Below are 143,103 nucleotides of genomic sequence, written 5' to 3'. Positions count from 1 at the left end.
CAAAGTGGGAGGATTACTTGAGGCCAGGATTTTGAGACCAGCCTGGGCAACACAGCAAGACCCTGTCTCTACAAAAAATAAAAAAAGTAGCTGAACATAATGGCATGCACCTGTAGTTCTAGCTACTTGGGAGGTTGAGGTGGGAGGATTGCCTGAGTTCAGGATTTCTAGGCTGCAGTGAGCCATGATTGTGCCACTGTACTCCAGCCTTGGAGAGAGAGCAAGACATGAGACTTTCTAAAAAAAAAACCTAAACCAAAACAACCCCTGAAGCATTGTATGGTCACTTTCTGGGAATCTATTCAAAGTAGATACTTAAAATATCACACGATATAAAAAAATTTACTCAAAATGGATCAAAGACCTAAATGTAAGAGCTCATAGAACTTGAAGGGAACATAGGTATAAATATTTATGACCTTGGATTAGGTAACAGTTTCTTAAATATGCCACCAAAAGTACAAATAACAAAAGAAAAAAGATAAATTGGGCTTCATCAAAATTAAAAACTTTTGTGTATAAAGGACACTATCAAGAAAGTGAAGGGGCAGGCCTGGTGGCTCACAGCTGAAATCCCAACACTCTGAGAGGCCAAGGCAGGAGGATTGCTGGAGTCCAGGAGTTTGAGAGTTTGAGACTAGCCTAGGGAACATAGAAAGACCCCGTCTCTATTTAAGAAAAAGTAAGAAAAAAAAAAAGTGAAAACACAACTTACAGAATAGGAGAAAAATATTTGTAAGTCATTTATCTGATAAGGGCATACTATCCAGAATATATAAATAACTTTTACATGTCAACAATGAAAAGACAAACAACCCAATTAAAAATTGGGCAAAGGGCTGGGCACGGTGGCTTATACCTATAATCCCAGTACTTTGGGAGGCCAAGGTAGGCGGATCATTAGAGGTCAGGAGTTCAGACCAGCCTGGTCAACATGGTGAAACTGTGTACCTACTAAAACAAATACCAAAAAAATTAGCTGGATGTGGTGGTGCATGCCTGTAATCCCAGCTTCTCAGGAGGCTAAGTCAGGAGAATCCCTTGAATCTGGGAGGGAGAGGTTGCAGTGAGCCAAGATTGCACTGCTGCACTCCAGTCTGGGTGACAGAGTGAGGCTCCATCTCAAAAACAAAACAAAACAAAACAAAAAAGGCCAGGTGCGGTGGCTCAGGCCTGTAATCCCAGCACTTTGGGAGGCTGAGGCAGGCAGATCACTTGAGGTCAGGAGTTCAAGACCATCCTGGCCAACATGGTGAAACCCTATCTCTACTAAAAATACAAAAATTAGCCGAGCGTGGTTGTGCATGCCTGTAATCCCAGCTACTTGGAGGCTGAGGCAGGAGAATGCTTGAATCTAGGAGGCAGAGGTTGCAGTGAGCTGAGATTGCACCATTGCACTCTAGCCTGGGCAGAGTGAGACTCCATCTAAGAAAAAAAAAATTGAGCAGAGAATTTAAAAAACCATTTCTTTAAAGAAGATATATAAATGGCCAGTAAGCACATGAAAAGATGCTGACCTTCATTAGTTATTAAAGAAATGCAAATCAGAACCACACCTAATCGAATGGCAATAATAATAAGAAAAAGGAAAATAGGCCGGGTGCGGTGGCTCACGCCTGTAATACCAGCACTTTGGGAGGCCGAGGCAGGTGGATCATGAGGTCAGGAGATCGAGACCATCCTGGCTAACACGGTGAAACCCTGTCTGTACCAAAAATGCAAAAAATTAGCTGGGCGTGGCGGCGGGCGCCTGTAGTCCCAGCTACTCAGGAGGCTGAGGCAGGAGAATGGCGTGAACCTGGGAGGCGGAGCTTGCAGTGAGCAGAGATCGCACCACTGCACTCCAGCCTAGGCGACAGAGCGAGACTCCGTCTCAAAAAAAAAAAAAAAAAAAAAAAAAAGAAAAAGGAAAATAAGTGTTGGCACAGACAGAGAGAAATTAGAACCCTAATACATTGCTGGCAGGAATGGAAAATGGCACAGCTGCTATGGAAAAGTTTGGTGGTTCCTCAAAATGTTAAATGTAGAGTGACTCTGCAATTCCACTTCTAGCTGTATACCCAAGAGAGCTGAAAACATGTGCCCATGTCAAAACTTGTCCAAAAATGTTTAAGCATCACTATTCACAGTAGCCAAAAGGCAGAAACAACCCAATGCCCATCATCTGATGAATAGATAAACAAAATGTGGTAGTATAGCCATACAGTGGAATAATAATTCAGGCATAAAAAGTAATTCAGCCAAAAAGGAATGAAGCACTGATACGTGCTACAACATGGATGCATTTTGGAAATACTATATACTAAGTGAAACAGGCTAGACACAAAAGAACACATGTGATACGATCCCATTTATATGAAATGTCCAGAATAGGCAAATCCATAGAGACGGAAACTAGAGTAGTGGTTGCCAGGCAATGGTGGTAGGGAGGAATTGGGAACAACTGCTAATAGGTATGGAGTTTCTTTATGGGGCGATGGCAATGTTCTGGAATTAGGTAGTGGTGATGTTTGTACAGCTTTATGAGTATGCACAAAACACTGAACTGTACACTTGAGCATGGTTAAAATGTTAAATTTTGTGTTTTATGCATTTTATCTCAGAATATTGCAAAAAAAGATTTAGCTACAAGGGTGTTCACTGAATTGTTTCTCATATTGAAAAAAAGGAAGAAAAAAAATTAAAGCGTTCAGTAGGGTACTACTTGAATAAATTGTGCTAGAGTTGTATGTACACATTTGTAGAAATGAACTTATCGATGTGAAAAGATGATTATGATATCAAGTGAAGAAAAACCAGTTCTAAGATAATATTTAAGGAATGATCCTATTTTTTGGAAAAAAAAAATACACTAGAGAGGAGTGAGTGGAAGTCCATACACTAATGTGTTAGGGAGGCCAGGCACGGTGGCTCATGCCTGTAATCCCAGCACTTTGGAAAGCTGAGGTGGGTAGATTACTTGAGGTCAGGAGTTCGAGTCCACCCAGGACAACCTGGCGAAACCCTGTCTCTACTAAAACTACAACAATTAGCCAGGCGTGGTGGCAGGTGCCTGTAATCTCAACTACTCAGGAGGCGGAGGCAGGAGAATCGCTTGAACCTGGGAGCCAGAGGTTGCAGTGAGCCGAGATGGTGCCACTGCACTCCATTCCAAATGACAGAGTGAAACTCCATCTCAAAATAAATAAAAAATAAATGTAATGTTAGGGAGCCCTGGATGGTGGATCTCCTTTTCTTTCTGCCTTAGTGTTTTCTGATTTTTCTACAATAAACTTAAATTGTATTTTTAAAACATTATGTTAAAAACAAACTTTTTAAGGATCCAGAAGGATTATTTGTCATGCAATGGAAAGGTGATTCCAACTGTAGCTCTAAGACTTCCTTCCCCAGGTTTCCTCTCCTCTTCTTTTCCATACAGATAATAGTGAAATAATTGGCTAGCATGGAGGAGATAAGAAATTCTGAAGGTCTGTGCCACCTCAACGCTCTGCTTGTTCAAAGCTGTGTTTTCTTATGTGTCAGGAAAGGTGAAAATTGAAAGGAAGGAGAAAGATCTCTAGGTAATAAAGAAATCAATTTAGAAAACATCATCAGGCAAATAGTACCTAAACTGCTCGACCACTTGCTGCTTGACTATTTCCTGAAGGTTCTTCTACTTCCCCTGCTGAAAGAGGTGCAAAGGGACAGCGTGTTGGTAATAAAATTGTTATGGCCGCACCTGGGAATGCTACTGTAATTGGAGGTCTCTGAGCACTTTCCTACAATTCCAGTTCTCACATGTTTAAAACTATGTTGTAAACTCTGCATCAACATTGAAACTTAGCACCTTTGACTGCAGTCCAGAGATTAAACTGTTAAAAATAACACCTTTTGATTAGAAGAGAAAAATAAGGCTAAACATTTCTGGAACTTGGGATATATTCTCCCATATCATTTTGCTTTTTAAAATGAGAAATTTTACATAATAAATTTTCTTTTTTTCATGGTATACTTAGCACACTTAAAAACAATGTAAAACACTTAATATTTTTAAAAAGCATTTTTAAATGACGTATTGATGAAAGCTGAACTTTTTTTTTTTTTTTTTGGATGGAGTCTCACTCTGTAACCCAGGCTGGAGTGCAGTGGCGCAATCTCAGCTCACTGCAAGCTCCGCCTCCCGGGTTCACGCCATTCTCCTGCCTTAGCCTCCCGAGTAGCTGGGACTACAGGCTACGCCCGACTAATTTTTTTGTAGTTTCAGTAGAGACGGGGTTTCACGGTGTTAGCCAGGATGGTCTGGATCTCCTGACCTCGTGATCTGCCCTCCTCGGCCTCCCAAAGTGCTGGAATTACAGGCGTGAGCCACCGCGCCTGGCCTGAAAGCTGAACATTTCTAAAAACTCCTAATCAATTAGAAAGTTACTTTTAGGGCTGGGGACGTTGGCTCACGCTTGTGATCTCAGCACTTTGGGAGGTCGAGGTGGGCGGATCACCTGAGGTCAGGAGTTTGAGACAAGCCTGGCCAACAGGGTAAAACCCCGTCTCTACTAAATATACAAAAATTAGCCCGGCGTGGTGGCCTGTAATCCCAGCTGCGTGGGAGGTTGAGGCAGGAGAATCACTTGAACCCAGGAGGTGGAGGTTGCAGTGAGCCGAGATCGTGCCACTGCTCTCCAGCCTGGGAAACAAGAGTGAAACTTCATCTTAAAAAAAAAAAAAGAAAAAAAAAAGTGACTTTTACTATCAGCTGCAAGGCAAATAAGAGACATTTATCAGCTCTTTACTAGCTGTGTAACTTTGGGAAATTTACGTAACTTTTGTGCCTCTTTTGTTTTCTGAAAAATGGGGGAATCATAATAAAACCTCCCTTACTGAGGTAGCCATGGAGGAGCATCACTCAGATTTCCCTTCAAGAAAGGGCTTGCTGTTCAGCCGGTGAGGAGTGCAGTGAGCAGATGCCTTCAGCCATTAGCACCTTTGAATCTTACTCACCTTTGGAGGTGAGACCTTGATCTCCTAAGGTAGCCCCCAGCTAGTGACTGAGCTCAGCGGCTTCCGGGCATGGGCACTGCAGCCTAAGAAGAGACTCCTCTACTGGCCAGCTCTTGTCCAGAGTTGCTGATCACATTGGCCCAGGCTTTGTCAGGTCTGCAGTGCCGTCTGAGGCTCTCCCTGCCCAAACCCACTTCCCCTCCTTTCCTTTAACAGGTGTCAGATCTGCCGCAGGGTCTGAAGAATTTCCCTGCCTAGACTTGCTTTTTCCGACTTCTATGTTTCACCAGTGCTGTGCCACAGTTAACCTCTTGTACTCCTAGCTCCATCTGCTTTCAGAGGACCCAACTGACACACTGAGGTGTGTCATAAGCCACAAGTGTGACAGGACATGAAAATGCTGGATGGTGCCTGGCACACAGTAAGGCTTCAGTGACTACTATCACTGGCATTACATGACTGATTGGCTTTTTATTATAAAATGAGGTTTTGTTTTTGGTCACTGCTATTTTCTCACTTATTCCTGATTTGGTTTCCACTATCCTTTTCTACTGGCATATAAATGTAAGACTGTGTATATACTGATTACAAATTTTAAATAAAAGTTTTATTGTTGATGTATATCTATGAAGGAAAAATTTAAACACATATTGGCTAGCATTTGGCAAAGAAGTTAGAGAAAAGAAAACGAAGAGAATAGAAAGTGTACCGTGAAGATAGTACATTCTGTGAGGACAATTTTATTTAGTATTTAAACAGTGTTATATGTCGTATCCTCTTAACCACTCATTCACACACACATCCCCCTCCATAAGAATTCTTCTTTGTCAGTATTTTTTTTTGAGACAAGGTCTGGCTCTGTCACCCTGGCTGGAGTGCAGTGGCACAATCAGGGCTCACTGCAGCCTTGATCTCTCAGGCTCAAGCAATCCTCTCGCCTCAGCCCTCCAAGTAGCTGGGACTACAGGCACGCACCACCACGCCTGACTAATTTTTTTTTTTTTTTTTAGTTTTGCTAGAGATGAGGTCTTGCTATGTTGCCCAGGCTGGTCTCAAACTCCTGAGCTCAAGTGATCCTTCCACTTCGGCCTCCCAACGTGCTAGGATTACAGGCGTGAGCCACCGCAGCCTGCCTTGTCGGTATCTAAAAGTTCCGTTTTTAAAATTCTTGGGTTGGTAGCTTAAATCCATCTCCTTCTGCTAGAGTAGGCATGCTTTTTATTCCTTAGAAGGTTTCAAACTTGGGCTTTCTCAGCCTGTTTACTTTTCTAAGATATTAAGTAGATTGACTAGATTTTTCTATGTCATTGCCAAGTTTATTGACTAGTTATAGAAGTCATTTAAAAAATACCTCCCGTGACATGATTCCCATCATTTTCCAAATTGGGAGCACCTAATGGATACTGATGGATGACGCCAGCCATCAGAGGCTTTAGAAATCTCTTGTGCTTTTTGGCAAATCTGACACAATATAAACAATGCAAACTGCTTGTTGGATATCAATGTATGCATTTGAATCTGTCTCTTTTTGATGGTGGAACACATTTTGTTTGCATAAGATCTACCAGAGAAGCTGGCCAGCAGGTTTTTACCCGAACATCCCTGGTAATGGTAACTAGTTGGAATTTAAGAAATTCAAATTTGTCAGAAATTATTCTTTTCAAAAATATGACCCTAGAGACCATTGGATAATATTTTGGCTCTTTGAGTCTTTGTGACTAATATTAAGCATGGCAGGCATTTTCACATCAGGTCAGTCTAAACAGAGGGTCAACCCTTTTATTCTTGCCTCTAATTTTTTTTTTTTTTTTTTCTTGTATCAGATTCTTGCTCTGTTGCCCAGGCTGGAGTGCACTGGGGTGATCCCGGCTCCCTGCAAGCTCCACCTCCTGGGTTCAGGTGATTTTTCTGCCTCAGCCTCCTGAGTAGCTGGGAATACAGGTGCCCACCACCACGCCTAGATAATTTTTGTATTTTTAGTAGACATGGGGTCCGCTGCCTTGGCTTCCCAGAGTGCTGGGATTACAGGAGTGAGCCACCGCTCCCGGCTCCTCTTTTTCTATAACATGCTGGTTCTTCCTTGCTACCAGGCATCCTGGCTAGAAAAGCAAAGAGGATGAGGCATATTCTTACTCAGTTTCCTTCTTAGTCACAGAGCAAAAGTTCCTTGTGTATGGGAAAGGCACAACACTATCTAAGTTTCTCAAGAGCAGTTGTTGTAAATCTAATTGCATTTTTCACCATTCTTAGCATTGGTGAGGTACACATTACACTTTCTGAAAAATTTAGGGAGTGGGTTAAAATTATATATATATGTATATGTATATGTGTATGTGTGTAAATTGTGGAGTGAGCTATAGTAGTTTATTAATTTTTGTGTGTTCATTGTGTGGTTAAATAAAATGTATACAACCATAAAATGTGGATTTGATTATCTTAAACATGAAGAGCTCCTGACTCTTTTTTTTTTGGAGATGGAGTTTTGCTCTTGTTGCCCAGGCTGGAGTGCAATGGTGTGATCTCGACTCACCACAACCTCCACCTCCCGGGTTCAAGCGATTCTCCTGCCTCAGCCTCCCGAGTAGCTGAGATTATAGGCATTCACCGCCATGCCCAGCTGATTTTGTATTTTTAGTAGAGACAGCGTTTCTCCATGTTGGTCAGGCTCATCTCCTGATCTCAGGTGATCTGCCTGCCTCGGCCTCCCAAAGTGCTGGGATTACAGGCCTGAGCAACCGCACCCGGCTAGAACTCCTGACTCTTTAGTACTATCTGATTTATAATTTTTATGAAATCTCCTGTTTTGTTAGCCAAATATTTTCTAAGATATTAGAATGTTGAAAAGTTGCCTTTAACAACTAGCATGTTCAAAGGTGACACCGTTTTCCTTGCAAGGAAGTAAGCATCTGTTCTCTGGGGGTACCGAGAGGCTGGTCAGGGTACGAAGAGGACAGTAGGGACAGGTGACCCCACGTTAAACTCTACTATAAAAATACCTTCCCTGTTCCTTGTACCATTCAGGCTAAAATGAATTGACCATTTATTAGAATTCTGAAGAGGCAATTTGTATATGAAGACAGGGCAGTAGGAGAAGACTGCTGAAATTCTTTATGCACTAAAAATAACTGTACTTGAGATTGATAAAATTAATGTTTAATGCTTCATCAAGGACTTTTTTTTTTTTTTTTTGAGACAGAGAGTCTTGGTCTGTTGCCCAGGCTGGAATGCAGCGATTCTATCTCAGCTCACTGCAACCTCCGCCTCCTGGGTTCAAACAATTCTCCTGCCTCAGCCTCCCTAGTAGCTGGGATCACAGGCGTGCGCCATTACACCTGGCTAATTTTTGTATTTTTAGTAGAGATGGGGTTTCACCATGCTGGCTAGGCTGGTCTTGTACTCCTGGCGTCAAGTCATCTGTCCACCTCAGCCTCCTAAAGTGCTGGGATTACAGGCGTGAGGTACTGCGCCCAGCCCATCAAAGACCGTTTTAAGCGAAATTGACTTTTTTTGTGTGTATGAGTCTCTGGTGTTGACAAGTAAAATGGTTATTAATACGTTTGGTGCTACCGCCTTGACTTGGGCTAAGGTGCCAGCAGTTTATCCCACCATTACCTTCCCCCCCATCAGTGCACTTGTCAAAAGTGAAGAAGGCAAATAATGTCTTATTATTGGTATCAAAATAGAATCATTTAAAAATCCAATCTAACAACTATTCTCATTTGATTAGTCTGTTTACATTTAGTGTAAACAGATATATTTGGATTTGTCTGCTATCTTACTATTTGTTTCTATTTTTTTTTTTTTTTTTTTGAGACGGAGTCTCGCTGTGTCTCCCAGGCTGGAGTGCAGTGGCGTGATCTCGGCTCACTGCAAGCTCCGCCTCCCGGGTTCACGCCATTCTCCCGCCTCAGCCTCCCAAGTAGCTGAGACTACAGGCGCCCGCCACCACGCCCGGCTAGTTTTTTGTATTTTTAGTAGAGACGGGGTTTCACCATGTTAGCCAGGATAGTCTCGATCTCCTGACCTCGTGATCCACCCGCCTCGGCCTCCCAAAGTGCTGGGATTACAGGCTTGAGCCACCGCGCCCGGCCTATTTGTTTCTATTTTATCCCATCTGTTTTGTATGCTCACTTTTCCTCACTTTTCTTGCCTTTATTTGGAGTAGTTTTTTAAAGTTTGCTTTCCCTCCACGTCCCTGCCAGTAGCTTGTTATTCATTGTTTTACTACTCTTTTAATGGTTACCCAAGAGATTATAATACAAATCCTTGCTTAAGAAAGATTGTAATGTAAGTATTTCACCAGTTTCTGGACAATGTGAGGGCTTTAAACACTTTCACTCCATTTACCCTCGTTCTTTTTAAAAAACTTTTTTAGAGACAAGGTCTTGCTGTGTCACCCAGGCTGGTGTGCAATGGTGCGATTCTGGCTTGTTTCACCCTTAAACTCCAAGGCTCAAACGATCCTCCTGCTTCAGCCTCTCCAGTAGCTGGGATTACAGGCACATGCCACCACACCTGGCTGATATTTTAATTTTTTGTAGAGACAGGGTCTCATTATGTTGCCCAGGCTGGTCTTGAACACCAGGACACAAGCAAGTCTCCCGCCTTGGCCTCCCAAAGTGCTAGGATTACAGGTGTGAGCCACTGTGCCCAGCCATTTACCTTCCTTTAAAAATTTTTTTACTTTGAGAAAAAATTTAAACCTGGTTGCATGAAGCCCACCTAGGTTATAAAAGATTATCTCCTTTATTTAAAGTCAATTAAGTGTAGCTGTTAACCATATCTACAGAATACCTTCACCTAGATTTGTGTTTAATTGAATAAATTGGGTACTATGACTTCGCCAATCTGACATACAAAATTAACCATCACAAAGCATATTCAGTTTCTTCTCGTTGTCAAGGAACAACAGCCATTTGCACTTTCCATTTGTTCATTCATTTATTCAAGAACTATTTTTTGAACACCAGCTATGTGCCAGATACTGTGATAGATGTGTGGATACATTTTCTAAGATCCAGACAGCTGACTTATAGGTAACTGTTACAATAGAACCTATTTGTAAGTTAGGACCCTATTATATATAAGGTTATACCTTCTTTTTGAGTTACTTTATTTTCCTGCAAGACATAGACAGAAATGTATTCATTTTCATGACTTTCATCAGTCTCCTTGCTTAGTTCTTTGTCAGGTACATATAAATATCTGCCAAATAGCTATCAAAAACAACATTTGGCCAGGTGCAGTGGCTCACACCTGTAATCCCAACATGGGATAGGTGGGGGCGGGAGGATTGCTTGAGACCAGGAGTTCTGGCTGCAGTGAGCCAGGATTGCACCACTGAACTGGGTGACAGAGCAAGACTCTGTTTCTTTAAAAAAAAAAAAAAAAAAAAAAAAAAAAAAGTTTAAATTAAACCAATAGTTTTACCAGGACGATTGAACTCAAGGGTAATTGAAGTGGAAGAAAAATCTCTGCCCCATGTGGCAGCTGATTTCCAAAAGGGGCAAGAAAGGACAAGCCCCATTGCATAAATGTTTTTCAGGCCTCTGCTTGCATCTCATTTGCTAATGTCCCATTGTCCAAAGCAAGTCACAAGGCCAGTCTAGGTTCAAGGGGTGGGGAAATAGAGTTCATATCCTGGTGGAAATTGCTACAAATAATTTGTGACCATTCATTCTTTGCCATCTACTGCAATGGTTTGAAAGAAATATGAAGCACATGACAGCGGGTTGGCAGATGGTCAGAGGGTCACATCAATGGAGCCCCGCTGGGCATATTCTGACATATATGGATGGTGCTTTCTAGGCCATACTGTGGTACCTGGCCACTTTTTAACATAAAGGGGGAAAGCTGCTGATTATATAATTAAGTCAGACAAACCACATCATTTAAGCATTAAAAAATCTCCTTTGAAGCCTGAATTATTGGTTTTCCCATTATATCAGCCAGACACCTTGCCAAACGGTGCCTTTTGTTTTATAGGCATTATATCTGCAACTTAGATTACTGCATTTTTCCTTTATTCCTGTGCTTATAAGCATACCCTGAATCCCTAAAAACAAACAAACAAACAAACAAACAAAAAAACCCCGATTTTCTTCTTTTTCTTGATTATACACCTTTTAAACGATTGCTTTGGGCTGGGCGCAGTGGCTGTAAACCCAGCACTTTGGGAGGCCAAGGTGGGCGGATCACCTGACATCAGGAGTTCAAGACCAGCCTGGCCAACATGGTGAACCCCATCTCTACTAAAAATACAAAAATTAGCGGGGCGTAGTGGCGGGTGCCTGTAATCCCAGCTACTTGGGAGGCTGAGGCCGGTGAATCACTTGAATCCAGGAGGCTGAGGCTGCAGTGAGCTGAGATCGCGCGATTGCACTCCAGCCTGGGCAACAAGAACGAAACTCTGTCTAAAAAAAAAAAAAAATTTAGATTCAGAACAATGCATTCTATTCTCCCAGTAATAGCTTTTTATGTTTTCTTAAATAAGTAAAGTGGAAGGTATGTAATAGCCACTACTGCTTCCTCCCCCTGGGAGAATTACTTAGTTTTAGTAACATAATATGTCATGCTTTAAAAATCTGGCGAGAAATGATGAAAATATACCCTTCAACAAAGTTCCGCTGACGTGAACTGAATTGCTAAGATACTTAGCCAGGCAAATTCAATTATAAACTTAGTGACTCAACTGCACACTGATTTTCAGGATCTTGCAATGTCACCCTACTGACCTGGAAGAATGAATGCACCTTTAATGAAGGGGGAGATTACTTGCTTCCCATTAGCAGGCTCAAGCTCAGTATTTTCATAGCATGTGTAATAAAGCTTTGGAAAGAACACAGTTAAAGTGATGACCATTAGCTGGAGTAGGAAAAGATTCAACTCAGACATATTTCAGTTATCTTAAACAAATTATTGCCTGAAGTGTACACACATGCAATTAGTTGCCTTTCCCAGTGAATGTTGTACAGCCATATGCCCCAGAAGAATTTGCCTCCATTCAGTTACAATTTACAAAAGGCATTTTTCAAACATCTCGAGCGATATACATAGCTGGGAAGAGTGTTAATTGCAGAAGTACTCTGATTTATCAAGCAAATAACTATGTGAATGTGCTTTGTAAACTACAAGATACTCTGAAAATATCTGTTGTCATTCTGTTTTTTTTTTTTTTTTTTTTTTTTTTTTTTTTTTTTTGGGACAGAGTCTCGTTCTGTCTCCCAGGCTGCAGTGCAATGGGGAGATCTCGGCTCACTGCCGAGATCGAGGCTCTGCCTCTTGGGGTCAAGTGATTCTCACGCTCGGCTTCCTGTGTAGCTGGGACCATAGGCATGTGCCAACATGCCTGCCTAATTTTTGTGGTTTTTGGTAGAAACGGAGTTTTGCCATGTTGGCCAGGTTGGTCTCGAACTCCTGACTTTGAGTGATCTGCCTGCCTTGGCCTCCCAAAGTGCTGGGATTACAGGCATGAGCCACTGTGCCCAGCTGTCGTTCTGTTTTTTAACTCATGTACGTAATACATACCGATTAATATGTTACACCTTCTTCAAAATGACTTTGCAATTGGTTGGACTGAAAAATGAAATAATTTTGGTAACACTCTTCCAAGATCAGTGAGTTTTTCTGTTGTTTTCTTTCTTCTTACCATGAGACTATAGGCACAATGTCTCAACCGTATTTACAATTCCTTGAAAGAATTATTTCTAATTATCTATGTAATATACACCTATTTTAGAAAAGTTTAAAAATGGAGAAAAGTATGAAAAGTAAAGTAAATAATAATGAATTATTCCATCACCCAGAGGTAGTAGTCATTAATATTTAGTCCATTTTCTTCTCATCCTTTTTCTGCACACATAAGTATATACGGAAATATGAAAATGACATGTATTTTTGATGTGATTGTATAAGAGGCAATATAGAATACAATTGAATATTGGAGAAATGTGCCATGATTTACTTAACCAGCTCCATTGCTGAGTATTGTTTACAAATTGTTACTATTACAAATATTATTATAATGAATATCTTAATGCATAAAGTTTTATCTGCATTTCAGATTATTTGGTTAAATTAGATTCCTACAAAGAGATTCTGTTAGCCATTCTCCAACAGTATGGTCCCCTTTTCTGTTATTACTGCTGTTGTGTAAGTACCACCCCCTGAGCCCCCATTCCCACTTCCCACTGAACGGAACTTTTTTGTGTTACCTGTATGATATTGCAAAAATGATGAAGTGTGATTTCTGCGGCCGGCCATTGTGGCTTTCGCCTTGATCTCTCTGTGCTGGTTCCCTTGTTCTGGCAGAGGACTTCAGCTCTCCTTTGGAGAGGTCCATGTGGTAAGGACGTGAGGCATCCGCCAACTACGATGTGAAAGAGCTGCCTTGGGAGTAGATCTTCCAGCCTTGGCTAAGCCTTCAGACATCCGAAGCCTTGGCCACCAGCTGGAATGAAACCTCATGAAAAACCGTGAGCCAGAACCATCTAGGCCAATATGCTCCCAGATTCCTGTCTGGTAGAAACTATGTGAGATAATAAATGTTATGGTCTTTTAACATATTTAAATTGCTAAATATTAGGGTTCTTTATTATGTAGCAATATATTAGTAATATATAGATAAACTGGGTCAAAAGGTAGAGTATTTAAATATGCTTGATTGTGTTAAATGGCTTTCCAGAAATGCTATACTGATTAACTCTTAATAGAAGTATGTCTATTACAGTCATGCTTGTAATCCCAGCACTTTGGGAAGCCAAGGCAAGAGGATTGCTAGAGCCCAGGAGTTCAAGACCAGCCTGGGCAACATAGTGAGGCCACATCTATCCAAAAAATAAAAAAATTAGCCAGGTGAGGTGGCACACACCTACAGTCCTAACTACTTGAGAGGTTGAGGTGGGAGGATCACTTGTAACTGAAAGGTCAAGGCTGCAGTTAGCCATGATTGTGCCTGGGTGACAGAGCAAGACCCTGTCTCAAAGAAAGAAAGAAAGGAAGGAAGGAAGGGAGGGAGGGAGGGAGGAAGGAAGAGAAAGAGAAAGAGAGAGAAAGAAAGAAAGAAAGAGAGAGAGAAAGGAAAGTGGAATGTTTACAGTGAATGTTTATAGTTTTACACCTTCATTACCATTGAGTATTTGTATTTGCAATCTTTATGATTTCATAGAAAAAGTAGGGCATTTTGCCATTTAAAAGTTTTGCTTGTATTTGTTTTGTAGTGAGGTTAATTTTTTTTTCATGTTTCTTTTTATTTATATTTCCTCTTCTGGGAAACCTCTTTATATATAATTTGCTCAACTTTCTATTGGGGTCTTAGTGTTTTTCTTAGTGACTTGCGTAAGCTGTTTATATATAAAAGGCATTAATCATTTGTCATGTTTGTTATAAATATTGTTTTTCAATTGGTTATTGTTTTTTGGTGTCATGTTTATATACAGGTGTGTGTCATGTTTATATACAGGTGTTTTAAATTTTTATGCAGTTCAGTGGATTATGATATATATATATTTTTTGAGACGGAGTCTGGCTCTGTCGCCCAGGGGAGTGCAGTGACGCGATCTCGGCTCACTGCAAGCCCCGCCTCCCGGGTTCACGCCATTCTCCTGCCTCAGTCTCCCGAGTAGCTCGGACTACAGGCGCCTGGCACCTCGCCCAGCTAATTTTTTGTGTTTTTAGTAGGGACGGGGTTTCACTGTGTTAGTCAGGACGTTCTCCATCTCCTGACCTTGTGATCCGCCCGCCTCGGCCTCCCGAAGTGCTGGGATTCCAGGCGTGAGCCACCGCGCCCGGCTGTATCTTCCTTTGTGTTTAAGCTTGAACGTGCTTTCTTTTGAAGAGAAGATAAATGCTCATAGTTTTTGGTTTTATTTTATATTCGGATCTTTAATTCATCTGGGATTTATTTGTTTATCTTTAGAGACAGAGTCTTACTGTATTTTCTAGGCGGGAATGCAGCAACTATTCACAGGTGTGATCATGGCACACTACAGCCTTGAATTCCTGGGCTCAAGCGATCCTCCTGCCTCAGCTACCGAGTAGCTGGGACTACAAGCATGCACCACCTTACTCAACTTATTATTTATTTTATCACCAAATAGCAAGCCAATTTCTGCAATGCTATTTATGAAATAAATGGAATAATTTCCTTCTTTCCTGTTGATTGGTAATTATTATATATTAAGTTGTTTTAAAATCTTGTGACTTTCTGTGCTCTCTATTCTATTTCACTGAAAGCTATTCTTGTGTCAATATGACTCCATTTTAATTACTGCAGATTTATAATTTGTAATAACTTGAAGGACTAGTTAGTAGAATGACATTAAGAAATATAATCTTTCAGCCTGGGCAACATTGCAAAACCCCGTCTCTACAAAAAATACCAAAAAATTAGCGGGGTGTGGTGCGTGCCTGTAGTCCCAGCTTCTCAGGAGGCTGAAGTGGGAGGATTACTTCAGCCCAGGAGGTTGAGACTGCAGTGAGCTGTGATTGGGCCACTGCACTCCAGCCTGGGCAATAGGGTGAGACTTTGTCAAAAAAGAAAGAAAGAAAGAAAGAAGGAAGGAAGGAAAGAAGGAAGGAAGGAAGGAAGGAAAATAAAGAAATAGAGAAAGAAAGAAAGAAGGGAAGAGAAGAGAAAGAAAGGAGGGAGGGAGGGAAGAAGGAAGAAGGGAGGAAGCAAGGAAAGAAGGAAGGAAGGAAAGAAAGAAAGGGAGGGAAGAAAGAAGGAAGAGAGGGAGGGAGGAAGCAAGGAAAGAAGGAAGGAAGGAAGGAAAGAAGAAAGGAAAGAAAAGGAAGGAAGGAAGGAAGAAAGAAAGGAAGAAAGAAAGAAAGAAAAAGAAAGGAGGGAGGGAAGAAGGAAGGGGGGAGGGAAGAAGGAAGGGAGGGAGGGAGGAAGCAAGGAAGGAAGGAAAGAAAGAAAAAGAAAGAAAGAAAGAAGTGAGGGAGGGAAGAAGGAAGGGAGGGAGGAAGCAAGGAAGCAAGGAAGGAAGGAAGGAAGGAAGGAAGGAAGGAAGGAAGGAAGGAAGGAAGGAAGGAAGGAAGGAAGATCTCATGGTCTCTCAGAGCCACAGAGCTTTCCAGAATGCAATCAGATGTTTAAGAGTTGGGTGGCCCGTCACTAAAAAATATGAGAGAAGGCAAAATTTCATCAAAATCAGTTTTGTGGAGCCGGCCAGAGAAAAACATTTTAATATTCTAAGAGGCAAAGAAATGAAAAATCCAATCAAGTGTTCTATCAGAGGCAGGTTAGAGGCCGACTTCTAACAATAAATGGAAGAAAGAGGGAATTATATGATGTAAATGAGTTCTGCTGCATAAACAATGTTTGGTCCACAAATTAGTCTTCATATTTTTGTGTATTTTTGTCCAGATACGGAAAGTTTAAAATAACTGAACAGTAAAACTGTCTGAGCCTGGGAAATGTCTAATAAACATTTCTTTGATAACTTAAACATTTTTTTCTTTGGCAATAAGTTTTAGATTTTCCAGTTGTTGAGTCAATTTTGGCCATTATATCTTTCTGTTAATCATCTAGTTTACTGAGATTTTTGTTTTATCTGCATATATGAATAATTGTTATTTTATCATTAAAAATTTCCAGACTATTGCTGATTTCTTATTTTACCTATTTTTTTTCGTGTGTGTGTGTGTGTGTGAAAGTGTGACAGTGTAGAGTGAATTTGACAGAAAGATGCTTATTTCATTTGTATTTCCCCCCTCCCAAAACATCTGCTATTGGGTTTATCATTTTTACTGCTTTTATTTTCTTTAAATTTATTTTCATTTTCTCTCTTCTTAGATTTGTTTTAGCTATTCTAATTTTTTGAGTTGAAGAGTTAGATTTTTTTTAAAAGAAGAAAAACATTTAAGGTTATGAGTTACACTGTAGCTTGACTATAACCCCTAAGTTTTCTATGCATTGTTCTCATTTTCATTATTATTGTGATTTTCTTGAGACAGGGCTGGACTGCAGTGGCATGCTCATGGCTCACTGCAGCCTCAACTTCCCAGGCTCAAGAGATCTTTCCACCTCAGCCTCTTTAGTAGCTGGGACTACAGGTGTGTACCACCATGCCCCACAAATTTTTTGTAGAGATAAGGTCCCTCTATGTTGCCTAGGCCGGTCCAGAACTCTTGGGCTCAGGTGATTCACCTGCCACAGCCTCCCAAAGTGAGCCACTGTGCCCAGCCAATTTTCATTATTTTGCAAATAGTTTGATGTTATATTTGTTTTCCTCTTTGACTTAATATTATTTTATTTTTTAAAAAAGAAGCTCTGACCAAGCAAATGACTAGTCTCTCTCTTTATTTGTTTTAGTATAACTTTTTTTTTGGTTCTTTTTTGTCCTAAAATAGTTTCTGAAAATTAGGCCATAGAATAATTTTAGGAAAAACAACAGAAGTCATTGCATTTGAATCATTTACTTCACTTATTTGATCCTAGTCTTATGTGTCCCGGATTAAATCAACCGGCTTTGAAAATCTGAGTTTTATGCCATTTAACTCTGAATGAAGAGTACAAAGTGAAAGACTTGGGAAAAGGGACGAACTTACCGCAAGAAGCCCGGGGCTCCTTGCCTGGCAGATGGCCAGAGAGAACCGCACCACCTTCCATTTCCAAGTCCCTAAAGGAGAGGCTCAGGGGCAGAATGAGAATTCTTCCATGAAGTTCAACCCAAGTGGAACAATTACATGTAGAAGAGAGCGAGCAAATAGAGAGTTTACTGAGTGAAAACTGATTCTGAATTCTACAAAAATGTAAGGTCTTCAATCTGGACCCTTCAATCTGGACTCTATGAATTGTGCGGGCTGCACTAAAACACTCTGATGATCTGATGTTTAGGAAGAAAATTAAAGAGTTGATCAGATGGATGGTTCATGGTGGGTGATTCCATTCCAAGAGCCCATTGACTAGCTTTGGTTTTGGTTGTATCATAATCTCCAATCATTAATCCTATTGACAGAGTGGAATATTTCAGTTGATAAGACAATATAATTAATAGAGCTATCATTGAGCCTCAAAATGGATTACCAATTTTAGCATAATTATTACAAAATATATGCTAACCCCCAAATAATACTATGCATGATGTGCCCTCTCTTTGATTTGGAAGAACCTGTAAAACCTCAGAAGGTGTCAAGACATCACTTAGAGTATCAGTCATGATTATTTGGAAGTATAGATGTATCAGATGATAGAAATGACAAGCAGTACTGCTCAGAAGAGAGTTCCCAAGAGGATGACCCCCAAACGGAACCTCCTGCAGCTGCATTTAAAGAATTCTGTGTTCATGTGTGGTACATGCATTTTAAATTCCCAACATTATTGACATCTGGTCACCTCATCCTTGCATATTGTCTATTTTATTCCAAAAGCCCTTGGCATTTTATCTGGGATAGCATGGGTAAACTGAAACATTTGACCTCGACTTTCTCCTCTTGTCTTTCATCTGTTTCTGGTTCATTGACTGGGACTTGCACCTACGGGAGGATGTCATATGCAGACTTGCACATATGTAGGGAGTGTTGCATTGAAGGTCTTTGCTGGACCTTCTGTTCAGAAGGTGATTTTCAAAAGGGAGCAATGCTGCCAATACAGCTTGCTTCTCTTGACAGATTGAGAAGCCCAGATTCAAAAGTTATCTGTCATTTAAGCAAGGAGTTTGTCAAGCCATCATGGTTCATTTTATTGAAAAGACCTTAAGGAGCTGTAGGATTTATTCATAGCTTGCTGAGAACAATGGCAATATTTTTATTTTTACAGATTTTGCACTTCTGATTTTAGGTTAAAGGCTAACTTGTTTTTAGTCTGCTTAGGGGATTGTGACTTGAAAATTTTTATATTCTGATGAGCTTTTTGGTAGCGTCCACAATGTTTAAAATATTTCCTAGATGAGATCCATGTTCTCCATTTATTGATGCATTGCAGACCAATTAGAGTGATGTGTTTAAGGAAAATTCTTCCTAGTTTAATAAGTAAGCTAAAAGCTTTATTTTATTTTATTTAAAATTAGTCTGCAGATACTTTCCCTCACTTCTGTAGGCTCTTGGAAGATAAACATTCAAGCAGCAAAACAAACAATAAATTAAATAAAAAATAAGCATGTTGTATTGTCTTAATTTCTGCCTCAGAATTTGTGTTTTGTCTTTCTGTCTTTTTTTTTTTTGATGTCAAAATAGATGAGATCGTATACTCTATGGAGTATAAATTGTTACTGAAGTCTTTAATTTTGGTAATGAACGAGTAAGGATAGGAATATCTCTGTGATTATTAAAAAACATGGAATTATCCAGGAAATTTTCCTTACAAGGAATTAAAAGACTACTATATTAAAAAAAAGAAAAAAAGAAAAGAAAAAAGAAAAATATTTAAAAAATATTTATTTGTAACTAGCTCCATCTGGTGAGAATTGTTCAAAATTACATGATTCATTTATGAATCTCCTTTGAACTAGTAACATTTTTTTTGAGAGCAGTTTTCCATTTTAAAGAACTATAAATCCTGTAATTTTATGTTTTATAGAGTACCTGATTATAGACTAGAAGATTTCTAGTTATTATAGAGCCTGCTTTAGAAATTAATTTATGGTGAAAAACAACTCAAAGATATACCTAATGAATTAGTCACTTCTCAACATCATCACTGCAACTTTTTGGAGAAGCAGTAAAGTGGACAGTAAAGCTAAATCCTGGTAAAATACTGACTCTTCTTGAGACGAGAAGTGGGCGTGGGGCGTAATAGAAAGCTGGTGATGAGATTGCTCCAGACTTTAGGATGAAAAGAATAACCTTGTTAACAGTTCACAAATTGCTTTCATTTGCTTTCTAATTTGCTTTTCTGGACATCTTTGAGGTAGCTATTTCAGTCGACTCTTGAACAACATGAGTTTGAACTGTGAGTCCACTTTTACAGGGATTTTTTTCTCTTTTTTTTTTTTTGAGACAGGATCTCCCTTTGTCCCCCTGGCTGGAGTGCAGTGGCGTAATCACGGTTTACTGCAGCCTTGACCTTCTGGGCTCAAGCGATCCTCCTGTCTCAACCTCTCCAGTAGCTGGGACTATAGGTGCGCACCACCACACCCAGCTAATTTTTGTATCTTTTGTGGAGAGGTTTTGCATTGTTGCCTAGGCTGTGTGGATTTTTTTCAACAAATGTTACCCCAAGTGTGCCCGCCTGTCCTGGCTCCCCTTCCACCTCCTCCACCTCTTCCACCTCTACCACCCCGAGACAGCAAGACCAACTCCTCCTCTTCCTCCTCCTCGGCCTACTCAGTGAGAAGATGATTACGATGAAGACTTTTATGATTATCTACTTCCACGTAATGAATAACAAATATATATTTTCTGTTTCTTTTCTTTTTTCCTTTTTGTTTTTTTGAAACAGAGTCTCTGTTGCCCAGGCTGGAGTGCGGTGCCATGATCTGAACTCATTGCAATCTCTGCCTCCCGGGTTCAAGTGATTCTCCTGCCTCAGCCTCCCGAGTAGCTGGGATTACAGGGGCCCACCACCACACCTGGCTAATTTTTGCATGTTTAATAGAGATGGGGTGTCACCATGTTGGCCAGGCTGGTCTCAAACTCCAGACCTCAGGCGATCCACCTTCCTTGGCCTCCCAAAGTGCTGGGATTACAGACGTGAGCCACTGTGCCCAGTGTAAACATATATTTTCTTCCTTATAATTTCCTTTTCTCTAGCTTACTTTATTATAAGGATACAGGATACACATCACATACAAAATATGTGTTAATCGACTGTTTCTGTGGGAAGGCTTCTGGTCAACAATAGGTTCTTAGGTTTTTTGGGAGTGCCCTCTAGCCACCACACTGCTCAAGAACCAACTGTTTTCCCTTATTTTGCAGGTCAGGAAACAGTCTCAGAAAGGTGAGGGCTGCTTTCAGTGCTGCAGGACATTGTGCATGCTGTGGGTGCTGCCCGGATTCCCCTCCAGGACTGAGACACTGCTCATTCTCCAGCCGCTGGGGGAGCCGCTGCCTGGCACCTCTCACCTGTGCTATTTTCCCAGTGTTGCTTTTAGCCAAAGAAAGACACTGCCCAAGATTAAGCTCCCTCCCTAGGGACCTTGCACGTCCAATGACTGGCTCCTGTGAGGTACCAAGACTTGTCCGCCACGCCTCAGTTTGCAATATCTCAGAAGGGCCATCCCAGATCCAGAGCTCCTCATGGACCTACTGAGGCTCAGCTCAACTTTTCTATCTGCCAAATTCTTCGTCTTTCACCGCTTACAGGTGCTATTTCTGTGATTACTCTCCAATAACTTCCGTATAGAAATCTCAGTGTCTCAAAGTGTGTTTCAGTGAACTCCACCTGTGACAGCTGGTACTGGTGGTAATAAGGACCCCATCACTGGTAGTAGGTGGAGCACTAGTTGCCCCAGCCATCCATGCCAGTGCCAGTGTTCACATGTTTACAGTTGGCAAACTGGGACGCGATACTGGTGGAAGGGGATACGCTGGCAAGTGTCACATCTAGGAGGTTGAGAGTTTCAGGGGAAATTAAGTAAATACAAGACTTTTGGAATTAGATGGCTGTTGTTGGAGGCTATCCATGCATTGGAGAAAGACAATGACTGCCTGGGTTGGTTACTTAATCATGTGAGGGGAAGTATGAAGCCAGAACTTGGCTGCATATAAATAGAATCTCATCTCCGGTAGCCTAGGGGCAGTAAAGCTAAGAAATTACATGAATAGCAAAGTTCCAGAAATTGTTGAATTCTTAATTCTCAACTCCAGCCAGTTCTGCTATATGGAGGTCAGGGTACTGATTTGGAAGCAGTAAGATTCTGAGACTTTGGATGGGGATACTTGGGTCCAAGCACTAAAAAATCTTGAATTATCAGGTTCCACTGGAACTGTGGGCCTGCAGAAGTGACCCACTCCTTTCTCTTAAAGGCTAGAGCCTCTGACTTATTTGAAGATCACATGGAGGATCCTATCTTGCAAGAAAATCCTAGTTTGTTTAGGATGGACTGTAGAATTGCGTAGGCGAGTAAAAAGTAGCACTCCGGTTTGATATGGGGCAGAGTGCTGAGGGGGTTTGCTGGGGGGTAGATGTGTGGGTGTCCTAGGAGGTCAGCAGGATTGATAAGAGCAAGAGAAGTAGAATTAAGCCTAGAATCTCTTTAATTGTGTAATAAGGGTGAAAAGGGATTTTGTCAGAATCTGATGAAATTCCTGAGGGGTTAATAGACCCCGTTTCATGTAGGAATAAGAGGTGAATGGCTACTAGGGCTGTAATAATGAAAGGTAAGATGAAATGAAAAGTGAAGAATTATGTAAAAGTTGCTTTATCCAATGAGAATCCACCTCAGATTCACTGTACAAGGTCGGTTCCAATATATGGGATGGCCAATAGATTTGTAATTACCGTTGCACCTCAGAATGATGTTTGGCCTCATGAAAGTATGTAACCTATTAATGTTGTTGCTATAACTGCTAATAGAAGAATACTGGCAATATTCCAAGTTTCTAGGAAAGTAAGTGACCCCTAGTATAAGCCTCGACCTACATGTAAAATTAGGCAGATGAAGACTATCGAAGCCCCATTAACATATAGCATAATTATAATTCAGCAATAATTTACATCTCAGCAGAAGTGAGTGACCGAGAAGGCGGTTAGAGTATCTGACGTGTAGTGTATAGCTAAGAAAACCCTGTGATGATTTGAAGGGCCAGTCAAATACCTAGAAGCAAGCCGAGACTTTACCATGCTGAGATGTTTGATCGTGCAGGTGGCTCAATAACCGAGTGATTAATAATAGAGAATGTGTTTTTCAGATGTTAGTCATTAGAGTTCTTAGAGTTGAAGCACGACGAAGATTTCTGATGTCATTAGTTATGGTTATATCCCATGTAAGAATTATGACATACACTGTATTCTTATTAAGTATTATTCTTATTACAGGCTTTATGGGGTTTTCTTCAAAGCCCTCTCCTACATATGGAGGCTTGGGATTAATTATTAATGGAGGTGTGGGTTGCAGTACTGTGTTAAATTTTGGTGGAACTTTTGTAGGTTTAATAGTTTTTTTGTTTTTGTTTTTGTTTTGTTTTTTTTTGAGACGTAGTCTCGCTCTGTTGCCCAGGCTGGAGTGCAGTGGCACGATCTCAGCTCACTGCAACCTCCGCCTTCCGGGTTCAAGCAATTCTCCTGCCTCAGCCTCCTGAGTAGCTGGGATTACAGGCATGCGCCATCATGCCTGGCTAATTTTTGTATTTTTAGTAGAGATGGGGTTTCACCATGTTGGTCAGGCTAGTCTCAAACTCCTGACCTCATGATCCACCCATCTCGGCCTCCCAAAGTGCTGGGATTACAGGTGTGAGCCACCATGCCCAGCCTGGTTTAATAGTTTTAAATTTTTTTTTAGGGGGAATAATGGTTGTTTTTGGTCATACAATAGCAATGGCTACTGAGGAGTATCCTGAGACCTGAAGGTCAAGTGTGGTTATTTGGGGTGCCTTATTATTATGGCTGCTGTAAGAGTTGGTGATAATTATGTGATTAATTGATTATGATGAGGTGGAAATTGTAACCGATTTTAAGAATATGGAAAACTGGGTAACTTTTGAGGTTGAAGAAATAGGATTACTTCGTGAGGTTTCTATGGATGTAGCTGCCTTGTGCAGTTATGGGTGTTGGTGGGTGGTGGTTGCTGGTTGATTTCTGTTAGTGTCTTTACTGCGATTGCGATTATGTGAGGGAATAGGGTTAAATAATTAAGAATAGAGTTAGAGATGGAATAAGGAAGGAGAAAAAGTAGAGCATAATTAGATCTTTCTGGGTAGATACAATGGTGGAGGCTATCATTTGAACGTGGGCAGTATTTTTTGGTATCGATTTTTCTAATCAAATCAGATCTAGTAGAAGAGAGGTTAGGTTCTGACTTGCATGTAAATTTGAGTGCGGTGTTGTGCAGTGTATTGTGATTGGGTAAAATCCTACTATGTTGGAGAAATTAAACATTTGTGATGGGTGCTTGAGTTTGAGGTTGTTAGTTATAAGGTTAAGTTCTATTGCTAGTGAGAAGCCTAAAATAGTTACGCTGAGGGTTGTGAGTTTGAGGTGAAGGGTCATAGTCATTTGGGGAATTGATATTGGAATAATATTGTTGGAGATGGAAAAACCCGGCAAAAATAGTACCAATTGTTAGGCGTTTGATTGAATTGGTTAGGAGGGGGTTGTTTTTGTTGATGAAAATTACAGCCATGAAGCGAGGTTGTCCTAACAGTGCAAAGAAAATAATTTGGGTGCTGTAGACAGCTGTCAGGGAGGCGGCAATGACGGTAATTAAAAGGGCTCAGACGTTGGTATACGACATATTTGCGGTTTCGATAATAAGATCTTTGGAGTGGAAGCCTGTTAAGAAAGGCATTCCTGTGAGTGCAAGGCTGCCGGTAACAAGTGAGGAAGAGGGCCTGCAGAAGTGACCCACTTCTCTCTGTTAAAGGCTGGAGCCTCCGGCTTATTTGAAGATCATGCGGAGGATCCTGTCTTGCAAGAAAACCCGCGCTCTGCTCAGCATTCAGCTCTACCTCCCGCCTTGGCCATCAGACCCGAAACTAAGGTCAAGTTACAACATAACCCAGCCACAAAAGTGCTAGGCCTGCTAAGAAAAAAAGGAAACCTTGTCCTAAAGTAGTTGTAGGCCTGGTCAATGTGAACCATCAGGAACTGGGGGATTATGTACGGGACTGGATCCTGAGGGTGCTGAACCAAAGGAAACAAAATACTAATTGGAAAAGGGAGAACTTTCTTTTACGGTATGGAATTTACACCCTGACACGGACCCCGGGAGTGGGCGCCAATGCACTACTACACTACAACCTCTAAGAGGTTGCCTCTGAGAGGCTTGAAAAAGTATTGACCCACGTTAAGTGAGGTAGAATTGGAAGAACTGCCACAGCAAATGGTGAAGGAAGGAATCAGAATGTCCAGAGCAGTGGGCATGCCAAACTGGTTAGATTATAGAGGCCAGAAAACCCACCCTCCACAGTGTTCCCTGGGAGGGCCCAGAGCATACTCCGTTTACCGGCGTGCTAAGGTGTGGCCTGGTGAGGAGAGCACCAGCATCACTGAGAAGCCCTGGAGTTGCCGTCCAGCATTCCGAAGGGCAGGCTGATGGCAGGAGATGCTGTTACAGCACTGGGCTCGCTGCCAGCAATGGGGATGACAGGGTCCCGAAATAACAGAGGCTGGGGGCAAAGCCCAATGCTGCAAGCCAGGTGGGTACAGCTGAGAGTGCATTGGCTGTGAACACTCATGACAGGATATCTGGATCAGGAAGGGCCTTCACCCCACCCCAGAATCACACCACATTGCCTCAGTGAAGCTTGAGAGTCCCTGGGTGAGATCTCTATTTTTCTTTTAAATTTTCGTTGTTGATTCTGGTTTTCTGGTATTATGATTTTTTATCAGACAGACGTCTTTACAGCAGGCCTTTTAACATCTGGATTCGAAGCCCCAGTGCCCTGTGTCATCTATTGCATAGAACTGATCAACTTCACGCTCCATGCATCTAGATCAATGCCATCCTTCTGGATTCTAGATTTGCCATTATTTTATTTATTTATTTATTTATTTATTTATTTATTTATTTATTTTGAGACAGGTCTTGCTCTGTCACCCAGGCTGGAGTGCAATGGCAAGATCTCATCTCACTGCAGCCTCCGCCTCCTGGGTTCAAGGGATTCTTTTGCTTCAGCCTCCCGGGTAGCTGGAATTACAGGCACCCACCACCACACCTGGCTAATTTTTGTAGTTTTAGTAGAGACAGGGTTTTGCCATGTTGGCCAGGCTAGTCTTGAACTCCTGGCCTCAAGTGATCTGCCCGCCTCAGCCTCCCAAAGTGCTGGGATTACAAGTGTGAGCCACTGTGCCCAGCCGATTTGCCATTCTTATGGGAATTAAGAAATAGTTACTCAAATTAAGTCGTGTGTTCTGGGTCAGATGAGGAATAAGGAACCCTGTTCAGATGAGGAAGCCCAGTTGAGAAGAGTTGCAAGCTACCTATATCCTTAACCTTTCAAACAACGATTACTTTGCCTTCTTTCCTCTGAAGACTCAGTTTCCCTTCAAATCTCAGGTTTAGTTTTTGTTGTTGTTGCCATTCTCATTTACCTTCGGTTTCTCAAGCTTTAAATTGCGCTGTTGTCCCTTCCATAGCTTTCATCTGTCTGTTCTCTCAACCTTTGGCAAAAATCCTTCCTCCCTTTAGGATCACAAGAACTCTCTTGAACTGTCTTCTGTTTACGAAACCTTCTTTTTTATTTTTTTCAAGTCTCAGATATGTATTGATTAGTATAATCTCCAAAATAATACATCAAGATGATTTCATATATTTAGAGGAGAAATGTTTCCTGGTTAAGTGGGAAATTGTGCGGATGGCTCCTGGAAGACCTTCATTCTAAGCAGCTTTAGAGTGAAACATTTCATTTAGAAATCTGGGCCTTCTTGCTTCAGTTTGCTGTAATGTAGACATTCACTGAGTTGAACTTGTGCTGATCATGGGCACCCAGTTTGTCTCAGGGTTTTGGGTTATTCTTTCTGCCCCTACTAACATCTGATTGAACAGTGCCAGATGCAAGACATACAGTGCTGCTCCAGGACCTCCAGCTCCAATAAATATTAAGAGGAGGATCACGCTTGGAAGCTTCTTGGCCTGGCCGAGGATCTGGTGGAGCATGTTTGCAGCAGAGGTCTGACTGGAAAGGAGAAATGCCATGAAGGCTTCTTAAGAGACGCTTTCCTTGAAGGCTGTATCTCGACTGAGCCCCTTCCCATTCTCTTTCCTAGTTCTTTCTTTGCCTTCAGGGCACTGATTATTTTGTAACACTCATATAATGACATATACATAACCCGGTTAATTATGCATATATAAAATTTTATGTAATTATTTTTATGAGTAGTGGATATAAATCTCATTCCTCAGACTCAGGTAAGCAAGAAGTGCAACTTAAAGTTTTTTTTAAAGCCAGGCATGGTGGCTCACACCTGTAATCCCAGCACTTTGGGAGGCTGAGGCAGGTGGATCATCTGAGGTCAGGAGTTCGAGACCAGCCTGGCCAACATGGTGAAACCCCATCTCTACCAAAAATACAAAAATTAGCTGGGCATGGTGGCGGGTGTTTGTGGTCCCAGCTACTCGGGAGGCTGAGTCAGGAGAATGGCGTGAACCCGGGAGGTGGAGCTTGCAGTGAGCTAAGATCGCACCACTGCACTCCAGCCTGGGTGACAGAGTGAGACTCTGTCTCAAAACAAATATTTTTTTTAAAAATTTATTATTTTTTCGAAACAGGGCCTTGATCTGTTGCCCAGGCTGGAGTGCAGTGGCATGATCACATCTTAATGAAGCCTTGACCTTCCGGGCACAAGCGATCCTCCGACCTCAGCCTCCTGAGCAGCTGGGACCACAGGTGTGCACCACCACAGCCAGCTAATTTTTAAATTTTTTGTAGAGTCAGGGTCTCCCTATGTTGCCTAGGCTGTTCTTGAACTTCTGGGCTCAGGCATTTCTCCTACTGTGGCCTCTCAAAGTGTGGAATCCTAGGCCTGAGCCACCACACCTAGCCAAGAAGTACAAATTTAACATTTTTCTGTAACAGGGAACATTTCTGACTCTAAGCCTTCATTCAGCCCAGGCATGAAGCTTAATCCCAGTCATATCTATGGTTCTCTACTGCTGCCTCTGGGGTTTCATCAAGTTTAGACAGTTCTGTTAAGCTGCCGCGGTGGCAACTGCTCCTCCGCTTCCGCCAGGCCGTCCATCTGGGCTCAGGCCTGGGTCCTCTTTCCCACCTGCACTCCCTCCCTGGCTAATCTTCTGCAATTCTTGGATGCTAAGTGTCATCTTTGCGTAGATTTGCCCCCAGCCTCTAGGGCATTCTTCTCCCCAGAACTCAGGATGGGTGTATCCATCTGCCCACTTGGCATTTCCACCTCAACATCTAATTTCTCTTTTCTTTTCTTTTCTTTCTTCTTTTCGGCGTGTTGTCCAGACATCTAATTTCATCTTGGATTTACCTGAACAAAAGAGAACTCTTGATTTCTACCCTTTGCCTTGCCCCTCTCCCATTTTCTTCCGTAGCTCCAGCTGGACACTCATGAGCTCTCCCTGTCGCATTCGGCAAATTCTTTTGGCCCTGCTCCCAAAATATATCCCCAGTCCATCCACTATTCTTTATTACCAGTGCTTTCAACCTAGCGTAGAGTATCACCCCTCACCTAGAATACAGGAGGATTTTCCTTGTCTTTTTAAAAAAATTTTTTTGAGACAAGGTTTTGCTCTGTGGCCCAGGCTGGAGTGCAGTGGCGTGAATATGGCTCAATGCAACTTCAACCTTCTGGGCTCAAGCAATTCTCCCACCTTAGCCTCCTGAGTACAGGCACGCACCACTATATGTAGCTAACTTTTAAGTTTTTTGTAGAGACGTGGTCCCGCCATGTTGTCTAGGCTGGTCTCGAACTCCTGGGCTCAAGCAATCCTCCCACCATGGCTTCTCAAAGTGCTGGGATTATAGGCATGAACCACCGCGCCCAGCCCCTTACTTCTCTTTCAGCTTCATGCTTGTTTTCTTATAATCATTATTCCACACAGCAGCCAAAGGGTTTTGCTAGGACTAAGAGTGGGACTGAAATGGTGAGACTATGTCGTAACTCAGCTTAATAGCCTCTACTTCCCGCTAAACTCAGAATACAAACCTAAGCTCTTCCTCATGGCCTTCTGTTACAGTGAACTGGGGTCTGCTTGCCTGGTGCAGTAAAACCAGATATCTACACTGAGGTTTTGCAGCGACAGAAGAGTGTTCATTTGCAGGGCACCAAGCAAAGAGGACCAAGCAGTTAAATGCCCAAATCCTGACCTCCCCAGTGGCTTGCAGGCAAGGGTTTTTAAAGGCAGGAGTAAATTTCAGGAAAGCAGAAGCTACAGGCAAAATCATAAATCAATGCACGGAGATTACACATTGGCTTAGGCCTAAAAGGGTACGATATTTTGAGGGGGGCTTACAGGTCACAGGTAGATTTGAAGATTTTCTGATTTGCAACTGGTTAAAGAAGAGAAGCTTTGCTTAAAAATCTGGGGTCTGTAGAAAAATGTTAACTGGCTGGGATGGGGTGTGACTTTCTCTAAGCCCCATCAGGAAGAAGTTTAATGTTCAGTTTCCCTCTTATCTGAGGTCTAAATGCCACTGGATCCGTTCGGTGTGGGTCCTCAGTGGGGGTTTCTGAAAGACAACTCAAGGACATATGTTAAGATGTTGTCTTTAGTTCCTACAGGGAAAGCAAACATCTCTGAAACTCGAACGTCCTTGGCTCTTGTTTTAGGCTATATTACCTTCTTATTTACTTCTAGGGCTAGTGAGGTGCCTGGAATTTCTCTTGAAGGAACTCAGGGTTTTTCTTTATTTTCATGCTTGTGGTCGTCAGGCTTCTAAAAAAGGGGTCCCTTTTGCAGCTCAATTCTTTCCTTGTCACTCCACAGTCCTGAAGGGCATAGGGGAACAGACCACTCTGGCTACTTCCTGCCGAATCAGAGCAAAGATTGGGGACTAGGATACGGAGAGAGAAAGTTTCTATAATAGCATGGAGTTCAGAATATTCACGAGTCCCAGGCATGGCACCGTGGTGCTGAACTGTCATCGTATTAGTTGCTTTAGTCACAGCTTCACTACAACATTTTAATGCACATTTGGTCATAATAGAAGGCATAAGCACAATTAACAAGACTGACATGCCTAATTTTAGCAACCCAGAAAACATAGACTGTTTTCCACGAGGAATCCAAGAAAACAAAAAAGAAAACCAGTCTTCAGAGACAGTCCGGGAGGGCTGTTGTACCCACGTGGCTTGCTCTCTAACTTTTTCTAGATGAGTTTCTACCTCCACAGATTCGTTTATGTAAATATAGCACGTGGTATTTGCAACCATACATACTCCTCGCTGCTCCGCTAAGATGTAATCTAGGGCTATCCTATTATCTAAGACAACCTGACCGAATACATTAATTCCTCTCTGCTGGGCTGTGATTGCAATTTCCTTGGCAAGAATTCATGAAGCGAGAGATTTTGAATTCTGTGCTCATAGGGCACCGTTCTCTGCCAAGGTAACAGTTTATTTGAAGAAATACCCAGCTCCGTCTTCTTGGTACTGGGCAAGTATGAATCTATGTATCTCCAAAGTGAGTTGTGGACCATGTAGTTTTACCAAGTAATTTTAGGGAGGTTTTCCAGTGCTTGGTTTCAGCAGTTTCGTTCGTAGAAAACTGGGATAAATGAGTATCCTTACAGGCGAGTTCCTCGTGTATGCTTAGCTGTCAATACATTCATATGTCCAGAGGGTTTCTTGTTATCCCCTACAAACAGATAGATATTCTGAGGATGCACAGAGGGACCCAGAAAGATTCTATAGATCAAGTTTAGAATCTTGTAGCAGGGCTTTGTGGATTGGATTAAACCAAGGATCTGGTAGGTCTATTTCTGAGTGTTGCTTTGTAGTAAGGAGTTGCTGAATTTAACTCAATCCAAGATAAAGCTTGGAGGCATTCCTGAACAGGCTGTTAGGGAATGACAGGAATAAGAGTAAGGGCTTCTAGAATTCCCATCAATCTGATAGTAAACTAAACAAAGGGGAGGCATATGATTCCTTCTTCAGCAAACTTGATCAAGGTAGCTCCTAGAAGCAGACATGTAATGGTATTTTTCTCTTATGCGGTATTTTGTAGTTGAGTCAGAAAATGAGAAATTAGACAGTGGGTTAATTATAGTGAAATCAACAGACTTGGGGTGGCTGAGGCTGGAGGATTGCTTGACGCCAGTAGTTTGAGACCAGCCTAGGCAGCATAGTGAGACCTCATTTCTATTAAAAAAAAAAAAAATTAGCCAGGCATGGTATGTGCCTATAGCCCCAGCTACTTGGGAGGTTGAGATGGGTGGATCCCTTGAGCCCAGGAGGTTGAGGCTGCTGTGAGCTGTGATGGTACCACTGTACTCCAGCCTGGGTGACAGAGTGGGACACTGTCTCAAAAAAAGTGGCAATAAAGGCACTTTCGTTATCACTATGTGTGGGGAATGGAACCCCAAATCTGAGGACAATTTCTTTCAGTAAAGCTTTTATTTCTTTTGAAACCATCTCAGTGTGGCAGGGAAAGGCTTGCACCTGTCCAATAAATGTGTCCACCATGACTAACAACTGAAATTTTCTTTAGCTCTTGGCTTTACATTTGCCTGTGTGGAAAAAGCAGGTGCCAATCTGATGAGCTCTGGGGTTGCGGGGGAGGGCGGGTTGGCCCAGCTGCCTGCAACAGCACTTAATTTGGGAGAGCCCAGCCGATCCTCTCAAATGGAGACTTGCTGAGGCCATGCCTCGTGCTTCTGGGGCAGCTACTGAAGCTGAGGAGGGGTGGAGGTGCCTGACCCAAGCTCCCACAGCTACTCTGTCCCTGTGACTTGAGGCTGCAAACTTCCCCGGAGCTGAGGGCACGCTCTGCTGCTCTGTCTGAACCCCCAGCTCTGCCTCCCGCGCCAATACTGTGTGAATCTGAACCAGTTGCTGAATGTCTCTGAGCGTCACCCTCCTCATTGGTAGAGAGAAGACAATAACACCTACCTGGAGAGATTGGTATGATAATTTAATGTTAATTACCATTTATCGAGTACTTTCTAAGAGTGCCAAACACTTTATAAACACTTTACAAACATGATTTCAACAGTAAACCTGAGAGAGGCGGTATACATGCCATTTTACAGCTGAAGCAGCTGAAGCTCAGAGACGTTAGGTAGCTTGCTCTGGGCCGCACAGCTGGTAGACTGCAGAGCCCATTCATACCAGCTGTCTTCCTGTTTGCTGCCCTCAGGTTGCTTCCTGCAGTAGATGAGACGAGATGTGAAGAGCACTCGGCCTGCAGTTGACTGGATCTGAATCTGACAGATCCTGTGGAATTTGCTGAGAGATTGGTTGGGGCTTTCTGGGCACTAGAAAAAATGGGGATGGGGTAGAGAGGAGATTAGTAAGCCTGGGACTGTGCTCCCCAGCTTTTGTAGGGGAATCGTCCGAGAGTCCGGGCCATGGGGGATTTTTGGTAGCAGGCTGTTGACTCTTTTCCAGGTTCCGTCAGAGGGGGAGGGCAGGTAATGACGCCAAAGGACACAGCTTGTTCTGCAAGTTTGTGAAAAGCTCTGCAGGCTCAGATCCCGACGTCACTGGATGTGCTCTGGTTCCTTGTACTGTAGGGAACATTTGAGAAATGTCATACGGACGTGCTCCAACCATTAGGGAGTGCCCAGTTGTCAGATAGACATGGGCACACATGTGATTGGGAGCAGCAGCCAAGGCAGCGAGCAGTGCGGTGTGAGGCTCTGCAGGACAGGCGGTTGCTGCAGGTGACTCATCAGGGAGGGCTTCCTGGAGTAGGTGGGGCTGCGGCTGAAGCATGGGTAGAAGTGACCAGGAGAGGGATGGCAGCTGAGGTAGTGAAATACATCGAAAGGGAGGGCCCTTCCCAAATTTGGGCCAAGGGCTCATTGTATTATCCTGATCAACGTCTCCTTCTTCACATTTTTAAGTATCCTATATTGGCTGCTCTGATAGGAAGCCACTGACACATAGTCCTGGGTCCTGCCTCCTGATGTCACCAGACAGACAGGCTGGTGACCACTTATGTGAAATGTCACCTGCAAAGCATTTTACGAAGCCATAAGCAGCAGAGAACTTTCTGGTGCCTGTATTTTCCACCTTCTCCTTGTACCAGGGCTACCTGTTGGCCTCGGAACAGAGGGTCTCTCTGGCCGAGAGACCTCAGAAGTGGCTTTGCCAAATCCCTTCCTTCCTCCCTCACCAAGGACACTTCCAGTGGACAGCCAGAGCCGCTGCAGCCTGTCCCACCTGAGGCAGGCTGCCGTAGAAGGGCTCGTACACTTAGCCCACTCTTCTTTCTCTGAGCTTGGCCCGCCCTCCTGGTTGGGCTGGAATTGAAAAACTGGCTTTTCTCTCTGGAACAAATGGCAGTTTTATGGTTTAGGGTTTCACGTCTCTGCAAATCTCCCCCATCCCCAGGCACAGAGAGGGCAGAGTCAGCTTGCCCCCGCCTTCCAAAGCTGGGAGAGGGCATTAGCCCAACTCCCTCCAGCTGTCCCTGAGTCCACACAGCCAGCTGCTGCCTGCTGCGAAAGGACATTGATGCCGCCGCCATCTGCAGCTCATTTCCCTGGAATCAACTTTGCAAACAACCTTTTTAATCACGTTTATGACCTCAGCATACATTTACTGCAGGTTGAGTTTCCAGTGATGATGAAAAGCTTGGCTATAAAGCCAGCAGGCTGGGTTTCAAAATCTCAGCCTTATTGTGGATCCTTCTCTACCTTCTTCTCTTCCTTCCCTCCTCTTCCCTCCCCATCTCATCCTCAAGAGGACTAGGATATTCCCTCATTTTCCCATGCTGTTTATGGTTTACAAAGCACTTCTATCGTTCCTGTAGAGAAGATGCATTATGTCCACTCTATAGGTAGAAAAACTGAGGGTCAGAGAGGCCAAGTGATCTGTCCAAGGCTCCTGGTTAGAAGCAGCTGAGCTGAGCCTGGAACCCTGGTCCTGGGTCTGCATCATTTGCTGCCCTTGTTCTGTGGAGCAGGCTTGGTCTGGCTGGCATGCCAAACGTCCTTCCTGGGCATCTCAGAGTCCGCTCCTGCCCCACCCCTGGGACATACTGGGCTGATCAGTCTGCAGCTGCCAGGAGCCAGCCTGCTTTGTGCTGAATTGTGGTTTGTGGCTTTTATTTGTTCCCACGATGCCCTTTGTGAATGTCATTGAGTTGTCAGGGCCGGCTCCTTCTCCTTGGCAAGCTAGGAAAACCGAACCCCAGATGGTGCTCTTCCCCGGAAAACTTGGCCAACTCTCCCCCGTCTCATGGGGAGAGCCCTGGCTGGGAGTCGGGACTCCTAGGTTTAGATCCCAAGGCCAACTAGTCTATATTCCCTGTTTTAGGGTAAAATCCCTTGCCTCATTTCCTCACTCAAGAATGGAGGTAAAGGTTACCACTTCAAATCCCAGTCCCTAGTGGGGCAGCTTGAGGTCCACTGGGAGAGTTAGCAGGGGTCATCTGAGAGCAGCAGCGGATGCACTGTTTAGTGCTTAGCTGTTAGGGAGCAGGGGCCGCCGAAGGCCTTTCACCCACGGGCATGCTGGCTGTGCCTAGTAAACATGAGGGACTGGCGGGACTGGCCCGGTGTCTGTACAGCACCTTCATCCCCAAGCTGTTTCCTCACTTCAGGTTCTCTCTGGTTTCCCCCAAAACATGACTGCCCCAAAGGAATGACCTCCCAAAGGAGGTCGGGTGGCCGTCTTCTCAGCCTGGAGAGCGGTGGCGGATTCCGCAGGCACCCAGCCAGCAGGACATGGCTAGTATTAGACCGGAGGGCACATGGATTTGTCCCTTGATCCTGCCTTCTGTTTTCCAGGCCTGACTCTGTCATCCTGGGAGAGAAGAGGGTGAGCACACTCTCCTCCCTCATGAAAAAGAGGGAGAAAGGCAAGGCATGGAGGGGGGCGGGTGGAAAGAAAGTGGCAGGGCTGTTTTCACATCCTTGCTGGGAACGCGGGGCGGGAGACTGTCTGGCTGGGACGTGGCCCCTGTCTGAGCCAGGCCTGCCTGTGCATGCTGCCTTCCCGACTTCAGCCTCTATTGTCTGTGAAAGGCACACACTTGTACACATGTGCAGAGGGGACCTCCCCTATTGGCCTAATTTTTACCCTCATTAATATAATCATGATGGCATCTATATTCCCAGTTCCCCAGCCCTCCGTGGTGCCCTGCCAGGCCACCATGTCCCCGCTCTGCTACCTGAGGTGGATCCTAGCAAATAGGTTCTGAGGGACGGGGGCTCTCCTTTTTTGCCTTGTAGAAGTAGTAGCAGTAGTGACTTCTGAACATCTCTTTCCTGGCTCTGCTGGGCTTTCATGTGATGTGTACGGGGCAGGGGTTAGTTGCATAGGTGCAGACAGTGGCGTTCCTGGGGCTGAAACCCAGGAGTCCTGGTTCCTGGTCTGCTCTTCTGGACTTGGTCTTCTTGGAGGGTTATCAGAGCTTCTGACAGGGTTTTGACAGGGAGGGTGAGGAAGAAGGAGATAAGCAAGGAGCTGAGTGGGGGTGACGAAAACAGCCAAGGGTGTGGAAATTTTGAAATGGAATAAAGGCAAAAGAACGCAGCTATAGGGCAGGAACAGGGAGGGCATCGCCAAGATGAGAGGTACAGAGAAGTTTGACAAAGAGGGACAGGCATCGTGATCTTATGTAGTCCCCCGGTTTCTATTACTCCCCTTTTTCCTCTTATCTTTTTTTTTTGGGTGGGAATTTTTAAACATGCACAAAAATATGGTGAATAACGTAGTGAACCCTTTTGTCACCCTCACCTGGCTGCCACATTCTACTGTGACTTTATTCCATCTGCTCTCACTCCTTTTTTCCCTCCTGGGGCATTTTATTTATTTGAGCTGAGCTCATGGAGATGAGCTCATTCTGTTTCCCAGTTTGGAGTGCAGTAGTGCGATCTCAGCTCACTGCCACTTCCACCTCCTGGGTTCAAGTGATTCTTGTGTCTCAGTCTCCCAAGTAGCTGGGATTACGGGCACGACACCACACCTGGTATTAGCCAGCTGTCATTTTCGGAGGAATATACACTCCCCACTGCCAGCCCTCGGAGAAGGGAAGCAAGAAGGATCTAAGCCACGAAGCTGCTCTCTGTGTTTTGGGATTTCTCTGAATGACTTTCTTCTCTCAGTCCCGTAGCTGCAGCCAGAGCCAGCCACCACTGAGAGCACCAGCCTTTTCCCTGGTGGGGCATGCTAATCCCTCCCAGCATCTCTCCTTTCCCCAGCTCTGCATTAGGATGGAACCTCTTACAAAGCAGGAGGGGCGTTAGACAGCCTTCGGCATATGGGGATGCTGAGCATATCCCTGGTCTCCTGGGGAGGAAAAGCCAGGATCTTTGGGTCCAGTTCCCTGCCTTCCCACGGTCAGCCCTCAGAGCAGAGGCCCTCTGTAACGTATACTCAACGGCAGTCATAGTATGCTGTTTTTGCCTTTCTTTTTTCTTTATTATTATTTTTTTTTATAGAGATAGGATCTCACCTTGTGTAGGGAAAAGAGAGATCAGACTGTTACTGTGTCCATGTGGAAAAAGGAAGACATAAGTAACTCCATTTTGATCTGTACCCTGAACAAATGTTTTGCCTTGAGATGCTGTTAATCTGTAACTTTAGCCCCAACCTTGTGCTCACAGAAACATGAGTTGTATGGAATCAAGATTTAAGGGATCTAGGGCTGTGCAGGATGTGCCTTGTTAACAAAATGTTTACAGGCAGTATGGTTTGTAAAAGTCATTGCCATTCTCCATTCTCGATTAACCAGGGGCACAATGCACTGTGGAAAGCTGCAGGGACCTCTGCCCTGGAAAGCCTAGTATTGTCCAAAGTTTCTCCCCACTGAGACAGCCTGAGATATGGCCTTGTGGGATGGGAAAGACCTGACTGTCCCCCAGCCCAACACCCATGAAGGGTCTGTGCTGCGGAGAATTAGTAAAAGAGGAAGGCCTCTGTCTCCTGCAAGCCCCTGGGAACGGAATGTCTAGTATAAAACCCGATTGTACATTTGTTCTATTCAGAGGTAAGAGAAAACTGCCCTGTAGCCAGAGGCGAGACATGCTGGCAGCAATGCTGCTCTATTACTCTTTACTGCACTAAAACGTTTGGGTGGAGAGAAGCATAAATCTAGCCTACGTGCACATCCAGGCATAGTACCTTCCCTTGAACTTATTTGTGACACAGATTCCTTTGCTGACATGTTTTCTTGCTGACCTTCTCCCCACTATCACCCTGTTCTCCTGCCACATTCCCTTTGCTGAGATAGTGAAAATGGTAATCAATAAATACTGAGGGAATTCAGAGACCGGTGCTGGTGTGGGTCCTCCATATGCTGAGCGCCAGTCCCCTGGGCCCACTGTTCTTTTTCTATACTTTTTCTCTGTGTCTTATTTCTTTTCTCAGTCTCTCTTCCCACCTGACGAGAAATACCCACAGGTGTGGAGAGGCTGGCCCCCTTCAACCTTGTTGCTCAGGCTGGAGTGCAGTGGTGCAATCACAGCTACTGCAGGCTCAAATTCCTGGCCTCAAGTGATTCTTCTGCCTCAGCCTCCCTAGTAGCTGGGACTATAGCTGCACGCCATCTCGCCTTCCAAATGCGCACGGATTTTTAAGCTGATAACTGCTAATATGATGCAGCCCTCTACTCCAGCACTGGTGGAGTATAGCTTGTCAAAAGCTTTCAGGAAAACCTTTTTGCAGAGGGTACTAAAAGCCTAAAGAACTAAGGCTAAGGGTACTAAAGGCCTATGGGTACTAAAGGCCTATCCTCGGACCAGTAACTGCACTTCTAAAACTCCATATTAAGAAAATAATAAGAAAAGCTATCAAATATCTTATGTGTTAGAGTGCTCATTAAGGAGGAATTTATAATAAAGGAAAATTAAAAACAAATATCTTACATTAGGGGAACATTTTATTTATTCAGTCACTTTTTATTTTTTGGGACAGAGTCTCACTATGTTGCCCAGGCTAAAGTGCAATGGTGTGATCTCAGCTTACTGCAACCTCTGCCTCCCAGGTTCAAGCAATTCTCCTGTCTCAGCCTCTTGAGTAGCTAGGATTACATGTGCATGAAAGCATGCCCAGCTAATTTTTGTATTTTTAGTAGGGATGGGGTTTCACCATGTTGGCCAGGCTGGTCTTGAACTCCTGACCACGTGATCCATCCACCTTGGCCTCCCAAAGTGCTGGGATTACAGGCATGAGCCACCGCACCTGGCCCATTAGGGGAACATTTTAAATAAAGTATAGTATGTGCATGGATGAGTGGGTTTGGGAAACTATTCAATGATACAGGGAAAATGTTCTCAATGCACTGTGAAGTTTATATACTGTGTATATATATGTATAATTAGGTTATGTATTACCAACATACGTGCCTTACAGTTTGCTCTTTTTATTGATTGCTTGATTGATTGAGACAGGGTCTGGCTCTGTTACCCGGGCTGTAGTGCAGTGGCTCCATCTCAGCTCACTGCAGCCTCAATCTCCTGGGCTCAAGCCTCAGCCTCTCCAGTAGCTGGGGTTACAGGTGCGCACCACCACACCTAGCTAATTTTTGTGGTTTTTGTAGAGACAGGTTTCTTCATGTTGTCCAGGCTTGTCTCAGACTCCTGGGCTTAGGCGACTCACCCACCTCAGCCTCCCAAAGTGCTGGGATTATAGGCGTGAGCCACAACTCCCAGCTTTAAGTTTGCTCTTTTTGGTGTACAGTTCTTGGAGTTTTAAAAAATACATACGGTTGCAGGTGTGTCAATGTAATTTCAAGCGAGAAAAAATAGAATACAGTATATTCCTAAGTTTTGAAAACATACATGTTTTCTTCATATGGCTGGAAGGACAGCACTAAAGAGTGATCAAAGTAAGTGGGCCTGGCTTAGTGGCCCTGGAGAAATGGCGTGCAAATTTTTAAACAAACATTTTCCTTCTGGGCCTCAGTTTTTTTCCCTGAGATACCATGAGTGCCCTCAGTCCTGCTGTAATCAGTGTGGTGGGTGTGGGCTCCAGGCCACGATAGGTCCTGACTATGGGCAGAAGCCCCGGACTTGCCAGTGTGCCCAGTGGGGCTGGAGAGGTGGTGGGGCATGGCCAGCCTGGGGCTCTGGTGTGTGTCCCTTGGCTCAGTACAGAACGAAAGACTGCCAGCTGGGGCTGTGTCCTGGCTGGAGAGCAGTGGAGGGCGAAGTCCTTTCCCTGCACGCTCCTCACCATCTCTGCCAGGCAGCTGCTTCAGAGCTGGGGCTCCGGGAGGCAGGGGGCTCCTACAGAAGGAGAAGTCTGCCCATTCCCCTAAAGAACTAGAATCCTCCCTCTTCTTCTGGGTGGGGTCAGCTAATCAGGCGAGCGAACAGTCTGTTGCCCAGTCCTCTTGCTGCCCCCTGCCTCCTCTGGTTCCCGAGGCCGGCTTCATGGATCCCCTCTCAGAGCTTCGCTGGGCCCATGAGGGTGGCGTTATTCTTACTTTGTACCCAGCAGGGAGAAGCCTTCGTGTGTAGTTGGCTAAGCATCTAGAAGCTGCTCTTTCAAAGTCGCTACCTGGGGTGGGATAGGGATGGGCTGCTTTAGGGCAAGGATGCCCCTGCCAGCAGCCTGGGAAGGCTGCTTGCCCTGCTCTAGGTTGTTGTGGGCATGACCCAGGCCCTGGACATGCCTTCTGTCCAATGCCTGGAGCCCTGGGATGCCACCCAGCCTGCCCGCTGTCCCCTCCTCCATCCACCAGTGAGCATGGCTCCCATTCTGCAGATAAGGAGCCACAGCCTAGACATGCAACACAGCCTGCCCAAGCTCCCATGGCCAGTTCTGGAAAGAGCCCCGAGTAGAATCTGGGTGCCCTGATGGCCAGGAGTTTTCTTTCCCCTTTGCCTACCAGCAGAGGATGTAACAGACGAACAAGGAGCTCCAGCAGTCACTGGGCTTGACCCAGGTCCAGGGCCCTTCCCTCTATGGCGGCTACACCCTTACCTCACACACATTCCCAACTGCGCAGAAGTGAAGTGTGGGCCTGTCCTAGAGGGACCATGAGGCAGGGCATTCAGCCAGGAGTTCTGTGGGAGAACGGGGTCCCCAGAGGCCTCCTTGCACAGCCTCTGAATCAGCCTGAGAAAGCTGGGGTGTGGGTGGTATATTTGGGGGAATGAAGGAGGCTATCACTGATGAGCCTTAACCAAAGCAGAGGGCGGGCACGTTGGCTCACACCTGTAACCCTAGCATTTTGGGAGGCTGAGGCAGGCGGATCACCTGAGGTCAGGAGTTCGAGACCAGCCTGACCAACATGGAGAAACCACATCTCTACTAAAAATACAAAATTAGTCGGGTGTGGTGGCATGTGCCTGTAACCCCAGCTACTCGGGAGGCTGAGGCAGCAGAATCGCTTGAACCTGGGAGGCGGAGGTTGTGGTGAGCTGAGATTGCGCCACTGCACTCCAGCCTGGGCAACAAGAGCGAAACTCTGTCTCAGAAAAGCAAGCAAACAAACAAAAAACAAAGCAGAAAAAAATAACTGAATACAGAGGTATCCGTGCAAGCCTGTCATAAGGATGCTTGTTTCTCATGAGCTTTTCCACCTTCTTCCTTGTGAGTGACTCCACAGGGGTTGATTTCCACGTCTTGTTGTCTGCTGGGCTCAGCCATCCTGTGGTGATGACCCCACTGCCATGGCAGTTCCCGTTTGTGGAGCATCTCTCATAGGCCAGGCGTGGAGCGGGGTGCTTTACTACCTCACTGAATTTCCGGTAAAACCCCAGGAGGTGGGGGCTCCTGTTTGCTGTTCCTATTTTGCACATAAGGGGGCTCAGAGAAGTGGAGTAACTTACTTGGGTTTCACAGTAGTTTGCGGGGCACCAGCTCTGGCTGAGGCCCTCACACTCTTCCCTCAGGGCTGCATTGATCCCTTCATCCTCACATGGCTGAGCCCTGAGCCCAGGAGGGAGAGCTGTTGGCTAAGCAGCTTAGTGTACACCCAGATCACAGCAGAAGCAGCCAGGCCGCTGCCCCTCCACTGTCACCCTTCCTGGCTCCCTTTCCATGGGCTGGCCTTGCCCGGGTTTGGCTGAGGAGGGCAGTGAAGGCCCCATTGGTTTCCTGTTTCCTCTGAAACGAGGTGTGGGGCAGACGGAGAGCCTGAGCTGGGTGCCAGTGATGGGCGGCAGAGGGGCGAGAGGTGACTGAGCTCAAGGGCACGGCCTTTGAGAAGCCAGCTCTAGTAGTGCTGTCCTGAGGCTCCACTGCGCTCACAGGCCCTCTCGCTCGGAACCAAGGGCTCACCAGTCAGCCTTGGCTGTCAGTCATAGCTCTCTGGTGCGGGCACCTGGGGTGAGGCTGTCCTTTCAGCTTGCCCATTGGGACAGCTGGGTGTAAGTGTTACAGGGCCTGTCTGGGGGCGCCTTGCCCCAAACAGTGCACTCCAAGGGGAGGGTGCTTGCACGATGCTGTTTTTGACCCCAACGGTCTGTGCAGAGGCAGGGAGATGACTATGTCTGGGACTTAGCCTTCTTGACCCAGACTCCTGTCCCCTCCCCAGGAGACTATCAGCTACATGGACCCTGGTCCCTGTGGTGAACAAGTCCAGGCTGGCCTTATCCTCTTCCTGGGCCTCCTTTTCTTTCCCTGAACTTCCAAAGCCCCTCAACCATTTCCTCAAAGCCTGTGGACATCTCGGGAGGTGAGGAAGGTAGAAGCCCCACCCACTACCTCTCTGTCCCAGTGGGCAGGAGGCCAGCTCCTTCTCTGCCAGCCACAGCCCTGGAGCTGGGTGCCAGTCCTCCCTCGATGGCACAAGGTGCACAGATGGGAGGAGGGGAGGCAGCTGGTGGTGTGGGCTGGGAACTCCGGGAAGTGGCTGGCGAGCTCTGCTTTGGGAAAACATGCCTTCCAGTCACCTCCTGCCCACCAGACCTTGTGCTCACAAGACAGCGAGCGCCAGTGGCAGCAGGTCCTTGCAGAGGGCGAGGCCCCAGCCGCCCCTGTAACCGGGACTGTGTGGTGGCTGGTCTCTTTAGTCACAGTGTGAGAGCCGAGTAATGCGGGCAGAGGGTTCACAGGGGCCAGTTCCTGCTGGAGTAGCAGAGAAAGGAGGGAGCGTGGTTCACTAGGCTCGCACCACCCCAGCCAGGCTCAGGAAACGATTCCTGCCGAGTCAGGGGCTTCCTTGCCAGGGCTCTCCCTCCCCTTCCCCTCCTAGGGCAGTTGACCTGGCCTCATCTCTCAGCATCCAGCAGTCTGCCCTGGGAGCTTAGGGGCCTCTTTCGCCGAGCCGCTCTCCCTCTCTGCGCCTTACTTCTTGACCCTAAAAGGATGGGCGCTGGGTCTTTCCAAGGACTCTGGTAGCTCAGCTCACCTAGGTGCTCAGTGACCCTGGGAAGAACAGGAACCACCACCCACGCCCCCAGCCCTGCTCCCCTCCGGCAACCGCGCCCTCCGGCCCTGCTCCCCTCCAGCACCCGCGCCCCCAGGCCCTGCTCCCCTCCGACACCCGCGCCCCCAGGCCCTGCTCCCCTCCGGCACCCGCGCCCCCGGCCCTGCTCCCCTCGGGCACCCGCGCCCCCTGCCCTGCTCCCCTCCAGCCTAGGCCGTTGCCTTTGCGGCTCGCTGGCAGCCCCTGGTTCTGGAACTCAGCACACACAAGGGCAGGGCTGGCTTAAAGGTTTTCATTTTAAGTCTCTTAAAATTAAAGCATTTTATTTTAAAGAAATTAAAATTTCTTTCATTTCTCTGAAGGAATGAGGCCTACCCACGCTAGGTAGGCAGCTCCATCGGGCCCTGTTGGCATGGGCCGTCTGTGGAGGTCAGGAGCGCCCCCGTGTGTCTGCTCCCCTCCACAGCACATTGTGGTTCTCCCCGGAGTTTATCTGAGCTCTCCTGGTCTCAGTCATGTTTTATCCTGTGTCACCTGCATGGTAAGGAGCTCCTTGCCTTTGCCCATTGTGTAAAACTCAACTGCCCTTTATTTGTCCTCAGATCATTCTTTTGAGCTTCAAGGGATGCCTGGGGTCCTGTTTCAGGATCTTAGACAGGTCTGTGTCAGTTCTCTTTATTGTCCTCTGTGATTTTGCAGACTTGATTCAATGACATCAGTCCTGTTTGTCCAGAATGGAGTTCCTGGCTTTTTAGTATTCACCTGTCATGTCTCACCATTTCATATGCCTCTTGGGTGTCTGGTGTGTTTCATGTGTCAGAGCGAGTCTCCCCAGTAGAGTCGGGGTGCCCTGAAGGCAGGGCCATTATCCCCCTTTCTAGATCTGCCCATAGCCACACATACAGGAAGACCTTCCCAACCGCACAGATAGACTCGAGAAGCCCCGTCTCTGCTCCCATGCTAGTCCCAGTGGGACCACGCTGAGGTCAGCTTCTCAGTGGCCACAGACATTGCCCGTCCCAGGTTGACTCAAGGCGCCACGTCGGTGACACCAGAACCCTTTCCCGCTGCTGTGGCAGGAGTGCTTGAGGTGTGCAGAGCTGGGCTCTTGGACTTCTGTGTGATGGTTGGCTGCCAGACTCAGGGAGCAGCCAGATTAGTGGCCGTGATAGGCATAGCAGCCCTGAAGAAGGGCCTCGGATGCTGGGAGGGACTGAGGTGATAGGGTAGCCTATGGGGGTGGCACCGGGCTGTCTTCCATGTACCGCCTCATTTCCTGTCTGCCTCCCTTCCCTTCTCAGCTCCCTTTCTTCCTCATCGTTCTCCTCTTCCTTTCCCGCTGTGCTTTGGGAGTTATCTCAGTGGCAGGCATGCCCTCCTGCCACACCATCTCCAGGGGAGAGCTTGGAAGAAATTCCTCATTGTTGGCTTCATACTGCCACAGGTTACTTAGAGGCCGGGGCATTTTTGAGATCAAATGCTGTCTTTAGAGATGGTCAGAGAGCATTGGTGACATGCAGAGCCACAGCAGAGACCACCTCCAGGACTAAGGAAGGGAGATGACAGTCAGTGTGCACCTGCTGTGTGACACACGCTGTCTACAGGGCCTGGAATCTGGCAGCACAGGGAGCTGGGTGCTGTGGCCTTCCCAGCAATGAGCTGCCCTGGAGATGAAACCCCTGCGCTGTGACACCCTCCCTGGTGTGACTGTACCACGGGGTCTGAAGGAGGAGGGGGCAAGGTCGAGGGCTCTGAGTGGCTGATCTTGACAGATGATAGATGTGTCTGAGAGGGGAGAAGGGAGTTAGTTTTTAAAAATAAAGTTTATTTGTACAGGGCATGGTGGCTCATGCCTATAACCCCAGCACTTTGGGAGGCCAAGGCATGTGGATCACTTGAGATCAGGAGTTCAAGACCAGCCTGGCCAACATGGTGAAACCCCATCTCTACTAAAAATACAAAAATTAGCCTGGCGTGGTGGCGAGCGCCTGTAATCCCAGCTACTTGGGAGGCTGAGGTAGGAGAATCACTTGAACCCAGGAGGTGGAGGTTGTGGTGAGCCGAGATCGTGCCATTGCACTCCAGCCTGGGTAACAACAGTGAGACTCCGTCTCAAAAAAAAAAGTTTATTTGATTATAAAACTAGCATATAGTCATCAGAGAGTACAGGAAAGAACAGCGAGGCATGAAAATTACATGAATTAAAACCACTTACAACGCTGTCATCGGGGTAACCAGTGTTTATGTTTTGTTGAGTTTCCTAGGCGTGTGGGGGAGGAAGTTCTTTCATTGCACCTTTAGTGTAAAGGACACCTTTACTTTACACAGAGAATGCTGGGTTCTTAGCCTTCCTCCCTCTGACAGTACCAGCTGTCCACCCCTGGGGACTGGGCAGCCCATCAGCGCCATGCTTGAACTCAGAGCTGGGAGGGGAGGCCAACCTGGAAAGGGGACCCTGCTCCCGGGAGGGAGCTCCTAGTGCAGTGTGGGAGCAAGCAGTGCGGCAAGGCTGGGACCGAAGCTCACAGGACAGCCCTTCCCGGAGCAGAGGTCTGGCAGGGGGCCAGGCGGTTTCCGTCCAGACTTCTCATGGCGGGGACCTCACTGCTCAGCCGTCATGTTAGCCCGCTCTGAGTCCCTGGGTGAGTGAGCTTGAGGGATAGGTTTTTACCTTGTAGTTTCTAGCACTTGGTCCCTGTTCTGCCCCCCAGAGCCTCATGGAGTAAGCCCAGACACTGTAAACCTGGCCATCCTCTCACACTTAAAACTCTGCATTCATCTGCATTCCTTGCCAAATCCCTCTCAGGCCAGGCACCTCTAGTTCCCACCCAGTTCCTGTGGGGAATATGATTTCCACATGCCTGGATGCAGGTGCAGCCAGAGAGAGGTGAAGCCTGTAGCCAGGCTTTGTGGAGCAGGTGAGACTGGAATGGCGTTTGGAGGGCATGGTGAAGGCAGTGACATAGGGAAGCTCATTCCAGGCCAGAGAATGGTGCAGGAATGGCCGTTCATCTGTGGCAGGTGTAGGTACAGGCGTGTGTGAGCAGGGGCTTACCCTGAGCCGGGGAGAAATCCCAGCCCCTGGGCTCCGCCCAGCCCTATGCCCTTATCTAGCCATTCCTGCCCTCCCAGAGCTCTGGGACTGGGGACAGAGCCCTCATGCTGTACACATGTGGAGAGCCTGCCACCAACTGGGTCCTGACCGACTCGTGCAGGATCTTCTTGTCACCATGGCCGGAGGCAGCTGCTGATTTGGGACGCATCCCTCGTCCAGCATCTCATGGTGTGCAACCAGAAACAGAACCCTCCTGTTTGGCAAGAGCATGAGTCTTGGACAGCAGCGACCACCTGTGTAAGCCACTGGTGTGAGATTAAATGGAATAGAGCATTGGGAGCACCCAGCGCAGAGCCTAGAGCCCAGGCCTGGTTCTGGAAAGGGCATAGTGGGAGTCATGTCATTCCCTTTGAAGTGCAGGCTGGGCAGGGGCCTGCTTCTCTGCTAGGCCCAGCCTTGCATTCTTGGGAGCAGGTGCTGACTGCCTCCAGGGCTCCAGCCTCCTTTCCCAGCCCTTTCAATGCTCAGAGGCTCTCTTCCTTACCCTCACCCCTGTTCTTCCCACATCCTCAAAGCTGAGGGAGTCTGCTTATTCTGGAGGTGAGGAGCAGTCAGGGAGAACTGCCTATACATCAGCAGAGAACTGGACAAGAGTGCCTAGCCTTGCCCCTGGGTCAGGCCTGCTGGTGCCTTGTACACCAACCTTGTGCCTGAGTGCCAGGTTTCCAGCTAAATGCTCAACACATTTCTTCACCAAAAAGAGAGCTGAAATGAGTGACTGTGGGGTTCTGTCTTGTCCATTCTGATAATGATGACAATGATGACAACAGCATCCAACACCTGTAGAACGTTCACTACCCACCAGGCACTGTTTCTTATGTTAACTTAATTTTTCTTTGCAATGATCTTGAAGGGATATATTTAACAATATAAGAAAAATGAGTTGCAGATGAACTTTGAGTCACCAAGGGCTCTGTTTACAAGCATGCCTCCCCACCATCCTGTCCTTAAAATAGTGATTCCAAGTCAGTTTTCATTAGTGATCCATGAGTGATGGCCAGCATGCAGCACATAGTTTCATGTGGACATTTCTCTCTCTGGTTTATGACCACTGCACGGGGTGGATGCATCATGCACCACATGTGTTGACTGATGAGTGAAATGTATTTGTTGCTTTCCAGGGGACAGAGGAGAGGCTGGAGGGAGGGCAGCAGCTGTCCCGCCACCAGGAGAGCTGTTCTGGTGCCAGCCTCCCCATCCTGGGGGTTCCCTGCTACAGTCTTCAGCTCCCCTTTGTCCCCCAGAGGCCAAAACAGCGGTGCACAGTCAGGAGAGGCAAGGCATGTGGCTGGGCTGGAGGGCTGATGGTGCAGGAACAGTCAGCCTTGGGCCCTCCAGCCTGGCTCTGTCTGTCCCGCCAACTCCCGGCTTTTTATAAAGAGGCTGTGTTAGGTGAGCCTGGAGTGAGCTGTGCATGGACCTCATCTGACTGTGGCGTGCTGACCCTTCGCAGAGGTGGTCTAAGGAGACGGGGACCCTGGGCCGACCTGGGTTTGAATCTCCCCAGCAGCTGACTGGCCCTGCCCACGGCCCACATCAAGTAATGGGAGAAATTGATCAGGGTAACTGAAAAAGGAGCCCAACTCAGCTCTGTTAAACTTTTCTCTAGCGCTTTCTTCCCTCTCAAGCCTTTGCCGCCACATACCTGAGATTGTCCCTGTACCACCCCAAAGGCATGTGGCCTTTGCAAGCTGGTAGAGGGAGGGCAGCACGGGGGCCTGTGTTAGTTTCATGGAATCACCAATGGGGTTTCCTTTTTTTTTTTTTTTTTGGTGGCACAGGGGTCCTGTGCAGGTGTGGGCAGCGTGACAGAGTCCCTGAGGCCAAGGCCATAGGCCTGGTGCCTGGCGTGCGCTGTGATGGGAGGTGTCGGGTTCCTGCGGGAGGCGAGTGGGTTGCAAGTAGTTAATGCTGGGCTGCAGTGAGAGTCGCCTCCAGTGTAATTGCTGATTTTGGGAGTGCCTTGGCTAGGGCTGGGAGGGATGGAAGCGGTTAAATGTGGCCTCATTGGCTGATTGGCATTTCTTGAGTTGGATACTAATTCCTTCAGGAGGTCAGAGAAGCTCCCCAGCGGCACCCCTGATCTTGACTTTGGAGGCCAGGTTCAGTCTTTCAGAGGGACTACAGAAAAACCCCTAAGTTATGACTATTCCGCGTTGCTTAAAAGACAGCCCCCTGAGTGGCTGGGATGACAGGCATGCATCACCACGCCTGGCTAATTTTTGTATTTTCAGTAGAGACGGGGTTTCACCATGTTGGCCAGGCTGGTCTCAAACTCCTGACCTCACGTGATCTGCCCTCCTCATCCTCCCAAAGTGCTGGCATTACAGGGGTGAGCCACACCACACCTGGCCTGTTGAATAAACAAGAGCAAGAACAAATTTATTGTTCAGATCTCATACGAAAACGCACAGTGTTTCTTTTTGCTGTTCTCAATCTGTTTCTGTTGTGTTCATTGAACTTTGTTCTCAGCTCCTCTTGCCAGCTCACACCTTGACATAGGTGCCCTCCTGACCCCTCTGTTCATCTTTCTAACACGACCTTGTTTCCTGCCGCCAGGTCTTGGTAGTGGGAGTGCTTATCTTTATCATGAAGAGTTGGAGGAGTGGAGGGAGGGCCTGTTGGGATCTACTTTGATTTTATTTATTTTTTTGAGACAGAGTCTCACTCTGCCACCCAGGCTGGAGTGCATTGGCGCAATCATGGCTCATTGCAACCTCAACCTCCCAGGTTTAAGTGATCCTTCCACCTCAGCCTCTCATGTAGCTGGGACTACAGGCACGTGTCACCACACCCAGTAAATTAAAAAAAAAAATTTCTTTTTAGAGATGGGGTCTTACTATGTTGCCCAGCCTGGTTTCAAATACCTGAACTCAAGTGATCCTCCTGCCTCAGCCTGCTAAAGTGCTGAGATTATAGGTGTGAGCCACCGTGCCCAGCCAGAGATCTACTTTAAAGCTGCCCACCCTGAGCCTACCCCAGCCTACACTTGACCAAAGGCCTCACATGACTCTGTTCACTCTACATATGGGAAGTGCCTGAACTCAGAAGTAATTGATTCTGATTTATAGCCAGGTTGGGGTATAATTAGCAGTTGTGATTTAATGTCGTTGTGGCCTGAAACTTTGCCATCTTCTCTCTCTCTGTTTGTGTGTATTTAAAGCAAGACTGTTTACAAGCATGCCTCCTCGCCATCCTGTCCTTAAAATAGTGATTCCAAGTCGGTTTTCATTAGTGATCCATGAGTGATGGCTAACATGCAGCACACAGTTTCATGTGGACATTTCTGTCTCTGGTTTATGACCACCAGCTCCCAAGGTAGGGTGGGGAATTGGCACCAGACCTTGACCCCGGGGTCCCTGAGCAAGTCACATCTCTGAGCCTTGGTTTCCTGCACCAGGGAATTTGGATCATGATGTCATCTCACAAGGGGATGAGGGGCAAGTAACAGCACTTCTCAGGCCCAGCTCACATAGCACTTGGTGGACATCATTTCTTTCCTGCGCTCTTCCCTGAGAGAAGTGGGGCCACTCTCATGGAGGCAGAGGTGCCTGGTTCCAGCTCCTAGCTCTGTGGGCAAGTCACTTAGAGAGGCCTCAGCCTGCTCACCTGTAAAATAAACTAATAGCAGTTGTCTTACGTATCTCATACAGCTAGAGGGAGGACTAAATAGAAGGGCAGTCATAGGCTCTTAGGGCTGGAAAGGGCTTTGGGATATTATTAGTTTCAACTTTTTGTTTTATAGATGGAAAAACCGAGGCTGAAAGGAGTGAATGATGCCCAGGATGACGCGTCCCGTTAGCAGCATGTGGTCAGGGTGCTGTGCTGTTTGGCCTCATGACACTGCTTCATCTAAAGGCCTACTTGTCTGTGAACTCATAAGCATATGCAGAGAGGCTCACCTCTCTGTGTGTGGCGGTGGATGGACAGATGGCCCTTCTCCTGCCATCTGCTCTGGCCTGTACAAGCCGGGCTGAAGGAGGTCATGTATCATCGCACCAAGGTGGGGAGGCACTTCTGTTGCTGGGCTGAAAACATGTCTTGCTTGCTGCTTCCCTCCTGCCTGGCTCACACAGCCCATATCTGGCTGTTTGTGAACGAGATTCCCTCTGTGCCCAGCATCGTGCTTGATGCTAGGACACTGCACAGAGAAGTCTGAACAGAGGCTCCTGTCCTCGTGCAGCCATTTGTAGCCCGAATAGGCGCCCGCAAGAGGTCAGTGCTCACAGGGCGGGAGAAGGCTCTAAGGCTGATGAGGGTACAGCCACTGCGGAGCAATAGGGGGTGGGCAGGTCCAGAGGAGGAGGTGGAGCTTCAGCTGGCCTTGAAGGCCCCGGATTGGATTGAGAACAGGGCAGAGAAGACAAGGAAGGCTTTCTGGGTGAGAAGGCGTGCTGTGAGCAGGGTCTGGAGGCAGAGGTGCGGAAGGCGCATTTGTGGAAGGCAGAGGTGTGGAGGCAGAGGTCATGCTGAAGAGCGAGGAGACTCCGGGGGAAGAGCATTTTGATTTGCGGGGAGGTTTTAAAGTGTTAGTCATTGGGCAGGCAGTGTCTGAGTGACTTAGCTTGTCTAACACAGTGATTGGGGTCATTATTTTGGCTCAGAGCATTGCTGAAAGCCTGGCTTACCTGTCACTGTGACCCTTGGCTTACCCACCTCAAGGATGTAATGGGGCCAGAAGGAGGCAGGTGACCTTCCGAGTCTCTCCTTCTCTTAGAAGCCTGTGTCGAATGGCGCACAGGAAACTCAGGGAAGTGGGTGGGAACCCAGTCTTGCTTTAGATTTGCATTGGCCCCTTCTGTGTTGCAGAGTGACTTCCCATCTCAGTCACTATCTTAATTTATTGATGAAAACTTGTTTCACAGTCCAGAGCACAGATGGCAGCAGCTCCCTGCCAAAAGAAAACATGCTGCAAATTGGAAAAGCAGGCTGCCTCCCGGGAGGATGGTGGAGGGAGGAGAGCCTGTCTAGCCAGACGCTGCTGCTGGTCCTGGGCGGATGGGGCTCCGGGAGGCCAGCAGAGTGGCCCCCCCGTGGGCGGGCTGGGGCTGGAGCAGCTGGGGCAGTGGCAGGACGTCCTCACCTCTCTCCACTACCAGCTCCTGACTCATGGCTGCCCTGCTTCAGCCTGGTCTCCTTAGCCTGGGGCATTTAGCCTGGGGCTGCAGGCACCATCCACAGCAGCACAGCACCAAGGAGAAAGGACAGGGAAGAGGCTCTGCGTGCTGGGAGCAGGCATGACTGTACTACGAGGAGCTCCGTGACCTTGGACATGTTTCTCTGGGGAAACTGGACAGGCAGCTTTCAGCAGAGGAACCTGAATTGTTCCATGCATAGCTTCAAATATTTAAAGGCCTGTTTTACTTGTTCTTGGTAGATTTCTTGAGCAAAACTAGGAGGATGTGTGTTAGCCACAGGGAAGTAGATTCTTGAGTTAATAAGAAAGAATTCATGACTAAAGTTAAGCAAAAAAAAAAAAAAAAAAAAAAAAAAGAAAGAAAAAAAGAAACGGAATAAGTTGTTGGAGGGTGAACACTCAGATCCTGGGGGACTCAGTGTGGCCGCCTCCCCCTCTGTGGTTCTAGGGAGCTGTGGCCCTTCTGCCTACTGGGTAACTTTGACCAAGGTGTCTCTGCCCCTCCATGTCCCTCCATGCGGAAGTGGAAGCACCTGCCGGTTCTCCCTCCTCCCCGGCCCCGCCTCTACGGCTGTGAGAATGACGGAGCTGCGGAGTCCCTGGAGGCAAGGGGTGCTGAAATACAAAGCAGGGGCACTCCTGAAACTGACATGTTGTCCCTGCTCCCTGAGACGAAGTTCTTGGCAGGTTTTCTTCTCCCAGGGCCGGGCAGGTTCATTACTAGCAGGCATGTCAGGCTGTGAAATTAAAGCCTTAAAAAAAAAAAAATCTTCCCATCCACTAATTTATTAAATGTTATTAAATGTTGAGCCTGGCCCTAGCTCACAGAAAGCATCGGGGAGTGCTGAGCCCTAGCATTTGAAAATCTCCTGGAAGCAAAGAGGGGATGAGGGTGGCAGAGGGGCCGAGGGGTCGGGGTGGGGGCCACCCGGGATACCAGACTGGGTGTCTCTGCAGAGAGGCATGAGGCAGTGGGGATTAAAGTAGCCAGGGGATGTGATGGGCTATGATGGGGGCTGGGGCAGGTAGGACAGGCGACCTACCCCAGGTCAGTGAGGAGCCAAGGGTGGCTGAAAGGGGAGTAATTTGGGGGCCCTGGGGTTTCTGGGAGTGGGGAAGGTAGGGTGCACAGAGGGCTTTCTCTGGGTTTGTGGGTCTGGGTGTGGCCCTGTTCCTGGGCTGTGGTCTGCTCAGGAACCCCCACCTGTCCCCATCATTCATTTATTCATTCCTCAAGCAAATATTTATCTGGTATTCCAGGCATGTTCTAGACCTTACAGTGGGGCGGGGGCGGGGAATGGGTAAGATATGAACCCAGGTCTTGGAAATGCTCTTGTTTTTAGAGAAGGTGGGCAGCGAGTCTACACAGAAGCCTAGGAGGGTTCCTAATGTGCTGCTCTGGGCCCAGCCCCAGCACAAGAGGTCACCCCTGGGGAGGGGCCACCCCTACACCAATCGGAGACTGGTGGCAGCTATGAACGGCTATGGGCAGTGGTTGTTCGTGGGTCCTAAGCAGCGTGCAAGTGAGGGTAGAAGCTCAGGAGGGAGGGTAGCTTGAGGGGAAATTGTGGGCCCCACCCCCAGAGAGATGGGATGTCTGCATGACATATACATATGGCAGAAACATATATTAAAACTACAAGTCAATATGGTTCAACCAAAAGAAGAAAATAATGCCATAGGGATATTGAGCTAATTAAAAGAATTAATAAATGAGGAGTCTGAAGCGTGGGCTCACTATACAGTCATGGCCTGACTGGCCTCAGTTTACCTGCTGTGCATGTGTTGAATGGGCCTGTGGTGATGAGGGAGACCTGAGATGCCCGTTGGCTCAGGACTCCTCTCTACGCCAGGGGTCTGCACTTTCTCCCTCCTGCAGAGTCAGGGCAGGGTCCAGACAGGATCACCCTAGGAGGAGGACCCAAAGGATTTGCCAAGGGTGAGGCCCCAGTCTGGGGATTTAACCACAAGCACAACAGACCCAAATCCTGGCCCTTGAGGAGGCCATTGGCAAATCTTCTCAATTTCATCTTCTCAAATTTCAACGTGGGTTTATTTGGAGCCCTGAATTAAAGTTAGTTTGAAATGCCCTCAGCTGGTGAAGGTGGCAGGGGAGGCTTGATACTCAGGCTGGCCCCTAGGCCTGCCCCTGCTTGTAGAAGGGCACTGATCAGGCCTGGACCACACTGGGATGGTTGGCGACTTCTGGCTGGTTGGTGCTGACATTGGCTGGGGCCTGATCCTCTGAGTCACCCTGCCTCGCCCTAGATTCTCCTGCTGTGGACTAGATGATAGCTTTGGCCATGTCCACTGAGACAACTCTGTGGTTTTGAAAGGGAATTTTCCCGAATGCCACCAGCTAAGCTCTCTGGCTCTGAGCTTTGGCTGTGCTACCACAGGCCTTGCCTCCTTCCTGTACTGGGCGTCCTCCTGCCCTGTTCCTCCCTCTCCCTTCCCGCCACACCCAGGGTGACCTCTGCTCACCATCTTCTCCATTCCAGGGACGTTTTCCCACCACACCAGTGGCTATCCCCACACGCACTAGGAGCCCTGTGACACCCCGACTCGTGGGGCGGAGGTCAGACCCAGAGTGCTGGAGCTCCTGTCGGAGGCCCTTCCGTGTATCTTTCAGATCCTGGGCATGGCCTTCTCCATAACCATTGCCCAGCACATCCATGGGACTGGTAAGAAGTAGGATGTGTGTGTGGGCTGGCCGGAGTGTCCCCACAAGCCACTCCCCACTCTCCACTCCCCACTCCTCTGCTGGATACTCTGTGGAGGGAGAGGATTTGAGCTTTGTGTCGCTGGCCTACACTCTCCAGATATGACCCCTGCGTCCACCCACCCCTGCCTCAGCCTCAGCCTTCTCAGTGGTGGAGAGGCGGGGAGGCGGTGTCAGCACATGGAGACCTGGGGCATGGGGCACCTGGATGCCTGCATCTGTGTGTGCATATTTGCCAGAGATGATGAAGTGGGCGGGGGGTGTGCTCTGGAGGAACCACCCCCACTGATGGGTGTCTGTCCCCTGCCTTTCCTCACCCTGACACTTTGTCCCCCCATGGGGCAGGGAGCACAGTGCTTCCACCTGCGGAGAGACTATCCCCATGGAGGCTGCTGCCATCCGTGGCCGCCGTGGGGGAGTTGGCGGGGCGGCGTCTGCCTGCCACCGGGCAAGATCCCTGGGGCACCTCACCAGGCTTTTTATACCTTACAGTATAATTTGTTAACTTTACTTTATTGTGATTAATTGTTCAGGAATACTACCTCTGAGGTAAGTTAAGGGTTAGCTTTCTGATTGATAACTTTTTACTGTGTTGATTTCTTTAATGGCTTAATTTATTTTTTCCCTAAGTGTGGGGGATGGGTGGGAATACAGGACCCCCGTTCAGTCTCAGTCAGGCCAAATCACTGTGCAACCCCCACAAGGCTCTCTGATGAGACTCACCAGCCTATGCTCAGAATGCATGGAGAGGACCCAGGGGTCCTGCCAGGCCTGGCATCTGCAGACAGGAGCCTGGGAGAGGCAGGTGGAGAGAGGAGTGGGAAGGAGGCTGGAGGCAACTAATCGCAGGGTGATGGTGTTTGCTAACACAGCTCAGATGCCACAGCAGTGGGGGTCCCCTGGGGGCTGGTGAAGCACTTTGCCAGAAACGTAGCAGAGCTGGCAGGGTCCCTGTGCTTTTCACTGAGGAGCAGTTGTTGGGTTTTTCCTTCTTCCTTCCTCCTGCCCTCCACTGGCATGGGAGGCCGCCCCTTCCACCACATGCGGGCTTTCTCGAGACAGGCTCTGCACACCTTTCAAATTTCTCTCTAGTGTGGATGCTACTCACTTTCTCCCCTTGCTTCTGGGTGGGGAAACTGTTCTTAAGTTTTACTACTCAGACAGCGACAGAGGACCCATCATGAGGGCAAGTAGGAGTGGTGCCCCTGATTGTTCCTGCCAGCTTCTCCCAGCCACAGGTTGCCTTGCTGGGAGGGAGGGAAAGATGTCCAGTTTGGTCTTAGGATCCCTATCTCCTTCCCAGGGCTCATTGACATCAGCAGTGGGTGGGTGACAATCACATCCTCTATGATCTCAAAGAGAAGAAATACAGAAAGCCCAAGAGAGATCAGACTGGCCCTAGGCTACCATAGCCCCAGAAAGAAAGAGCTGGAGTCATGGCATGCACACACCCGGATGTGTGAGATGAACAGACAGGGTTGGGTATTCAATGGCAGGAGGCACCCCTCAGAACTGAGGCTGGTGTAGTGTAATGTTTTGCAGTTAAGAAAAAGTCAAGAATCTATGGGACTCAGCGTGCAAAGGTTATCCACTAGCCAGGATCCAGTGCACATCACTGGGTGGGGCCTTGGTGGGTGGCTGCCCTTCTTCCTACAGTTTGGCTCCTTACCCTGGTTTCCCAGCCAGACGAGTTCTCTTCTCCATCCTCCACCTGCCCGTCTGCTCTCAGGGCTGAGTCATGGCCACCCAGCTTCTTGTCACTCCTCTGTTCATCTTTAAGTAATACATAAATTGGGACCAGGAGGATATAACTTTTGATGTGTTCAGGATTCATATTTTTGGCAGGTGGGAGTGGACAGTAGGCTGGTCTTAGGGTGCTGGATGGGGTAAAGTCTCTGAGGCAGGAGCCATGGTGCTGATGCAATATGAGAGAGGCACACATTTGGGCAACACTAGCCTTCCCTAGTCCTCTGGCCGGTCTTCCTGGTCAGGAGTCCTCCCCGGGAGCCCCAAAGTGCAGATTCCAGAGCAAACACACTCTTGTAGACAGATGCTCACCAAACAAGTGCTCAAGTCACCCAGTGGGACGTGGAGCATCATGTGTTTCTGATGTGGGTGTGGGGGAGGTAGGTTTGTTTATGCCATTTTTAGCTTTTGTTAATATCAACAGCAACAGTCCAGTGCATTGGGAGACATGTGTCCTCCCTGAAAATCTTGTCTCTGGAGTGCTTTAGGGGCATCCTCTGGCCCTGGAGCCTTTGCTGCAGTGTCTGTTCCCCCGGCCACCCCCCACCTCATCTGTCCGTTTGCAGAGCCTCGTTCACAGGTCCTCAAACTGCCTTCTTGGCTCACCCGCTGCTTGGCCGTTTCATCATTTGGCCGAGTCTACATTCGGTGGAAGCCTCCACGCATAGAGTAGATGTTCCTCCAAGCCCCTTGCCTGTCCTGCGGAGCGGTCCCCACACCTCCCAGAGGGCCACATCCTGTAAAGCCAGTGAAGGTGGCTCAGTGTCCCTCCTCAGTGTCTCCTGACTATGATCTCACTGGGGCAGAATTCCCCTGAGTGAATTCCCTCACTCTGCTTCCCTTGCCAACATCAGAGTTAGTTCAATCAGGTCTGATGCAACCAATTTACAGACTTGTCTCAGAAAGTCCCTGTGAGTTTGTCGATGATTACAGGGGGATGTCTGATGTGGACTCAGCCTTTCTTTGCAGTCATCTCACAGAGGGGGTGAGCAGGCAGGGGGTGAGAACTGCCTCCGGGCGGCTGGCAGTGGACGTCAGGGTGTAAGTCTCTTCCCCGCAGCCCCCAGCTGGAGCGGTGTCACTCTCCCTCCTTCTAACATGCGCCTGCATCTTGGGCTCTCTGGAGAGGTTGCTGCCCTGCCCTAGAACCTCTTGTAGATGTTCTGGTTTGACTTGAAACTAGATGGCCATCCCTCCAGGTTTTGGTGGCCAAAGAGCAGTTCAGGTGGATGGAAGTGACTGTCCCTTCCTCTCCGGCCCCCATATAGGTGGAGATGCTAACTAGCAGGGACATGGCACAGGATGGGAGCTGGGTGCCAGTTGCATGGGGTCCATTCTTTGTCTTGCAGACCCTCAGAGTCCGGTGTGCCCCTCTGCTGCAGTGAGGCAGTAGTCCAGGATGGGTTCCTGCTCCAAATGGGCACTCTGAAGAGGCGGGGCCTGAGGGGCATCCCACTGTCCTACTGCAGTAGAAGTCCCGCAGTGGCCTTGGTTGGGTCCTGGTGTATGGGGTTTCCTTGGCTGTCACAGTCACAGTGACACATGGTAGACAACAGCAGCTGAGAATTCCCCTTGCCCTGGGTCATTGCTGAACCACGTCCCCGGAGAGGAGGCAGGCATAAAGAACGAGTGTGCACGTGGGTCTGACAACAGTTGGAGGTGGGCATCTTGAAACCCCTCTGCACATGGAGCTCTACCTCCTTCTCTCCTCAAGGGGGTGGCCAGGTCCACATGGAATTGTCCCAAGGCATCAGCCTCCAGGGCCCCATCCTGCAGCCGCCGTGTCCCAAAGCCCGCAGAGACCACTCTGTGTCTGAGGGGACCCTCTGACACAGGCCCAGCTGGAGCAGGGTCCCTGAGAGCCTCCCCAGGGGATTTGCTGAGAGAGACTCAGTGGCTGCAGGATGTGGACTGGTCATGGCAGGGGGGCAGGTGACCCCCATCATCTGTGGAGGACCAACCAAGTCATGGGAATTTTGGTGGAAGCCACCTCATCTCTGCTTGTTCTTGCTCTGGCTCCTGCCCCCAGGTCTGTGGACCCACTTGTGTGCTTGTGGCTCACAGGGCAGTGGAACGCACTGGCCTCTCTCTTAGCACTGGGCCCCCGTCACACAAGCAGAGCTGTGGAAGGCAGGCTGCCCTGGCTGTATATGAGAGGGTCATCTTCCTTCCCTGGGGACGTCTGGTGACTGGGCTAGAGCTGTCTGGGATGCGTCCATGGGAGTGGCTGCGATGACTCTGGGAGTCCTCTCACTGTTGTGCGATGTGGTAGGGGAACTGCCTCCCCATTGGTGCTCAGCAAAGCACAGTTGAGAAAGGGCGGCTTATGAGCTGCAGCAGAACCCTGCCAGCCCTTCATGTGGCTAACACTGGTGTCTGCACACACAAATGTCTATTGGCTCAGACTTACTGAATACTCAAGTAACTCATGCCAAGCACCTAGACAACAGTCAAGGAAGATGCAGACACAGTCCCTGTGCTTGCAGGGCCAACCGTCCAGTGGGGACCCCAGAAGAGTGAACGTGATTGCAGGTCAGTGTTGATGGTTATATTCACAGGCTATTGGCTGGCCATGTGGGAGAGGCTGTGACCCAGCCTGAGGAGAAGGAGGCCCTCCAGAGGAGGTGATGTTGATGCTAAGAGCTGAAGACAGGATGTGTTAGTTAACCTGGCAAGGAGTGGAAGGAGATGTGTCCTGTGGATGGATGTGGTCCACAGAGTTGAAGCACAGAGGGTGAAGGTGGACAGTCTGGAGACACTGCCAGATCACAACCTTGAAAACCTGGTCAAGGAGCTTGACGTTTAGGCTGAGAGCAATGGGAGCCATGGAAAGGCTTTCCATGGAAAGGCCCAAATGTGATGGGCTCAGATCTGGCCTTTAGAAAGTTGGCTGAAGCTACAGTGTGAAGAGTGGTCAGAGGGACAGAGGAGGCTGCAGGGAGATCAGGCACAGGCACTGCAGTGATTTAGGTGAGAGATGATAGAGCTGCAGGGAAGGGCAGTGGGGTGGAGACAAAGCCGGCAGATCTGAGAGATGTACAGCCTTTGTGGTTAACTAGATTTATTGGTGGGAGAGGGAGCATTTTTGCCATTCATCCAGCATAAATGGGAAGATGACTTATTGTTCATACAAATAGATGGATGAACGGATTTTCTGGGCTCGGTGCTCCTGTGCAGGAGAGGGCAGAGACCAGCATGGTGTAATTAAACCTCTTCTTTTGTGTGTATTGAGCTTCATAGCCTGCAAAACATTATCGAGGTTCCTCCAGACCAAAACTATCTTATCAGCCATCACCACACTTGAACTTTCACCATTAGACATGTACTGTGGCGCGGATGGAAAGGGCACTGGTTTGGGAGTTGGAGACCCTGGGTTAAATTCCCACTCTGCATTTGGTGTCCATGTGAACCTTGGGCAGTCATTGAACTTGTCTTGGTTTTGTCATCCGCAAAATGCAAATAATGCCTGTTTTACAGAGCTGCTGTGGGGATCGAATGAAAGCATGTGTCTAGAGGCATCCAGCTTGTTCCTAGACCAGGATAGGAGCTTGGCAAGAAATTGGTTGGACACGAGTCCCTAAAAAATTAAAGTCAGGTCTTCAAGGAAGAGCATCTTCCAGGCCGAAAGCCGGGGATACAGGAGAGTGGTGTGGGAAGGGGGTGGTCGGGGAAGGGGAGTTGGTGTATCAAGGTGGGTGAGCTGCTGCCTGCAGGAGCTCAGGGAACAAGCTTCCCCAGGCCTCAGTTTGCTCTGGGTTAGCTCAGCAGCAGCACTCAATATTCCACAGAAGCAAGAGGAAAGCCAGATTAAATAAATGTCATTTTGGACTCAAAGATATTGGCATCGGGATGGCCCCTTCTTAAAGCATTCATCAATTGGGAGGCTATTGATTTAGCCATCTTGCTTTTGCTGAGTTTAATGACAGCCACGAGACAGCCTATTGTCTCCTCAAGCTAACAGAAAGAGTAACAACACTCCACAGGGCACACTTGAGCCAGGCTCTCCTGGCTGATGCTGCTATTCGGGACTTCCCCTTTGTGGCCCCAGAGACCATCAGATAGCTGAGAACCAGCGGGGACAGACCTGGACACTAGTGTCCCTTGGCCCTGTGAGAGGAGAGAGGTGAACTGGTAGAGGAAGGCTGCACAGTGGCCTGCGGTTAGTACCTGTTGCCTAGAAATGTTTCTTCTGGTTACCGAATTCTGGAACTTACCCATGTCCAACATCTAGAGCAGGGCCAATCCACCAGTGGGCAAATTTCTGGAATCCCCAGACAGACGGTCCCCTATTAATGATGGTTCAAATTGTGATTTTTTTCAACTTTATGATGGTGTGAAAGCCACATACATTCAGTAGAAACCGTACTTTCAATACCCATACAAAAACCATTTCTGCTTTTCACTTTCAAACTAGTATTTAATAAATTACATGAGACATTCAACACTTTGTTATAAAACAGGCTTTGCGTTAGATGACTTTGCTGAAACGTAGGCTAATTTAAGTGTTCTGAGCACGTTTAAGGTAGGCCAGGCTAAGCTAAGATGTTTGGTAGGTTAGGTGTATTTAACATGCATTTTTTACTTTTCTTTCTTGATATTTTCTTTTCTCCTTTCTTTCTTTTCTTTTCTTTCCTTTCTTTCCTCTTTTTGTTTCTTTCTTTTTCTTTTTCCTTTTTTTTGGTTGACAGGGTCTTGCTCTGTCATCCAGACTGGAGTACAGTGGTGCAACCATGGCTCACTGCAGTCTTGAACTCCTGGGCTCAAGCAATCCTCCTACCTCAGCCTCCATAGCAGCTGGGACCACAGGTGTGTGCCACCATGCCCAGCCAATTTTGTTTATTTTTTGTAGAGGCGGGGTCTCCATATGTTGCCCAGGTTAGAACTCCTGGACTCAAGCAATCCTCCCACCTCAGCTTCCCAAAGTGTTGGGATTACAGATGTGAGCCACCACACCTAACTGAGTTACAATATTTTTAACTTACAATGTATTTATCAAGATGTAGCCCCATCATATGTTGAGGAGCATCTGTATATTCTCAATATATTTCTTTTCTTTGGTGAGAGACCCCAGTTCCTAAAATGACCCAACCTTCTTATTTACCAATAGGGAACTTGGGGAGAGGATGTTGAATTTGACCTCTGGCCCCTAACTCAGGGTTCTCTAAAGTAGAATTTGGGCTTCGTGAACTACGGTGTGTTTTAAAAGCCCAGTGGAAGTTGCTCCTTGTCCCCATCATGGGAACATTAATGTTCTTGCCTCTGGCTGGCTTTGTTATGCCCTTAGTGCGGTGACGTTGTTTGTACCTTGCTGATGGAAAGGGCTGGATTCCTGTTTCACTCTTTCCCTCTTGTCCTCTGGCCTGATGCAAAGGCTCCCACCAGGTTCCTGGAAGGATCCTCCTCTTTCTGCTCAAGTCACTGCCAGACAGGGTTTCAGCTAGAGACAGAAGCCAGAGGGTGGCAGGCCAGCCAGCAGCCACCAAAGGCACAGCTTCAGCAATGGCATCATGCTGCCTGCCTGGCTGACATGGCTCTTGTTGGCTGTTGGGGCTGTGTAGGCAGCAGCTGTAAGCCAGTAACAGTGCTGCCTACTTGCAGCAGGAAAGGCACCTGTCCCTCCTTAGTACGTTCGCGTTGGATGATTTGCACATACACATGCACACACTCATAGTGATGGTGGAGGGGAGCAGGCAACTCACTCCAGTGGGACAGATGACCCTGAGCATGCCCTAGGCTGGCTCAGTTCCCCTGCTCAACATCTAAACAGTCAGGCGGCCACTGCTATGACCGTTCAGTGAACAACTGGACCTTGACCAAAGAGGCCCTGCAGACACAGGAGAGCGACTGGAGCTCCCCTGCAAAGTGGGTCCCTGCCTGGGGACCTCCCCGGGTGGATCAGTGTGCTTACACCACAAGTGGCAGAGCCCTGTTGGGTTCTCAGCTGCCTCCCTCACCACCCCCATCCCTCTGTCTGGGGATACCCCTGAGCCCAGACTACCTGGGTACTCTTCAGGTTCCTCACTGCCTGATATGGTTTGGCTCTGTGTCCCCCAAATCTCATGTCAAATTGTAATTCTCAATGTTGGGGCAGGAGCCTGGTGGGAGGTGATTGGATCATGGGGGCGGATTCCCCCTTGTTGTTCTCGTGATGGTGAGTTCTCATGAGATCTGGTTGTTTAAAAGTGTGGCACCTATCCCCTCACTCTCCCTCTCCTGCCACCATGTGAAGAAGGTGCCCGCTTCCCCTTCGTCTTTGCCTTCTGTCATGATTGTAAGTTTCCTGAGGCCTCCCAGCCATGCTTCCTGGCAAGCCTGTGAAACTGTGAGTCAATTAAACCTCTTCTCTTTATAAATTACCCACTCTCAGGTAGTTCTTTTTAGCACTGTGAATACAGATGAATATACCACCTCTCAAGCAAGTTTTCTAGACAGAATAGTGAATGAAATAATATGACCATTTTATGTCATAGAAGACAAAAACACGTACTTTCTTGTAGCTCTGGACTAGGTAACTATTAGTCCCCTCAGCAAAGATTCATCTTTCTGCATTTGCAATGAAAACGTGTCCAACTCCAGGTTTGGGGATGAGGACAAATCAGCTGGTCAATGGTGGAGAAACCCTGTCACAGTGGAGTGAGTTGGTCTGGGGGTGCGGCTTGCAGTAGGTGTGTGTGTCTCACCAGACCGAGCCCCCTTGCTCCTGACTTTTTGCCACACTCTGCATCTGCTGCAGCCAAGCAGAGGGTGCCGCCTGCAGTGGAAGGAGCTCACTGCAGGTTCATGAACAGATGCTGGTTGTGCGTCATGGTAAATGGTATGAAAACATGACTGACTGAAGGGAGGAAGCCTGAGGAGGAATAAAATTTAAGTACATGTGTTTGAGCCTGGCTCTCTGTTGCAGCCAGGAGCTAATGACACTTGTGAGCAGGAGAAGTCAGTTCAAACACAACAGTGATGAGGGCTGACAAAAGAAGGGTAAGCAGGACCGTATCCAATGTGGCCAATGGTTTACTTATAGGGAAGCCGTGGCTAATATGGCAGCTTCACGATGTAGCAGTGGGTCACAGTACATCTGATGAACTGATGGTCTGGGGCTTCCTTGCAGAGGAGAAAAACAACCAACAGAAGTTAGTCCTAGATACAATTCCTTTATTATCATTATCATGCCCCGTAGCACACGAAAGCTGGGCTTCCACCGAGTTCAGGTAAGAACAGGGGTATGTTTACAACGAGAACAATTTCTCTATACACACTAGGTTAAGACATCCGTTTCTAGAATACTGTGATGACCCACATCCATGAGCCAGCTGGTTCCAGGAGTCCGTCCGGCCTCACCAACATTGGGCTGTCTGGAATAATGGCTGGCACTTGCACAGGACAGGGCATGGGGAGCAAGCCTCAGGTTTATAAGCAGGGCTGGGCACTGCTGAAATAGGGGAAGGGAGCAGCCAGAATGTAGCAGGTTCTCCCAAGGCATGTAGAAGTTGGTGGGAAAATGGGGCTGGGGTGTGTAACTTGTCCCCTTCCAGGAAGGGACCCAGGCACCTGGTCTTCTGGCCAAGATTACAGGCCATCCAAGAGTCCTCCAGGGAAGAGCAAGCACTGCACAGACGCACAGCAGAAACGCTTTCCTGGCTGGCCATGAGCTGACCATGGTGACATGCTTCACTCCCAGCCCCCAGTGGTGGAGCGAGTCGGGAATCTCGGCTGCTGCAGGTGGCGCTCAGCTGGACAGCCTGAGGTACTCATGAACCCTGAGCGTTGTGACATATAAAGGAGGGTGGCTGCATCTTCCTTTAGGGTTTGGTCTAAAGCAGTCGTTCTCAAAGTGTGGTTCCAGGGCCAGCAGCTGCAGCTCCTGGGAACTTGTCAGAAATGCAAAGGATTGGTCTTGCCCCCTCCTGATGAGAAATTCTGGGGGTGGGGCCAGCAATCTGTTTGGAAAAGCCCTTCCAGGTGATTCTGATACTCACTGAAGTTTGAGAACGACTGGTTTAGACGCTTGGTCACCATACCCTCAGTGGATGTGAGCCTGCCCCAGCAGCCATGCAAAAGACTGGCATTCCCTCCTCAGCCCCAGAGTGGCCAGTACCTCAGCATGTTTTCCAGGTGGGTGACAGGGTGGGCGGTGATGACAGCGACTGTTCCAACTCACTTCTCCAGCCTCAAAACCCTGAAGAGGGCCCAAGTAGCAGATTCTGAAACCACAGCTGGCTCCAGGGCAGGAGGGCCCCGAGGCACATCACAGTGATCTACCATGTTCCCCCCATACCCCACAGGGCCGTGCTGGGCCCTTCTGGATGTAAACAGCTCTGGCCGTGCACAGCACAGGCTCGCTGAGAGAAATCACACAGGGTCCACCCCAGAGCCCCAGCAACAGCAGGTGCTCCACGCGGGGGCTAGAAAGAAGGCAGAAAAGGGCCTCACCTGAAGGGGAGGTGGTCAACGCATCCCCAGAGTGCCCCTCCCTGCCTGCCCAGGGTGGCTCCGGAAGTGGGTGTGACCTGAGGGGTGACCTCCATGTGGACATGAGATTCCGCACTCTGCATGAAGGCCCTGAGGGCTGAGGGACAGTCCCTGCTATTGCTTTGGGGTTAGTGTTGCTACTTGGGGTGATGGGCTGGGTGGTCGTCATGAGCCTTGGCGCTTTGGGCTCCTGGCTGCTGCCTGAGCCCCTGTACCCGGAGGGCCCAGCTGTCAGCCTGAAACGAGCCAGGCTTCCGCATCTCCGGCACATGTGCCACGGGTGCTGCTTTGTGACAGTGCCCCCCGAGTGACACTCTGTTCCTTACTGACAGCCCGATGGCTCATTATGGAGATGGAGAACTGGGGGACACTGAGGAGAGGGGTTCCCGGCCCAGCTTTCCTTCCTTTTCCCTGGCTGGGGGTGGCAAGACAACTGCCATGACCACTGACAGACAAGTCTTAACTTTGCCCAGCCTTAACTTCCTCATTTATAAAATGGGGGAAGTAACGCCCTCTTACTGGGGTAACTGCAAGATAAGTATTTATGGTGACAGATTCTAAGTGCACGGCAGGACCTTGGTAAACACAAAAACATGCCTGGACACACTCCTCACTTACTCTGCCTGAGGGGCCCTGGACATGGGGCTAGGGTTAGGGAAGCAGGAGGGAGAAAGAGAATGGACACAAACATTCCACCCCCTCAGCCAAGGCCATGTTTCATTTTTGCTGGCTGTCCTGACACAGGTCACCCGGGGGACTCGGGGACGCGCCCTTCTCCCTTAGTGTCTGCCCCTGCAAGCTTAGGGAAGGGCAGCATGGTGTGTGCAGGGCAAGGATGTGCCCAGGCCAGCTGGGTGGGATCCCAGCTCCTGATGCTGCTTTCCTGGGGCCCTGGCGTACAGAGGCCTTTTGCCCACACAGGACTGATGGTGACATTCCACAGGCATGTCCTCTCTCTCCAAGGAACTCAAGGCTGTACCAGCTTCCAAACACGGGCCCGGGAGGAACTGAACTGGACATGGAACTGTACCCTGGTCAGCAGGAAGGGCACACCCCACTGGGGACCACATGGTTGGCTCTGGACTCCAGCCACTGTACACTCCCAGGCAGAACCTGCCCTATCCTGGGCCTCCATTTCCTCTAACCCTGTCTGATCTCCCAGGCTGTTGGCATGGCCAAGGAGGTCAGATTTCCAGGCCCTGGGTTGTTCTACCACTGTCTGCAGCTTGGACAAGCCATTCTCTAAGAGGCAGTCTGGCTGGACGACACACAGGGCAGGAATCACAGCTAATCCTGCCCCAGTAAGGCTGGACCAACTATCCCATGGGGCTGAGGCAGATGGGGCACGCTCTCCTGGGCCTGCCTTCAGTGACAAGGCTGCGCACAGGGCACCTGCCTGCCACCTGTCTTTCATCCCCACTAGGGCAGACGACAGGTAAGGCCCCAGCACCCCGTGCCCACTGCCGCCTCCCCTTGGCACCCCAGCAGGAAGAACATGGCTCTAGCCCAGTACCCCCTCTCTCTCTCCACTCTCCCTCTGTAGTAAGATTTGTCAGTTGTGATCTCATCCTTCAGGGAGCCTGGGAGTCACAGCCTGTTTTCGATTATCTGCACGAATTCCAGGAGGTTGGAGAGCAGCGCAAATCATGCACTACACCATTTCTCTCTGCCCTGTGCAGTCTGGGATATCTGGTCTTCCTTTTAATGAATTTGCATTGGTAACTCCAGGGCCTTTTAGGCAGGGGAGATAAACCAGCCTAGGCTCCAAGAAGCCACTGGACAACACCCAGAGAAGAGGAGGCAACCGGCCCCGAGGCTGGGTTTCCCTCTGTCCATGTGGGTACTTCCTGTGCTGAGGATGCAGCTTCTGGACAGTTCAGGGCTCTGTTGGGGTCAGCACTGCGTGGCCTTGAGGCCACTCCTATGTATGGGAGAGAGAGCACCCCTGCCCCAGGACTGGCCTAGGTCAGCAATGTGCTCACCACAGTGCAATTTGGATCAAGCAGGGAGGCGAGCTGGGACCTCTCTCTGTCTTGGCCTTAGCACAAGGTACCCCCCTTCGTAGAGGGGAAGAGGGTCCCGCTCTGGGGAGAAGTGTAGGACCTGGGGAGGGTGGAAGCCAGGTATGGTGTTCTTGTGTAGTGAATGGGCTGCCCCCTTGTAATAGCCATTTGGGGGGTCCCTATGGGTGTTGTACAAAAAGCTGCCAGCATGGATACTCTGTATTTTCTAGGATTTTCTTTCCGTTCTCCCTTATTACTGGGGAAAGTTCTTCCTGAAAATTCCCTGCTGAATTTAGTGATGCAAGAGAGAACCTGGGGGAAAAACTCTGTCCACTCTAGGATGGGTGGGAAGGGAAGCAGAGCGGGACCCCCTGGAAGCAGTGCGGTGGCCACGGGGTCAAGGAGAGGGCCCCAGGAAAAGTGAGGTTCAGGCAGATGCCCCTCTATTCAGAGCTGCTGCTTCTCAACGGCTCCAACTTTGCAGGGCTGCGAGTTGGTCCACTCCAGATGTTTGACACCCACCAACATTAGGAACTGAAGATGGTCTGCAAACCTGGTGTTCCTGAGAATCAGGCCCCAGAACAGGAGATCCCTGGGGGGCATATCACTAGAGGCCAGGGCTTGGGGCCATGGTCTCCCAGGGGGTTTCTCCCGGGAAGGCTGCTAGGCAGGTGCAGGGCTCTGCTCCTAGTGTAGCATGTGCTGGTGTGGCCACCTTACCCCCTGCTTCCTGCCAGGGCGGCTCTACCCAGCCTGTGGCTGCCCTACCCAGGCCTCCCCACTCCCAGGCCCTGCAGGAAGGAGGCCAGCAGGACATGGCTTTCCAGGTGAGGCAGTGTGGAGAGCGGGCAGGTCAAAGGGCAAGGTCTTCCGGAGCGGGGGGTGGGGGGGTAGTCAGCCCTCCCTGCCCCACCCATGCATTTTTCAGAAACAACAAGGTCAGGGCTTCTGAGCATGGGTGGGGGAAGCCCCTGCTGAATGCAGGAGTGCCGGGGTTCCTGGGTTTTCTGCCTATTCCAGGTTCAGGGGTTGGGAGGGAGCAGAGAACTCAACTGCCACCATCTCGTAGTCCACGGGTGCCCCTGTGCCTGGTGAGGGGCTCTGGTTGTCTCCTGAAAGGATCATTTCCCTGCCCAGGATCTGGCCATGGGGGCTGAAAATGGAGGAGAGGGGGCCGAGGGTCCCTGCCTGGGTGGGCACAATAGAAGCTATGGTCTCAGGCACTTGGTGGATTTGCAGGAGCTGGGCACAAAAGAGGGGGTATCTATGGCCCTAGTGGAGCTGGTGCTAACTCTGCAGGCCTTGCAGATGGCATGTGGCCACCTGTCGTCCTGAGGGGCAGTTGGAAGACGAGGTGGTTGGCCATTAGTAAAAATGCCGCTGGAGCCTCCGGTGCAAGCAGCAGGTGAGAACCATCCCGCAGATCTGCCAGGTGGAGAGAGCAGAGGAGCAAAGAGAAATCAGAACTCATGGAAGCTGCTGACCCCGAGGGCCCTGGAGCAGTGCTGCTCACTTGAATCCCCTGGGGCCTGGACAAAGGGCAGATTCCTGCTCAAAAGGTCAGGGTGGGGCCTGAGATTCTGCATTTCTGACAAGCTCCCAGGTGATGGCGGTGTGCATGGGGGAACCACATTCTGCCATCTACTATCCAAGAGCAGGGCTTTGCACACTTTAATGGGCATGAATCATTTGGGGACCTCCTTATTACAATTCTGCAGGCCTGGTGGCAGCCTGAGGGTCTGCATTCCTAGCAAGCTCCCAGTTGATGCTGCTGGTCTGTGGTCCTAGATCTCCAGAGACGGCCTGATTTAATTAGGCCCTGAGAGTAACATTTCCACTCCCTCACCAGAGCTGTCTGAAGTGTACTGTCTCTCTAGGAAAGAGTCTGCCTGCGTTTTGCTGTCCTTGGACTCCAGAGCAAAACTCAGGTCCATCTTCGATGCTCTGGCTGGTGTACAGGAACCATGGGGGAAACTGAGGCTCTGGGAGGAGCCCGCTGAGCTGTCACCCTGTCAGTCAGCATAAAATGATAAGAGCTGGTGAGCTCACCCTGTCAATCAGTGTAGAACGCAGCACCAAGCCCAGGCCCCGGGAGTCCTGTCTGCCAGCCCTTCTGTCGGTATCCACAGGCTAAACAAGAAGGGGCTGGATCATCTGGTCCAAAGCAGACACAGGCCTGGGAGGATCACCCTGCACACCCCTTCTCACTTCTCCCACTTCCAGAATGCAGAGGAGCTTTTATTCTCCCTCCTTGCTCTTCATGGCCCCCCTCTGCCTTCTTCCTCCTCTTCCTCTCCTCCCTCCCACCCAAGGACGCATTGAGGGTAATGTGATTATGATCCTGATAATGACGATGGCATGTTGTTGGATCTTGGCTGTCTGCATACAGGAGGGGGCGCTGGACTACAGCAGCCCCATGACTGTCCCATGGTACCTGGGGTGAAGGTGGCTCCCCTAAGTATTGAAACAGTGTCCTGACTTTGCTAGCAGCTGCTGCTGCCCTGACCTTGCTGGTGCAAACCTGGACGCAGGTGGAGCTCTATCCAGCGGGAGGAGAGCAGGCTGGTGGAGATGTGTGTGTCCCGTACCCAGTCTCTGACAGTCTAGCTGGGGGAGGTAGTATGGGAGGGGTCCATCTCCTTCCCCTCCTTCCTCCTCTCCATCCCTCCCAACCTGGAGGACACTGTGGAGCCTGAACACTGCTTTCAGCCTGCAGACTTGGTGTTAATCCACCTGGGGCCTCAGGCTGAAAGGCGGCTTAGGAGGTTATCTCATCTCCCGCTAGCTTTACGCAGGCAGCTGTCATGCCATTCCACCCGTGCAGGTGTCCCTACCTCATGGTTTGATGATTCTCCTGTGGGGTTTTCTGGATCTTTCTTATCTGTGCTAAGAGGGAGGCCAGAAGGGAGCTGTTTGGCTGGCACGGGTTTGTGCTGGAAACCATATCTGCATTGCCTGCGGTGTACGTCTCCTGCTGGGGGAGGGCTGGAGGGGCCGTGCTCCCGGGCAGACAGGGTCCTGTGTGAGCTGGGTGTTCCCAGGGAGCCTCCCAGGACAGGCACAGTAAGGGGCAGAGGTGTGTGGGCCAGATTCTCATCACTGCGTCCACATGCACACACACACATGTGCACACCACGCCAAAGCATGTGGAGGGGTACAGGATGCCACTCAGTCTGGTTCCTGAATAAGCATTGCCATCTCCCTCCTGACAGAGGACACTGAGACACCATCACGGATGGCTCCTGCAGCCAGCAGGGGGCACGCAGAGACAACACGAGGCCAGCTAACCGCAGGCGCTGCAGGTGGCAGATGGGGTCGGGCTCAGCTTGGAGGCCCAGCCACACGGTGCCTGGTGCTGTCTTCCGGCAGCTGCCTGTGTGTGACACTTGGCCACACATGCGACATTTTTTTTTTTTTTTTTTTGAGACGGAGTCTCGCTCTGTAGCCCGGGCTGGAGTGCAGTGGCCGGATCTCAGCTCACTGCAAGCTCCACCTCCCAGGTTCACGCCATTCTCCTGCCTCAGCCTCCCGAGTAGCTGGGACTACAGGCGCCCGCCACCTCGCCCGGCTAGTTTTTTTTTGTATTTTTTAGTAGAGACGGGGTTTCACGGTGTTCGCCAGGATGGTCTCGATCTCCTGACCTCGTGATCCGCCCGTCTCGGCCTCCCAAAGTGCTGGGATTACAGGCTTGAGCCACCGCGCCCGGCCACATGCGACATTTTTAACAGGGAGGCCGTCCTGCCTTCAGCTTCCTCTGAGGCTTCTGAGTCAGCACCTGGCTGTCAGCAGAGGGCATGAAGGAAGGGCCAGGGAGCGTCCAGGAAGTCATTCCAAAATGATCGTTCGGTTTCCCTTTTAATGATCTGCAGATCCCAGTCTCGACTGTCTTGTGAGTTTTCTATGCTCTGAGACACGTTTACATTTGCAAGGTGAGCATGTTGGAGGTGGGCTAGGTTCTACTCGAGGCTACACCAGTGGCCTGTGTCATGTTGGGTACAGTTACCTCCCTCTCTGAGCCTCAAATCCCCCTCTGCCAATAGGAAAATATCCAGTCTGTACACTGGTTTAGGGTCTTCCTTGGTGAGATTCTTTAAAAACTAGAATAACAGAAACCAACAGCACAACACCCAGTCCTTCCAACACCCCAATCCTTTGAGAGGCCAGGCAGGGTAAAGACCCCTGCTCCCCACCTGCAAGCCAGGGCTTTGCACATGCCATTCCCTCACCCTGGCTCTTTCCCCTCTATCGGGCTTCTTCAGGACTTAACGAGATATCACTTCCTCCAGGAAGCCTTCCCTGACCTCCCGTGACTGGTTAGGGCCACTGATGTTTGCTTCCTAAACCCCAGGGCTCCTACTAACACAGCACTTAGCACTGCACTGTGACTGCCACACACTTATCTGTCCCCTTCCTTCAAGTAAAATCTCCCTGGAAGAAGGGATAGTACCCTGCCTGCAATGGGGCCTGGGCACTGGGCACAGCTCCTGGCACACAGAAGCTCTGTTCCAAAGTAAACACAGCCTCCTCTGCCGGCTGCCTGGGCGGAGGCTCCTAGGACGCTGATGTGAGGAGGGCTGCAGGAAAAGGCCTGGGCTACTCTGACATTTTCAGTGAAATGTTCCCCAGCCAGAATATTCTAGAAATTAGCTTCTAAAATTACCTCAAAGTGGAGTGCCTCCAGAGTCTACCCACAAGAGGGGAAGCTGGTGCAGAGGAAGCAGAGGAAGCAGGCCCGTGAGCTGGAGACCTGGCCAGCTCTGCCACAGCGGCTGTCACCTTCAGCAGGTGACTTTCTGGTGAGGCTTCATGTCTTCACATGTGCATGAATGAGATGAGCCCAGGGACTCTGAACCCTAAATGCACGTTTGACCCAGCTGGGAGGCTTAAAAATACCTGTGCACAGACCCCAGCCCAGACAATCCAAGCCAGTCTGTGGAGAGGGGGCCAGAGCAATGTGTTTTGTTTGTTTTGTTTTGTTTTAGACCGGCGTGGAGTGTAGTGGCACAATCTTGGCTCACTGCAACTTCCGTCTCCCTGGTTCAAGGGATTCTCCTGCCTCAGCCTCCCGAGTAGGTGCGATTACAGGTGCATACCACCATGCCCAGCTAATTTTTTGTATTTTTAGTAGAGACAGGGTTTCACCGTGTTAGCCAGGATGGTCTCGATCTCCTGACCTCGTGATCCGCCCGTCTCGGCCTCCCAAAGTGCTGGGATTACAGGCGTGAGCCACTGCGCCTGGCCGCAATGGTATTTAAAAACCCGATTCTAGCATGCAACCAGGACCGGTGGCACTGGTCCAGGGAGTCTGTAAGGCCTTTCCAGGCGGAAGAGTCTGATCAGGGAGTACCTCAGCGCTGTGATGATCCTGTCCAGGTCTGAAACTGCCTCTGGTGTGCTGCTCCATGACTGACGTGGGTGAGAAGCCTGGGAGGTCTCTGCTGAGGGGATAGGTGCACTCCCAGAATGCAGAACCTCAGCGTGGAGGGGCCTCTGCCCCTCCTCTCTGCAGGGAATCCTCCCTTCAGCATCCCTGCCCCCAGCCTCTGCCCCAACCTGCAGCCACAGGGAGTTTAGTACTCTGCAAGGGCCACTGTTTAGCAATTCAAATTGTTAAAAAGTTCTTGAATGTGTCTCCTTGAAACTAATTCCACCTACTGTTCCCCTTCTGCCCTCTGGAACCTCCCAGGAACAGTCCCTCCATTCCCCACATGACTGCCTTGGGCATTTCAAGACCACGAGGGTGCTGCGTCTGCTCCCCATCTCCTGACCTCTCACACACCTGACTTCCGGGCCCCACACACCCCTTGCCACTCCCTCTGCATCTGGCCACACAGTGGCATCATTAGAGAGCTTCACGAATACACTGATGCCCAGGTGCCAGCCCCAGAGCATTTTGTTTCACTTTGCTGTGGGTAGCCCAGGCCTGGGGTAGCTTTGTTTTGTTTTTGTTTTGTTTTGTTTGAGATGGAGTCTGTCACCCTAGAGTGTAGTGGCGCGATCTCGGCTCACCGCAACCTCCGCCTCCTGGGTTCAAGCATTTCTCCTGCCTCAGTCTCCTGATTAGCTGGGATTACAGGTGCATGCCTCCACGCCCGGCTAATTTTTGCATTTTTACTAGAGATGGGGTTTCACCATGTTGGCCAGGATGGTCTTGATCTCTTGACTTTGTGATCCGCCCGCCTCAGCCTCCCAAAGTGCTGGGATGACAGGCCTGGGGTAGTTTTAAAGCTTGTCAGGTGATCCCAATGTGCAGCCGAGATTGAGGTCCCTGCCGTGGGGGCTCTGTGGAGGTCTGCTCCTACCCGGAGGGTGGCCTGAGCTGGCATTGCCCACACCCTGGCTCTCTCCACGATTTCTACCAGTGCCGTTCCAGGCCACATCTTTGGGGGCAGCACCCTATCATGTAACTCAGGCAGATGCCCTCTCTCTGTTACAGGCTTAAATGCAAAACAAAACAAAGCTCAAGTGCAAGGACTTTAACTCTGTTAAGTGTTTCAACCTTCATTTCAGCACATCTTCACATCCAACAAGCTCTTTTTTCAATACTAGCTTTATCATACAACAGACCAGAAACGCTAGGTAAATAGTTTAGCATGCTTCCTGGGTCTTTGTTGAGGTCACCAAGAAAAATGAAGAGACAGGTCTGAGGCTGAAGGGCCACAGCCCACTCCTGGAGACTTTTTGCCAAGCTGACGTGAACTCGCTCATCTCCCTCTCACAGTGTGGTCAGTCAGCCTGCCCTGATTTCTCCTGAGCAGACAAGTGCCTGGTCCACATGTCCACAAGGCAACAAGTGATGCACTGCCAAATACCTCGCTGAAATCAAGGTGTGCTCCCTGCGTTAAATATTCTGTTTAGCTTTTAGTGTTCACAAACCATCTGCTTTAACACTCCAGGTATTGCAGGACATCAGTCTCAAGGTCACTGGTTCCTAAGATGAGAACTTCACTGAAAAATCATAGAACGCTAGATCCAGAAGGTCCCACAAAATAGGCTAGACCCACAGCTTGCAAGCTGTATTGGAAACCCTTGCGTAGCTCAGGGCCACCAAGGGCTGTGAGGGGAGGTCATGATGCTAGGCTTGTGTCTGCCTGGAACAGCTCCACCTCCCATGGTTTATGTACTGGGCTCCTACATAAGATTTCCATTGAAAAGAGGATGCTGCTGCTTTAAAAAGGCTCACAAATATCCAATCTGTCCATTTTACAGGTAAGGACACTAAGGGTTCAGAGAGGGAATGCGATTTCCCTGAGGTCACACAGCAAGAGGTGGGGCTATGTTTAGAAATCAGGCCTTGTAACTCCCAAGCAAGATTTCTTGCAGTAGCTGGGGGCTGGGGAACATTATGACACCATGTTGGGCTGATATTTCCCGAGCCTTGGGGGTCTTGGAAGTGCCAGGCTGGGCATGTAGGGGAGATAAATGCCTGGTGTCTGCTCACTGGGAGGGAAACTATGACCCTGGGGAAGAGACTGGTATGAGCCCTTTCTCAAGGCTTATGACCCACCTGGGACTTGAGCAGTCTAGTGCCCAGCGTCGGCTGGCAGAGGGAGCTCTAACCCGAGGCTTGGCTGCTGCAGGGCTGGCTCAGTGGGCCACAGGGGAGAAAACTGGGCAAGAGGTTGAGAGCCACCAAAAGCCATTCCACAGCAACGGCGAAGGAACACAGGCTGCGCAGTGGGGGTTGTGAGTGGGCAGGAGGCGTGGCAGGCCTGCAGGTCCACTGCTCAACAACCTGACCTTTTCAACATCAGACCTCCACCAGTATGGTCTACCTTGACGGCCGGCTCTGGGCATCCACAGCCTCACTCCCTGCCCTCGGCCTCACTGACCTCGTCTGCAGCTTCTACAGGTTCTTGAGGCCAGAGAGGTGAGGAAGAAATAGACAGAGTGGCCCAGGCCTGGTCAGTGTCCATACAGAGCAGGACCCCTCAGCACCTGGAGTTCACAGGTTTCTGGAAAGTTCAGCTGCTCTGTGCTGCTGAGCATCCCTTCCCCTGTTCCCACTGACGACTTCCCTGGGGTTCAGCACAGGGGACAGGAGGCCTGCCCTGGGGAAGTGCAATAGAGGGGCAATGCTCACGCTACCTGGGCTCCCTGGCCCTGCAGCTGAGTGAGGATGACGAGGAGCAGGCTGGTCTGGTCAAGGAACAAGAGCTTTTTTTTGAGAGATGATGTGCTTTTGCAGGAATCACAGAAATGATGGCTATCATTTATTGAACACCTGCTATCTGCTCAGCCATGAGCTGAGTGACTTACATGGATATCGCTAATTCCCACCACCAGGCAGCAGATAAGGTATAACTAGCCCCATTTTACAAATGAGTAACTGAGGCTCAGAGATGAAAGAACTGGCCCTAGGTCACACAGTTGTAGGTGGCAGAACCAAGATGGGTGTCCCTCCAGAGGCGACGGACCCTCCTCCCAGTGTGTTAGGCTGCAGCTAGGCCCTCCAGGCCCACAGATGATGTGGGTAGGTGGCACCATGGTCTCCAAGGACCCTGCACTGGAAGTCTCTCCAAGCCAGTCAAGGGCACTGTCCCCTGCTCTCTTTCCCACAGACCTCTGTGTCATGGTAGGGAGTTCGGGAAAGCAAAGAACCAAAGCCAGGAGACCTGGGTGCTGGTTCAGGGTGTGAGGCCCTGGGTAACTCCCCTCTCTGGGTCTCAACTTTCTGATCTGTAAAATGTGGAGAGCAGCTGGGTGCCATGGCTCATGCCTGTAATCCCAGCACTTTGGGAGACCGAGGTGGGCAGATCACCTGAGGTCAAGAGTTGGAGACCAGCCTGGCCAACATGATGAAACCTCAGCCTCTGCTAAAAATACAAAACTAGCCGGCATGGTGGCGTGCGCCTGTAATCCCAGCTACTTGGGAGGCTGAGGCAGGAGAATCGCATGAACCTGGGAGGTGGAGGTTGCAATGAGCTGAGATTGCACCACTGCACTCCAGCCTGGGTGACAGAGTGAGGCTCTGTCGCAAAAAAAAAAAAAAAAAAAAAAAAAAAAGCGAAGAACACCACCCCTTTTCTGGCCTGAGTCTCAGGCTGTTGTGTGGGCCCAACGAGAGGAAGTATCAGAAATCCTCTGAAGTCTACAGAAAACTGGAGAAAGACAGTTTCCACTTCTGGAGGCCTTCCTATGTGCCAGGTACTTCGTAAGTGGGTCACAGGCATCGCCTCATTCAAGAGCTGGGGAAATGGTCCACATTTTGCAGATGAAGAAGTCAATGGACAGGGAAGTTAAATAGCTCAAGGTTATCTAGGAGCAAAGCCAGGACTGGACCCAGGCCTTCTGAGACCAAACCCTCTGCTCCTCCCCTTCTCTAGACGGTGCTTAACCCTGGAGTGGGAAGGGCTTCGCAGGACAGCAGGACTCCTAGAAGGACAGCCCACACTCAGCCCTGCTGAGCTGAAGCAGCCATGTACATGAGGTGGGGACTGCAGGGGCCCTTGCTGCTGAGGAGGCCTTCTTGGCTCACCCCCTTCGGACCTCTGACTAGAGCAACCTGAGAGAGTCACCCTGACTTCCTGGGTAGCAGCTAGGGGAGAGGGTACAGGGAGAAATGGGAGCCAAGGACATTGCTCATCCTAAGAGAGACAGCTGGATGAGGGCGCACACACACACACACGGTCACCAACCTGGACACCAAAATCCATGGATGCTCAATTCCTGATATAAAATGGTGCAATATTTGCATATAACCTATGCACATTCTCCCCTATATAATACCTGAACCTCATCCCTAGACTACTTATACTACCTCATACAGTGTAAATGCTATGTAAATAGTCGGTATATTGCATTATTCAGGCAATGGTGCCAAGGTTTGTTCAGTACAGATGCAATCATCCATTTTTTGGAATATTTTTGATCTACAATTGGTTGAATTCATGGATGCTGAACCCATGGACATGGAGGACTGACTGTACACACACAAACACACATGCACACACAAAGGAATGAATGCAGATACATGCACACTCACACACACATGCACAAGCACCCCTAAACACATATACATGCATACAACCCCAACCACATGGACCCAGAAGCATGCAGACACATGTACCACAGATGGCTTGCACACTCGCCCCTCCGTGCACACACATGGGGTGCATGCACATACCTGAGCCCACACTCACACTCCTCCCAGGTCCCTGTTCCCGACAAGTTCATGTTGTCCCCCAGCTATTTTCCTTCATGTTCTCTGGGGGAGATACTGACCGTGGGATTCAGCCTTGGTTGCAGAGGGAGGGGGAGAGAAGAAGAGAGCAGGGTAGGGTGCGGGTGTGCAAAGGGTCAGTTATTTCAGCCCAGGTGGTTACTGAAGACCTGTGTCAATGCGAGAGGGGTTCAGAGCCCTTCCACCCCCACCCGTCCCTGCACTGCAACTCACCTGCAGGCAGGCCACCCCGATGCCCACAGCCCCCATGAGCAGCAGGTGGTCGGCCAGGAACTGCTCCAGCTTGGTGAGGCAGCCTCCCTGTAAGAGAAGGGCAGGTGACGCGGCCATGGCCCAGGAGCAGGCGCGGGTGGGGAGGGAGGGCGGGCTGTCACTGCCGCAGAGGCTGAGGACAAGCCAGAGGACTCACAGGCTGGACCTAGCCTTGAACTGCCCACAGGCTACTTGAGTGGACCCAGGGGCATGCCGTGGTGTCCTAGACTCTCCGGTATGAGCTGCTTGTCCCAGGGCTTTGTAGAGACTCTGGAAAGCCCCAGGCACTGTGGGCTCGTGGCCAAGGAGCACATGTGTCCTGCTTTCCCACACCCACTTGCCTGATCCAGCCTTTCTGGGGCTCCTGAACGGCCAGGCCGGGGCCCTCTCCTCACCCCCAGCTTGAGCTTGGGTGCTCACCTCCACCTTATAGATGTTGGAGGGGTGGGCCCGCTGGCCGCAGCGCGTCACCACTGTCTTGCAGCAGCTGTCGGGCACCCGGCGGCCCTCGGCCTCCCGCGACAGGATGTATGTGCTGTGCTGCCAGTCAGCTGAGCTGTTGCTTCCACAGCACTTGAACTGGAGGCAGAGGCAGAGGCTGGAGGTGAGAGGCCTGCGTAGGGTTCCAGGCTGCAGGACACATTATTCAAATACTAATCCAACCCCTACTTGTCTATCTGAACCATGGTTAGTTAGTATGTGTATAATGTGTTTTCCCTTCCCATGCTTTGAGAAGAGAGCTGGTCACTCCAGGGCCTTTCTCAGACTCAGTGCTGAACTGCCTGCAGGACACCTGCTTCCCAGCTTTTTAGCCACCCAAGTCCTTCAAGGAGGCTATGCTAGGTGTCTTGGGGGCAGGCCGGGTCTGCGAGGTGGGTCCCCAGAGAGTGAGGCTGTGGACCACTACTAGGTGGCAGAGCCCAGGGTGGGGACAAAACCACAAGGCAGGGGAGTTTCCTGGTCACCCAGGGGTCAGGGTGTGGGGACAGGGATCTAGCCTGGCCAGAGGCTCCCAGGCCCCCATTCAGGCTTTGAAGTCTCAGAGCCCCAGATCTGCCCATGGCACTGGGAGACCAGTGTCAACCAGAGGGGCTGTCATGAGTGCTAAGACCTGGGGTCATCTGCACCACCCCAGGGCAGGAAAGCGCCCACCCAGATATAAAATGATTCCAAGACAGCGGACATTGGTTGCTTCTCGCCTTTCCCAGTTACGGCACTGAGATTCAAAGTTCCCACACGGGACAGAGAGCAGGGCTGCTATGAGGCTGCTGCTGGTGTGTGTCTGGAGATGGGGGGTGGAGGTATGTTTAGTCCAGCTACCAAGAGTTTGCTAGGCAGCTACTATGTGCCTGGAGTGAAGCAACCTGAGTAAGGCATGGGGCCTACCCTTGGGTAGCTTAGCATCCACTGTCGCATAGTAGGAGATGATAGAAGCTTGTGTGAGGCACAGAGGCTCTGTCCAGGGCCAGGAACAATCCACAGGGATGAACAGGGGCCCCAGGAGCTGAGGAGAGCATGACAGCACACAGAGCAGGGACTGGCACAGCGTGCAGGAGTCACGTGGGAACTGCACATTCCGCGTGACTGCCTGTCTGTGCTGGTGCCGCCTGATGGCTGTCATTTGTAAAATGCGGACAACAAAAGTACCTCCATGCCATGCTGTTGTGAGGACTGACAGAGGTGATTCACATAAAGCACCTAGAAGAGAGCCCGGCGCTGAGTCAGTGGTGAAGGAGAGACACCTGCTTCCACCATCACGCTTGTGTGAATACAGCTTCGTGTGTCTCTCTCATTTACATCCACGTGGTGGTGGATGCTGGCCTGGGTGCTGGCCCTGGCTCTGCAGCCACTGCTTTCTTGGGCTCAGTCTCCTGCCTGAGATGTGGTCTGGGGTTCTAAGTGTTCCCGGCTTGTGTGAGGGCCGTGTCCGCACGCATAGACACCCTGCAAGTCTTCGTCAGCGACACAGCCTTCGCTCTCAGCTGTGCCTTTCCTTATCTGCCCCTGGCCCTGACCTGCCGCTTCCACCCTCTTCACTTAAGCAAACCCTGCCTCTGCCCCATGAAGCCCTCCCTACCTTGGCTGCTCTCTCTTCTGAGGCTCCTGCCTCTTCTGAAGGTGGCCCAGCCTTGCACTGCCTGCACATTGCCCGCTGTGTGTCCAGCTTCCCCGAGGGCAGGGATCCTGTCCTATTTCTCTTGGTCTAGCACAGTTCCTCACAGGTGAGGCCCAGTGAGTGGAGTGCACACTTAGTTTTGCACAGGGCTGGCCAGCAGTGTGTGCTGCCTCCTCCTGGTCCTGAGCTAAGCCCGTGGGGTGCGAGTGTGCCTGTGGGTGTGTACTTGTGTGTACAGGCATGTCCCAGGCCACTACTTCAGAGAAGAGACTCCTCTCTGCAGCACCCAGTGGGAGCTGGTCCTGAGTCTTGGGGAGATGGGGAGGGGCCTTCCAGTTGATCCCTGACGCCCCTGGGGCTCAGAGCTCCCCACATCTACTTCCTCTACTTGCCTGATGTTCCCTGGGGCCAAGAGCAAGGCCTCAGGTCCAGGGGGTGGGGATGGGGAGTGGGGTGGCAGAGAGAAAGGGGACCAGAGTGGGCAGATGGGACTGCTTTGAATTTTCTGACATGGACACATTCGGATCCTAGAGCAGCGCTGTCCCGGAGAACTTTCTGCAATGAAGGCAGCGTCCTACATCTGTGCTGTCTGATCGGAGCTCACTAGACACATGGGCTAATGAGCACGAGAAATGCAGTTGGTATGACTAAGGAATTGAATGTTGTATTTAATTGAGCTGGAAATAGCCACATGTGGGTGGTGGCTGCCATATTGGACGGGACAGCTCTGAGGTCCATTTGCCCATCGTTTATGTCTAGTCAGGCCGGTGGGTGTCCCTGGAGGGATTTGGAGAAAACCTTTCTGTCCCCCAGCATTCTGTCTGATGGCTCACACTGGAGGGTTCCTGTGGCAGCTTAACTGAAATCTCTCTGCTGGTTACAGCTCAGTCTTATGGAGCCGCAGTAGCCAGCCCCCCGGGGAAGGAGGAAGGCAGCCCCGTGGATAGAAGCAGCCTGGACAGGAGCTTCCTGGGCTGGATCCTGGCAGGAGACGGAGTTCTCCTGGCACAGCCGGCTTCCTGGCCACAGAGGCCCCAGAACGGGAAGGCAGCAGGGGTGGGGCCTGGAGGAGGTGGTCGGAATAGGAGAGGAACCGGGCTTCAGCAGGTACTTTTCATGGCAGTGGGGACATCTACGGATGTGACCATGTTTAATGCTCATATGCCCTAAAGAGGCTTCATTTTAAGGATGTGACATCTGAAGCTCAGAGAGGGTAAGTAACCTGCCTAGGGTCACCCAGACAGGAAAGAACAGTTAGGGTTTGAACGCATGTGGGCTTAGCCTTCAAGGCCATATGGGGCATGGCTTACATCCTGCTGGAGCCGGTCTACTGAGGCGGTGATCTGCGTGGCTCCAGGCTGCCCGTAGTTCTCAGCCAGAGTCTGGTTCAAGTGCTGCTTCAGTTCATCACTCAGCTGAGGAGGGTAAGAGGGAAGGTGCCATCAGCAGGACCAGCCCCATCCCCGTCCTGGCCCCAGGCCTACTCACAACCCCCCACCACCCCCCAGCTAATTCTAGAACACTGTGGACTGTGGATGGTGTGATGCAGAGGTTTCTCAGCAGTGTAAGGGACCATCAGCCAGAGACAGTGCAGAAGACAGCTATGGAGAGGAAGATACCAAAACTGGGCCCCCACTTAGGGCAGAGGTGTGATGGGCAGAGCTGAGAGAGGCTGCGGAGACAGCTCAGGTAAAGGGTCACATCCAGAAGCTGGTGGGAGGCGGTGGTGAGGCCAGACACACGGTGCTTTGAAACGTCTGTTGATCTTAACTGTGATCATGAGGTGATATTGAAAGTATTTATAATTGTTACCCTCTGGGCATCATATCAGCACTGGCTGGAAACAACCAGCAGAGTCGTACTGTCTCTACCAACCAAACATTACCCTGGTCATGACCTCAAATTCCCGATTCAGCGGGCTCAAGGGTGGGAGTGGATAGGACTGACTCTGGGACTCACTCCATCCTTTTTCAATCCAGGCAGGCAAGGCCTGATCCTGCTTCAGGGTCTGGCATGTGACCCTGGCCCAGGCCTTTTTTCTTGGATGTCTCTGACAGATGGATTCATCCTCTAGACCATCCTTGGAAGGGGAGAGGGATGACCCAATGTCCCACGGGAAACCCCCGTCCCCAGTTCCCACATGGAAGACATCAGCATCCACACATGCAGGACAGAATTGCTGGAGCCGGGACCAGCAGCTGGGATGCAGATGTGTAGGGGGATTGCCAGGGCCTGGGAAACAGGACCACCCCTGCGCCCGCCTCAGCTTCCCTCATCACAATGCAAACCTCCCTACCCACATTGCTTCTTCAGGGGCACTGACAGAGGATGCAGGAGGAGGAAACGTCACTCACCCTCTGGTAATACACATGGGCCAGGACTCCCGCCACCAGCTCAACCAGGAAGATGACGAGCAACAGGCAGAAATACTAGGAGCAAGGAGAGAGGACAGTCACCACCGGGATCAGGATGCTGCTATGACAAACGTTTCCCCACAGTGGTGGGGGTGGTAGAGATACCTGCTGGGACCCCTATCATCCAGACCATCTTCCTCCTGGATGTACCAGTCTCACTGGCTGCCAGTACCAAGTTCCCCACTTACTCCTTCCCTCCTTGGTCTGCTGACAATTCAGTAATGCATCTACCGATCCAATATGTATTAAATACCTGCTATATGCCAGATGCCAGGTAGCGTAAGACAACTATTGCTCTCAAAGTTATTGATGGTAGGAAGACAGATGAGTGACTGCAATGCTGTGTTATAAATGTCACTATGGGGTAAGCTCTAGAGATGGTGGGAGGCTCCTGGTAGGGTGGGCAGTCAGAGAAGGCTTCCTGGAGGTGGTGACACCTAAGTAACATCTTTAAGGACTGAATAGGCATTTGCTAAGTGAAGGAGGGAAGCACATTCCAGAAAGAGGGGAGAACAAGTGAGAAGCCATGGGGCATTTGTGTTCAGGGAGTGGACAGTACCCTTGTAGTTGCAGTGCAGGGACCAGGGTGGACTGCAACAACCAAGGCTCAGGAAAAACCAAATCAGAGATCCAGGGGAAGGCGATTCCTGTGCTGTCTTTCAGCCGTGATGCCCATTTCCTGTTCTTCATGGCCCTGCAGGGTTCTCATTCCCCTCACCACTGCTCTTCCCACCTTCCAGGCCTGCTGCTGCTGCTGGCTTCCCGGCCCTGCACTCAGTGTGACCTGTAGAAGGACATGGGTGCTGCTTCCTTCTCACTCCCACCTGGCTTGCACAGTCAGGGGGAGCTCCTGAGACCCTGCTCAACCAATTCTGCTTGCAGGAGCCAACAGGCCTAGAAGGCATGTTGGGCCTCCCTCTCTCCCAACCCTGGAGGAGCGGGGAGAGGGGGATGAAGCTGGCTACAGGCAGCCATGGAGCTCCCAGGCAGGGACAAGGGAAGAGAAGAGAGGAGAAGAGAGAGGGAGAGAGGGGGAGAGAGGGGGAGAGAGGGGAAGAGAGAGGGAGAGAGGGGGAGAGAGGGGGAGAGAGGGGGAGAGAGGGGGAGAGAGGGGGATGGGGAGGAGGGGGGGAGAGAGGGGGATGGGGGAGGGGGGGAGAGCGGGGGAGAGGGGGTAGAGAGGAGAGGGGGGAGAGGGGTGGAGAGCGAGGGAGAGGGAGGGAGGGAGAAAGGGGGAGAGAGGGGGAGAGAGGGGGAAAAAGGGGGGGGAGAGAGGGGGAGAGGGGGGAGAGCGAGGGAGAGGGAGGGAGGGAGAAAGGAGGAGAGAGGGGGAGAGAGGGGGAGAAAGGGGGGGAGAGGGGAGAGAGGGGGAGAGCGGGGGAGAGAGGGGGAGGGGGGGGAGAGGAGGAGGGGGGGGAGAGGAGGAGGGGGGGGAGAGGAGAGAGGGGGAGAGAGGGGGAGAGAGGGGGAGAGAGGGGGAGAGAGGGGAAGAGAGGGGGAACACTATTGATCAAAACCAGCCCCACTGTGGGGAAGCTCAGCCCGACTCAAGAGCACCTCCCACCTGGGCTGCCCCCAGGCACTCCCCGCCCACCTGGCCACAGCAGGGCAGCTGCCCATGGTCACTGGGATGGCTGGATTCTAGGGAAGGCCCAGCCTGTGGGTGAGACTGAAACTCTAGGCTTCACCCAGCAGGGAAAGGAGTGTGAGCAGGAGGTATATGGTGGTGGGTGGTGGTGGGGGATGCCCAGGACAGACAGGGCATTTCAGAGGCAATGCTAATCCATGGGCCCATGGGACTCGCCCAACCATCTCCTGCACCACTCAGCAGGGAGCCTGGCATGGGCAGGGATTAAGGAATGTAGGAGAGGGGCCATTTCTTTTCACAGGGAAAGAACTGTGGTCCAAGAGCAGGGCTTCCTTTCACATGAAGTGTGTTACCCACGTCCTCATTGCAATTTTACTGTGTCCTATAGTCTCCCAGTATCAGGGATACAGGGAGAGTTTACAGTTTCAGAGTAACAGTGTCAGGCCTAGCCCCATCATTTGTGGGGCCTGAGGCCAAGAGCACAAATGCAAGGTCCCTGCCCCTTCCTTTCCTGCCCCAGGCTCTTCGCTGCACCAGGAACAACCTCCAGCTCTGCCTGCCCCTCCCCCAGGGTCAGATGCCCCTTGGCAGGGGGTGTGGAGAGGGCTGAGTGTGGTGCAGGCTAGAGGCACACATGCTAGTCAGCCTCAGGACATGCTTGCAGATGCTGCGTGCAGGTTGTCTGGACAGAGGATTCACACTCCTGGGTCCCTAGGAGGAGGTCAGGAAGTGGTGGGAGGGAGTTGCAGATTCCACAAGGACACATTCCCTCCACCCTACGGACTTTCCACTCCCTGGGGACGAGTGTGGATGAAGAGGGCCTCAGGCCCAAGCCTGGGTCTACATGTACCGAGTGGGATGCAGGGTAAGCTGCGGCAGGAGGCTGAAGAGAGGGTCTGTGGATGGTCCTCCTGCTTGACAAGCCTCTGAGAAGCAGGGCCCAAACACTGAGGAAGGCTGGGGGAAAGTCAGTGAACTTGGGTTGGGTTCAGGCTCCACCACATGCTGGCTTTAGCTGGATGGCTGCTAGTACTTTGGTGCAAATTAGAAAAACGTGGCTCAGGAAGAGTTGCATGGGCCGGATTTCAGCCTTCTTTGGTCCCCTCGTGTAGGACGCAAACTTTAGGGTCAACAAGGACCCAGTGAGAGGGGAAATGTACTTTCCAGTGATCTGACCTGCCTCCTGCCCTCCCAGAGCTCCAGGTCCCACAGCATGAGGGGTGCGGTCCTTGTCAGCCAGTGGGAGGCGCAGCCAGCCCATGCCAGAGTGTGGTCCCCCAGGGAGCCGCCCAGTCCATCAGACAGAGCATGGCTACACATTCACCCTCACCCTACCCAGGGTGAGGCATCCTTGTTTCTGAGCCTCCTCGACTCAGGGGCTCTCCCCTGCCATACGCTGCGGGGCCCTGCGGCTCCTCTCTGACATGCGTGCCCTTCCTGCCTGCTCCAAACTTCCCTCCACCATCCCCAGCTATGGTGCTGAGGCTGGCTCCCTCCCGCTGCACAGGACCTGAAGGCACTGATGCCAGTCGCTCCCAGAAACCTCCGGGACATGGGAAGAAGAGGTGATGGAGTGTCCCTAACTGACAGGAGCACCCAGGCTGCTGGCAGCTAGGAGAGCCGCATGCTGGCATCTCTCCACTTTCCTTCTCCCCATCGCCCCTGTGGGCCGTGAGTCACGTCCACAGGATACTCCTGGATAGCTGTCACGCCGCTTCTCAGGAGAAGCCACTGCCCCGGTTCCTATTGAAGACAGGGTGGCGAACAGGGAGGATGGGGAGGTAGAGATACCGAACCTCACCCCTTGGTTTAGTGGCTGGCTAAATTAGTACATCCTACCCCTGTGCATCCTATCTGCACAGGCTGGTTCAGAGGCATCACACAGGCTATCTGACCTGCTGGAGTGGCCCCCTCCAGGAGGTGGGGAGAGCGCTTGGCAGGGGCAGTGGTGTGTGGGGATAGCCTTCTCAAGCTCCAGTGTGCAAAGATGCCTGGGAGGGGAGTGAAGGCCTGGCCTGGGGCTTCGAGGGGACTGAGGCCGGGTGCTGGTGGGCACAGGCACTGGCTCCAGGCAGCAGCTTCCACAGCAGGGAGGCTGCAGGTGTGACCCACCAGGTGTGTGGTCCACCAGGCCCAGGAGCAGGCAAAGGGTCCCTCATCAGCTAGGGCTTCAGCCGGGTGAGGTCATGGGCTCTGACAGAGCCGTCACCTCTGCCCCTCCACCCTGCACCTTACCCAGCCTTTCCTAACTCCCCGGGTCCGGCGGGATCATCTCAGGGCCCCTGCGGCACACACTGGCTCTGTGTGCAAAGCTGAAAAGTGTTCCTGGTGTTGCTGCACACAGGCCAAGTGTCCAGCCTTCGGGCCTTTGCCCTGCCTGTCCCCCTGCCGAATGCTGGCGCCTACCTCTCCTTCCACACCTGGCTCGGCTCAGTCATGGCTCCACCAGGCCTTCCTTGGGCGGGAGCAACTGCCACTCCCCGCCCTCTGAATGCCTGCAGCGCGTCATCTGCTGTCTCCTGACACCTGCACTCTCTGCTTTGCCTGTCTCTCTTCGGCTGGACTGGGCTTCACCTCTGTGTCCCTCCCCTGCCTGCCATGTGGTTCCTCAGTGTAGGTCATCACTGGATGAGTGACACAGCTTTACCCATTGCTCTGTAGCACTGCTTTTGCTTCAGGTGTTACCACTCTGTCCCCTAGAATGACTGTGAGCTTCGGAGAAACAGGGACCACATCTGAGGTTGCTTCTGGCTCCTCCACAGTGCCCGGTATGGTGCTGGGTCTAGATACACACTTAGCAGACATCCCCTGATTAAGATGCAGGAGTGCACTTTCTAATAAAGTACACCTCTGAGACAGCAGAAACTGGCTGCAGCATACCAGCCCCATGCTGGGGGCAGTAGCTTAATCTTTTTCTGATCTGAGAGTAGGATAGCAGTTACCTTAGTTAAATTTACACCAGTGGTTCTCAACCTGGCACAATTTTGCACCCAGTGGGTATTTGGCAAAAGGAGTATCTAGAGGATCGAGGCCCAGACGCTAAGCATCCCACTGGGTGCAGGGCAGTCTCCCGCAGTGAAAAATTATCTGGCCCAAAATGCCAGCAGTGCCGAGGTGGCAAAACCCTGGGTCACACATTTACCTTCAGGTTCTCAGGCTGATGCTGGGACTTGATTCGCTTATGTGTCCCTATGCACTGTGGGAGCCACAAAAATAAGATCCAAGGAATGTTAGCTAGCTCCCAAGCAGCTGGAAACGGAACATGGACAGAAGCATGTGCAGCACTGTACCCGCCTACGAGGGCGCCTCTGCGGTAGGAGGCTGCTCACCTTGACAAAAGGATCAGGGAAGCCTATATTGCTTCAGCTCACATCCCATGGGACCGCGGGGGCTGGAATTCCACGAGGGAATTCCATGAGACCAGGTACAACCCGAGAGCTCTCAATGTTTCCTTGGTGATCATCTGTTTTCTGAAGCAGCCATGGATTCCTCCATTTGCTTCAGTGAGCTGGGGAGGGGTATGACGCCATAAGGTTTGTGTTAGGGGTTGACTCTAGGAAGCATCAAGAAGGTTCTGGAAACACCTTTAGCCTTCTTTAAGTTGGGTTTGGTATTGCTTTTTGAATTATCATACAAAAGTCAGTAATAAGAAATTCTCAGCCCATATTTCCATGTAGTTAGAATTCACTGGACCTCATGGTGTCCTGCTTTTCCTAGCTCACTGTGCCGGGGAGGGCCCCCGCTCCACCAATAAAGCCCAGAATTCTCTGCAGAGAGCCCCCAGAAGCACTGGCCCATGGCTTAGGAGGCAACACCCCAACTCAGGGCGGGCTGGCCTTGCTTCTCGTAGAGGAGCAGAGGGCAGGCAGGTTTTCTGTAGTGGGAGCAATAGACAGGCATGCCTTCCAGCAAAAGAAAAAAAATAACCCTTCCTTGGCAGAGGCAGTGCCTTACTCATCTGCACAGCCCTGGAGCACCAAGCCTAGCCTGGCACATGGTTCCCACATGTAACAGTAACAGCCCACATGTACAAGCTCTCCCAGGTGCCAGCCCCCTCCTTATAAGCACATTGCATGGCATCTCCTGTCCACCCTTGGAGATGAGTACTAAGCATTGCTCATCACATTGCCACGTGGGCACGAGCATCAGCCTTACTTTATAGGTGAGGACAGGAGCTTGGAGACGCTAAGTAGCTTGCTGGAGGTCACTTAGCAAGTACATGGTGAGTGAGGAACAGAACCCAGGAGTTCCAGCTGTAGAACCTGTGCTCTGACCTGCTGCATGGTACTGTCCCCACTAAATGGGGGAGAGATGGACGGATGAGCTCCCTGGGCTCACTCAGGGTGGATGCAGCATTTTAGGGCAGGTATGGTTCAGGTGAACACAGGGGTGTCAGTGCTCCACAAGGGACAGAGTGTCAGGAGAGGTGAGGAATGAGTAGGTGAAGATGGAGAGAATAGAGGGAAGCCCAGGGAAGCCCTCCCTGCACCAGTGGGGCAGGCAAGAGATAATCCAGGTCCCCCGCCCCGCCCCGGGCAGCTGGCCTTCCTTTTTGCCAAGAATGGCACAAGAGCAGCTTTCACCTGCTCCTCAACCCCTTGGCTCATCCTGGGTTCATGGCCGTGGATTCTAATGCCTGTCTCTGCCCCCTCCACCCTTCACTTTATTCAACCCAGCCGGCTCTCACCTCAGAAGCTAGTCACTGCTGTACAAACCTGAGAAACACTCCTGTGCGTGCACACAGAGCCGTACACAGTGAAGCCTCCAGCCTCTGCGCCTTTTGCTCTCGCTGTTCCTCCTGCCCAGAATTCCCTGCCCCGACCCCATCTGTGTTCTATTTATTGGCTGCTCAGCCACCAACACTCTCAGCTCAGGCACAGCCTCCATGAAGCCCTCCCTGGGCCAGAAGTTTCTGAGCCATGGTCTCACTGTTAGCATCCTTGTTTCTGAGCCTCCCTGACTCTGGGGCCTCCCTGCTTGTCTCGCTCCCTGGGACTGTGTACGCGCTGATCCCTGCTTGCCCTCCTGGCTCTGATCTTTACCTGGTTCTGCCTTCGTGGTCCCTGTGCCCTTGGTATGACCTGAACCTACTCCACTGACCTCCAGCTCCAATCTGGTTTCTGTGACTGGTCTGCCCCTGCAGATCCAGGGCTGCCGGTCCTTCCAAAAGTGACCACCTATGGTCTAATGGAAACAGATAACGAGAATTCCAAAGAAAGCCCCTGTAGCATCTGCCCCAGAGCCCTCCATAAGAATGACCCCATTTCAAAATATGCCAAACGAGAGCAGTGTGTTAAGCATAGAATGGGATCCAAACATTCATCTTTCCCCATATAGCAAAGTGATTTTATTTCCAATTAATTCTTTTTTTTTTTTTTTTTTTTTTTTGAGACGGAGTCTGACTCTGTAGCCGAGGCTGGAGTGCAGTGGCCGGATCTCAGCTCACTGCAAGCTCCGCCTCCCGGGTTTACGCCATTCTCCTGCCTCAGCCTCCTGAGTAGTTGGGACTACAGGTGCATACCACTATGCCTGGCTAATTAAATTTATGTATTTATTTATTTGTAGAGATGGTGTCTCACCATATTTCCCAGGCTGGTCACAAACTCCTGGCCTCAAGCAATCCTCCCAGCTTGGCCTCCCAGAGTGCTGGGATTACAGGCATGAGCCATCATGCCCTGCCAGAAATTGAGGGCTGGACTTACATTGCCTGGGGCAAGCTGAGCCCCAGATAGAGATTTTGGGGCAGATTCGCTGGTGCATAAGAGACAGGGCAGCTCAGCATCAGCTGGTGCCATCTTTGAGGTAAGTTTGAAGAACGTTATGAAACTGGAATTTCGAAATTTCTCCATCGGATTGATTCTACCACAAAGAAGGGAGCTTCACTGAAGCATTCCTCATCTGTGTCTCCAGCCATTCTGCGTAATTAGAGATAGTCAGGGTTTGTGAAGCTTCCTGCCACGCCACATCCAGTCAAGGCAGTCCAGGCAGGTTGGGATGAGAGGGAGGTACTAGCCTATTCTCAGAACAGTGCAGCAACAGCCAAAGAAAACCCAGGACCCTGCCAAGGTTAAGTTGCAGGGAGGAGAGCCCAGCCCGAGGCTCCCAGCTGGCTGTGTGTGTGAGAGGATTACAGAGGAAGCCGGAGGGAGGGTCAGGGAGGGAGGGTCACTCCCGCCAAACAGGAAAAGTGAAGCCAGCTTTTTCAGTGGCAACGGCCTCAGGGTGAATTATTTTCTGGCAATTAACCATTAACTGCAGTCGGCTCAGAGGTGCAGCTGCCAGGCCCATTTGTGCAGAAAAGAGAGGATGTAGATTTGGGAGCCTTCAGCCATTCCTGTAACCAAGGGTCACTCTTAGAAAGATGGAGGTAACCTCTACCCCTCCTGGCCCCAGCCCAGGGCTCAACGCCTGGGTCGTCCAGCTGCAACCACGCCAAAGGTTGGGATTCAGCCATTCCACCTGGAAGCGGCTCTACAGTGAGGGCTCAAGAATGTGCTCTGGCCAATGTGTGATACTGACATGTGGTTCTGGGAGCAGAAAAGGGGGCCAGAGCTAGGGTGCAGAAAACCGGTGGACAGTGTAAGGGCATGCTGGAAGAGGCAGGGAGGGACAAAACTGGGTCTCGGGGAGGCAGCAAGTCTTCCAGAGGCACATCAAGAAAATGTGGCTGAGGCCCTTCAATGTTCCAGCCCAAACGTTGGAGGTCTAAGGAGATCGCACTGTGTGTGTTCCAGGAGGTGGTGAGGGTCATGGAAGGAGAACACAGTTTCAGAACTCCAGGCCAAAGACAGGCGTTTACTAGGATTCAAGCTGGGACGACTGAGAGCCCAGTCTGAACAGGCTGAGTGACAGTGGCCCCGCAGATTGGGCATCAGGCCCTGGTCAGCTGGCTGGGGTGATGAGGGCCAGTCCCCCTATAGGCAGACACGGCGCAGGGAACTCAGAGGATGCTGGTGTTCAGTGGATTCAGGCATGAGGAAAGTGACCAATTGCTACTCCCTCCCAGTGCCCTGGAAGGACCCAGACTTTCCCATTGGCTGTCTTCTTGCAGGCTGTGGGAGAGATAGTACAGCCTGAAGGCACCTGTGCAAGGAAGGAGCAAGGGTAGGACAAGGAGCAGTGGCAGGGACCCCAGGACAGGGCTGGTGATGGGTCCCGAGCAGTGGTAATTAATTCTAGGACAGGACTGGCTATGGGTGGAAAGGGAAGGCTCCCAGGAACGAGGAGACACCAGGCTCCATGGAACAGGGCAGCCTGGAAGTTAAGGAAAGCGCAGAGAGGTCAGAGCCTCTGACCAAATCCAACACAAATTTAAACTGCCTGCATGGTCCTTTGCCTTTTAATACAGGCGCCTCGTGCTCCTCACTAGACTCTAAGCCTAGAACTAAGTCAGGGTCCCTTTTTCCTTCCTCCCCTTCTCACCCTGCCTTGGGCCCAGCAGAGCAGGACTTGCCAGGAATGTGCTGGAAATGCTTGTTGCTATTGATGAATTAGGCAGTCCCATCCATGCAATATGGAGCATCCATTGCAGAAAACTGGAGGGAGGTGGTGGTGGAAGCTAATTGGCCGTAGAACCACCCCTTCGAGACAATGCTCCTGGACTGTGGTGATCAGATACGCCTGCTGTACCCCGAAAAGGGTGGATGTCAACACAGATCCTATGGGTCTCTTGAGCGGCCAGCTCTCGGGGATGTTTGCATCCTGCTTCCCAAGGATCCTTCAGGGTTCTGAGGCCACCTGGTCCATTCCCCTGCCTGCATTGCAGAAGCCACGCTGGATGAGGAAAGGCTCATGCTGGAGAGCGGTCGGGGTTCCCCAAGCCCTATAGAATGCTCCCTTTGGAGCATGGTGGGGTCAGCGGACTCAAAGGTTAAAGAGCCACCAAACAGATGACGCAAGGCCCACCCTGGAGCTGGGTGGTTGGTGGAGCAACATAACAGCACATGTAGGTAAGAAATGAGCCAGGGAGGACACAGTCCAGTTCCCAGGCATGGGGACCCAGGCTCTCCTCACCCTGAACTTCCCATCAGCGCCAGCTACTTCAGAGGATGTGGCCCAGCTCAGGCTGCAGGGCCCTGGGAGCCATGGCCCTCAGAATAACTCTTACTTATTTAGGTTCCTTCTTAAGGGAGCTTGGTCATGGTGATGGCAATAGTGATGCGGATATTCATTAGAGCCACATTTTTACCGTCTTTTTATAATGTGGTGATTCACTTCCTAAGACCTGAAAATACTTCTTCATTAACCTCACACATCATCCTGTATAAAATGGCAACACAAGGAGGCAGGCAGAAGCTGAGTGACTTACCCGAGGTCCCAGAGCAAGCTGGGCAAGGTACACGGACACCAGCTTTTGAACCCGAGCCCATATATTTTCACCTCTGATTGTGGACTTTAGGGCCCTGGTTGACCAAGTCTTGGCCTATTTGATGGAGGTGTGGCAATTCTGGATCCCCTTGTTTTCAGAAATTGGTTTTTAGAACTTCTTACTTTTTAATCCATCCCCCAAACAGAAAAGAACGCCCAATAAAGACCCAGTTTAGTTTGAATCATCCACCATGATCTTCATTTGGCTTAAAATATAGAAGTTTTCAGAGCCTCCATTCAAAACTCTAAAAATATCCCTCTCTTTTGATCTAGGTGGCCTCTGTCCTGGTCTTTGGCCCTAGGCTCAGACGGCCTGAATGATCTCTCTCATGCAGTCTTTGCTAAAAAAGATCTGGTGTGAATAATTGAAGCCCCACTCCTGTTCCTGCTCGGCAGATTTCCGGTGCCAAGCTGATCATCATTTCAGCACCAGCAGAGATGTGCTATTTCTGTCCCTGACAGCCACTTCCTTCTTGGGAAAGTGACCTTGAGGGGCTGCAGGTGAGCGAGGAGAAAGGGCTGTGCCAGGACGGACTTCGTGCCTGTGTGGAAGCTGGATGGTCTCCCTCTGGGTCATTCCTTGGGAACTTCTCCCACGTTCCTCCCGATCCAAGGTAGACGCAGGTCATTCAGATGCCTGGGCTTTCATCTTTCCCTCTCCTCCTCAGGGACCACTTTGTCTAGTGATAGACTCGCTGCCCTTCTCCTTTGGAGCTTCCCTCACCTGTCAGCTGATTCAAGATATCACATGGAAGTGAGACATGGAGGGGACAAAATGAAATGGAACCAGAAAGGAACTGCTGAGAGGCATGGAGCACTTTTACACTGCCTTAACCACACCACGTGACTCTAAACAGGAGCCTGGGGTTTAAAATTTCTACTTGTGTTAGCCCAAGAAAGGTTGTACAGCCACCTTCTTGGTTTAAACAATCAAGTGCTCGATGTTTCAGGGGCTGTTGGGCCAGGATGTGAATTACTCAGGATCCCCAGCTTTACCTCTTGCTCTGTCCTTGGGCCAGTTCTGTCACTGGTTCTTTCAGAGGAGTAGACAAAGCAAAGAAAGCTTTCTAGGCCATGGAGTTTGCTGTTTGCTAGTGCCCTGGCAGAGGTGCCTGTCTCCACAGTCCTGCATTGGTGGCTGAGTGCATGTGTGCGTGCATATGCATGTGTGTGTGTGCATATGCATGTGTGTGTGTGCATGCACACTTTTTTCTGACCTCAGTTTCAAGCTGTTGCCTCCCTGATGTGTCTGTTTAGTGACTTGGACCAGAGAGATCGCCAGTACTGTGTGGGATGGGAGTGAACGCAGACAAGTCTCTACAGAAGAGGGTAAAGTGGAGCTGAGAAGAAGCAGGGAATCTTGCACCAGCCTGTCCAACAGCTGCTGTGCCCCTCCCTGCCTCAAGCCCCAGAGGGATAAGGCTCACTTTGTTGACTCCCTGAAGTGCAGAAGGGTAGGGCAAGAGGTGCCCAGCAAGCCTTTAGGCAAGCACAAGGCCCTGACCTTCACTGACTCTCCACATCTCTCCTGCATGGCCCAGGCACAGGGCTTGGTTCCCTCTGGGCAGGCCGCCTAGACTAAGTGACAGCCAGGTTGAGATGCAGAGGCTGAAGACGTTCATTCTTCATGGATCAGCCTGGATGTCTGGACAGATCTCATGAATGGATGGTGTGAGAGGAAGTGTGGAATGGGAGGCTGTGATCGGTGGCTTGGAGAGCACAGCGTGGTCAGGTGCTAAAGCTTAGGCTTCCCTTCTGGCCTTTGAGATGGCCAAGGAGAAGAGCTCCTATGATTACACTATTCTCCAAACACTCCAATAATTCTGAGTGTCTCCCACTAATGCCTGGGTGACCCACACACTCACCCAGACACTGTCGTTCAGCCTGTAACCTTTGGATGGAGCACTGGACTCTGTGACCCTCAAGGTCCCTTCTAAACTGAATATGCTCTGACCCAGGTGTGCTGTTCTTTCCTTACTATAATGGGAGCAAGGAGGCACTGAGATACCTGAGGCTTCTAGGGTCCCCCCACCATACCCCCATATCTTGCCCTAGGGTTCTGGGCTAGGTGCTGCAAGGAGCCCTCCCTTGTTACCAACCAGATCTCTGAAAGCCACTGCTCCATGAAGACCTCTCCAGAGATGGAGGGCAGGGTGTGCCCTGCACACATCCTCCCCCTTGGCCTCTGGTCCCTCTGCCTCCCATCAGGCTTGTCCTCCCCAGGGAAGCAGACTCTTAGAGGTGATTCCAACAGATTGTAATGCACAGTCCAGCTCCAGGCATTACTTGCTCCACATCTCAGCCCAGTTTCGTCATCTGGAAAATGGGAGTGAATATGACCTCTTTGGATGCAGAAGAGTGAGGTGGGTGACAGCGTGGGCTTGGAGGCAGACCACATGCCGCTCACCAGCAGTGTGTATCATGCATTTTAAAACTCTGCATTTCTTCTGCCTCCACATCCCTACATGCGGGCTGTGCGCACCTGCTGGGGTGAGCAGATACACCAGGGCTGGCCCTGCTACAGGTTCCCCTTGCTACCCTCCCCTGACTGTGATCTAATGATATTCAAATGCACCAATGGAATCCCCTCCTGCCTTTTCTGATGGTGCCATCCTGACACTCACTCTCTGTTCCCTGCCTGCTTGGGGAGCCCTAGTTCTCCACCCGTGTGACCCCCCACCCCACTCCTGGTGGAGTGTGCAGTGAATCTGTCTAGGACAGGGTGTCTGATCTTTTGGCTTCCCTGGTCCACACATAAAACACGCTAATGATAGCTGATGAGCTAAGAAAAATAAAATCACAAAAAAGTCTCATGTTTTGAGAAAGTTTGCGGATTTGTATTGGGCCGCATTCAAAGCTGTCCTGGGCTGCAGGCGGCCTGTGGGCTACGGGTTGGACAGGCTCGGTCTAGGACCTATGAATCTGGTAAACTCTGTTGTCCTGTGCCTCTCCTGTGCCCCCTCTTGTGGCCACACCTGACTGACCATCACCTAAAAGAACACAACTGCCAGGTGACTCTGGCAAACCGCTTCACCTGCCTCTGCTGTTTCTTCCCTGTCCGTACACAGAGTAAGAGTTGCTGCTCTTCGGGGCAGGGCGAGGACTCAGTGAGTTGATGCGCATGAGTGTTGAGCACGGCACTTGCTTGGCACAGAGTTCAGATTACCGGGACTTTGCAGGTTGCTGTAGTGAGGATACAGGGAGGTGGCTCTAGTAAATAGTGGCCATTTGTGTTCTAATTGGGCTCAGGGAGGAATGCAGGGCCTGTTTCCCAGTGCTGCAGAGGAGCACTGGCCTTTAGTGGCTCTACAGAACCAGGACAGATGGCTCTGGGTCAGAAGGAAGGTGCTCGGTGGGGGCTTCTGCATTCCTTCTCGAGCTGTCCAGAGGTGAGTCCTGTCCTCTCCGAACTAGATGACCCAACGGAAGGAAGGAGGCAGGTGAGGGCAGGCGGCTCAGCAGCCTGCTCATGGGCAGACCTCCAGGCCTGAGGTCCAGAGGCCCAGCCTGAAGCCTGAGGCCAGGCTGAAGGCCCTACTTGCTAAGGGGTGCAGAGCCAGACAGGATACAAACAGGCTTGCTGACACTGCAGAGGAGAGGGGTTCTCTCTCTGGGCCCAACTGCACTGATCCCCGTAAACCTCATGGCTAGTCAGTGCCACCCACAGGGAATATCCCTAGACACCCTACATGCCTGGTTTTAGTCAGTCATGTCATGTGCCTTCATCCGGCTACGTTGGTCAGATCTGGGATGGGCTACGTGGCTCTCAAGCACCTCAGCTGACCGACCTGCATCGCCCTGCTGGAAATCCTCATGGTAGGCCCCATGTGGGGGTGGGTGGTGGCGTGGCTGGCTCTCAGCACACATGTCCCACCTGCTGGAAAATAGCTCAAAATCCAAACTCTGGGGGCCTTCAGTTTAGGAGACTTAGGAGATAAGCAACCAGTTTTAACACATGAGCCTAATTTAGATTCTAACTCAAATGTAAACACAATGACAGCTTATGGTTCAATTGGGAAGATGTGAAGCTGCCTGGGTATTTCATGATATTAAGGAATGACTGTTAATTGTTTTAAAGTGTGATAATGGTAATGTTATCACGTTTTCTAGAAGAGGGTCCTGAAGTTTTAGAGGTACACACTGAAACACTAACAGATGACATGCTGTCTGGGACTGTTTCAGAACCACCCTGGGGTTAGGAAGCGGGCAGGATGCAGGTGAGAGAGTGGATGGAACCAAGATCGGCTATGAGATGGTAATTGTTGAACTTTGGGTGAAGGGAAGACAGAGCTTCATGAAAAACACTCGTTATTTCTGTATATCTTTGAAAACTGCCATAATAAAACCTAGAAGGAGGAAGGGGAAGAGGAGGAGGAAGAGGAGGAAAGAGGGAGAGGAAGGGGAGGAGGGCAAGTAGGAGGAGAAAGAGAATGAGAAGGAAAAGGGATAAGGATGAGGGGAAGGGTAGAGAGGAGGGGAAGAAGGAGAGGAGCAGGAAGAAGAGGAGAAGAAATGGAGGAGGAGGCAGAAGGGGAGTGGGAGAAGGAGACAGAGATGGAGATGTGGAGAAGGAGCTGCCACTGCAGCTACTGAGACGGCCCTGCTTGCTTGGGTCCTAGGAACCCGGAGACCGTGGCAAACACCAGACCCAGGAGCCGCCACCCGCTCTCTGGCTCTCCCACAGCCTCATCCCCTCCCACTCCAGGGCTGGGGCCCCTCTTGCTTGCTGGAAACCTGACTGGGTGGTGCAGGGCTCCCCCTCCCTGCCAAGCACGGGGTGGGCACTGACCGTGGAGAGGCAGCCCTTCTGCTCCCGGAGGATGGCACCGAAGCCCAGGAAGCCGGTCACCATGACAAGTGCGCCCGCAAAGATGAGGATGTAGGCGGAGGCGGCAAAGGTGCTGGAGGCCAGGACGCTGAGGTAGCCACTCTTCTCCACCAGGGTCCAGATGCCCACAGCCAGGACGGCTGCTCCCCCGACCTGCAGGAGACCACTGGGTTAGAGCAGGGGGTGGTGGGGGCCTCAGCAGCTGCCATTTATTCAATGCCCACAGGGCGCCAGGCACTTCTTTTGCACCGGCTCATTCATTCCTCCAAAGGAGGCGAGAATGGTATGGTTACCCAATTTTATAGATGAGGAAATCGAGGCTGAGAGAGGTTAGGAGACTTGTCCAAGGTAAGCAGCCTGTAGAGCCAGGTTTGGAATCCAGGTCCGACTGTGAATTCGGTGCTTTTTACTGTGGTGGCCTACTGCATATGAGGCCGGGGGAGAGGACTGCAGTTTCAGCGATGACCAACGTATCTGAGTCCCTCTGCCTCCCTGACTTTTCACCTCCCCAACTCCTGCCACCCTTGGTTCCTCTCCCCTCAAAGCACTCCTTCCCTCTGTCCACACTTCCCCGGTGGGGCTTGTTCCAGCACCGCCCCTTGTTTAATCCTTATGTTTGCCCATTTGGGAAGCACAGCTGGGCTTTTTATCCCTACTATACATAGGAAGAAACTGAGACCCATGGGGGAAAGGTAAATTGCCCGAGGTCCTGCCTCTAGTTGGGGGCAGGGGTAGGGGCAGAGGCAGGACGAGAACTCAGAGCCCAGGGCCTGCCCACTCAGTCACGCTGCCTCCATGATTGACGAGTCAGGGTGCTTGACAGGCTGGAGCCGCCTGGGACTGCAGGAGGAGAAACTTTTTTGCTAACTGTCTGATTCTCCTTTGGTCCGGAGAAGAAGGGAGGGATAGATAGGACCCTCCTGACTTGCAGATGGGGGGACGCCTCCTTAGAAACTGGAGTTGGGAAATAGGGCAGGGATGGCTCGGCTTGGCTGATTCTATTTGCAATGAAGCCAAGTTACGCTTTCTGTGACTGTTGGACCCGGCAGGGCATAATGTGTGTGTATGCACACATGCACAGCATCTTCAGCATGCCAGGTGGGGAGTACGAGGGTGTTTGCCCAGGATTTGGGGACAGAACCCCTGGGACCTCTGACTGTCTCTGCCATCTGCTCCTGGGAAGGTGGACTTCTGCCGGCTAGTCTCCCTGCCCCCATTTAAGGATGGGTCTCTTTCCTCTAATGGGTGAGGAATGCTTCCTCAAGGGGTCCTGGGTGTGGTCAAAGCTAGAGAAGTGCCCTGGGCCCTGTCCATGCCCCCTGAGCCTTGTTGCCGAGAGGAGCTCCCCATCTGCCCCAGGAAGACTCCACACAACCTACCCTGTCATTTCCCAGTTCTCCTTCTGGGCATTCACAGACATTTGTGGATCTAACAAACACATATTTACCATTTTCTCTTCTGAGCTTTGCAACAGTTCTGTGGGCATGCAGCAGGGTGGCAGGGCACATATTCTGCATTGTGCAGATGAGGAAATTGAGGCTTGAAGAGAATAAGAATGTGCCCAAGACGACACCATTAGAGTTTCAGAACTGAGATTCAAACCCACGTCTCCTGAGAGAGCAAATCCACGACTCTACCCAGATCCCACAGACTGGGCTGGGCCTGCTCCTCTACTTCTCCGTTTGTAACAGATACTATTTCTTCAAAGTGCCATTTTATCTCCACTGGCACCTCCACCAGGTGAAAGAGCCAGGTGGAAGGACACCATCTGGGCTACAGCAAACAGAATGGGAGTGGCTATCAGGCAGATTTCTTCAATTCCATGATGCACACATTTTTCTCTCACATTTTAACATCTCTACAATTGGGATGTATCTTATGACTGATGGTATTTTATAATTATACTTGGCAGTTTTTCTTAGTGGTACAAAAAAACAAATAGTGTATCTTACCACTGATGATATCTTAGCTTCAGTGAAATCCTAGAATAGGTTTTAAAATTCTCTGTGGGTATAGGTTATCTGTGGCTCACACAACCTCCATGACCAGTGAGGGATTTCCTGAATTTGGGTCAACAAAATTGTGTAAAGTGAGGGTTTGCAGCCAAATATCCTGCATGGAATTCTTTTTGCCCCCTTCAGCATGCCTGGAAGGCTTGCGTGAGGGTCCCAACTTTGCATAACAAGCGGTCTGACCTCAACATAGTCCCTTAACCTCTCTCTGGACCTCAGCTTCTTCATCTCCTAAATAAGGGATGTATTAGACCAGTGGTTCCCAACCTGTAACTACTAAGAACCCCTTTGATTACTTTTCCCCATGGATCCAATGTTTTGAGGGCCTCCACCCCTCTCCCAGGCTTATCTAGGTGGTTCCCAGCCTATAACTACTGGGAAGCCCTTTGATTGCTTTCCCCAGGATCTAATGTTTTGAGGGCCTCCACCCGTCCCAGTCCTTAGGCTTAGCTGTAAGGAATGAGAAGGTTTCATTCCTTCAGAAGACCTGCTTGGGACATGGTCATCTCTTTAGAAAACAAGCTTTTCTCTGGGCAGGAAAATGAACACTGCTCACTGTTGGATGGGTCACCAGAGGGGGTCACGGGAGGACAGAAGTCAGCAGCCTGGGTTCTAGTTCTGACTGTGCGCCTGACTAACCACACGCAGCCCCTCTAAGCCTCAGTTTCTTCATCTGTAAACTGGGGGCACTGGATGGGAACATCTCTGAGGTCCCTTCCACATGGTTAAACTGCCCCTCTTAGTACTGGAGGTCAAGCTTCTGCCAAAGAACCTCCGGCAAGATGGTTCTGAACCAGTGGCTCCTGGCTGTCACTCAAGCCATCTGGAAACTGCCTAAGTCAGCAGAGAGCAGCAGAAGAGGCAGGAAGAGGGACTGATGGGGTGGGGAAAGATCTGACACCACTGAACTATTCAACAACCATTGGCATACAGTTGATTCAACAGTATTTGGCTCTTTACAGAAACTGGTGTGGTATTCCGTGAGGGTAATAACTACATTTTCCTTTTCTTTTTTTTTTTTTTATTGCTCTGTCGCCCAGCCTGGAGTGCAGTGGTGCGATCTCGGCTCACTGCAACCTCCACTTCACAGGTTTTCAAGCAATTCTCCCACCTCAGCCTTCTGAGTAGCTGGGATTACAGGCATGCACCACCACACCTGGCTAATTTTTGTATTTTTAGTAGAAACAGGGTTTCACCAAGTCAGTCATGCTGGTCTCGAACTCCTGACCTCAGGTGATCCACCCGCCTCGGCCTCCCGAAGTGTTGGGATTACAGGCGTGAGCCACCAGGCCTAGGCAATAACTACATTTTTCAAAGCCATAGCCTGTGGCTGACTAGCCGGCAAGCCCTGCAGAGGGTGAAGCCAGGCAACGAGGATGCAAGCCGGCCAGGAGGGGCGGAGCAGGCCACCCCTGCTGTGTAATTTTAGGAACTTTCCGTTCATAGGAAAGAAACATGATGGGGTGAAGCATTAACCTGAGTGGCTGCACATGCCTAAGGGCTGAGAGAAATAAGGCAGCAGACCTGGAGGAAAGCAGGCAGAGGGTATAAAAGTGACTGTAGGCGTTTTTCTTTGTGTCTTGCTACCACAGGGCTTCCACAATGAGGGAAGGAAAGGGATGGGGCAGGAGCCAGGACCACTTGAATCCCAATACAGAAGGATCCTCTGGGCAGGGGAGTTCTCCACGCTCAGTGAGGAGGAGCCCATGGCTCAGGACGCGGGAAATGCACAGGGTGACGGGAAGTGCACAGGGTGATAGCAGACTTTGTGTTTACTGGCCACCTGCTACATGCCAAGCCCCACACTGGACTGAAAAGCCTTTGGGGTTGGACAGGAGCTCACCCATGGGAACCACACTCATCATCTGTGCTCCTCCTCCCTGCTCAGTCTCATCCATGGTGCCATCACCTACCAACCTCAGACACCGCAGGGTCACTATAGGCTCCTCCTCCTCTCAACGACAACCATGTGCCAATTCCCCTCTGCCCTCAAACCTGTCTCCATTTCCCTGCCACACTGCCCAACTTGGTTCCCCCCCACAGTCGGCTGCCGGGTCCTGACTCCTGCTCCAGCCACAGGCTGATCCCCCAAGGCACCCCCGGCTGAGAAGTCCCCACCAGCTCCCACGCCCAGGGCACCCAGCCCAAAAACTCTTTCACATGGCCTCGGGGCTCTTACTGTCTGGCCTTAACCTGACTTTTTGGCATCATCTTCTGGTATTTTCTTTCCCCCACGCCTGGGTTTTTTTTTTTTTTTTTTTTTGAGGCGAAGTCTTCCTCGGTCACTCAGGCTGGAGAGCAATGGCGCGATCTCGGCTCACTGCAACTTCTGCCTCCCAGGTTCAAGAGATTCTCCTGCCTCAGCCTCCTGAGTAGCTAGGATTACAGGGGCGTGCCACCACGCCTGGCTAATTTTTGTATTTTTTTTTCCTGGGTTTTAATCACTTTGAACTAAGTAGTTGCTTTTTCTTGAAAACAGTGTGGTTACCTAATAACTCAGGCACTATTAGCAGAGTGGGAAATAGGGTGAACTCTGGGACGTGGCGCGGTGTCTGAGTCCAAGCCCCTCTGTTTACTGGCTGTGTGGATTTGGATAAGCAAGACAGCCTCTGTGGGCCTCAGGGAGGCTCTTATTCCTGCCCACCTTTCACACATTGTTCTCTCTGCCCTTCCTCTTCCATTGAACTCCTACACACCCTCTAAGGCCCATTTTGAGATTTTGAGTGTGGCACCTGCTCTGACTGTCCTGGGCAGGTGAGTTCATCCCTCTCCTGCAAGCCTGTGGTGCTGCTCACTTCACAGCAGCCCTCGGCACTTGGGGCAGGGGGCCCCTCACTCCCCTCAGAACACAGCCCAGCACATGGCCTGGCACCGGGGAGCCGCCCCAGTGAGTGTGGGACTCAGTGGATGGGGCTCTGCAGAGGGCTGTGGAAATGGCACCTGCTCCCCTACCTGCCTCTGTCTGCTGAGCTCCTAGGGCAACAGCTAGTGTTTCTCTTTCCTGCTTTATGGCTGTTTTGATTTTTAAAGGGGCAGTCTACAAAGTCCCAGCAGTCCCAGTGAGGAATGGGTTTTTCTCTGGGTCATTAAGAAGAGGCTTCTGGAAAGGCTGGGGTTGCGCCCTAGGTATCTTAAGGTCAGACTGATGCTTGGTTACTCTCATTCCTTCTTTCAACCAATACCCACTGTGCACCTGCTATGATGATGCCAGGCTCTTGGGCCATCATGGGGCCCATGCCTGACACTGCCACTGCCCCTGCCCCAGGATCACTTGTAGGACACTGGGTTGAAAGACCTGACTTAGTAATCACCAGGGTGCTATGAAGGAGAAGTGAATGGGTCTAATATGGGGAGCAAACACAGCGTGGGGGCTCAGGGAGAGGACTGGGAGACCAGGTCTGAACAAGACTCAACTTCTTTTAAAGAATGGTTTCCCATTCCCACATCAGAAGAGTCAGCTGAACCCTGGGCTGCAGTCCTGATACAGCACAGCTGAGCCCTATGCCCACACGCAGGCAGGCACCCCAGTCCCACGCCCGAGCTGCCGAGCTCTCCAGGAGGGCACACAAAAGCATGCATCAGGTGCTGCTGCTCACCCTCCTCATGAACGACCTTCTCTGAGTGCCAGGCATGCATTTCTCTCCGGCTCTGCCCATGCTCCTGCTGCCTTGGTTTATGGAATCTTCAAGGATAGGCTTGTCATGCTAAGGGCTATTTTCCACTTTGAGGCATCCTTGTTTTTGGCTCTCTGCCTTTAACCTCAGAACACTACCTCCTCTGCTGTCTTCCCCACTCCCATCTACCCCTATAACAAGAGCAAAATCTCATGAGTCTTACTGAAGGGTGGAGCTGGGAGGGAACATGTGATCATCTGTTCATCTTCCAAACCCAGCTCAGAGCTCAGAGGAAACCTTCCTTGGAGCTGTCCCTGCCCCATCTCCCAGCAAATCATTCTGTCCTCTGTACCAACTCCATGTCTTGCACATGTTTGTATAATTACACTCATAGTCTATTTATTTTATTGGATACCTTGTGTGCCTCCTCTTTTAGCCTCTTGATTAAATCTCGTTCATCTTAATATCCCTAGCAGAGGGCTACACATGGATGGAAGGAAGGAAGGAAAGAAGGAAGGGAGGGAGGGAGGGAGGAAGGGAGGACAGGAGGACAGAAGGAAGCAGGGGAGGAAGGGAGGGAGGGAGGAAGGGACTGATTGATTTCAACCCCTTTTATATTCTGGATGGAGAAACCAAGGCCTGGAGAGAAGTGAGTTTTCCACAGTCCCACAAGAAGGCCAAAGGAAGTGTGGAGAGCAGAAATTAAGAATCCTAATGCTCAGTTTAGTGCCCATTTAACCAACCGGGCTGCTGACCCACAACGAAGCTGCTTGGCCTGGGAAGCAAGTCACTGGTGTCTGGGCTACAGCAGGCCTAGAGTCCTGAGCTACAGCAGAGCAGCTAGAAGGGGTTACTGTAGGCTTCGTCCTGACTTGTCTCATCTGCCATGGCGCTGTGCAGACCAAGTGCACATCCCCCTCAACTGTGACTCTGTCTCCCAGCAGATCCTGACAGCACAGAGGGGCAGAAGACCATGGTGGGGGGGCGGTGGTCCCAGGCCATTCAGCATCTCAAGTAGGCGTGTAGCAGAAAAGCCATCACCTGCTCTTTCTTAGATGGCAAGCCTGGAAAGTGGGCAGTGGCCACATTCGGTGGGATGTCGATGTACCAAGAGAAGGGCTTTGAGCCTCGGCAGAAGGTGCTTCCCTCCCACGGCCTCCCTGACTCCCGAAGTGATGCTCTCAAGTCATCTCACTCCCCTGCTGGGGCTCAAGTCCTCCGTCTTCTCTGCTACCTGTCTTAGCCCCATGTATCCCTGGTCCCTGAGGAAATACCAAGGCCTCAGCTAATGCTCAAGGGCGGGACACAGCTTGTGGAGCAGAGGCAGCCTCTCCAGGCAAGGGAGCAGCTGCTTCCTCAGTGCTCCCCATAGCCTGGCAGAGCGCCTGAGAGGCTAGAAAAGTTTTGATTATTAACACAGCCAAGCGGCTGACTAAAATAATAAGTTAGAGAACACCATTGCAGGGGCGATGGGAGCCGAAGGGAGCCATGGAAGAAAAGGGAGGGGAAAGAAACACATCTCCTGGGTGGCCACAGAGGAAACCCTGGACCACATTTTCTTTTACGGTTGCAAAGGAGGCAAGAAAGTGTCAGCATTTTTGGTTCCTTCCCTGCTCTGTAGGATCATCCAATCAACACCAGCTTAACTGAAATTCTAGGTGGTGGAGGCCGGGGCGGGAGGCGGGAGTGAGGGACAGGGTGGTGGGGAAGGATTGCCATCTGAAGGCTGACCTCGTTCAGGTGGAGGTGAAGATGACTCTGAATTTTTCAAACTTTGGAATGTGACCCATTAGGGTTGTGATTAAGTTTAGTGGGTTGTAAGCTGCACTAAAAACAAAAAGAAGGAAATAATCAAAATAGAAAAAAAATCTGAGCGCATCACGCAACATAAGGGTAAACTTACTTTGGTGAACAATGTTTCACATAACTATTTCTTATGCTTCCACGTATATCTTACATGGGACATGATCCCAAAAGTCTTAAAGCCAGCGCTATTGGAGACTGAGGTTGAACCTTGGTCTCCTGTTTACAATGAAGAGCTCTACCATCCACCATCCACACGTCCCAGATGCCTTTTTAGGTTAAGGACTCAATCTTGATAATTTCACCTTTTAAATCCCTTCACTCTCTGCAAATACTTAGATCCCCATTGACACTCCCACAGTGCAAGTCACCACCATCTCCTGCCCTGATCAAAGCAAAGTCTAGAGGGAATGTCAACAGTGGCTGTTCCTGGGGTGGCCAGTGGTTTGGGTTGGACTGGGTCCCCCAAAAGATATGTTGAAATCCTTACCCTTGGTACCTGAGAATGTGGCCTTATCTGGAAATATGATAGTCACAGATGTAATCAAGTTAAGATGAGGTCATTAGGGTGGGTCCTAATCCAACATGACTGGTGTCCTTGTAAGAAGAAAATGTCACGTGAAGACAGAGACACACAGGGACAACAGTGTGTGATGACAGAGGCTTTGGAGACTGTAGCGATGCAGCCACAAGCCAAGGAGTGCCAAGAGTCACCAGCCACAACCAGAAGCTGGGACGAGGCAAGGAAAGATTCTACCCAAGTCTCATAGGGAGCTTGGCCCTGTGACACCTTGATTTCTGACTTTTAGCCTCCGGAACTGTGAGGGAATAAATTTTTGTTGTTTAAAGCCATCCAGTGTATGGCACTTTGAAATGAACACAGTGAGATAAAAACAATTTTCATTTTATGATACTTTTTAATATTTTAGAGATTATCTGTAGTGGATACATAAGACTTTTATAATCAGGGAATAAAGTTATTCTTAAAAAGAAATGCTTACTTAGCAAGAATCCTTATCGCCCTATTGGATTTGTCCCTCAGAATGAAAACCATCTCTACCACACAGTTTCCTATCCATATCAACACAGCTTTATTACTGCACCATCTTCATCGTCACGACTTCAGTATTGCAGGAAACTCTCGTCCAGGAAGGTAAAAGTGACAAATTATTTTATTATTCCTTTCAGGAACTTTGCAAACATTTAAACAAATAGCAGACTGCACAACTTTTTAATAGATAGCATCTAATGACTGGTCTATTCTCCAAGGCTCTTCAGAACTCTTGCCTTGCCATGTCTACCCACCCTAAACTCTCACGTCATGGTCTTTTCCAATCTTAAGCAAGCCCCTGTAGGAAAGACCCAGAAAACTCAGACATGTCCCCCACCTTTGCACTTGCCTTTCTGAGATGCTTCTAAGACTCTGTCAAGTGTCTTCTCCCTTACCATGGTAGCAGGAAGCCCAGCTATGCCTTATCACGGGTTGATTGGCTGGTATTTTTAGGCATTTGACATCTAATATATTCAAAATACTACATTCATTGAAGGCAACCCCAACAGGCTAGAATTTATCATTGAATTGTAGCTGGGGAAACAGATTCCTGGAAGTTAAGTAGCCTGCCCAAGGCTCCACCATTAGTAGTCAGCAGAGCATGGGTCCAGCTGCCTGCAAAGCCTGCACTCTTGTCACCCTTCTACCTTCTCAAATTTAGTGAGACTGTCATAACAAATATATACATTCCAGTGTCTATTTTCGGGAACTGATGGTATTCTGCTCCCAATTACCCAGATGATTGCTTCAAGTGGACAGACTACACCCCTCTGGAAGACCTCACCCAGACAGGCTCCTGAGGGGAGTCGCCATAGAGATCATTTTCATCACAGGCAGCAGTAGTCGGAGCCTCCAGGACTTCTGTTTCTCTGCCCTGGGCCTGGAGAATGTTAACCATGAAAGGCGAATGGACTTCAGTGGAAAACAAGTTATTATTTCAGGCAGTCACATTTTCCAAAAGGCACTGGTGCAACAAGTTAGTGGGGAAGAAAGAACTGGACCCTTCATACAGTAGGGCTGGAACACAAAGCTTATTTTTATGTTTGTGCCTCTATTCAGATACCAGGTGGTACGAACTCCATGCCAACCTGCAGACCCAATTCTTCTCTTCCTTCTCAGTAGCAAATGTACATATTCGCTTTAAAGTGGGAAGAGTTCATCCATGGTTGATCGTTGATCTTTGATTTGGAAGATATCAACCTCAAAGTGGTGACACAAAAAAAAGGTGGCTTGACTCATTCAGTGTTCTGGGAAGAGGATGTGTGTGCAAAATTCACTCACCCAGAAGAAGAAGTTGAAGACAAAGAGTAAGTACTTCAAGTAGACGATCAGCCAGTCGTCCTGCTCAGTCTTATAGTGGGCCATGGCTGCTGGGCCTGCAGAGAAGACACATATGCTGGGCCAGGGAATCACCAAGAACCACCTTGTCCTTCCCAGCGCCAGAGGATCTTGGCAAGGTTCCCTTCGAAGGGCTCATTAACCTATCTGCCGGGGGACTTTGAGGCTATGCATGGGTAGCATGGAGCAAAGATCTGGGAATTGCTAAGGACATCAAATAGAGGTGAAGTGGGGCAGAATCTTCCAGAACTTTAGATGTCAGTTTTGTCCTCCTGACAAAGTTCTAACCTACAATTCTCCCACAGACTTTGCGCTGGTCTTACTGTATTCTTAATCTCTTGTCCTGTCTCATCAGGATTGCAGGACACAAGTTTACCTGTCTTACACACACACACACACACACACACACACACACACACACACACACATATTCAGCATCACTACTTTGCATAGGAAACTTGCACTCTGCATCATTTGAAAAGGACTCTGAATCCACAGGTGCGGCATGAACCCCAGAGCAGAGCACCTGTGCTGGAAAGGGCCCCAGTGATCACCCAGTCCACCCGACCTGGCTGCTGCAGCTTGACTTTCTAGATGAGGAAGCAGGCCCAGACAGGCCTGGTGGTTTGGCAGGAAGAAGTACAAGAGCCCCTGGAGTCTGACTCCCTGGGTTCACACCCTGATCTGTCACAAGATGTGTGATACTTTGGGCAAGTTATGTGACCTCCCATCCCTCAGCATTCTCATCTGTAAGTGGGGATAATGACACATATATCATAGGGTTGTTTTGAGGATTAAATGAAATAATCTATGTGAAGTGTTTAACATAGTCCTTGGCATGTAGTAAGTGTTCAATCAATGTTACCCATTATTACATGTCATAGAACTGGGGTGACGGCCTAAGACTCCAGTCCTAAAACTCCCGTCTTTACCCCAGCACCATGCTATCTCTTGTCCTGACACCCACTGATGGACTCTCTGGGAAGTATGACATCAACGGTGGTGATAAAGGCAGAGAGGGCCTACTGTGCCTGGTAATCTTGTTTGCTTCTCTGTCTGAACCTCAGAAAGTCTGAAGCCTTTGTAGTTTCCCCTTCTTGAGCTACATTTGCCCCGGGAACGTGCACACCCACACTCACAGAGTAGTTGGTCTTTAAGAAATTACCCCCATTTTGGGAACCTCTTTTATTTCAGAACCATAAGCAATGAGGCACAGCTTATGCTTATTCAGGCAGACGATCAGCCAGTCATCCTGTTCAGTCTTATAATGGACCATGGCTGCTGGGCCTGCAGAGAAGACACATGGGCTGGGCCAGGGGGATTTAGCATTTCCATCTCTTCCTCCATTATTTCCAACCCCCAGTTGGGCCCTCCTTTCATCCTGTTCTTGCCTCCTGGACTGGTGCTTGGCCACGCCCCAGTTATTTCCTCTGAGCCACTGTTCTGCCTCTTATTTCAAGCTCATGGGCTCACTGAGACAGGAAGAGAGGAAGAGAGAAAAGACAATGTGGCTGACTTATTTGTGATTTCTATTTGCAGACTTTGAAGAAGGCAATTTAAGACTGCTAGTCTTCTCGTTAAAAAAAGACAAAACTCATTTTTCTCCAATTTAGTTTTCGAGGTAGGGTGGTAGAATAAATACAGAAGGAGAAAAAAAGAAAGCCTATAAGATATGGCCGTGGATGGTGTCGGCCAGGGGATGTAACGGGAGCGATTTCACGGTCATGCAGTCAGTCCTGACAAGAGAGCAGGTGCAGCGTCTCCTGGGCCACCGCAGGCCCTTAGCAAGTGGCATAGTTTGTGGGGCCTGGCCACTCCTGTCTGCAGTCTCTCTCCCTGTGCACACCCCTCCCCTCCCAGGCAGGGCCACTGGGCTTCTGCCCCAGAACCTTCTCTCTACTTGCGGCAAAGGGGCCTGATTCACTTACTCAAAACCACAGAGTCAGGACCCTGCCCTCTAAAGGAAAATTGTATCTTTTAAAAAGAACTTCAGGCAGAAGACAAGGCTTAAGGAAAAGAAACCATTCTAATGGTAAAATTTCGGTCATTAGTGGTAGGGAAGATAGAACCACAAAATGTCAGGGTCAGGGGAAACCTTTGGGCTCACTTAATTCAATCTTCTGCAGAAAGAATGAGGAATTTTACATATTTAAGATGTGTATTTAAAAATGACTTTTCTAAGGTCACATGGCTAATCTGTAGTTGAGTTTCCTATTCTCCACCATTCAGTGCTCCTTTCCCCAACACCACATGTGGGGCACTGTGCTGGGGGTGGCAGAGGCCCCAAAGAAGTGTCAGTACCAGCCTGCAGCCAGATGACTGGATCTGAAAGCTAGCTTTGTCATTTTACTGGCTGTGTGACCTTGGGCAAGTTATTTAACCTCTCTATGTAGCTAATATTTATGGAACACTTATTATGTGCCAGGCACAGAACTAAGTGCTTTACACTCATGATTTCAGTCCATCTTCCCAATACCCCTATGAAATAGGGTTATTGCCATTTCATAATATAATCAGGTTTAGACAGGTTAAATAATTAAACTAAAGTCACATAACAAGTAAATGACAAAGTCAGAGCTGAATAAAGAATCTCTGCTTCTGGGCTCAAGCTTTTACCCACTGTGCAGTACTCACAGGACGAGATCTACCAGGGCAAAGGAGGAAGGGGAGGGACCAGAGACTGCTGGTCCCCCTAGTATTTGTTAGAATAGAACCTCTCAATTTTAGTTAGATACTTAGTCACCTGGAACAGACAACATTTCCCAGACTCCCGTCCTGCTAGAAGGAGGATTCACTGCTGGCCGGTAAATGGTATATAAGAAGTGGTATAGGCAACTTCTTACAAGGATCATTTTTTGACATATGTTTCACAGGCATTTGAAAAGAATGAGAATCCTGTCATTATAGGGTACAAATTCTGTATGTGTCAGTTAGATCAAATTTGTTAATTGTACTTTTCACATCTTCTATATCCTTACTGATACGTTCTATTGGCTATTGAAAAAGGTATATTCCAGACTCCCACTATGATTGTGAATTTATCTATCCCTTGCTTAATACTGTTAATTTTTGCTTCATATATTTTGTAGATATTTTATAGAGTGCAAAGAAATGTGGAGTTGTGATATCCTTCTGGTGGATCAAACTCTTCATCATTAATAAATGTCATTCTTTATCTCTAATAATCAGAGGTATCCTTAATGTGTGTGTGGGGGGGGATGTCTCTCTTCACCCTTTCTTTCTGTTGGTTGGAATGCTGATGTTATGGCTGGAGCTCAAGCAGCCATCCTGGGCCATGAGCTGGAAACCATGGGTTCAAGGAGTCTGGGTCTCAGATGAGTTTAGAGCTGCCATACCATCCCTGAGCTGCTTACCTCCAGACTGAGTTTACATGAGACAAAGACAAACTTGTAGCTTCTTTCGGCTACATGTTTGAATATGCTATTGCTCGCAGCTAATATCACCCTGACACAGCAGAGGAAGCAGTGGGTACTAAGGTGTATAGGAGCATCCCATGCTGGGGCATGGCAGGTCTTACACAGCAAGACCAGAGATAATGCCGTGCAGTGGTTGCCAAGCAATTCTGACTGTACAACTGCCTCCACTAATTTATTGATAAATATTATTCATGTACTATTATCAATCTATATGCAGATATTCAAAGTTTAATTCTGCACTGTTTAAAGGTAAAAATAATTAGGGATACAGATTCTAGTAAGTCCTCCCTGCACCCCAGTGTACTGTCTGTCTCCACTTTGGAGGCCACTGGTACAGAGTATGAGTGGAGGGAGTGAGAGCTGAAGGATATGTAGGGGGTCAAAAGTGACCTTACGTGCCAAGCTCTGAGACTTGGATTTGCATCCTGAAGATAAGGCTGACCCCAGGATGGTGGCGCTTAAGTCCAAGAAAGAGAAGGGGGTGGGGGATGGGGAGCAGGGCACAGACTCCTCAAGAGCACAGAGAGGAGGTTCCATCAGGCAGGCAGTGTGTGTAAGAGGCAGGGGAGGAAAGATTCTGAGGAGGAGCCCTGCTGTCTAAAAAGAGAGCCAGTGGAGGAAGAAGAAACCAGGCAGCAAAATGGTATGCAAGGGAGAGGGTAGAAGGAGAACCAGGGGAGTGCAGGGTCCTGGAAGCCAGGGAAGACAGGGTGGTCCACAGTGCCACATGCTGCCAAGAGGTCTCAGTCAAATGAGGACTAGCAAGGGCTCACCTTCATCCATGGAGGACAGGTGGGGGGTTAGGGCTGCACCATGAGGTGGGAGGAAATGAGACCGGGAGGTGGATATTTTCAAATGACAAGGCCAGGAGGGAAGCAGCTAGGCGGCCTGGGAAAGGAAGCTGATATGGTTTGGCTATGTCCCCACCCAAATCTCAACTTGCACTGTATCTCCTAGAATTCCCATGTGTTGTGGGAGGGACCCAGGGGGAGGTAATTGAATCATGGAGGCCAGTCTTTCGCGTACTATTCTCATGATAGTGAATCAGTCTCACAAGATCTGATGGGTTTATCAGGAGTTTCCACTGTTGCATCTTTCTCGTTTTCTTTTGCTGCCACTATGTAAGAAGTGCTTTTTGCCTCCCACCATGATTCTGAGGCCTCCCCAGTCATGTGGATCTGTAAGTCCAATTAAATCTCTTTTTCCTCCCAGTCTTGGATACATCTTTATCAGCAGTGTGAAAATGGACTAATATTAGTAAATTGGTACCAGTGAGTGGGGTATTGCTGAAAAGATACCAGAAAATGTGAAAGCAACTTTGGAACTGGGTAACAGGCAGAGGTTGGAATATTTTGAAAGGCTCAGAAGACAGGAAAATGTGAGAAAGTTTGGAACTTCCTAGACACTTGTTGAATGGCTTTGACAAAAATGCTGATGGTGATATGAACAATAAGGTCCAGGCTGAGGTGGTCTCAGATGGAGATAAGGAACTTGTTGGGAACTGCAGCAAAGGTGACTCTTGTTATGTTTTACCAAAGAGACTGCCGGCATTTTGTTCTTGCCCTAGAGATCTGTGAAACTTTGAACTCGAGGGTATCTGGCGGAAGAAAGTTCTAAGCAGCAAAGCATTCAAGAGGTGACTTGGGTGCTATTAAAGGCATTCAGTTTTATAAGGGAAGAAGAGCATAAGACTTTGGAAAATTTGTAGCCTGACAATGCAGTAGAAAATTTCATTTTCTGAGGAGAAATCCAAGCCAGCTGCAGAAATTTGCATAAGTAATGAGGAGCCAAATGTTAATCCCCAAGACAATGGGGAAAATATCTCCAGGGCATGTCAGAGGTCTTCATGGCAGCCCTGCCCATCACAGGCCCAGAAGTCTAGAAGGAAAACAGTGGTTTTGTGGGACGGGTCCAGGGTCCCTCTGCTATGTGCAGCCTAGGGACTTGGTGTCCTATATCCCAGCTGCTCCAGCTGTAACTGAAAGGGGCCAACGTAAAGCTCAGGCTGTGGCTTCAGAGGATGGAAGCCCCAAGCCTTGGCAGCTTCCACATGGTGATGAGCCTGTGGGTGCACAGAAGTCAAGAATTGAGGTTTGGGAACCTCTGCCTAGATTTCACAGGATATATAGAAACACCTGGATGCCCAGGCAAAAGTTTGCTGCAGGGGCAGGGCCCTCATGGAGAACCTCTGCTAGGGCAGTGTGGAAGGGAAATGTGGGGTTAGAGCCCCCACATAGAGTGCCTACTGGGGAGCTGCCTAGTGGAGCTGTAAGAAGAGGGCCACTGTCCTCCAGACCCCAGAATGGTAGATCCACCGACAGCTTGTGCCTGGACCATGTGCCTGGAAAAGCTGCAGACACTCAATGCCAGACTGTGAAAGCAGCTGCACCCTGCAAAGCCATAGGACTGGTGCTGCCCAAGACCATGGGAACCACCTCTTACATCAACGTGACCTGGATGTGAGACCTGGAGTCAAAGGGTATGATTTTGGAGCTTTAAAATTTGACTGCCCTGCTGGATTTTGAACTTGCATGGGCCCTGTAACCCCTTTGTTTTGGCCAATTTCTCCCATTTGGAATGGCTGTATTTACCCAATACCTGTACAACCATTGTACCTAGGAAGTAACTAGCTCACTTTTGATTTTATAGGCTCATAGGTGAAAGGGACTTGCCTTGTCTCAGATGAGACTTTGGACCGTGGACCTTTGGGTTAATGCTGAAGTAAGACTTTGAGGGACTGTTGGGACAGCATGATTGGTTTTGAAATGTGAGGACATGAGATTTGGAGGGGCTGGGGCAGAATGATAAGGTTTGGCTGTGTCCCTATCCAAATCTCAACTGAATGGTATCTCCCAGAATTCCCATGTATTGTGGGAATGACCCCGGGGGAGGCAACTGAATCATGGGGACCAGCCTTTCGTGTACCATTCTTGTGATAGTGAGTAAGTCTCACGAGATCTGATGGGCTTATCAGGGATTTCCGCTTTTGCTTCTCTCTCATTGTCTCTTGCCACCACCATGTAGGAAGTGCCTTTTGCCTCCTGCCATGATTCTGAGGCCTCCCCAGTCATGTGGAACTGTAAGTCCAATTAAATCTCTTTTTCTTCCCAGTCTCAGGTAAGTCTTTATCAGCAGTATGAAAACGGACTAATATAGAAGCGCTTTTGTGTTGTCAGGAAGGGAGGCTGGAGCATGCCTAGAGCACTGGGAAAGGCTCCAAAGCCCACTTAGCTCTGCTACCTCTAGGGAAAGGGGACAGGGCTGAAGGAGGGAGAGAGGAGGAGCTACTATTGCTAGCAACCACTTCCAGCCCTCCTCCTGGCTGCCCAATGAACTCCCCTGTCTAGGACCTTGTTGTACCCCACAATTTTTCTTTGCCCCACAATTTTTCTTTGAGGTGGGCATGGTAATGGCTGCAGTAGCCCCTGGAGAGAAGCAAACATATGCCACTTGAGGTGGGTTCATCTGCCCCCACCAGTGAACGGAAGGACCTGGACTTTGGATAATCCCCTGAAATTGTTTTCGCTGAGCTTTGAGGAGTGTCTTCTGATTTCTGGGAAGCAGACTGGCCTTCCTAAGTGGGTTATTTCTGTTCACAGGAATTGGGCTTCTTGAACCAATGGGAGGAGGTGTCCCTAAGGGGCAAGAGCCAGAGAGCGGGGGGCAGGCAAGGCAGAGACTCCCACCCAGGGGTGGTAATCAACACTGGACACAGAATCACGGACAGGCCCAGGAGGACAAAGGAGAGGGACCATACCCCCAGATCCCCCACCTCTGTGAAGCTGGTCTTTTCTTTGGCCTCTGAAAGGCCCTGCTGCATCCCTGCTCCAGGTCATTCACGCTGTGATCTGAATCAGAAACACCTGCTCCTCTCTGCCTGTCCAAATGCTCAGGGCTCAGAGGGATCCCATCCTCTCTGAAGGTGGCTGTCCCCACCTTCCCAGATCCTCAGAGTGGCACCCAGTGCCCGTGGACCACAGCAAGTGGTTTGGGTCCTTTTCAGTACCATATTTACTTAGCAGGCTGATGGAGTTTGTGGGGTAACTCTCCGAGCCTGTTGGCTTGAGCTGGGGCAGCTGAACCTCACAGTGCAGTCAGGACCCTTTCTCTGGGTCTGCCCTTCTTTGCTGCCTGTGCTTCGTGAGGTATGTTACTGTCTTCTCAGGGTGTTTGTTTTCCCAGCTATCAGCAGAGTGGTTCTCCTGAGCAAGTCTCAGAACTATCTAGAGGGCTTGTTAAAACACAAATTGCTGGGTCCACCCCCAAAGTTTCTGATTCATTAGGTTTAGGGTGAGACCCTGGAGAATTTGCTCTCAGAAGGGCGACTAATGATCCCCATTTGCCCAGGACAGAGGGATTTCTTGGAATATGGTAATGCTGTTCAGTGTTAAACCTGGGTAATACCGGAAAACCAGGATGGCTGGCCACTGCTCCCAGATGCTGCTGGTCTCGGGACCACACTTTGATTCAATGTTCTTCAAGGCCCTTTCCAGTTCTGAAAGTTCACGACCTTGCAGTGTAAGTATCCTTCACATCTGAAACAAACTGAGTGGGGCGGAGCACAAGGGTGGCCGTGTTCTCTCATGCTAACTCACATTTAGGACACAGTTCCTGTTGAAATGTCAAGGATTTCCCAGATGTCCTGGTAACGGGCCTCAGTGGGCCTTCTTCCAGGCTGAGGTTCTGACTGCAGAACAAAGCTGGGATTCAGGGGGAGCCAGCAGGCCCTGGGGGCCGTTAATGTCATAGGCAGGACCCAGGCCATAGGACATCTCAGAAAAGCAACCGCAGATGCCTTGATGGTGAGGTGATGGATTTTGGCGACTTTCTTCAGGGCCGGATGTGTAATGTCATGGGCTGTGAGACTTGGGGATCATTGTGTCTCCGGCTGGATCCCCCCTTCCCTAAGTGAATGAGGGTCAAAGCACAGAGAAGACAAGGGACATGTAGAAAGGGCCCAGCTGGCTGGCCAGATGTGCTGGGAGTCCCAGTGAACAGGGCAAGGCTCCGGCCAGGGCCAGTGACCAGAAGCAGAGGGACCACAACTACTGGCTGAGCGGGAGAGCTGAGTCCTTTAATGGTGATGGTTGGCAGGGAGTTGAGGAGTGCCTGGGAGCTGATTTTTATAAATCAGACATAAATACAAGGCATTTTCAAGCCCTGGGCCAGCTACATCCTTTACACACTCAAAGATGTGTGGAGTCACCAGCAGGTGCCAGGCCTGGTACTTAGAATCACTGGACTTAACTCCTTCAGGAGCTGACAGAGCCATGCAGGGTGGGCCACAGGCATATAAACAACTTCCAGACACGGGAGAACTTTTGAGATGCTGGCCTGTGTTGATAATGGGAACACAGAGGGAGGGGTGTTCATTCTGCCAGACAGGGATGGTGGGGGCAGGGGGATGGCAAAAGGAAGGGCCATTTAATCTGGTCCTTGAGGACAGGCAGGGTTTCTGAGGGCAGAAAAGGAGCAGGGGCTGCCCAGGCGGAGGGGACAGTGTGAGCAAAGGCCTCGGGGAACGGCTGGGCAGCATGGGCCAGTGCAACAGGAAGCACTGGGAAGTCGGGTTCAGGTTAGGGCCTGGAACAGTCTGGCTGGCCTCACTTAGTTGTGACTTGCCTCCCTTTCTCCACATCCTCTACTCCTGGGATCTCATCAGCTTTTTAGCAAAAGCTCCCATTAGCAAAAGCTCAGGTTGGGGGACTCTGACTCTCTATTCCCTAAGCGGGGAGCATCCCATATCCAGGGGAGGGCTTCTGGGGAACTTGGTGCTTCTAAAATAAAAACAAAGCTGGCATATTTCACTTTAAATAAAGTCTTCCAGGTTCAACCATATTGTCACAAGCAACAGGATTTTCTTCTTTTAAAAGACCAAACAGTCTTCCATTGTGTATATACACACATTCCGTTCATCCATTCATCTGTTGATGGACACTTAGGTGGATTCCATATCTTGGCTATTGTGAACAGTGCTGACGTGGACATGGGAGTGCAGATATCTCTTTCACATACTGACTTCACTTCCTTTGGATGTAGACACAGAAGTGGCTTATGTTAAGCGAAATAAGCCAGGCACAGAAGGACAAACAACATATGATCTTACATGTGAAATCTAAAATCATTGATCCCATAGAAACAGAATGGTTGTTCCCAGGGGCTGGGGTGGTTGTGAGGGGGATTAGGGAGATGATAGTCAAAGGGTACAGAATTTTTAGACAAGCGGAGTAAGTTCAAGAGATCCATTGTACAACAAGATTATTATAGTGAATAATATATTGTATTCCTGAAAAACACTAAGAGAGTGAATGGTACATGCTCTCACCACAAAACGATAATTCTATGAAGTACCACCTATGTTAATTAGACTTAGTCATTCCACAATGTATATATGCTTCAAAAATCCTGTTGTACATAGTAAATACATACAGTTTTATCTGTCATTAAAAAAAAAAAAGGAAAACTCCCCACAAAACTAGTGTGTTTGCCATAGGGGATAAGCTAGACCCCACTCTGCATCCCTTCGGTTAAATAAGTGCCAGTTTCTACCTCTGAGTTCTTGGCCAACAAAAGGTCATGCCTGCTCGATGAGCAAAGACAGCTGGAAAGGAAAAAACAGTCTAAATGATTTAATTTAAAACTTAATTTAGGCCTCAGATGAAACTTGGTTACAGTCCCTGCATGTGGATTTCCACACCCCATGCCAACAGCCTTGTCCTTCTGTACCCGTTTCCCTCTTATTTAATTTTCACTTTCCTGCTCCATTCCCGATGAGTGGACACTGTGACTGTCCATATTCCTGAAGCTGTCATAGAAGTGAGACTTCTTCAGACTCTTGGAATGGGGTAGCTGGAAGAAGCCAAAAGGATCCTGAGCTCAGCTCCTTTGTGTGAGAATCAAGGAAGCTGAGCCTGTTTGGTGGAGCTTGGGGTCGGGGAACAGGAGGTCACACTGTGGCCAAAGTCACACTGCAGATTAGTGGCAGGGCAGGATCTGGTTTCCTGTCTCCCAGGCCAGTGTTCTTTCCACAGCTACCAACAACATTTTCATTGGCAGATACACTAATTATAAACATAAACATTTACTAAATGCTAACCACATGCTAGGCATGCCGCAAACCAAGTGATGTATGTGCATTAATTAATTTAATCCTTAAAATAATCCCATGATGGATTATCATCCCTTCTTGTAGAGGAGAAAACTGAGGCACAGAACAGTAAGTGGAGACCCAGACACATGAGAGCAGATGTTTGAGACCCAGCAAGTGAGACCCGGACACCCAGAGCAGATGTTTGACTTTTCCTTGCGCAGATCTAGTTTGGGTTTCTTGTAGTTTCTTTTAGCTTGGTGGTCTCTGGTGGAAGTTAAGAATGAGGGGATCTGCCCTGGGCAGAGACCCCAGTCGGGGCTGTGGGAGGCAGCAGGGACAGTGTTCTCTGACCCTTAAGGGAACCTGAGTCAGCAGGGCCATGATGGCTGTCACTGCAAAGAAACAAACTGCTTGGAGAACCCTCTGGAGGGAATCACAACTTCTCCCTGGTCCTCTGTCTCCTTGACTTAGGCCAAGAGATCCAGTGGCTGCCAGTGCCACAGTGAGGCACAGGCTGGGCGGGGGTCTCTGAGCAACCGCTGGCCTTTTCTATCACCATGTTCATTGTGTGCAGGTAAATGAATTCAGGCAACTCTTTTGGACTAAACCTGGGGTCAGATTGCTAAGTACAGAGTCACGTGGATGGTGCTGTAAGCAGAACTTGAATTAAAACCCTAGCACTAAGAATTCTTTGTCTCTATGCCCTGAGAGACATGTTTTCCTAAGTACATGACTATTTTTTTTTTACTTCATTTGCAAGTAACAAATTGCATTCCATGTCTTAGTCAGGACTCTGCTCCTATCATTAGGCAAGTGGTTTGACTTGTCCTTGTTCTCTAGATGCAGACATACAGACAGAGTCCCTGGATGGTTTGCTATGTGTGTTTCTCTTTCTTTTTTGGTAAATATTCCAATGCCACACACATGCCATGCTTTTCCTAGATCCTTTTTTCTTTTTCAAAAAAGCTGCAGTCTGAAATCAGAACTTCTTCAGTGCTTGTGACAAAAATCAGTGATGAAGCAAACAGAAAATAGCCACTAGTTGGCAAGTTTGAAGATCTGGGTGTGAGTACCAGCTGCCACCTACAGCAGTGTGAACCCCAGAAAAATTCCATGACCTCCAGAGCCTCTCTTCCTCCTCTGTAAGATGGAGACGATGCTGGGCCAGCTTTGTCTCGCTTGCATGGTGACTGTGAGGACCAACTGGGATGGAGAATTTGTGAGAACAGTGTGTACTTCAATTTTATGGCACCAGTGCCAGACAAGGGTAAAGGAATTATTAAACCCAAGTTTCTAAGAGCTTTCTGATGAAAGACAATGGGAAAAGGTTGGGTAACCCTAAAAATACATCATTCAGAGCCTGAATCTGATGGCTGGGATGCAGTCTCAGCACCTCTGCCTCTCAGCCCACCGGCCTGCTAGTGCACTCTATTCAGATGGTTGTGAGGGGAGACCCTGTCCCCAGGTGGCCATGAAAAATCTACTTGGAGAAAACCAAGACCTGAGTTTAACAAAGCAAATTGCTTCCGACAGGAAAGTCATTTAAAAGAAGTAGGAAGAAGGCAACAGCTACAGTGATAAGCGCTGTAGAATGAGAGAAGTCCCTCATCTCTGTTTTCAACATAGCAGCAAGGCACAGCAAAAGGAGCACCCTTGGTGGGGTTGGAAGAGGTGCCCCCAGACGGGGCTGCAGCTGCGGTGCTCTGTGGGTGGGGTTCCAGGAGGCAGCACCGGCAGGGCCTCTGCCATCCCAGCAGGGCCAGTGAGGTCATCAAGTCCAGAAGGTGACAGCTGTCTTGGTGCTTGGGTCACCTCTACACATTCCTTCCCTTCTCAATAGGCCCCCAAACACTACTGCAACTTAAGAGGGGCTAGGCCTACACCCAGGCACCTGGGTTCTAGTCCAAGTTCTATTTCTAACTTGCTCCTTGCCTTTGGGCCTCAGTTCTTCTCACCTATAATACTGGAGTGACCACCTTCCTTACTGGGTTGGGTAAAAATGAGGCCTGATTCCAAGACTTAACTGCTGGCACAGTAGTTTCGGACCATTTCTGCATCACCCAATGCTCTGTGCATTTTGTGTGCCTAGGAATAACCGTGGCTAGTGTTTATCATGTACCATGCATCAGGCACGGTACTAAGAGCAGTTGTCCCGCAGTATACGCAGGGGATTGGTTCCAAGATCCCCAAGTATAGCAAAATCCACGCATACTCAAGGTTGTCAGTTGGTCTCACAGAACCCTTGCATGTGAAAAGTCAGCTCTCTGTATATATGGGTTTTGCATCCTGCAAGTACTGTATTTTTTATCTGTTTTGGTTGAAAAATATGCAGGTGACCTGCACAGTTTAAACATATGCCATTCAAGGATCAACTGTACCTTGTAACAGCGGTCCCCAACCTTTTTGGCACCAGGGACTGGTTTCATGGAAGACAATTTTTCCACGGATGGTGGAGGTAGGGGGAGGAAGGTTTTGGGATGAAACTGTTTCAACTCTGATCATCAGGCATTAGATTCTCATAAGGAGTGTGCAACTGAGATCTCTCACATGTGAATTCATAATAGGGTTCGTGCTCCTATGAGAATCTAATGCCGCTGTTTATCTGACCGGAGGTGGAGCTCAGGCGGTAATGCTCGTTCACCCGCCACCCACCTCTTGCTTTGAGGCTGGTTCCTACTGGGGCATGGTCTGGGGGTCAGGGACTCCTGCCTTGTAAGCATTATTTCTTTTAATCCTCGCCACCCCATGAGGTAGGCACGCACATCATCCGCATGTTACAGAAGAGGAAAGGGAGACAGGTTAACTCTGGTTTACACCTGTTGTGGACATAATTATGAGCAGTGCTTCTATTCACTTAAAAAACATCCCAGGTTGGCTCTTGACCACCATGTTATGCTGCTTGTCAACAATATTCAATACTCCTCAAGCTTCCAAACCTGTCAGATTCCCTCCACACTCTATGTCTTTCTCCAAGCCACTTCTTGCTCTTACATCCCAGGGTCAACAATCCCCACTAATGAAGCCTGAGGCATGCCCCTTAGCTATATTATCTGATAAAATCTGAGTTGAGTTCTGGGCCCTGAACACCCAACAGAGTACCTGATGTATGAGTGTCGGATGCTGAATGAAGGAAGGAAGGAATGCACTAAGGAGCCATGTGAATGCTCATGAACTCTTTGAGAATCACATAAGTATTTCTTATCCCACTCAGGCTCTCACCTGGTTCCCCAGGAACCTAAGTCAAAGGTATTTGAAAGGAGAGAATCGAAACTCAGGCCATCGCTTCTATGGCGTGCGCCTGTGGGAACGTGCAGGATGCATTTCTGTGTAGATGGCTTTAGTGCAGGCACCAGCCAGTTCTCCCAACAGGGCCCTTTGGGAGTCTTTCACAAGCCAGTCCAGGGATTGCCACCGTCTTTTTCTCCCTAAGCTTTCTGTGCACTCTCCACAGTGTCTTCTCTTTTCCCTCGTTTTCCAATTTCAGCCTCAGATGAGAGACACAGACCTATGTCCATTGTATATCAAAGTAAAAAATCCTTTTGAAAATAATCCAAACAAGGCACCAATGCGAACAGGACAGTTCCACTGATGGGAAACACCTGAGGGCATAATCAGGCCCTTTAGAGGAGTGAGACCTCAGAGGAAACCCACAGGAGGGGGCAGCTCTGACAGGGATTGAAAATGAATATGCAGTCTCCTCACTTCTCCTAACCCTTTGCCCACTCTTTTTTTTTTTTTTTTTTTTGAGACGGAGTCTTGCTCTGTCACCCAGGCTGGAGTGCAGTGGCTCTATCTCAGCTCACTGTAAGCTCCGCCTCCCGGGTTTACGCCATTCTCCTGCCTCAGCCTCCCAAGTAGCTGGGACTACAGGCGCCCGCCACCTCGCCCGGCTAGTTTTTTTGTATTTTTTAGTAGAGATGGGGTTTCACCGTGTTAGCCAGGATGGTCTCAATCTTCTGACCTCGTGATCCGCCCGTCTCGGCCTCCCAAAGTGCTGGGATTACAGGCTTCAGCCACCGCGCCCAGCCCACTTTTTCTTGCCTTTGCTCCAGCCCTTAAAAACGGACCCACAGCAGAGGCCGGGAAAGCCCAGAGCCCCTAAGGCCCACCACAAGTGTGACCTCAGTGTCGACAAACACAAGTGGCTCCCTTCTCCTGCTGTAGACCTCAGCGTCACAAGCGGCAGAGCTGTTAGAGATGGAGCGCGTGCATGTGGCTGAATTTGAAGGTAGATCATTACATAAACGAATGCCAGATCTAAGGAAGGTGCATCATCCTGCCTCTGTTTCAGAAATTATGATTTCCTAGTTATGAAGACAGGTGTTTTATGGCCTTGAGAAACCATCTCTCCCAGACTCTGGCCAGTAGTCGAAAACCCAGCCCCCTGCAGCTTCAGCATAGTGGTCGGGCCCTCATCTGGTCCAAGTTTCTTACTTGTCTCAATAACTCAGTGAGGCAGGTGCCATTCCTTCGGGATTTACTTTTTATTTTTATTTTTTTGATGGAGTCTCGCTCTGTTGCCCAGGCTGAAGTGCAGTGAAGCAATCTTGGCTCAATAGAACCTTCGCCTCCCAGGTTCAAGCAGTTCTGCCTCAGCCTCCTGAGTAGCTGGGACTACAGGCATGCACCACCATGCTCACTACACCCGGCTAATTTTTGTATTTTTAGTAGAGACAGGAGTCACCATGTTGGCCAGGCTGGTCTCGAACTCCCAGCGTCAAGTGATCCACCCACCTTGGTCTCCCAAAGTGCTGGGATTACAGGTGTGAGCCACTGTACCCGGCCCACTTCTGTTTTATAAACAAGGAGGCTGAGGCTCCTTTGGCAGACCTGGGAATCAAGCCCAGGTGTTGCTGATGCCAAAGTCAAGGTCTCTCAGGTTTGGGCTTTTAGTAGGCTTTGAGGAGGGAAGATAAGCTGTCCCCATCCAGAATTGATTTCTCTGTCCAGGCTTGGTCCTTGGAGCACTGAGATGCTTCCTGAGAAGCTGCTCAGAGCAAGGATGGAAGCTTCAGGGGTGACCCATTGAGGGTGAGCTCAGGATCTGTAAGGCAAAGAGCAGCAGCAGCAGAAGGCCCAACATCCCAGGCTGCTGGGGTTCCCCTGAGGGTGGGACATGGTTGAGACACATGAGAATGGCTGTCCCTGGAATTGTGCAAGGCACAGTCTGTGCAGGTGTGCACAGCTGCCCTGCAAGTGCCCAGCTGCTCACTGGACAAGCTGCTCATCTTTCTAGCTCTGATTTTTAATAAACCAGCACCCCTTCTAACTACATATCCTTCCCTGCCCAGCCTGGGTGCCTTCCTTTTGATGGGGTCAGCTGGGGAAATCCTGATGTTTATTGGAAGTTACCAACCAGGGACTGGGCAGCACAGTATATAGTGGGTGAGCAGTTGAGGCAGGTGTCTAAGGGCTGGGTTGCTCACGTCCAGTGAGGGTGGACAGACATTTGGGGGGTGGTACACCCAATAAAAGACCCCCATGGATCTCTTTAAACAGATAAGCTGTAGTGATCTGTAGGTAGATATTTTCTTTTCCTTCTAGAGGATGGGATGTGGCAATAAACTTAAGTTTGATTCATAAGGGAGCCAAGACTACTAATGGTCTCCCGGAAGATTTTTCTCCCCTTCTTCCATTAAAATGGAGTCGTAGCTGGGTATGTGGCCACCTAACAAGTGACTGCATTCCCCAGCCGGTCTAGCAGCTAGCTCTGGCCATATAGTATTCTTGACAATGGATGAGTGGAAGTAGCACTCCACCCCTGGACCTTAAAATACTGCCCATGCATACTGCCACAATCTTTCCCCTTCCAGTCTTTCCCTTGCCACAGATGTGTCTGAAATCAGCTTCAACCATGCAGACAAGGACAGCACCTCAGAGTGGTGGTTCTCAAAAATCAAGGGTACATTAGAATCACCTGGAGGGCTTTCAAAACTACAGTGCTCCCCTACTAGAGATTCTGAGTAAGTCTGGGGTGATGCCTGAGACTCTGCATTTCTAACAAGTTTCCAGGTGAGGCTGATGCTGCTGGTCTAGGTACCACACTTTGAGACCACGCACTACCCTTAGGGATGGCAGAGAAACAAGGGCAGGAACCTGGCTCCCTGTGTGACTGTGTGGAGCAGAACAGCTTGCCTAGCCTGGACTGTTATATGAGAGAAAAAGAAGCTTCTTTGTTCTTTAAGCCACAGTCCTGTTGGGTTTCTGACATGCAGCTCAGCCTTTGTTTTAACTGACTCTTATAGCTGGGGGTCAGAGTCTTCGTACAAATGTCCCTGCTCCACTACCCCCGTCCCCTCAAAAAAATACTGCTTTAGCTCCACTTCTAGAAGCAACAAATTAGTCCTGAATAAGACTAGTATAGTGAGCCAGGACACAATCTCAGCTGTTAAGATGCAACAGTTCAACCTAATGACCATGCATACTTTGACCAGACTTTCTCAAGTCACACTTCCCTAGATCCTGTTTCTCTCTTAAGTTATTGCCAGAGCTTTCTTCCTCTGAAGACTCACTTCTTCATCCATTCATCCTGCACCCCACCACTGTCTGACCTCCTCCACTACCCACTCATCCCAAAGTCACTTCTAATTGCCAGAGCCAAAGGTGGCTTTTCCTATCTCCTCCTGCTTCATCTCTGCTGAATTTGAAAAGTTGGTCACACCTTCTTTTGAAGCCTTCTTCCCCCACTGCTGGTTTCATGTTACCATTCTCATTGTATTCTTCTCCTCCAATTTGCCTTGATCTGAACATCATAACCAAGTCTCCGAAACTGTCCTCTCTTCCTTGGCCTCATCGACTGGTCCTCTTCCTGGTTTACAGCTTTAAGGCTGGCATTCCCTCCAGGGTGAGATGGGAACATTTTGTGCTTTGCCTCTTGTCTCCTCTTTGCTACCCCCATTCATGCCAAACTCCACCCATCTCCAACAAGGTGATGACTCTCAAAGCCTGCTGGGCTCCAGGCTCACGCCCATGACCACAGGCCCCCTAACATCCAGCATGCCCAGAACTAAGTCAGTATCTTCCCACTGCAACCCATCCATCTTGTATTCCTAATCTGTGACACTCCATCCACCTATGCAGTGCTCACTCCTTTTTCTCAGTGTTACCACTTCCCACCCCAACACTAAGCCATTCCTTTCTGCAGCTCTTCTCAATGAACATCTTGCGAACCCACCACTCCACTCTTCTCCCTGATGCTGCCCTGCCTGAGGCTGCCCTCCTCATTTATCATTGTAGGGGTGTGCTTGGTGGTTCAGGTATCTGTTTTCTCCCTTGAAATTAACCAGTTAATTATTAATTCATTGAACATCTGAGGCCTCGTATGTGGCACACAATGTGCCAGATGCTGGAGATTCCCAAAGACAAAGAATGAAGAAAAGAGAATGAATGAAGCTGTCCCTGACCTCAAAGAGCTCACAGCTGGGGAAATGGACACATCAACATCACTGTAGCACAATGTATGCAGTTCAGGGAGAAAAATGTGTACAGGAGTGCTGAGGAGGGAGCTGTGGGCAAGGGTTTTGAAGGAAGAGCAGGAATTAAGCAAAGAAGGTAACAGAGAAGGTATGTGCCAGGCTCAAGATTTCAGGATTTTATTTTGTAAGCAATAGGGCACCACTGGGCTTTCTGATCCAGGGAATGAGACTTAAGAGTCACCCACCACTTATGAGGTTAAATTAAAGAAACCTAAATGGTTCAGCAGGTTATAAACCAGAGCTGGCGTTAGGGAATAAGCATCCATTTAGATGAGTTCTAAAACGACTTCTCTGTAGGGATAATTGGGCATCTGTTAATTGATTTCCCGTGATTCTGCAAGACCATGGCAGAGACTATGTCACCTAGGACAGTCAAGGGCTGTCCAGCCTGGCCTATGGTCAGTCCATGGCAGCTGACCCAGGCTGCCTAACTGCACCAATGGATCCAGCTAGGGGAGTGGAGGAGGCTGCTGGTGACCCTAAGCCCATGCAGGAAAATCACTGCCTCTTGGCACTAAGAGCACAGGGTTTTAACTTTCACATAACGGGTTGCAAAAATACTTTCCCAAAAGAACAACGCAGTCAGGTGTGGTGGCTCATGCCTATAATCCCAGCACTTTGGAAGGCTGAGGTGGGCAGATCACCTAAGGTCAGGAGTTCAAGACCAGCCTGGCCAACATGTGAAAACCTGTCTCTACTAAAAATACAAAAATTAGCCAGGCATGTTGGCGGGTGCCTGTAATCCCAGCTACTTGGGAGGCTGAGGCAGGAGAATCGCTTGAACCCAGTAGGTGGAGGTTGCAGTGAGCTAAGATCACGCCATTGCACTCCAGCCTGGGAGACAAGAGTGAAACTCCACCTCCGAAACAAAAAAAAAAAAAGAGAGGGAGAGAGAGAGAACAATGCATTGGCTAATATACTTACTACTCCCTTGAAGCTGAGCTTAATTATAGTGAAGGATACAGTCTATACTTTTTCCCACACTCAGAGAATCATCTCTGTGATAATTTCCCCAGTCTTCTTGACTGAATGCATGTATGATTTCTGTGGAGAAGAGCTGCTCTTTTCTTCACCCCATGGAGACATGTTGTATGACGCCCTGTCTGGGTGGGAGCTGCTTGCTCACCTCCCTGCAGGGAAGACCAGTGCTTGGCACAAGGGGAATTTGGCTGGGGAGAGTGTATGCTCTCGGATCATAGGAGAGGGACAGGGGCTGAGGGAGTCCTTGCTTCCCATGATGACCAAAGAAAGGGGAGTTGCCAAAGTGATGCGAGGGGCATCTGTTGACAGCTGTATTGTGTTTATAAAGGCAATGGCACACAGATGGGGGTGGGGACAGGCAGAGGCCTAGGTTTCAGAGGCAGAGGTCTTAGGTTTAGGAGGTCCCTCTCTACTTGCCAGCACCTCAGGCAAGTCACTGACCCTCTCTGTGACTTGAGTTTCTTTACTTGTATTCTGAGAAAGTTATGGTAGTAGTAGATTCTTTCAAATAAATTTTTATGTAGAGCAGGGGTATCCAATGCTTTGGCTTCCCTGGGCCACATTGGAAGAAGAATAATTGTCTTGGGCCATGCATAAAATACCCTAACACTAATGATAGCTAACGAGCTAAAAGAAAAAAATTGCAAAAAAACCTCTCATAGTATTTTAAGTTTCCTAATTTGTGTTGGGCTGCATTCAAAGCTGTCCTGGGCCACGTGCAGGCCGTAGGTTTGACAAGCTTGATGTAGAACCTCAGTATATAAGGCAGATAAAGCAGGATCTCTTTTGTTGAAGGGGTGTGTTAAGCCTCCCCAGCCATATGGAACTATAAGTCCAATTAAACCTCTTTTCCTTCCCAGTCTCAGGTATGTCTTTATCAGCAGTGTGAAAATGGACTAAGATGCCAGAGAAGCTGAGCCTGGATGGATTCTCTGGAGCCTGTACCCAGGCCTTGGGATCTGAGTCCATGTGACCACAACAAGGCACACATGGCTGCAATTCCAGCAGGTGCAGAGCAGGAGTCCTCTGTGGTTGGCTCTGCTCTGCCCCTCAGGCATGAAGCCAAGACAGAAACATCTGAAGTGCATCTTCCCAGTCACCCCCGTCCACCTGGGCCTGGCCCACCCAACAGCTGGGGGCTAGTGCCTTGCAGAAATTTGAGGCGGCCAGGGAGCTGGGTAATCATGACTCTGAGAGCCCGCATCCACAGTCCCCCAGAGAGCCGGGCCAAAGTGAATGACACCTCCAGGTTCTGGGGACTCCCAGGTTTGGATTTAGGACTGAGATTGGAGCTAAAGGTCCATAGGCATCTCTATTCATGGGGGCCCTGGTGTGTGTTCACTGCTGTGTGTAGGTGTGAAGGGAAGGAGTATAGGACATGGCCCCTCATGGCTGTCTAGAGGACATGGGAGGCATTCCAGGCCCCAAATCAACAATGATCTCAACTCAATCTGAATCAAGAGCTCACCATCAGGCTTGACACAGGGGACCCAGAGTCTAAGACACAGTGGCCTCAACAACACTGCTGTGTCTTCCACTGGAGAAGGTCCCCAGAGCAGCCTGTCCCAGGTCCACAGCTGCAGCCACTACAGCTGCAGCCACTGTTTGCTTGACCTGACAATTTCTGAGAACTGGATGGGCAATGACTGGTTGGATGCTGCAAAGGACACCCATGAGCTTCAGGGAGAGGTCAGTGCAGAGGCTCCTGCACTATCCTGGACAGAGGTAGCGGGCAGCTTTCCCTCCCTTCTCCCATCCCCAGTGCTGAGAGGAGGGAGCTGGAAAGGGGAACATAAACATGAGCCTGGTTCTCGATGTTTGGTTTACGGGTTGGGCTGTCACATACATGGAGAGAAGATGAATGTCTTACTGGCTACAGGACCTTGGGCAGGTCACCTAACCTACCTGAGCCAGTGTCCTCCTGATTTGGGGGTTGGGCTGTCACATACATGGAGGGAAGATTAATGTCACTCTTACTGGCTGGGGGACCCTGGGCAGGTCACCTAACCTATCTGAGCCAGTGTCCTCCTCTGCCCGGTGAAATTAGAGGGCAAGGATCACCCAGAGAGTGACCGTGATGCCCCAGCCTGTGCCTGAATTCCGTCAGTGTTGGTTGGATGTGCAGCTGCCTCTCCCCACTAGAGCAGCAGCTGCAGCCCAGCAACAGGATGGTGGCAGTTTGTCATCCTGCGGCTCTGGCCGGGGTCAGCCAGGCCGGAGGAGAGTCCAGCCTGTGGGGCGGAAAGAGAAGCTCTCTCACAAAAGCCTTCATCGTGGACCACGTCATTTCACGCTTAAGGACATTTACAACCTGTCCACTGGGAATCAGAAAGGCAGCGTCATTCCCTTCTAGGCATCAGGAATTGAATTTCAAAAGTCAAATGACTTAAAATCTCATCTCCTTTCCCAGATAGAAGGATTTGAACAATTTCTCATTTGCTTTCAAAATAGTCCCTATCTTGTCTCTGGAACAGGATACCACAGCGTAGCAGTAAGCCTAAAAGACAATTCCTTCCATGGAGTTATAACTTGGGGGCTCCTGAAATTGTATAAAACATTTTTACCATCTATGTGCTGCGGTTCCATAGGTTTTAGTAGATCTCCAAAGGAGTTTGTGACACTCTCACGCAAACAGGGTATGAACCACTGATGTCCAACCCTTCCTCCTTTTTTGGGTAGGCACAGACAAGGCCTGAATTATCAACTCTCAAGAGAAGGACCATATGCCCAGCACAGTCGCAGAGACCTAGTGAGCCCCAGGGATGCTGCTAGAGGAATAAAAACAGTTGAGTTAGCGATGCTGAGTGCATTGATGAGTAGTTGAGAGCAGCAATGCCACTGCTCCGGTAAGAACAAAATGCATGTGCATGTATGAGCTATGAAATTGGAATTGTGTAGTTTGATGATTCTACACGCGTTATATGCTCAGTCTTTTAAAGTGGCATTGCACAATATTAAGGATGAACAGGAAAATTCATGCTAATAATTTAAAAATTTAATTTTTCTTTACTTAAAATATCATTAAATAGTAAATAAAAATACCACATGACAAGTTGAGAGAAAGACCACGGAAAAAAGGAAAAGGCTTATATTTATAAAGGTATAAATATACCTTTAATGGTATCTTTTCCTGCATTTGAGCTAGGGTTCCATGTTTTCATTTGGCACTGGGTCCCACAAATTACCTATCTGGCTCTGGTTGAGGAACGTCTCCCTGAGGCACAGTCTCGGTGATGACTGATAAGCACCTTCCTAAAATGTCCATTCAATGAACGTTTATTGAATTCTTACTGTTTGGCAAGCTTTGCACTAGTTGCTAGGGATAAAAAGTTAATAAACATAATTTTATTCTCAAGTAGGATAGGATGAGGACTCTAATTTTTTTTTTTTTTTTTTTAGAAAGAGTCTCACTCTGTCGCCTAGGCTGGAGTGCAGTGGCGCGATCTTGGCTCACTGCAACCTCCATCTCCCAGGTTCAAACGATTTTCCTTCCTCAGCTTCCCGAGTACCTGGGATTACAGGCACCTACCACCACATACAGCTAATTTTTGTATTTTTAATAGAGATGGGGTTTCACCATGTTGGCCAGGCTGGTCCTGAACTCCTGACGTCAGGTGATCTGACCACCTTGACCTCCCAAAGCACTGGGATTACAGGCATGAGCCTAGGACTCCAATTCTAAAAGCACAGCATAGGACCGTGGTTTCCAACTATCAAAACCCTAGTGCTTATCTACAAAAGGCAGCTCTGGGAGAGAAATCTCTTTACTGCATTTCAAGAACGCTCATAGAAACTTGAATTTCTACCTGACAAAAAGGCTTCAGTCAAGCTACCACACCAGCTATGTGATTAAATGTTTGCTAACTGTGCCAGACCTCGGACAAACCAGACAACACCAGTCTGCTTCTGTCCTTTGTCCTTTTTTCTTCTGGGCTTTTTAAACACACTAGAATCTGCTAGCAAATGACCTAAACTGATATATATCAAGCAGAAAGGAATCAAACTATCAGTTATACGGTCTTTGATTATTAATCTTTTTAAGATAGAGAAATACATTCTCATTTATATTGAAGTTTGGCTGACAAACCCTTTCAAAACACGAAGTACATATTAAAAAAAAAAAAAAAAAATGAATGCCTAAGCCAGGACAGGGCTGAGAACCGCTGGGGGATTTATCCCATACCACCATCAAGGAGGGTCCCCTACTCCCTTTCAAAACAGACCAGGGAACCATCAGAGCAATTCTCATTTCCTGAACCTCTGTAACATCCTCAATTCTTGATATTTTACAGCAAAAATCCTTAAGCCTCTAAGCAGGGCCACGTGCTTGTACGAGTGCTTGTACATTGTGCAGGGCAGTGAGAGAGGGACGCAGCTACTTCCCTCTCCATAGTTGTGAGTGGAAGTCGCATGGCCAGTTGGAAAAGCATCCCAGGGAGAAAGGGAGTGCTTGACTGGCCTGGGGCCTACCGAGCACGACGCCACTACATTGTGACTACTACAGGGGAGACCAGCATTAGACAAGGTCCCACAGTCGTCGCCACCCTTCAACGCCCCTCCTCGCCATGAGCCCTTTTTCAAACTCCTTCATTGTGGTCATCAGACACCTGGGTGCTCTGTACCTCTCTTCTGAGCTCAGCTTAGGCAGGCATCCATGCACCCTGCTAGGAGTTGAGGTCATTTCCTCGATTTACAGATGAGGAAATTGAAGCTTAACATAACACACAGAAGTTCACACGGAGAGGAAGGGGCAGAGCCAGGATCTGTGCCTGAACCATCTGGCCCTAGAGCTGGGCTCTCCTGCCACCCTTGCTGCTGGCTGCCTCTGCCTGCCCTCTCTGCACACCTTTCCTTCTCGGAGCTCCAGCTGGGGCTTGGGTGAGTGCCACTTAGTCTGCACTCAGCTGTTTTCTCATCCCTTCCTGGGAACGAGTTTAATGTCCTCAACAACGAGTGCTCTGAGGTCAGGGGCTAGGTCCTTATTGCATGTCTCAGGGCCTGGAAGTTCAAAGCTCACAGCAGGCACTTGGAAAACATACACGTATAGTGTATATCTGCTGCCCCCTCCCCAATTTCCTCTACCCTGTGGAGTGCCATCTTGCGAGTATAAACCTTTGAACCCAGAAACCCACCAGAGTCAGCCGGAGCAGGGCATCATCAAAAGGGAAGCAAAGATAGCATCAAAAGGAATGAACAGAGGGTCTAGTTCTCTACTCCTGACCCTTCTCTCCACTTCTCTCCACAGTCTCCCTCCTCAACAACCCACCTAAACCAACCAAACTGAACACCACCACCTCCTCTATCACGGGCACGGTCATTAATGCTCCTCCTATGGGGCTTAGAAAAGGGTGGTAAATCTAGATTCTGTGCCCTGAACCCAGGCACGGTGTTGGACACAGCAGCTGTGCTGCCACTTCCAAGTGTATTTCTAGGAAAAGGCAACACAAGAGACTGTTTTACATGGAGGAGAGCTTGGAAAGCCCAGGAAGCATGGCTGCTGTAAATACAGGCCAGGGTCATCACGTGTAAATATAGCCAGGTTTCGTGACGTGGCTGTCCTCTACGCTCAGTAATCACTCAGAGACCAGAGTTCCTCAGCACTGTCAACTACTCAAGAAAAACAATGCTGAGTGGGCATCTACTGGGGGTGAGGCACGTCTGGGCAAGTATGCCTGGGAATACCCCCGATAGAGGATGATGACAGACAGAGTCACCCTAGATAGGTAGCTCTCAAATATCTGTGCACAGCTTGTCCACCTTGCAGATGTTTGGTGTCCTCCGTCTAGTGCCTGTCTCAGATATAGATGGGTTAGAGTTCTCACATAGCCCTTGCTGCTGTGTTGTAAGCAAAATCATTTCCATATTAACTCTGACCAAAATTCAGGAAATTAAACCAGTAGTATAAAAATAGCCATAGGATGAATTCCATGGCTAAGCAGAAATGGTTTGTGGAACAAGCACTTTGTACCTCTGAATCCTGCCTATAATCCTCGTTGAGGGTCAAGTGCAGATTTCTTCCAGTTGCGGTACTATTATTTCTACTTGGAGTTGAAAAGACTCCTCTAAGTCTTCTGGTGCAACAGTTTTTTAGTTTTATTTTAGCGAGAGAGCCTTTACTTCAAAGGAGATCCTATCTGGAAGCTGACATGTAACTTAGATGGACCCCGAGCTGCTGGTGTGAGGGAACTGGGGGCCCTGCCAATGGAGCCTGCTCTTCCCTTCCAAAGCTCCCAGGAGTACAAGTTGAAAAACACACATGCATAGCCCCTTCCTAATTGATTCACTCACTCGTTCACAAACAATAATATCTCTTGAGCACCTACTGTGTTCCAGGTGGAGCCAGCAGGTAACAGCACAAAGGCAGCCCCGCTTTTGGTGAGCTCACATGGAGTAGGATGTGGCAAAGCTAAGTTCAGACAGGTTGCAAGTGCTAGGAAGGAACAATGATGTGATCATGGCTGGGAGGTGGCTACTTTGGATGGGGGATCAGAAAGGTCTCTCTGAGGAAGCAAAACACAGTTGAAATCAGAATGATAATCTGGAAAGATGCCCTGATTTGGACCAAAGAGGAAGCAGAACCAGAGAGCTGATGTGACCTTCCCCAGGCAGGGAGCTGAGCCAGGACCTGACCTGGGTTGCCGGCATCTCCCACTCAAGGATCTTTCCTTTTACAAACACTACTAAACAGCAACCACATGCAAAAAAGTCTCAGTGACAGGTGACATCCGAGGCTGGACAAACCACCCAACTACATCCTGGAATTCGGTGCCGTCTGTGCATGACTTTTGATGCCTCCCTCCTTCCTCAGCCCAGTCCAGGGTTGGCCTTGGGTCTGAAGGCACTATAACCCAAGAGACAGAACTCGGTGGTGGACACTCCAGACCTGTGACCTTAGCTGGGAAAGCTTCTTCATCTCCTATCTCCCTGGCTGCAAACTGTGAAGGGTGCTCCTTACCGCTTCATTTGGTGGCATAAAGAGAAAAGCAAGTTGGTGGTTATAAACGTCCTGGGCTCATCTGAAAGAGGGCTCTCTGGAAAGTCAAGGTGCTCTAGGGAGACCTAAAGATATCAAAGCCAGTTTGCCTCTTGTTCTGTAGCAGGCACTCACACAAGAACTACGGGGAATCACACAGGCCTGTACATGTTTTACACACGAGTCCAAAGGTGGGTGTAAAATTCCTATTATGCTGAATATCGTGGGAAGGAGCACACAAATGCCTCCCTCTGGTACCCACAAACCAAACGGCTCTGGACCACCTAAGCACTTGCCAGACCACCAACTTGGCCCCTGTGGGCCAGTAGTGCCCCCTCACCCTAGGAGTCTTAAAGCATTTCCAGGCATTAATTGGAGCCTCCAGTCCCTTGGGAGACAGGTGGGGCCAGCGGTTATTAGTCCCATTTTGCGCACAAAGCAACTGAGCCCCAGATGACCTATCTGTCCAGGGAACAATGCTACTGACACAGTGACAACCATTAAGTTCTGATTCAAACCTGTCTCCAGCCTCTAACTGCTGCTTTCCACTACAATCCAGCTGCCCACAAATCGAACACAGATCATCCACTTTTGACTAACACCACCATCATTCTCTTCTTCACGCTCTCCTGCACACACCCTATGCTCCACAGTGCACTTAGGAGTTTTTCCATAAGCTGCCTCTTCTCTTCACCCCCCACCCCCACACTCACCTCACAATACTTGCTAGGAACTGGAAACCTCTGGAACACTTATTCCTCCTGCACACACAGCAGCTTAGACTCAAGTTAAGATGCTGTCCCACCAACCCCAACTGAGCTGCCTCCGTTTCATACTTTCCAGCCCGTTCACACATGTGCACACTGCACATAACGCTGGTGAAAAGGATACACCCCAGAACCTTCCATGCCTTCTTTCCACATGGAGTCGCCCAACTGCACGTGCAAGGACAGGCACGAAAACACAAGTGACAGGGCCTACACAGCCATGTTGTCACAAATACACAGACGGGCCCAGAACACGGGGACATCCCTGCACAGGCCCTCTGAAAGCAATGTGTACCAGATACAGCAGCTGCCAGCACTTAGCAACCCCTGCGTTGCATGGGGTATGCTGCCAAGGCCTGTCTGCATCTTGCTAAGGCGACTCTGGGTCTGTCATCTTGGTGTACGCACAAGAGGCAGCTACTCGAACTCAGGGTGGACAAAGAATGACATTTTCAAGAGGAAAAGACATGCCCCGGGCACGCTGGACAGCACGAGGCCCTCAGAGGCCCAGAGTTCTCTCCCGCAGACTCAGGCGCGTAGTTATGGACGCCGTGCTGCGTGCTCCGTGCAGACACCAATACCTGCTCACATGCCCCGCGAGTGTCCCAGGCATTCCTGCCTCCTCCACTCCTCACCGCCAGCCGGCTTCCCTCTGCCCGCCCGGGGGAAGCTTGGAACAGTCTAGCTCGGGACTGCGGGCGGGGCTGGCAGCGGAGGTGGAGGCGCCTCTCCCAGACCCCCAGCCTCTCCCTTGGCGCCCCCACTTCCCAGGCGCGCTTCTGCACTTACCCGGTCAGGGGCTCCGGACGCGGCGACGGGAGCTGCGCCTAGAGAGGCGGAGAGCGGTGGCTCCCGGGGCCGCCCAGCCGCCCAGCCGCCCACCACCCGCAGCCAACGCTCTTCCCTCCCAGCCCGGGAAGGTCAGCTTGCGGGCAGCACGGCCCGCGCCCCCGCGCCCACGGAGGCTTCCTGCCGGCTTTAGCGTCTCCCCCTCGCCGCCCCGCCCCGCGCTCCGCCGCGACGCCCCGGCGCCGGCTCTCCCAGCCCAGCCGGCAGGACGCGCCCAGGAGCCCCGCACGCTAGCTGCCGGCTCTTTGTTTGGGAGTTTGCCTCTCTGCGATTCAGAGCACGCGGAGGGAATTAAGTCAGAGTCCGAGGCAGCTGTGCGGTTGCCGGGGGTATCCCTGCGGGGGGCGGGGCAAAAGAATCGACTAGGGGGCGGTGGAGCGACTTTCAAACTCCCGCCCTCCGCAGCTCCCCGCTTATGTCCCCCTGCCCTCTACGTTTGTCGGCCCCTGGGAGAGGTTGGCCTTTGGGGGTTTCCAGGGACTCTAGGGACAAGCTTGTCTGATAAGAGAGAGCCTATCCATCCCCCTTCCTCACCACCCCCCATCACTGCCCTGTCCCTGTCAGAGTCCTGTGGAGCATCAGCTTTACATTTCCTGGGCCCCGGGGAGAATCAAGGTCTCTCTAATCAGAAGCAAAAAGGAAGAGCGGAGAGTAGAGTCCATCTGTTCCCGCTGAGCCCTTGTGAAGGTGCAAAGCTGGCCCTAACGGGACCGGCCCTAACAGTGGGGCATGGATTATGTATTTCCCAAAGTAACCAGGGCCTTGTGCTTATCCAACCGTGTTCTTTTGAAACTTAGCTGCAGTGAGGAAGATTACCCATTTACCAGGTTGCTAGGCCAGGGAAGCCACTGGAGGCAGGGAACGCTGACAAAGCCACTGCACCGGGAGCACCAGCGTTCTAAATACCCCAGCTGACTGCTGAGAGGGGCTTCGCAGAGGGGCCACCCGGGAAGGAGATGATTCCAATAGTCCGGTGAGATAAGACTTTAACTGGGGGATGAATGCGGAAGCTGCAGCAAAGGAGAGTCTACAGAGTGTGTGGTGCAGGAGGCGCACACTGGGGCTGTAACATTGTGGAAGTCTGGAGGAGCACCTGGAGTGATGTGACTGGGTTTAGTGTGGGGCAAGTTGGATTGGAGAAGCAGGCCACCTTCTTCCAGGGGCAGATATCCAGCAAATGCAATTGGAAAGGTGATTCTGGAGTTCACAGGAGAGGCTGTGAATTTTGGAATCATCTGGAAAGAAGTTGGAGGTGGAGGGAGAGGGTAGAAAAGGTAGAGAGAACAGGGCTGAAGACAGAACCTAGGTCTACCTAGAAGGAGCCCATGAGAGGAACGGAAACCATCAGGAGAAACCATGAGGGAGGGTCAGGACTGTGCAGGGTGACAGGACTCAGGAGAAGAGGGACGTTCAGTGGGGGCCCGGGCTGCAGGGACACCAAGGAGGAGTGCGCCCCAAAAAAACTGGTTTAGATTTAGAAATTAGGAGATCGCTGGGTTAGTTCAAGATACCTATTTGAGTGGTGGGTTTTATAAACCGGGTTGCCACTCCTTGGGGGTGCATCTGTATCTCGGATCCAATTGGTTGATGGGGAGATACAAAGGTTCACCTCTTTGCTTCCATTATGGAGGGCCCTGAAGGGCCACCCCAGCTCCATAACTTCCCAAAGGATCCGCCGAGGCCTCTGTGGAAAGCGGCACAGTTCAAGTTCATTCTCTGCCGAATCCTGTTTCCCTCACTCTCTCAAGGTGTTGTTCCCAAGAGTACCTCCCCGGAGACCTCCCGCATACCACCTCCATCTCTGTGCAGAGTCTGTTTCCTAGAAATCCATTCGGAGGTACAGGGACACTGAGAAAGGGCGTGGGAAACAAAGAAAAGGTGGGACTGAGAGGTCAAGCAGCGACAGTGGGAGGGAGGCCTGAATGAGCACAGGCCCCGACGCCGCTCCCTTTGGCCTCTGAGGGAGCCGTTTAAACAAACAGGGATGGTCAGAAAAACTCAGAGAAGGTGGTGTGAAGGAAAGAGCCTGGGGAATGGGGAGTGAAGGGGAAGCTTATTCGTAGTAGAAGATGGATTTTCAAAAGCCAGAAGTAAGAAGAGTGGAGTAGGCCCAAGGAGGGGAGGAATGCTGGAAGAGGGTAAGGGTGAGGGGAAGTCAGTATTCACCAAAGTTAATAACATTGAAACAGCAATGAGGAAAGAGAGGGTTGGAAAACGCCTAGAGTGACTTTTTTAGCAGTAGGAGAGGGTGAGTGATGAATGAAGCTCTGGGCTAGGGTATTCCCTCTCTAGTAGTATCCCCAGTAACATTAAACGTCTACAGTGGAGAACCGATGGAAATATAATATATCGTTAAAAATTTTCCGTGAGCCACGTTTAAAAATGAATATAAAGAAACAGGTGGAAGTAATTGTAATGATATATTTTATTTAACACAGTATATCTAAAATATCATTTCAACGTGTGTCAATATGAAAAATCAATGATAAGATATTTTACATTTTTTCCTACTAAGTCTTCCAACTCTGGTTATATTTTATGTGTATTGCACATTTACATTCAGACACTACATTTTCATTGGAAATATTCAATGTGTATTTAGATTTCATAACATTTATGGTTGAGGAAATAGATTTACAAGCCTACGTTGCCACATACATAATTATGCTTTCCAACAATAGAATCAAATGATCGATTTTTAAATTTATGTTAATTAAAATTAAATGAAATAGAGAATCCAGCCCTTCAGTTGCATGTGGCACATCTCGAGTGCTCAGTAACCGCACGGGGGTAGCGGCTACCATATCAGAACACACGGGCCTAGAATTCTAATTCCTAGACTTTTGATTTTGGCTTTCTTTTGTCCTCACCTTTTTTGAACGAATGGACCTCTTCTCCTACCAGCATTGCACCGCTAACAAGATCCTAACCTATTCCATCTTATTTCACAAAACATACTTGAAGAAGGCGAGGGGGAAGATTGAGAATCTACCATCTAGGAAAACAGAGATGGGAATTCAGCTTGGACTGGAAAAGATATGAGGAAGATGAGATAGGAGTTGGAAGTATTCCATTTTGATTCTTATTCTGTGGTTGTATGAGGAGGGAGGATTCTCTACCAGGCTGGGTACTCCAGAGATAGAATGGATGGTGCTGTGAGAATGAACAGGACAACTCCTGTTTGTGCAGGCTCCCATTTTAGCAGCTTCCCATGAGCATGGAGCGTTGGTTGAGTCACAAACACTAGGATGTGGCTAAGTCTGGGTCCTGTATTTCCTGCATTAGCAAAATGGGGAGGGTAATCCCTTATTTGGAAAAAAAAAATGGAAGGGGCTAAGTGAAATCCCCCAAAGGAGAGTTTGGATCCCAGATCTGGAGACCTATGCCTCCACTATCGTTTGGATATGGTTTGTTTGTCCCCTCCAAGTCTCATGTTGAAATTTACTCCCCAGTGTTGGAGGTGGGGCCTGGTAGGAGGTGTTCGAGTCATGGGGGTGGATCCCTCATGAATGGCTTGGTGCCATTCTTGCAAGAGTGAGTTATTGCTGTTAGTTCCTGTGATAACTGGTTGTTGAAAAGAGCCTGGCACCTCCTCCACACTCTCTGCCACCTCTCCCAACTTGTGATCTGCATATGCGGCTCCCCTTCACCAACCCCCATGAGTGGAAGCTTCCTGAGGCCCTTGTCAGAAGCAGATGTTATCACCATGCTTCCTGTACAGCCAGTAGAACCATGAGCCAAAGAAAGTCCTTTTCTTTATAAACTACCCAGCCTCAGATATTCCTTTATAGCAACACAAATTGACTAAGACGGCCCCATATTCAGGCCTGTAGCTTATCTTCTGTCCCCAGCGGGGTGCTGGCAGCTTCTGCTTTTAGGCCATGCTCTGGCACCATTTCCCTGCCTTTGTGTCTGATAGGGAGATCTGTCAATGGATGCAGTAGTAATGGAGTTTGTAGAGACTCCTTTAGAAATTTAGGAAAAAAACCCCCAAAAAACCAACTTAGACTTCCTTGTTTGTGATCTGAAATGACCTACATCTGTTGTAACTGGGTGATATAGTGTAGATCTTGTGAGACCCTGCTCCATGCCAGCACAGGGCCTGATAGCCTCTCTACCCAACAACAGTATCTATATCCATTCCTAGAAATGGAGTCATAGAAAATACCATCTTTTGTTTTGTGGGTGGCTACACACACACGCGCACGCACACACACACACACACACGACAGTGAGGAGAATGTTCTGTTATTGTTGGCATCCCTAGAATATATGGCACGTTAACCTGGCATTCAGGTTGTACAGTAAACCCTCATAGGTCAGGAAGTGTAAAACTTGCTTTTCTCCGTCCTCTGAGCGTACGCTTGTCTTTCAAAAGAAGTTCTAGTCACTGCCTAGGAGGGTTGCAAGGAAATGAAGCTACTTCTGCCTCCCTGACGTCCATGCTTGGTTAAGCTGTTGTCCTGATATGGCCCTAATGTGTACTCTTTGTATAAACTCCTGACTGGGCCATTCTGAGGAAGATCAGCTAGGTTCTTGGAGATATTAATAGAAAACATTCCCTTCAGGATACACATCAGAGACAGCTGGTCTGACTCAGCCTGCTTCTCTATCTTTAAAATGGGGAGAAACTCCTCCTAAGATTCTTTCTACTCTCTTAGAAAGTGAAAACTCGCCTTAGTTTTTTAATCCATGTGAAAAATAGAGCTAAAAAGCCTTTTGTTAGCATCTGTCTTTCTTCTAGAAGGACTGAGGAATGACCAGATGTTAAATATTGATCAGTTAGGCTTAGCTTTAATTCTGCCTGCATTTGGCTGTGAACTTGATGACTGACCCTGACGATTTTTGCAATAATATCTGGTGCTTAATAGGTAAAGAAATGACTGTGGAATTGAACCTCACAGCCTCAGGTATAATTCCCATGAGAAAGATGTTACAAGTAGGAATTTTTCAACTGTTTTCAGGCATACTTCCAATCACACCAAGAACATTAGTTGCACTAATTAGTGCTTGAAATATTGATCTTCATTAGCAGTGTCAAAAGCATTGTTCAAATATCCGTGCTCTCTTGGCATTCTACATGAAGGAGCTTACAGCTTGGTTCTTTCCCAGGAGAACATTAGTGAGGGCAAAACAGAAAAACGTATGTAGTATACAGGAAACATAAGTAGAGACAGCCGAGCAAATATAGAAATAACATACAAAATGACAATTACTTACAGCTGGATTTTTTTTTCTACATGTAGCACACTGCTAATCCTCTCTCATCTTCTCCAGGAAGCTTTCTAAAGCCTGCTTCTGTAAGGACACAGGTTTTCTGGACCCAAAGTCACATACTGGGAAGGAAGAGAAGCTTTTGGGTAAACATCATGAATTTCCCTGGAGCAACTATTCTATTTAAGATTTTATCTAAGATTTTTTTAGAAAGAAGGGAATAGGTTTAAAAAAATAATTTCAAAAGTGTAACATCTATCTATGCTCATTTTAGACAATTTGATCAGTATAAAATATTAAATAAGAAAGTAAAAACCACTTGGACTCTTACCTATCAGAAATGACCACTATATTACTGGATTTTGGTGACTATCTTTTAATTGTGTGTGTTTGTGAGTATGTGTTTGTAATCCAATTTTTTTAAAATTTGAGACTATATTCTAGTCAGCTTTTTATGTCAATGGATTTAAGAATATGTTACATCATTTAAAATGTAATGTATGGATATACCACACTTTATTTAACCAATACCCTATTAATGAATATTTAGTATATTTTCTTTTCTTTCCTTTTTTTTTTTTTGAGACAAAGTCTCACTCTGTTGCCCAGGCTGGAGTACAGTGGCTTGATCTCGGCTCACTGCAACATCCACCTCCCGAGTTCACGTTGATTCTCCTGCTCAGCCTCCCGAGTAGCTGGGATTACAGACATGCACCACCATGCCCAGCTAATTTTTGTATTTTTAGTAGAGATGGGGTTTCACCATGTTGGCCAGGCTGGGCTTGAACTCCTGACCTCAGGTAGTGCACTCACCTCGGCCTCCCAAAGTGCTGGGATTACAGGCGTGAGCCACACTCCTGGCCAGGATGTTTTCAATTAAAAAAAAAATTTTGATGATGTTGTTATGAAACATTCTTTCGTATATGTACTTGCCTACTTATTCAATTATTCTTTATGGCAAATTCTTAAAAAATGTATCACAGAAAGTATTTCTTTTGGTAGCTGAACACACACACACTAGTATAGATATATTCACACATACACATACACATGTATACATACATATGTGTGTATATATAGGCATATTCACACGTACACACATGTATACATACATGTGTATGTATGTATATATACACACATAAAAAGTCAAAAAGTTTTAAACTTAAATATAGTTGTTACTTCTTGAGAAGAGACTGGGATTGGGGATGCAGTCAGAGGAATTTGACCAAACCTATGATGTCTTAGTTTTTTCACAGGGAGAAAATATATGTGTAACTTAAAATTAGTTAAAATTAAGGATAACGATAACCAAAAATGGATAAGATAAAGTAGTCATCAAGTGGCAATCACACATCATTGCAAATAAAACGATCTGCTTCCTTCTCCTGAAAAAACTTAACGGTAACTACTGGAAGAATAGAAATAGGATGTGTAAATGTTAAACTGCTAACATTAAAAAAAAAAGAGGAACCAGGACAGCTAAAACCTTGATTAATCCAACAAAAGTAAGAAATGAAAAAATTAAAAGAAACAACAAGAAAGCACAGTAACTAAAAGTACAAGCATATGGACAAATAAGTCCAAATATGCCACTATTTAGAATTAATGATTAGGTTAATGTGTCTATTAAAAGATGGCAACTCTCTGGATAACAAAACCACATGCAGTTATATGTTGCTTAAAAGGGACCCACGTGAAAAAACGACACAGAAAGTTTCAAAATAAAGGAGTGGAAAAGATTATTAACTAAGGAAATGATGGCACCAAGAAGTAGATGTGCCAATATTAATATAAGATAAAATGACTCCAAAGCCCAAAGAATGAATGGTCAAAGAAGACTATTTTTTTGTTTATTTATTTATTTATTTAGAGATGGAGTCTTGCTCTGTCACCCAGGCTGGAGTACAGTGGCATGATCTTGGCTCACTGCAACCTCCATCTCCCAGGTTCAAGCAATTCTCCTGCCTCAGCCTCCTGAGTAGCTGGGATTATAGGTGCATGCCACCATGCCTGGCTAATTTTTTTTTTTTTTTTTTTTTGAGATGGAGTCTCACTCTGTTGCGCAGGCTGGAATGTAGTGGCATGATCTCGGGTCACTGCAAGCCTTACCTCCAGGGTTCATTCCATTCTCTTGCCTCAGCCCCCCGAGTAGCTGGGACTATAGGCGCACGCTACCATGCCTGGCTAATTTTTTGTATTTTTAGTAGAGACAGAGTTTCACCATGTTAGCCAGGCTGGCCTCAAACTCCTGACCTCAAGTGATCTGCTCACCTTGGCCTCCCAAATGCTAGGACTACAGGCCTGAGTCACCATACCTGGCCAAAAAAGACTTTTTTGATTTTGTTCATGTCCACCAATGAACCTTTGTGCATAGCTCCAAATGTATAAAGCAAAAATGATAGGACAAGTAGACAAAAAATAACCAAGGATTGAGAGGTGCATTTTCCAATACAGTAGCCACTAGCCACACAGTATAGCCAATCGTCACTAGGTTATTTAATACTTCAAATATGGCTAATCCACGTTGAAATGTGCTATAAAGTATAAAACGTATATTGGATTTCAAAAACTTGGTATGAAAAAATAAAGTAAAATAGCTCTAATATTTTAAAGTAAAATAGCTCTGTATATTTTGAAAAGATCATACTTTAGATATGAGTTAAATAAAACCTATTAAAATTATGAGAACTTATGAACACAAAGAAGAACACAAAGAAGGAAACAACAGACACTGGGGTCTTCTTGAGGGTGGAGGTTGGGAGGAGGGAGAAGAGCAGAAAAGATAAATGTTGGGTACTGATCTTAATTCTTGGATGATGAAATGATCTGTACAAAAAACCCCTGTGACATGAGTTTACATATGTAACACACCTTCACATGTACCCTCAAACCTACAATAAAAGTTAAAAAATATTGCAACCTAAAATAAATGGATAAATAAAATCTACCAAAATTAATCTCATCAGTTTATTTTTGCTTATTTTAAAGTGGTGACTAGAAAATTTAAAATATCATATGTGTTTCTCATTGTATTTTTATTGAACAGCACTGAAGAGGATTTAAATGAACACAAATAACAAATATGGTATAATAATTATAGAAAAGAAACATTTTGACATCACATTTTATGTTCTTTTCAGTCATGCAATATTTGTAAATTGATCAATCACCTGACCATAGGAACATCTCAAAAATATGTGAAAACTAGCTACGGGCAGAGGCTGTGATATCCAAAGACAATGCCTTTCCCAGCTCAAATGGAAATCACTATTGCCTATACCAATTTCTGTTGCCTTTCCCAGCGATTATGGGGAGGTGTCTATGCAGGTGGGGTCTGCAGATAGCATGACCCACATGGCAGGGATTCTCTATCTCTCTCAGGAGTCCATGGCACCAGAGGTCCTACTCTGCCTGTTGGCCCCAGCTCACAAGATTTATTGAGTCAGAACTCCCCTTTCGGAGCACAGTGACAACAGCTTGAGCCTAGGAGGAAACACCCTGTCTACAAATGGCTCTATGTTAATGGAGGCCTGGAAGGGGACAGGCCTGACTGGCTCAGCTGTTCTGAAGTATTCAACTGATGTTACTGAGATCCCAGGCTCTCTTCCCTACATGGATCTCATTGCTCTTAACTTGGGGTGCTCTGGAACTATTCTTGCCTTGTGTAATTCCTCCTGCTCGTTTTGGCTTGGTGTTTTGTTTTATTTTTTCCTTTCTTTCTCTCTCTCTCTCTCTCTTTTTTTTTAAAATCAATTCAGTCCTATCTTTATAAAAAATCATACTTCAATATTTCTAGTCAGCAGGTAGCATCCTTCCTTGATTTCCAGCCACATTATAAATCTATTTTTTCAAAATATAATTTCTGTTATTTCACAGTACTTTGTGTAGGTGAAGATGTAGAAGCGGGTATGCACTCTGACCTCCTGATCCATTATGAGATACAAGTTTTTGTATATTTATCTCATAACCAGTCACCTTACTAAAAACACTTTTCATATTAATATAAACACTATGTATCATTATAAAGAATTCATGCAAAATATTTTTCAGTGACATAAGAACTCAAATTATATGGTTGTGGAGGGTTGCTATACTGCACGGTCCTTCTTGTTACTAGGGATACTTTGAGGACAAAATTTTGGAAGCTCAATTAAAATAAAGGATTTTGACTGCCTTTAATTAGCATCTCAATCTCTCTTTCTCTTTGTCTCTCCCTCTTCCTCTCTTTCTCTCTATCTCCCCACCACCCAACCCTTTCTTTCTTCCTTTTTCCTGGTTGCCCTCAACTACAGACAAAAACTACTTTATGGGCATGCAATCTGTGCAGTTACACAAGGCCCCACACTTAGATGGGCCTAGCACTTCGTTAAATGCTCTGCTGTTGCTGTCTTGAAATTCTTAATAATTTTTGAAAAAGAGGCTCCACGTTTTCATTTTGTACTAGTCCTTGGTATTTCTGCAAAACACCTATCTAGTGTTATACATTTTCTACCCAAGTTAAAAGATTAAAGCTTGTGGCATTTTGCTGAGCCCAAAGCAAAAATACATCACGTGTGTCTTGGGAAAATTCTTACCTTTACTTCAGGATTGGTGGCGGTGGTGGGAGGTTTGAATTTGGGGGAAGGATTGGGACCACAGCCACATCCGTTAGGACTCTTTTGTGAGCTGACTTCACCTTCACCTCTTGATGCTCTTTTTCATGCTTTCTCCAGTCCATATCACAGCTTGCAGTTCAGTACACACAATTTGTCTTTTCTTTCACACATTTGCCCAAGTCGTTTCCATTGCTTTCAGTGCCCTTTCCCCCCATCTGCTTGCTGAATTCCTATTTAATCTTCAAATTTTGCTTAGTTATCACCTCCTTTAGGAAGTCTTCCCTGGCCTCTCTAGGTAGAATTCAGTGACTTGTTTTTATCTCCAATATCTAAGAAGAACTTAATCAAGGAACAGAATTTTTTTTATATACTTCTTTTCCACTAGAGCCACTACAGTGATGGTTCCCAACTTTTGTTGTGTGTGTGTGTGCACACATCACAGCATTAAAATACAAAAACACACTAAACAAGTCAGGAATAATTACAATATGATTACTACTGCAGTATAAATGATTTTCAAAGCAACTATAAAAGCATCCAACTATTATCACACTATCATTTGGTCTCCCTTTAATACTGTTTTCTGTTCTGTTACATTTTTTTATGTTCCAGTAAACACCAAGTTGGCCAGATTTTACATTTCTCACTTCACATCACAGCCAGCTTACCCCGCGCTCCACTGTGATATGACTTGTTTGGGTCTGTGCTCCATTTGACAGGCATTGCTAACATGTATATCCCATTAGGATGAAAATATATGTAGATGTTAGTTGAAATTTGGCAGCCCACCATGACCACCCCAGGATCAGTTGCACAGATTGTTGACTGCACCAGGGTGCTCAGTTGAGGGGAAAAATGGGGACCAATGGTCAGTTTAATGTGCTCACCTGGCTGTGTGCACCCTGGGCTACATCTATCTCAAAGGCAGGCCTTTTACAAATTTAAACAAAAAGTATCATTTGGACTAATGGTGTGGGCTCTGGCTTGGACAATCC

The 143,103-nt window shown here is 49.1% G+C and overlaps 1 protein-coding gene across 5 annotated transcripts; it reads right to left on the bottom strand.

Annotated features, from left to right (window-relative positions):
• Window positions 1-61,824: 61,824 nt before the first annotated feature.
• Window positions 61,825-132,991, bottom strand: TSPAN11 (tetraspanin 11). Of its 5 annotated transcripts, XR_003720437.2 has the most exons (9): window positions 132,240-132,991; window positions 104,671-104,765; window positions 94,871-95,062; window positions 80,067-80,141; window positions 79,023-79,127; window positions 76,017-76,175; window positions 75,558-75,644; window positions 62,785-66,586; window positions 61,825-62,446 (listed from the first exon to the last, which is right to left on the bottom strand). XR_003720437.2 is itself a non-coding variant. In XM_002798528.4 (8 exons), the coding sequence occupies exons 2-8, from the start codon at window positions 104,752-104,754 to the stop codon at window positions 66,527-66,529; spliced, it is 762 nt and encodes a 253-aa protein (XP_002798574.3). In that variant the 5' UTR covers window positions 104,755-104,765; window positions 132,240-132,991; the 3' UTR covers window positions 61,825-66,526.
• Between the last annotated feature and the right edge of the window lie 10,112 nt (window positions 132,992-143,103).

Source organism: Macaca mulatta, chromosome 11, assembly GCF_049350105.2.
Source record: "Macaca mulatta isolate MMU2019108-1 chromosome 11, T2T-MMU8v2.0, whole genome shotgun sequence".
In the NCBI taxonomy this organism is placed as follows: Eukaryota; Metazoa; Chordata; class Mammalia; order Primates; family Cercopithecidae; genus Macaca; species Macaca mulatta.
Note: the sequence above shows the minus strand (reverse complement) of the source record. Positions and strands in the feature narration are given on the sequence as shown.

Bases quoted from the DNA above. Each gene is read 5' to 3' on its own strand.
- TSPAN11 (XM_002798528.4), bottom strand. From the start codon at position 104,754: ATGGCCCACTATAAGACTGAGCAGGACGACTGGCTGATCGTCTACTTG. The intron at 79,128-80,066 runs GTGAGTGACGTT...TACCCTCCTCAG, and splicing joins CCCATGTGTATTACCAGAGG to CTGAGTGATGAACTGAAGCA. The intron at 66,587-75,557 runs GTGAGTTGCAGT...TCCACCTGGCAG, and splicing joins TCGGGGTGGCCTGCCTGCAG to ATCTGCGGGATGGTTCTCAC.